The sequence below is a fragment of the Schistocerca nitens genome, chromosome 3 (genome assembly GCF_023898315.1).
Source record: "Schistocerca nitens isolate TAMUIC-IGC-003100 chromosome 3, iqSchNite1.1, whole genome shotgun sequence".
NCBI lineage: Eukaryota > Metazoa > Arthropoda > Insecta > Orthoptera > Acrididae > Schistocerca > Schistocerca nitens.
In genome coordinates, this window is record NC_064616.1 from 611430431 (window position 1) to 611574609 (window position 144179).

General features: G+C 40.3%; 1 protein-coding gene across 3 annotated transcripts; it reads right to left on the reverse strand.

Annotated features, from left to right (window-relative positions):
* Positions 1-4442: 4442 nt before the first annotated feature.
* LOC126248547 (ras-related protein Rap1) lies at positions 4443-69405 on the reverse strand. Of its 3 annotated transcripts, XM_049949612.1 has the most exons (6): positions 69149-69405; positions 68914-69061; positions 40756-40965; positions 31406-31534; positions 8192-8344; positions 4443-7284 (listed from the first exon to the last, which is right to left on the reverse strand). In XM_049949612.1, the coding sequence occupies exons 3-6, from the start codon at positions 40936-40938 to the stop codon at positions 7195-7197; spliced, it is 555 nt and encodes a 184-aa protein (XP_049805569.1). In that variant the 5' UTR covers positions 40939-40965; positions 68914-69061; positions 69149-69405; the 3' UTR covers positions 4443-7194. The 3 variants fall into 3 exon arrangements, with proteins under 3 accessions (XP_049805569.1, XP_049805568.1, XP_049805570.1); XM_049949611.1 differs by lacking the exon at positions 68914-69061; XM_049949613.1 differs by lacking the exons at positions 68914-69061; positions 69149-69405 and adding an exon at positions 45018-45106.
* Positions 69406-144179: the final 74774 nt, after the last annotated feature.

Genomic DNA, 144179 nt, shown 5'->3' on the forward strand with positions numbered 1-144179 from the left:
ACTGATAAGTAGAATCTAGTATGACCTGTGTATCTGGAGTGTACCTATTAAATTATCAAATTCTTTGGTGCTGACCAGGAAAGAAACTCCTGAGGTTCTTCCCAAACCTGCATGTACTCATTTTACTAAAGTCCTACAAGTTTTAAAGGGCTTCACTATAACTGCAACATGAAACTGTCAAAATTAATTTCAGATCCAATAACCATCAGCAGTTGCCAAAGGCCACAAACTGCAATGCAGTTACAAACTAAAGTGTATGGAACTACCAATGACTATTACAGAATTCGATATCATTTCACATCTCTGACTGAGGAGGAGGAGGGAAGTCTAGAACCTAGATAAGCAGTCCTACAGTTAAATGTAATGAACAAAAAGAGAGGGAACATTCAAATATTTTAACTTCTTATATTTTAGTATTGGGTTTTACCTTCATAACTGAAAATTCTGTTTGACTGTTACATTAATTATATCACCAACAACCCTCCCCCACCTACATTATCTAGAGAGAAACTTTTTCCACTATTCCCTCTCTTTTAAATCAAACCTCTGCTCATACTATACACTCACCACACTATTATTTGTACTTTTAAAACTTTTCATATTTTATAGCAATGAGTTGTGTGTGTAATACCTTTCAATGGTTTCTGTATGCAGTCGTCGAAACCCAAGGTGCCTCACATGATCAGACTGATCAACAGCAGCAATATCCACCTTTTTTTATCACAATTCTGCTTTTTCTATCCTCTTAGAGAAATGTAACCCATGTTGAACTTTCAGTATTCCCCTACATCCCCACATGTATGACTGAAGTAAATACCCAATCTTTACTTTCCCCACTAAATCTAGTTCCTATTTATTTATACAAAATGGAACAAGAATAAAGTGTGATAGAAATAATCATGATGATTTTTGTATACAGGGTGAAGCGAAATTCGCGCACTCTAACTTCGCAGCATGACTCCTCACATGCCAGCGATAGAAAAAGTCTCTCAAAATTTTGTCTGGCGTGTACATCCAGCAGAAAAACGACGTTAAAGAGTGGCAATCTGGCAACACTGTAACCATACGTATGGTAACTACCTCTGTAAACACTGATTAGTCATGCTGTACAGTTAGTTGGTGCACTGCATAGAGTTTTCAGTTAGCGTGCAGAAGGTCGAGGTTCGATCTTTGGTACGGGTGCACTTTTTTTTATTTGCTAATTTCATTCTGACATTTCATACTGTAATATACACCGTTTATTAGGTCACATGTATCCTAAATAAGCAACATTTTGTAATGCTGAACATAACAAATACATGGTTAGATAAATAAGAAATAACCAGTTGAAACAAATTACCTGTCATAGGACAGACTAATTACAAAAACATCATCAATTTCGAGATGCTAAAGATGATAGCACAGTACAATAACACAACACCTACTTGTGATTTATACTACATGTAATATGAGCATTCAGATGTCTCACATTAGCAACCAGTGACAATAATATTGTCCATATTAATGGCCACGTGACCTTCACAACAGAATACGTTGTCCTCAGAACAACAGATGCTCACAGTGATCTCGCTGCACGTCCAAATATTGCGCAACACACCGGATCACACAGCTCTGGACCCATTGCAGCAAAGCTGTGTCCACAGTAACAAGAGCAGCATGAACACACGCTACAAATTCTTCCACATTCATCGGTGGAGTAGAGTACATGCTTCTTCAAGTGACCCCACAGGAAGAAATCCAAGGGATTTAGGTCAAGAGAACATGGTGGCCATACAGCTGGACCTCCACATTCGAGCCATTTTCCTGGAAACATTCTGTCCAAATACTGTCGCACATTAATTCCCGAGTGTGGAGGTGCACAAACATGTGGGAACCATATTCTCTGCCAAACATGTAGTGAAGCCTCCTCCAGCGTATCAGGCAGAAAGTTTGAGAGGAATGCACGATTCCTTTGTGCAGTCAACAGGTCAGGCAACATGTAGGGGCCCAAATAGCTGTCGCCCAATATTCCATCCCAGACATTGATACCCATGGTTGCGGGTGACATGCGGGTTAACCTCACACCAGTGGTGGGGATTGTGAATATTGAAGACACCCTCACAAGTGAATGCTTCATCCGACCATATTACGGTGTTCACAAAGTCATCGTTGGCTTCCTGTTGTACGGACCATTCACAGAACTGTGTCTGCTGATGGCAATCTGCAGGTGTTAAAGGAAAGCTTAATAACAGAGGTGCAGCCCATGCTCATGCAGCATGTTAACAACCATGTATTTCGAGACCTGAAGCTGCCTTGCTCTGCTGCTGTGTACTTTGCTGAGGTTTTTGGTGTATGACCTCCAGAATAGCTTCCTCAGTAGCTGGAGTAAGGTGAGTCCATAGACTACCTCTGTCAAGCAAAGGAAAGAACGTAACTCCCGAACGTGCAGCACGAGACCACGAAACATTTTTATCTGGATGGTGTTGACAAGGATATCTAGCAGCATATTCACGAGCGGTGACACCAGCCCAGTTATCAGATCACTGAAGGCCAAAATCATATCCACATATTCATCGTTTGTTATGCCATACCTCTGCCACACTGGTTTAGAGATTTACAGTGAGAAAATTTGATACATTTATGCATGTGCCTGGAGTCTGTCACGGGCGCGTTACTCTGCTTGCAACTAGTCCCTGTCTGGGGGACAGTGCATATAGTATAAAGAAGCAGTCAGTCCTGCGCGCTGTTCCATCGAACGTGCATTACCCCTCTCTGACAGATATTGTTCTGCGTGATTCATACCAACACCACTAATTTTGAAATGTTCGGTTTCGAATTACACTGTTTCCCTAATGGTGATTGACGTGATGTTTCCAAAATCCCATTGATAGAATAAGATTCTATTTGCAAAGCACGTTGCTAGTCCTACTGGTAATGTAAGGCCCTAATGGAATGGAATGGACTTTAACGAGGCAAGAATAATAGTTGGTACTGATCTATGGGACACTGGAGGAGAGTACAAAGGAAACAGTTTTCGCGTCTACTAGATGAAGTGGTGTGAATAAATTCACACCCATGATGTGCAAAGGGGTTCTTTCAAAGCTGACCAGTCTTCCATTTCTACGACTGTAGTATGTAAGTGAAGATGTTTTCTAGAGTACCCACTGCAATCGCTGTTGACGATGAAGATGCCAGATACTCACCACCTGCACTACACTTTAAAAAAACACCCATATGCATCAACCCAGGATGAAACCATTAACCTCCTGCATGCTGACCCCAAACTCTATCCACTGCACCAGGTGTACAAAACAACGAACATGTGCTGACACAGGTAGTGACCATACATGTGGTTACAGTGTTGCCAGATTGCCACTCTAACATCGTTTTCCTGCCGGATGTATTCGCCGGATGAAATTTTGTGAGACATCTTTTATCACTGGCATGTGAGGAGTCGCACTGCAAGGCCCGAGTGTGCGAATTTCCCTTCACCTTGTGTACCTCATATCTTCCATATAAACTTGGTTCTATATTTTTTGTGAAATGACAGTTTTCATATGTACAGTCTCACAATGAATGTTATAATATTGTAAAATTTCTTAAACATCACAGTGACTAACAACTATAGTGACAACAATAAAAAATAAAATGAACGAAAAATAGAGTTGGAAGTTAACACACACACACACACACACACACACACACACACACTCACTCACTCACTCACTCACTCTCACTAAAAATACATAACACACAGCATATGCAAGCACCAAATGTGATTTGTGAGTTACAAACACGAAAAAGGAAAAGAAACATTTTGCACAGAACTCCAACCAGCCAAATTTTCATTGTCTGACAACACTATGAATAATGCTGGTTGAACTTTGTCTCTGCTCCAGCATGAAAACTTCAATAGCCTCACATGTAACAGAAGACAAAACTACCTGTACAAGGGTACATCAAAAACTGATTTTCTTTTCCCCACAAACAAAGGCATATAAACTGAAATTAGGTTTTACTTTGAAATAAGTTTCTGAAATACCTCAATTATTCACACTCACTTTACATGGGACATTTTGACATAACTATCCTGACAGTGTCTATTTCCAGAAGTGTGATAAGTAAAAAACAAAGCATTTTCATGTATTTTAAATTATTATGCATTTATTAAACTTCTTAAAACTTTTATAACAACTTCATAAAATGATTAAAGATCAGTTTTCAACAAAGAAAACAGTTTGTTGGAACACATTTGCCTGTCTCCATTGTATCACAATGGCATCGAGGTACTGTATTTATTGCATATATGGAAGGCTCGATGGTCACAAAATGGCATAGCAGGCCAGCCACATTGAACGAGTGTGATTACACTATGGATTTAACATATATTCACCATTTTCACTCCAACTCCTTCGGTGTACAGCATGCACTAAAAAAATGTCACTGTAATATTAAAACTCTCATTCAATTCAGGATAGATTTATTACTTTCATGAACCAAAGTATTATTATTACCAATATATACAATCATGCACACAACTTATGGATCACATAGACGAACACACAACCTTGCATTCACGCATAACATGGAAGAATATTGCTGTACAGCTTTGTTGCTCAATCTGGAAAGAAGGAGGGGCTGTGCACAGGAAAGAAGTGACAGGAAAAGTAGGCTATGTGATAATGAGAATCACTAAATATATACTATCTGTATCCTGTAATTTTCTTAAAACCATGGCAACAATTCAAATGAAAATAATTCAACATGTGGCTGTTTATTAATGTGACCACTTTCTTAATGAAATCAGCGTGCATTAATTACATAGGCATGCAAAACATTCAATACAAAATATTAGCATCTTTAAGGCAGTCATAGAACACATCATCTAAATACATCATTTATAAGAGAGATTGAGACCAAGAATCCAAATCACATGGCTGCTTGATTTTGCACATCCAACTCTTCACATAACCTCAACTAAACACCACGCGAGTGTACTGGTCTTTGCGCTTCTTCCAAATGCCCATTTTCTCATTAATCTATAAATAACTTAGTTCTCAAATCTAAGTAGTTAACAAGAGCTACTCTTCCCATTAAGGCATTTAATTTGCCACATAGAGAGGTCCACTGAGCTAAGGGGTAGTAGCTTATTCATATTTTGATAAGATGCATCCAACACTTTTGGTGTTTTAATCAGGCAAATCAGTTACAGAACTGTGCTGTTAACTAGAATTTATGCAGTCAGTCTTAATTTCTGCAATGTGTGCAAGAAGCCACAAAGTTAAATTGTTCAACCTAATTTTCTTTCATCTGATTGGTCTACAACATGACTTGATAGAGAAGCAGGAATGGTTACTCCTCACTTTGCAGAGAACATTGAAAATGCTTCACAGGTACCATACCAGCAACTTTTTAATTCCGTGTTGTCATGCCTGTATAGCAAAATAAATAAAATGACATTTTGGGACCCTTTATTAACAATCATCCATTAACACCACTTATATTGGTCCCTCTAATTTCGTTAAGTGGACATTTCAAAATTTTATTTAATGGGACTTCTCCACAACAATTTTAATTTAATGAAGGTAATGAAACAGGGTCCTTTATTTTGTGAATTTCTTTGAGGTGAACTTTCTATAAGCTATTCAAAAATTAGGTAGCCCTCAATACAGACATGACATTTCAAGCACAAGGAAACTCTTAACAAAAAATTTCAGACATACACTGAAGAAAAACAATAACTGCGGCTCATTTACTTGGAACTGTAATTAAAGCACATTTTTACAGTTATGATTTAATTTCAGAGTCTGATTATTTTCAGATAGAAAACATATGTTGTATCCTACTGGACATAACTTGCAGATGGAAAATGTTTACATAGCCACCAAAATGATTTCATTAAATATTTATGTTCAACAACAGTGATAAATATAATTTAAAATTTAAATTAAAATTAAATAACAAAACCTTTGGTTTTTCAGCTAAATTCCCAGCACTAAAGATGTGGAGAAAGTGCCCATTAACAACAATAGGGTGTCCACAGTTTATTGGATATTTCTTGAATGAAAAAACCTGTCCTACTTTCACGTTCACAAAATGTGAAATAATGACTTTAATATTTTATAAATAGCCTGGAATCTGTGATGCTTATTTCCAAGGATAAATCTTTACAATGAATATTAACTATAGCAGATTAACATACTCTTGGATAAAAGTAATACAAAAGCTTTACACTAGTGGCACAGTGCCAGGGATTTTACATGAAACTGAAAAACAAAGGAAAATGAAAGTATAATTATTTTCCATAGGTCTAATAAGATAGATCTGTAACATAATTTGAGGCAATTTGTATATGAATATAAACACTAAATTCGTCACATACTGATAAGAGCTAATAAATAAAGCAGTAACAAACACTTAAAATGGCAGTAACTCCTCAGCATCATACCAATTTTAAACAATTGTGAAGAAAATGAACTTTTTCTAAGAAATGTCAATTTTCATTGTATTGATTTGCACTTTCTATACTTTGTACCTAAAAAGTTATAAATCAAGTCCTGCATTGGTAGATTCATACACAAGCACTGCCAGAATTTCTGAAGCACATCACAAATATTTCGTTCCATACAGAAAATAAAGGAAATTTAACAATAAAATGATGCAGCATAAATTTTTACTGTATAAATATGTTTAACATGTCACATGATACATGACGCAAGTAAAGATAACATTAGCAGATAAACATACAGATCACAAAATTAAATGTAACACCACAGGCTCAAGAAGGAAACATCTACTACAGACTTTCATGAATCTGAGAATTATTAATCAGACCCCTCCTCTTTTTCCAGAGATTTGGATGGATGACTGTATCTCCATCAAGAGGTATAATGCAGAAGTCCACGTAAGAAGGAATAATGGATATCCTGCACTGAATTTCTTTACAATAGGCCAATACAGTAGTTCCCATTGAACATTCTTTTTCATTCTCTGTAATAAATTGGAACTAACAGCACTGGCACTGTGTTACAATTCTTTGTGCTCTGATTGTGAGGGTGGGATAATGGCCAGGCTGGCTTGTGGGTAATCTGAAACAGCAGCACGACCACAGATTCACCGATGAGAAGATACCTTGAGAGGCCTCTTCAACTGGTCAATACCAGCCACATTCAACAGTGTTCAGTATTGCCAATCACAGCACTGGTCCAGTCTTTCTTATAGTAATTCACATACTGACTTCTTTTTTTTATTCAGCTTCTTTTCAGGTGACTTCTTGTTTATTTGCCGCACTAAATCGTAGAAGATCTGAAAAAGACAAACCGATCATTTATTATAAGAGTGGTCTTATTCAGATACTCAATGGACAGAGGGACTACAAAGCTAAATCAACCGGTTTTTTGCAATAAAGTCAAAACATTCAGATAAATTATTTACTTTTACAATTTTCTGATTACTATTAGCAGCAACTAACATTGGGAAAAAACAGACTTTTGAAGTGATCTCAACCATTAGTTTAATAATTAGCAACACTATTTATTTTAATCTCTTCATTACTTCAAGTCTGTCCATTTTTTCTGTTTCCTCACAGGTTCCTAGTGTGGGGGGCCCTCCTTATCCATCAATTTTTATTGCCAGTTTCACAGATCTTGTAATTTCAGACCATGTATACACAATGAATATGAGCTAATGGTGGTCTGATTTTTGTTCTGTACAGTCAGAAACAAAGTTCAGTGACCACTCCATAACAGCAGAAGCGAATGGTGCCAAAGAATAAACCTTTTTAAAAATAAAAATCTTTAACTAATGTTTCTTTAACAGAATTTTGCTTCTGGATTGGAAGTACATAATAGAAAACTTCAAATTTGTGAACAAAGTCTCTCAATTTTAATCATGTAAATTTACATGACACAAGGTTATGCCTACTTATTCATTTGCAAAGATTGTGACCATTTCTGAAGCAAGAAGTGAAGCATCATTACGAACAGAAAATTTATGTAAATGCAGAAAACCAACATTTGAATGAGCACCTGCTTCAGTAACACTAGGATAGCACAGTTAAAAGTTCAGTAAATATGAAAGAATATATAATAGAACCTATTGTTAAATTAATAATTTATGAAAACATATATAACAAGATACACCAAGAAGTTCTCACCACTTGAAAAGTGATTTAAAAGTCTTTGAAAGGAAAGTATTTTTCTTAGATACGTACATCATTTACATTGATTTTGGCTTTGGCAGAAGTTTCCATAAATGCACAGTTGAACTGTCGGGCAAGATTGACACCTTGATCCTTTCCTACGACCCTTTCATCTTCTAAATCACATTTGTTACCCACTAACACCATGGGAACATCATCGGTATCCTGAAAAATAATAATAATAATGCAATTCTAGTAATGACGAAAGAACAAGTATTTGCAGTAATACATTTGGAATGCAACACAGTATGTTGCATTAATCTCTCCAAAAAAAGTTCTCCGCAACGAAAGATAGTACCTTCAATGCTCAGAAACAAGACTAAGAATCTGGATCGAATTACCGAACTTGTTATATATTATTTTCATTACCTACCAAGATTTTAACATAAAAATTGTCTGTATGTCACTGTAGGAAAATTGAAGCTATCATAAATTGAAATCAAGTACAAGTTGCATATGTCTTTTCTTTATACAATTGAACACTGTTTTTAATGCAGTTACTGCTCTGCAATGAATCTGTCTTGCTTTCAGAATTTCTGTACATGAACTTTGCTCCTAGCTTTATGGTACATGCATGTTAAGGAATTTCCACACACTCAAAATATATCTTACAAATACAATAAATGTTTCAGGAAAATTCGACTAACTGGAGAGTACTTGAACTGGATGGATTTACACATTAAATTTTACTCAATTGGACATTAAAACTACATACATACTCTGCAAGCCATTATATTGTTCATGGCAAAAGGTACCTTGTACCACTGCTAGTTATTCCACTAGCAACTGGAGAAAGGGAAAAGTGATTGTCTATACACTTCCATTGTTGTTGTTGTTGTTGTTGTTGTTGTTGTTGTTGTCTTCAGTCCTGAGACTGGTTTGATGCAGCTCTCCATGCTACTCTATCCTGTGCAAGCTTTTTCATCTCCCAGTACCTACTGCAACCTACATCCTTCTGAATCTGCTTAGTGTATTCATCTCTTGGTCTCCCTCTACGATTTTTACCCTCCACGCTGCCCTCCAATACTAAATTGGTGATCCCTTGATGCCTCAGAACATGTCCTACCAACCGATCCCTTCTTATGGTCAAGTTGTGCCACAAACTTCTCTTCTCCCCAATCCTATTCAATACTTCCTCATTAGTTATGTGATCTACCCATCTAATTTTCAGCATTCTTCTGTAGCACCACATTTCTAAAGCTTCTATTCTCTTCTTGTCCAAACTATTTATCGTCCATGTTTCACTTCCATACATGGCTACACTCCATACGAATACTTTCAGAAATGACTTCCTGACACTTAAATCAATACTGGATGTTAACAAATTTCTCTTCTTCAGAAACGCTTTCCTTGCTATTGCCAGCCTACATTTTATATCCTCTCTACTTCGACCATTATCAGTTATTTTGCTCCCCAAATAGCAAAACTCCTTTACTACTTTAAGTGCCTCATTTCCTAATCTAATTCCCTCAGCATCACCCGACTTCATTAGACTACATTCCATTATCCTTGTTTTGCTTTTGTTGATGTTCATCTTATATCCTCCTTTCAAGACACTGTCCATTCCATTCAACTGCTCTTCCAAGTCCTTCGCTGTCTCTGACAGAATTACAATGTCATAGGCGAACCTCAAAGTTTTTATTTCTTCTCCATGAATTTTAATACCTACTCCGAATTTTTCTGTTGTTTCCTTTACTGCTTGCTCAATATACAGATTGAACAACATCGGGGAGAGGCTACAACCCTGTCTCACTCCCTTCCCAACCACTGCTTCCCTTTCATGTCCCTCGACTCATATAACTGCCATCTGGTTTCTGTACAAATTGTAAATAGCCTTTCGCTCCCTGTATTTTACCCCTGCCACCTTTAGAATTTGAAAGAGAGTATTCCAGTCAACATTGTCAAAAGCTTTCTCTAAGTCTACAAATGCTAGAAACGTAGGTTTGCCTTTCCTTAATCTTTCTTCTAAGATAAGTCGTAAGGTCAGTATTGCCTCACGTGTTCCAGTGTTTCTACGGAATCCAAACTGATCTTCACCGAGGTTGGCTTCTACTAGTTTTTCCATTCGTCTGTACGGAATTCGTGTTAGTATTTTGCAGCTGTGACTTATTCAACTGATAGTTCGGTAATTTTCACATCTGTCAACACCTGCTTTCTTTGGGATTGGAATTATTATATTCTTCTTGAAGTCTGAGGGTATTTCGCCTGTTTCATACATCTTGCTCACCAGATGGTAGAGTTTTGTCAGGACTGGCTCTCCCAAGGCCGTCAGTAGTTCCAATGGAATGTTGTCTACTCCGGGGGCCTTGTTTCGACTCAGGTCTTTCAGTGCTCTGTCAAACTCTTCACGCAGTATCACATCTCCCATTTCATCTTCATCTACATCCTCTTCCATTTCCATAATATTGTCCTCAAGTACATCGCCCTTGTATAGACCCTCTATATACTCCTTCCACCTTTCTGCTTTCCCTTCTTTGCTTAGAACTGGGTTTCCATCTGAGCTCTTGATGTTCATACAAGTGGTTCTCTTATCTCCAAAGGTTTCTTTAATTTTCCTGTAGGCAGTATCTATCTTACCCCTAGTGAGATAGCCTCTACATCCTTACATTTGTCCTCTAGCCATCCCTGCTTAGCCATTTTGCACTTCCTGTCGATCTCATTTTTGAGACGTTTGTATTCCTTTTTGCCTGCTTCATTTACTGCATTTTTATATTTTCTCCTTTCATCAATTAAATTCAATATTTCTTCTGTTACCCAAGGATTTCTACTAGCCCTCGTCTTTTTACCTACTTGATCCTCTGCTGCCTTCGCTACTTCATCCCTCAAAGCTACCCATTCTTCTTCTACTGTATTTCTTTCCCCCATTCCTGTCAATTGTTCCCTTATGCTCTCCCTGAAACTCTGTACAACCTCTGGTTCTTTCAGTTTATCCAGGTCCCATCTCCTTAAATTCCCACCTTTTTGCAGTTTCTTCAGTTTTAATCTACAGTTCATAACCAATAGATTGTGGTCAGAGTCCACATCTGCCCCTGGAAATATCTTACAATTTAAAACCTGGTTCCTAAATCTCTGTCTTACCATTATATAATCTATATGATACCTTTTAGTATCTCCAGGGTTCTTCCATGTATACAACCTTCTTTCATGATTCTTAAACCAAGTGTTAGCTATGATTATGTTGTGCTCTGTGCAAAATTCTACCAGGCGGCTTCCTCTTTCATTTCTTAGCCCCAATCCATATTCACCTACTTCCATACCAGCCCTGATTTATCTTAATGTTTTCTTCATGGACCTTACGTGAGATGAATGGTTGTGACAGTAGAATTATTCTGCAGTGTATCTCAAATACCAGTTTTCCAAACTTTCACAATAGTGTTTTGCTAAAAGAACATCTTCCCTCCTGAGATTCCCATTTGAGTTTAAAAACATCCTGTAATACTCGAGTGTTATCGAATATACTGATTATGAATCTAGTAGTGTGCCTCTCAACTGCACAACAGTCTCTGTGTGTTCCTTTCATGGAACTGGACGGGGATTCCAAACACACTAGCTGTACTGAAGAACTTAAGATCAGCTACACTTACCTATCATTCTCCCAATTAATCTCCCCTTCCCAACAAATGACAATGTGTTCTAGTTCCACTTCATGTTGCTTTGCAATGTCCTGCCCAGATTTCTGATCGAAATGACTGTTAAACAGCATATCGCTAATACTGTACTTTAAGATCGTAGGCTTGTTTTTCCAATCATCTGGATTACATTTTTCCCACATTTACAGCACTCTTATCATTCATCCTGTATCCTCCTACAGGCACTAAAAAAGAACACTTTTCCAAACCCTACATTGCCATTAGCAGCCACAGATCACTGTGTATCGTATTTTTCAGGTTGCTTATATACATGTACGTACCATGTGAGATCATATCACATTACCCACAGTTTATGGCAACACTTTAACATAGGGTTCTGATTCATTTGCCATCCATGGTTAGGTCACACTGTCAGCAGCCTAGCTTTGTTCACTTCAGTCTGGCACTGTGAGGTCTGGATTCACAAGCTGCAGAATCCAACATCTGGTGACAATTTCACTGCACCTAGCTTACATGTCTCATTACTCTACATTGAAAATTGCGTAATTACAATGCAATATAAGCAGTGCACACACAAAATGTATGCAACAAGGGGCATAAAATAAAAACATTCAGGAGTAACGTCCAAATGGAAGACATGCCAGAAAGATCTCAAAAAACGCACAATTCGTGCAAATAAACATGTTATCACTGAAGCCATATTGTGAGCCTATGGGAGGGCGAATCATCCTTCTCATGATATACGCAGTATGCTGGACAAAAATGTGTCAGTTATGTACCCACTCATTATTCTGACTCCTGATTGCAGCAACCTAAATATTTATCAATCTGTTTCTTGGAAGATCGATTCCCAGCATGGGTAACATTCGCCAGGTTCCCCTTATATATAATTGTTGGGCAGCCAACCTCAGGTGTTTTAAGTGAAGTTTCAACAGCAGATGGACAGAGGAAGGAGGGGAGGGGAGGGAGCTCAAGTTGGCTCTAAGGAAAAAAAATGGAAAGAAAATTTGGGTTTTATGTCCTATTATTGTCATTAGATTGAGGGTAGGTGACAATGGAACACGGCTGGGGAAGTAAATTACATGTGCCCCAGAGGAAAACCTACTGTCATTCACCCGGACTGATTTTGGGAAGGAATCTGAGTGGTGTGCTGCAGGTCTGAATCACAATTATCTCAAATTCAAGTCCAGTGCATTAATCACTGTGTCACTCGTTATATAATTGTTTAGAAATAATGATATTGCTTCTTATTAGCGATAGTCATTTGCAAGTAGTGGCAACCGGGAGAGAGGCATTTCTAAGGACTGACTGAGCATCATTGTGTAGTGGGACTTAGGCTCTAATGGGTGTACACCTCTTATGTTTGTTGGAAGAACAACAAATAATGTATCATGTGTGTGTATCATTTAATCCATCCTACAACAAATAAAATGATGGAGGGGGTCTCTTCCATTGTAGAACAATGCCACACCACCATTAAAAAAGAAAGAAAAAAGAGAAGAAGAGCTATATTGAAAGTGATGTGTCTTTGGTTTTGTGGATAGTGCATTCCTGCTCATTGAGTAAGCCCCTGACCTAGGTGCTTGCCCGCCAATGGCATTTTTCAAATTCTGTTTTGTTTCAGAAATATGAAATAGCACATTTTGGTGGGCCACCCTGTGGCATTTAAACCATTACACAAAATGTTTCTACAATCTACATTCATTTCCTTATATATAATTATAAACAAAAACTGTATATACACAGTAATGAACCATTTTTCCCCCCTTGCAGTAAGTTTTAACAAAAAACAGGGAAGTTGCATTAATGGTTTATCAGCTTATGATGAGAATACTAATATGTAATCAGTATTGTCTGAAACTTTGTAGTCTTACCGATTCGCAGATTAAAACTATGCAAAATACTGTCAGTGAAGCTACTACCGTATTTACTCGAATCTAAGCCGCACTTTTTTCCAGGTTTTGTAATCCAAAAACCCACCTGCGGCTTAGAATCGAGTGCAAAATAAGCGGAAGTTCTGAAAAATGTTGGTAGGTGCCGCCACAACTAAATTCTGCCGTCGAATTATGTAGTGCTACACAGGCATGCTTTGCAGGCACAAAGATAAATACTGGCAACAAAACCTCTGAATCAGTAAATTAAAAGAATAAAACAAAAAAGGCGGAAGACGAGCTTTTTTCTTCGCCTCGAGTTTCGACCACTGCATTTTCATACATTATCCAACGAAGTAAATACAAATTCCGTATTGTTCATCTTCGAATGTAGCAGCATTTCAACGTACTACGAAAATCCGACGGCGACTGGCAAGACTGTTTGGGATGTTTGTCAATATGGCCAACTCTACATTCTGAATTTTTTCCTACCTGTGACAAGAGATATTGCTAATAAGAACTTTTATGAATTGTGAATCACATGCAGTATTCTCTTCACCACAAGAATAATACGAATATAAACATTTTGGCATGTATTCTTTCATGTTTGCTGCTATCTCATTTAAATCCTATCTTCCTAATAAACTGCGAAACTAGAGTGAGAAAACAGCAAACGCGGAAGAATATACATATCATGTCATGTTTATATTCATATTATTCTTATGCCTAATAGTGATACAGTCAGAAATGAAGCACGGCAATTGACAAGATTTTTAAATCTAAGATGACTAATTTCTGTGCAGAATGTAATGTACTACAGAGGCGCCTGTAAAGATTTTCAAATGGAGAAAAATTTTCACTAAACTCTCGTTAAGAACATCATCTATCATACGCAGTCTATTATTTGCTTCTTGGTGATCATTATCAAAGAAAGCAGCAGTGAAAGTAACAACCAATAGCAGTCTCTTGCCATTGTTTCGCTAATGAGACGATTCCTCTTCTTTATTGTAAGCAGTGTTAGCGCGCATAAAAGCAAGTCATGCCGCAAGCGGCGACAGGCCGTAAACACTCATTATCAGAATGCAACAAACAATGCACAACACAGTACAGTAATGAATTTTCAGCTTAGAGTGACGTAAACACCAATAACAAAGAACGGAACTTATCAGACCAAAGAAAAATAAGCAATCAATTCAAACCAGACGAAGCAAGTGAAAAAGGAATGGTAACCGTATAAATATGGACAGAGCATAGCAATGGCTACATGGAAAAGCTTAACTGCTAAGCTTAAGACTCGAACGAAACTACTGTAGCTGTATCGTCATTCATTTGACCTAAATTGTCTCTCATATTACAATGGACCAACTTTGTTTCTATTTGGGGGTGCGGCCTATAACTTTTCTCTCCCCTTGAATTTCGAGTCTCAAATGTCAGGTACGGCTTAGATTCGAGTAAATACGGTATCCTCACAGATCCTGAAGCTGAAGAGGTCCCTATCATACCCCATATACCAATGATCTCACTCATTTTAAGCGGCTTAAATTCCAAATCAAGGTAACAAAAAACATGGCCCCAAATCAGAAGGAAGAGGAGGGGGTGGAGAGGAGATAGATAGGGTGGGGAGGAGGGGCGGCACAGAGTCTGGGCAGCAAAGGTTTCAGTCCTGTGGGGAAGTACAACTAGCCTACAATTAACTTTTGATGTTAGAGATTTAGTTTTAAGCATCAATGAATCACATGCACAGTACTAGGGACAAAAGGCAAGGCAGCAAGGGCTGCAGGCAACGGGTAGAGAGGGTAGTTAACAATACAGGGCAAGTCAAAAACAACCTTACAACTTTGGAATGATGCAGAAATTTATTGAGATAACATACAGAATTGGCAGATGTTTCATTTTGTAGTAAACAACGTCAAGTTTGACATAAAAGTGTCAAGTGTCATTTTTGGTTCAACGTGACTACCATTTGTAATGCAGCACACATCCTGCTGGTTGTCAATTTCTTCCCACACTTGTCGCAGCAAATTGGACACAACTTATGCAACTGCAGAATAGATTCAATTTTTCAGGTTGGCTTAATCATTTGGGAGGGGGGGGGGGGGGGGGAGAACATACAAACGGTCTGTAATGAAACCTCTGACACACAAATCCAGTGGTTTCAAGTCTGGGACAATCAGACCTTCACGGCCAATTCACCGACCTGGGAAGTGATTATCAATGAACCCCCCCCCCCCCCCCCAATTTCTGTGAGAAAATGAGGTGATGCACCACCTTCTTGGTAGTAAACCATCCCATCTGTGTCATCTACATCAATCTGTGGAACAGTTGTGGAGTTCATTTCATGAAACACAGTGAGCACAACCCGCACCAGTGAAAGTAACATTTTAACTGTGTACTATGTTGGCATTCTTGGTGGCAGAATGGGGTACTGATGCACTATGTGAATCAAACTTTATGTTGTTTGCTACAAAAGGCACACCTACCAATTCTGTAAGTTATCTAAATGAATTTATTTATCATTTCATGAGTGTAAAAGTCCTTTTTGATTCACCCTGTTTGTTGAATTCCAAGACCACAACTTAAATAATATTTAAGAAAAACTGTTTTGCCTAAACTTTCAGGACAACAACTGTGAAAATCCAGTTAATGTACAATAATACTAAACTAATTCCCTTCACAACAAAACGGAAAAAAACAAGCTCTAGTGGTAACGTACTTTAAAGCCCACAACAGAACAAGCACAGTAACCAAATATACGAAGGCGCTCGTACTAATAACTAAGGACCTGAAAAATTCGCATTTTTTGATAAATGTAAATATAGATTTGAATTCTGCCTCAAAATTTGTAAATGCAAAATTATTTGATGGACTATGATCTCTCAAAGTTCAATCTCGAGACAATCAGTATAAGAACATAATGGAACGTAGAACTCACATCATGAAGCCTAGCATCTAAAAGAGCCCCTCACATGCTTAGTATTTACTGGGCAACAGTAATGAGTCAATATGTTACATGAAAATGTAAGGCCAGAAATGGCACACACTTATTCTGCAATAGTTGTGCCCAAGGTGTCAGCACTCTGCCCTTGTAGCAAATATGTCGTGGCTCTACTATGCATGTATTGCAATTGAAATCGCTATGTACTCCAAAAATGGAAAGCAAGAGGAAGCAGCAAGGGGGAAAAGGTGGCTTGGAAGGTGTTCGGCACATGACCATACTAATCAGCAAAGAGAATTTGCAGCAGAGCCAGAAGACTATATGATTTTTTTTAAATCGTGAACAAGGAATCTTTAAAAAAAAAAAAAAATAATTGTGAACCTCATTACACATTGCGTACACAGGAATGATACTGTTCATATACTCATCGGATTTCACTTTCTATCATGCTGGAAGCAATCTATAAAACTGGAAAGATTAAGATGTATTAGTGTTGTAGAGGATCAACACATAAAACTTATGTATTTCTGCAATAGATAATTCAAGTTCCTGAAATGAACACATTAGCAGTAGCAGTGTCATTTCCCCGTACTTCCATACTTTTGTCAACTGTCTGTACAGCTAATCACCGAATAAATATTAAATATGTAGTCAGACTACTCTTCTGAATCACTTCAACAAATATTTCATCTATTTTCCACAATGGATTCGTATGAATATGATGTCACTATCAGTAAAGAAGAACACAAGCAAAGGCCATTTTGGGAAAAAAAAACTGTTGAAGTTTTTTCAAAAGCAAACACTCCAGTCAAAAAGTTCACCATCACCAGTTTGTTTCTGACAGAGTCAATTTCAAAGCTCTAAGGCTTCATCTGAAGGCACATAATGTGACAACTTTTTAAATTTTTACACCTACTCACTTTAAAAAAGCAAATTTTTCCAAAAAATATATGTGAATTTCACCAAAAATAGATGCAAATTTTGAGTTGCCTACTAGCAAATATCTAAGTCTGCTATAAACCAATGGGAATAGTACCAGTTTTCTATAAATACCTTTAGTTTCACCTGTAACTAATGAAGTGTCTTCCAAAATGAACGTTTGAAGAAAACGTGGGCTACGTTAACATTTAAAAAAATATGATGGTAAATAAATTACACATTTTCCAGGAGCTAACGCTAACTACCAACTTCCACAAGAGAGAACCTACATTCACTCAGTATCGGCAGCCTCAGTTTATTTGTATTCCTTGGGTAATATTCAATGCTAACAAGTGATGGGTTGCACATAAACATTATTAGACTATACTCCAATAACAGCCAGAATGAACACAAACTTAGCACGTGTGGTCAGTAGCTTTAGGATATCCACTTTCAATATTTGGTATTGCTTCAATCAACACCAACCTGGAAGTTAAGTCAAGAGGAAATCATTAATGGTAGTAGCACGAAGTTTCTTTCAATGGTTTTGCAAATCCAAAGGACTCTTCTAAACCATCTGTTTAATTTTAACACGGCAAAGGTCTCCGGCAGTAAAAAATGTGAAGTTAAACACATCATTTGAGAAACATTTTAGTGCTAAAAAAAAAAAAAAAAAAAAAAAAAAAAAAAAAAAAACACACAAACAAACTTTCAGCATTCTATCTTCATGGCTGAAGCCATTGAGAAATTCTTTTAAATCTGGGCGCCGAAAGAAATTCTAATCACTAAAATTGGTCCTGAAAGAGGAGAGGTGGACACATTCATTGTGTTCACCTGACAACCAATGTCACAATTTAAAATCCAAATATCTCTGAACCTATTTTCGCTCTCTCCTTCCCTTGCATTCCTGCTGAATGTTTGAGTGTGCATTTATGGACAAATGATTTGGAAGTATGTTATTTATCTTTCTAATAACCCCTATTCCCATCAGCCCCAACAGAACCAAAATATGACACTTTTCTAATGAGCATGATGTGACTGGAGTGATATGACTGCCAATCTTTTTTTGTGACCATGACTTACAGGCAAGTATTTCACCGATTCTGCAAGTTCAGGATGTGCACTGCCAATGCGAATACACCCTTTCATTTGAACTATATACCACGATTCATAAATGTACCACATTCAGTAGCATGTCTGAAGAGCAAGAATGGTTGTACTCATACCAGTCACATATTTTTAAGGATTGTGAAAATTATCGAATTATGAAGACATTTTGTTTTTAATCAAGCTTGTGCAATAATTATAAAATATGGCAGAAATAAACAACATATCTTTTAATATTTTGTCCAAACGGACAGCAGCAGATACAAAAAGATAAATTTTAGATACTACGCAACTGTGAATACATTTCCTGTGGATAAATTTTCACGACGGGCTGCATCAACCCTTTATTGCATAATATGCTACGTAAGGCGAAACACATACTAGGTGTAGTCAGTCACAGACCTCATTACCACCTACAAAAATTGTGTCAATCTTATCTGTAGGAACATGTCTGCAATAATGGCACACTACAGTCATCACTGGAGAAGAAGAAAAAAAGGGCACTTCCTACCTTCATTTCAATAATAGGCTGCTCCTTTTAGTTTTTATTCCTGAAAGAATTTTGCACAGTACTGTGGGGTGGGGATTCAAAGTGTACCAGCACTGCCGCGAAATACAACATTAATTACCTAATTATTTCTTGGAGATGAAAATTACAACGTTAAGACTAACTCTGGTATATCCATGAACAGTATTAACAGTGTGTTTGGGTGTATTTGGAATAATGTGAAAACAATCCAATGGTGATATTTGTAATTACATTTTATCATATTGATGAAGATGCAAACTAGTAACCCCTATGAATTTCAGCATATCAGCTGCAGATGGCATCTCGTATTATGAAGCACACCACGGACCAGTGGTGACAAGCAATTTAAAGAAGTACTAGATCATCATACAACAAATAATAAACTATCACAAAAATTAAATAAACATCATCATGTGTAGATTTCCATATTTAACACGATTCAGTTCTAAAAATGGCTCTTACAATTGTGAAATCTTGCTTTTTTTGTTTTGGTTATGGGGCGCAAAACTGCTATGGTCATTAGCGCCCGGTCTGTAACTTAGGAAACGGTAAAAAACGAAAATGGAAACCAGCAGCAATGGGAACGAAACTCAAAAAATTGGAGAAACTAAAAGCAGAAGGAAAGCTTAAAAATCCACTACAGAAAGGGGTTGGTTGTCCCCAAAAAGAGCTTCAAATGACTGACGTCATCTCACTGGCACTAATAAACTCGAGAACGCGATCGGCCGAGCGCGTGTCATCTGCTAAAATGGACGATATATCAGGCGACAGCTATAGACGGGCACGTAATGGAGTACAATAGGGGCACTCAATTAAAAGGTGTCTTACCATCCACAGCTGAGAGCAGTGGGGACAGAGTGGGGAAGGATCGCCGCTTAAAAGATGTCTATGGCTAAAAAGACAGTGCCCTATCCGGAGTCTACTTAAAATTACCTCCTCCCGACGACGCGTTCAGGAGGAAGAGGTCCAAGCACAGGGAAGAGCTTTCACGTCCCGCAATTTATTATGGGGAAGTGTCGACCAATGTGCGTGCCATAAAAGAACAACACGACGACATAAAACACTCCATAGATCGGGAAGGGAATCGATCGAATAGCTGGCCGAAGAAGAGAGACTGCAGCAATGGCCGCTATATCGGCCGCCTCATTTCCACAGATACAAACGTGTCCTGGGAGCCAGAGGAACGCCACCGAGACGCCCCCCAAGTGGAGCAAGCGCAGGCAGTCCTGAATCCGGTGGACCAGAGGGTGGACAGGGTAGAGAGCTTGGAGACTGAGGAGAGAGCCGAGAGAATCGGAACAGATAACATACTGTATCCGCTGATGGCGGCGGATGTATTGGACAGCCTGGAGAACAGCGTGAAGCTCCGCAGTATAAACCGAACACTGGTCGGGAAGCCAAAATCGATTTGGGGTGTCGCCAACAATATAGGCACTCCCTACACCTAACGATGTTTTCAAGCCATCAGTGTAAATAAGAGTGGCTTCCTTCATTTGTGCACATAGAGCAGCAAATGCCCGATGCTAAACAAGTGAAGAGGTACCATCCTTGGGAAATTGACGAAGGTCACGGAACAGGCAGGTCCGGGGATGGAGCCAAGGCGGTGCTGTACCCCAAGTTGTCAAGAAGGTTTTAGGAAAGCGGAAAGAAAGAGAATGGAGCAGTTGACAAAAGACTCCTGGTGGGAGTAGGGAGGAAGGGCGGCCTGCATACCCTACAGCAAAGGAGGCGTCGAAAAAAATGTCATGGGCCGGATTAGCAGGCATGGAAGACAGATGGCTAGCATAACGACTTGGAAGGAATGCTCGCCGATTGGACAGCGGAGGTTCAGCAGTCTCAGCATAAAGGCTTTCCACAGGGCTGGTGTAAAAAGCTCCAGACACTAAACGCAATCCACGGTGGTGGATAGAGTCGAGACGCCGAAGAGTAGACGGCCGAGCAGAGGAGTAAACTATGCTTCCATAGTCCAATTTCGAGCGCACTAAGGTGCGATAGAGGCGGAGAAGGACCACTCGGTCCGCTCCCCAGGAGGTACCATTCAGGACACTGAGGGTGTTGAGGGATCGCAGACAGCGAGCCGAAAGATAGGAAACGTGCGAGGACCAGCACAGTTTTCTGTCAAACATAGGACCCAAGAATTTAGCGACATCCGAAAACAGAAGGTTGACAGGTCCTAGATGTAAGGAGGGTGGAAGAAACTCCGTACGATGCCAAAAATTAACACAAACGGTCTTACTGGGAGACAAGCAGAAGCCTGTTTCGATGCTCCAAGAGTGGAGGCGATCAAGACAGCCTTGAAGACATCGTTCAAGAAGGCTGGTCCATTGAGAGCTGTAGTAGATCGCAAAATCGTCCACAAAGAGGGAGCCTGAGACATCGGGAAGGAGACAGTCCATAATTGGATTTATGGCAATGGCAAACAGTACAACACTTAGCACGGAGCCCTGGGGTACCCCATTTTCTTGGGAGAAAGTACGGGAGAGAGTAGTGTTCACCCGCACTCGAAATGTGCGCTCTGCCATAAATTCGCGAAGAAATAGTGGCAGCCGACCTCTAAAGCACCAAGAGAACAGTGTGCGGAGGATTCCTGTCCTCCAACAGGTATCGTATGCTCTCTCCAGATCAAAAAATATTGCTACTGTTTGGCGTTTCCAGAGAAAATTGTTCAAGATATACGTGGAGAGAGCAACAAGATGGTCAACTGCAGAATGATGCTTTCGGAAACCGCATTGGGCAGGTGTTAAAAGACTGCGGGACTCCAGCCACCAAGCTAAACGGAAATTCACCATATGCTCCAAAACCTTACATACACTACTCGTGAGAGAAATGGGGCGATAGCTACAGGGGAGATGTTTGTCCTTTCCAGGTTTCGGAACAGGAACGACGATAGCTTCCCGCCATCATCTGGGAAAAGTACTGTCGGTCAAAATTCGATTATAAAGGTGAAGGAGGTAACGCAGACTATGGGGTGATAAATGCTGCAACATTTGGATGTGGATACCATCCGGTCCTGGGGCGGAGGAGTGAGAAGGAGAGAGTGCATGTTGGAGTTTCCGCATGGAGAAAACAGTATTATAGCTTTCGCGATTTTGAGAGGAGAAAGCAAGAGGTTGCACTTCCGCTGCACGTTTCTTCGGGAGAAACGGTGGCGGGTAAATTAAAGAGCTCGAAATCTCAGCAAAGTGTTGACCCAATGAGTTAGAAATTGCGACTGGGTCCACTAACGTATCATGCGCAACAGTGAGCCTAGAGACCGGGGAGAAACTAGGCGCGCCAGATAACTGTCGAATCCGACTCCAAACTTCCGAGGAGGGAGTGAAGGTGTTAAATGAGCTAATAAAGAATTTCCAGCTTGCCTTCTTGCTATCGCGGATGACGCGACGGCATCGCGCACGGGACTGCTTATAGCGGATACAGTTGGCCAAAGTAGGATGGTAGCGGAAAACGCGAAGAGCACGTCGCCGCTCACGTATTGCGTCACAGCATGTCTTGTTCCACCAACGAACTGGGGGGTGCTGGGGCAATTCGGAGGTGCGTGGTATTGAACGTTCCGCAGCTGTAAGAATAACGTCTGTAATATGAGTGACCTCATCGTTGACGCTAGGAAAGTGACGGTCAGCGAATGTCGCTAGAGATGAAAAAAGTGTCCAATCGGCTTGGGCAACCTTCCAGCGTCTCTGACGCATATATGGCAGTTGTGGCTGCAATCTAAGGACACATGGAAGTGGTCACTCAAGTGTGTATCAGCAAGGGCGAACCATTCAAAGCGCCGAGCTAGCGGAACAGTACCGACCGAAAGGTCCAATTGAGAGAAATTTGTCGTGGAGGCAGACAAAAATGTAGGGACCCCAGTGTTAAGGCAAACTAGATCTGCTTGGTGGAAGACATCTAACAATAGTGAGCCACGCGACATGGATGTCGAGATCCCCAAAGCGGGTGGTGGGCATTGAAGTCCCCAACCAGCAAATAGGGGGGTGGAAGCCGACCAAGAAGATGAAGGAGATCAGCTCGTGCCATTGATGTGGATGATGGAATGTATACAGTACAAAGAGAGAAGGTGTATCCAGAAAGGGAAATACGAATAGCAACTGCTTGGAAGGAACTGTTTAAGGGGATTGGGTGATAATGGAGAGTATTATGGAGAAGAATCACGAGTCCTCCATGTGCTGGAGTGCCTTCAACAGAGGGGAGATCAAATCGGACTGACTGAAAATGGGGGAAGACAAAGCAGTCGTGGGGACGCAGCTTTGTTTTCTGAAGACAGAAGATGACCGGCGAGTAGGATCGTAGGAGGATCGTCAATTCATCCCGATTGGCTCGAATGTCGCAGATATTCCAATGGATAATGGACATAGGGTGGAAAGAAAATGGAGGAATGTGACCAAGGTTGCCGTCAACTCAACGACTGCTCAGAGCTTGCGACCGAAAGCGTGGAACGGCACTCAGCCGAAAGCAAAAGATCCTGATCCATAGCTTGTTCAGGAGCAGCTCCTGCCACCAGCGATCGGCTGCCAGCAGTGCGCCTCGGCGACACAGAAGACGGCCGAGGGCGGTTACCGCCAGGTGGTGCTGTAGATGAGACACGCCGTGGCGGAGGAGAGGAACTGGGTTTCTTATTAGCTTTCTTGGAAACATGATGTTTAGATGAAGGAGGGACCGATGGTTGTGAAGTTTGGGTACGTAAAAAATCTTCACGAGTATGCTCTTTTTTGGAAGTCCGGGTGTCTGACTTTTGGGATCGAGATTTAACAGAAACCAATGAAGGGTGAGCCATAGATTGAGCAGGCGAATGTGGGGAGGTTGAACGGGCGATCTTTGCACTGGCCGATCTGACGACCGTGTCACTAAAGGTGAGATCACAAGTCTGCGTGGCCGCCTCCTTTGTTGGCTGAGGAGAGGCAAGGACAGTGCTGTATTTTCCTGTCTGAGGCACAGTGGGCTTTCGACTTGCGAATAATTTTCGAGCAGCAAAGGTCGACACCTTTTCCTTCACTCTGATTTACTGAATGAGCTTTTCGTCTTTAAAAATGGGGCAATCTCGAGAGGAAGCACCCATACAGTTGATGCAACGAGGGGATGGAGGTGGAAAAGCACCCTCATGGGCATCCTTGTCACACGTAACATTTGGCCGGGTTGGAACAGGACTCGCTGGTGTGATTGAACCGCTGGCACCAATAGCAACGCGTAGGGTTTTGGACGTAGGGGCGAACGGAAATTATTTCATAGCCCGCTTTTATTTTCGATGGGAGTTGAACTCTGTCAAATGTCAATAAGACAGTACGGGTTGGAACAATGTTCGTGTCAACCCTTTTCATAACTCTATGAACAGCCGTTACGCCCTGGTGAGACAGGTAGTGCTGAATTTCCTCGTCAGACAATCCGTCGAGGGAGCGTGTATAAACGACTCCATGTGAGGAATTTAAAGTGTGATGCGCTTCAACCCGGACAGGGAAAGTGTGGAGCAGTGAAGTACGCTGAAATTTTTGTGCCTGGAGGGCACTGACTGTTTCTAACAACAAGGTGCCATTCCGTAATCTGGAACAAGACTTTACAGGACCTGCAACTGCGTCGACACCCTTCTGAATAATGAAAGGTTTGACCGTGGAGAAGTCGTGACCTTCGTCAGACCGAGAAACAACAAGGAACTGTGGCAATGATGGAAGAACTGTCTGTGGCTGAGACTCAGTGAACTTACGCTTGTGAGCAGACATAGTGGAAGATGAGGAAACCATTGCGGAAGAATCCCCCATGATTACCGGCATCTCCGATGGCGCGCTCCTCCCTTGTGGGGGCCCTCTCTGAGGGCACTCCCGCCTTAGGCGATTGTTCACACCTCAGGTCACACCTCCCGACAAACGGACGGAGGGACCAATCGGCACTTTCGGAAGGTATCAGCTCAGGTAATCACCCCTCCCTGGGCCTGGCCGTTACCAGGGGGTACGTACGTGTCCTACCTGTCTACCCGGGGTGGGGAATTACGCGTTACCCTGTCACCGGCTACGCATGGAAATGCGTGGGTCAGCCTTCAGACACGCACAGGGAGGAAAAAGAGAAAGGGAAAGGAAAGAAGAGCGGTCTCAAACGCCGCAGCGGAGAAAAGGGCAAAGAGAAGAGGTAAGGAAAAGAGAAGGACAGAGGAAGGATGAAGACTTGCAAGCGGAGAAAGCAAAGAATTTGTTACAGTTTCGAGCGTCCGTCTCCGGACGTAGGCACAAACCATACTCCCAGAGGGGGAGAAAGGGAAGGAAAGAGCCAGAGGTGAGGGGGGGGCGAAGATGGGGAATGATGCGGAAAAGGAAGGTATGCAAGCCCGGAAAGGAACTAGGGCCACATTAGCTCGGGGTGCCGTGCTCGCTACGCACGTATCCACAAAAGAGTTGTGGACCCCCTGGGGGGTGAAATCTTGCTGTAACCAGGTGTTTTGTACGGAAGTGGAATGATGAAGGGCACATCAACTAAAATTGTGTGCCAATATTTTGAACCAGAGTCCGAATTCATCTTTATTCATACATACTCCACAAATCATAGTGCAGTGAAGAGTACCATGCAACACTACTAGTCACCTTATTTCCTGTTCCAGCCACAAATAACACAAGCGAAAAATGATTGACTGTAAGTCTCTAGTTTTTCTTATTTATATTCATGGTCCTTACACAAAATGTTAGTTCACAACAGCAGATTCATTCTGCAGTCGGCCTCAAATGCTGGTTCTCTAAATTTCCTCAACAGTGCTTTGCGAAAAGACTTTCCCTCCGGTGATTCATATTCGAGTTCATAAAGGACCTCTGTAAAAAAGCACGTGAATGCTAATCAAATCTCATGGTGTCAAATTTAGTAGCACACATCTTAACTTCTAAGTCGCCCTCTAATTCGAGCTGGTGGGGGATCGCAAGAACACAAGCAGTACTTGAGAACAGTTCACACTAGTGTTCTGGATGCCATCTCCTTTATAAATGAGCTACACATTTCCCAATAAAACGGAGTTGACCTCTCACCTTTCCTGCTGGCTAAGTGATGTGTATGTTGCATTTCATGTACTACTTAGCAATGTTACACCCAGATATTATTTTGATATTATTTTAGAGTGTGTGTGTGTGTGTGTGTGTGTGTGTGTGTGTCTCCATCCAGCAGCACACTACTAATGCTGTATTTTTATGTAACAAGATAGCTTTTCCTACTCACCTGCATTAACTTACTTTTTTTATATATATTTTGAGCTAGCTGCTATTCACATTCAAGTTACCTTCCCATATACCTCAGCATGATCAGCAAATAGCGTTAAACTACTGCTCACCCTGTCCATCAGACCATATATATAGTAAAAGTGATCCTGTCACCCTTTCCTGGGACAGTTATGACAGTACCATTGTTTCTGATGAATAGTTGCCACAAGGACAATGTTCTGGGATCCATTACTTACAAAGTCTTCGAGCCACTCGCACATCTGGGAACCTAACCATATGCTCAGACCTTCATCTACATTCTCAACAGTGGAACACCATTTTGTATCCCTTCTGGAAATCTAGGAATGTGGAATTTGCCTGTTGCCCTTCACCCATGGTTCGCAGGATATCTTATGGAGGGAAAAGTAGCAAGCTGACTTTCACATGAGCGATATTTTCTGGCTATTGACCCACATGTACGTACCCTCATCCACTAACCTAAACATTCAACTGGTGTCAATACCCTAATCAGCTAAATAGCTAAACTATTAATCCATCTTTCACAGTGTCAAACACGTTTTAGAACTTTTTCTAGGAACCGCCTTACTTCACACAACAACGTAGTAAACTGATGCAAAAGAGATTAGTCTTAAAATTTACCTTGTGTCAGGTGAAACCACAACTGGGAAATTCTACTAAGTCTTCTGAACCAACTGGATTAAGATGTACAACCAGAGCCACTTGAGGAGTTAAGGACATATGTAAGTGAAGCAGGGACTAGTGAGGAATCATTCTTGTGATGATGTAGACTGCAAATGGGGAAATCCATTACTTAGGTGACCTTGACAAAGGAGTTTGTTATGGCCTGGCACCTGGGAATGAGCATCTCAAATGGTTGGTGGTTGCCCTATACAAAATTTTCTACTTCCCTATTCACAAATTTATACAACAATATGACTGGTTCCAATTGTGCTAGCAATCATTTCCAGATCTTGCATTGACATGCACCTGATGTTGAACAATATTTCTGAAGATGCTTTGCAATTTCCATAGCTCAAAGCTAAAGATGCTGCAGACTGATCTCTGCAATTTAACAGCCACTCGCCAATTCACATATTAAATGGTATGCAATATTTTAAGCCCTTTACAACCTGTAACTTTTGTACAATATGCACATTTCATCCAGCTTGGAGCATCCTTTCAATGTACACTAATTTTGCTCACTTCCATAATGAGTTCACCATACCCTACTACTAATTTTTTTGGCTGTTATTTATTTCAAATGTCTAAATGCACAATATAAACACAAGATCCGGAGATGACTGCCAGAACAATTAAAATCATTGTATAAATCTGCTCTCTATAAAAATTAAAATACAGTGAAAATTGATATCACTATTCCACATATCATACCATGTCAAGTCATAAGAAAGTTGTTTGATGTCCACACCACATGACAAAATGTGAAGGTGAAAGGCAAGTCCACTGTGTAAAATTGTATAAGCAGTGATCCGTGGCAGATCTTATGACTAAGTACAATGCTGGTGCAAGCACAAATGTATCATAGTGCACAGACCTCCAGACCTTGTTTACATATGGCTCTGCAGCGGACTATCCCCCACATGCCCCATAATGATCTAAGAACACTGACAATTACAACGACTGTGACGACAGGATGATTGAAATTAGACTGCGGATCAATACAAATGTGCCACCTGGTCAGATGAATTACGTTTCAGAAATATGTAATAACACGTGCAAGTGATATTATCAAAGGTGCAACTATCACTGAGCCAGATATTTTGTTTATAGTAGTGACAACTACATCAAAAGAGATGAACAACATGGATTTTGTTTATAGCCTGCCAAGCAATCTCTATTTCAAATTATCACTGTTTTAAAGGATTAGATTTTTTTTATTTAATTAAATCATGGGGCTAGGTGGGTGGATGGGCAAAGGTAAGTGGATTAGCTTTTACTGTAAAATAGTAGTAACACATTTAGAGGAGAAGCAAGATTAAATATGATTGCTGCTCAATTCAGTTGCAGAAATATACCACGATTTTCGAGGATTTAGTTAGGTTAGAAGCTAGTAGTAGTTCAGTTTCAACTGCTGTGTCTAAAATGAGCAGTAATCACATTTACAATCTCTCTTCTCTTCCGAATGTGTAATTACTGTTGACAATAAAAACTGATCCACTTACCTTCGCCCATCCACCTACTAAGACCCATGAGTTAATTTAAAAAACAAATCATTTGAAACAGTGATCATTTGTAATGGAGACAGCACAGCAGACATGTGGTCTTCATTGTACGGATGGGGTATACGATAGACCTTGTTGGAAGCATAAATGAGCTCTTCGTTCAGAGATAATTATGCAACTTGTAATGGTACTTTAATTACGCAACCATTACGGCACCTCAACTCAACCTCTCGATACCAGCAATATTCTACTGTGTTTCTGTGAAGTAGTTAACATATTTCTGAGACAACATTCCATTTTGATTTCATTAATGTAGAGACACTTTGATGCATCAATATGTTTATGTTGCAATGATATTATTCTGATGTGTATTCTTTCTTTTGTCACTATGACCTTTGACGTACTTGTAACTCTGATTTTTGGGCGCGTAAGCAGTTGTTAGAGAGTTGGAGTTGGACCTTGAGAAGGTCAAGTGTTTGACATCATGTTGGAAAGACGCATATTGTAGCCAGTTTATAAAATGTGAACTTTAACAGTGAGGAAGATGTTTTCAAGTATGTTTTGTATTGTGAAGTGATGTTTTGTGTGTTATGTGCCATTGCAAGAAAAACGATAAAAAAAAAGTGTAACTTAAATTCGAAGTGCTGATTACTTTTTTTTACATCACCATTGTGCTAACTTTGAAAGGTTTAATCTTCAAGAATGATTTGTGAAGCGCATCTACAAAACTTTTGAATATAGCAGAATAAAACCTAGGCCTCATTGCATCCGAGCTTGAAATCACCACCACCTACATTTTCGACGATTGAGCCATAACTTTACAACGAGACCAGCGTGGGAAACACGAAAAGATGAGTGCCTAGTTTATTCATTATTACATGAAATGACTTTATTAACTGTGCTCTAATGACACCTGCCACTTAATAACTTTGTTGTTGCCCAAAAATGCAGTATTTAGCAGCGTGAGCAACACCACAATCATTATTAAATTTTGACCTTTGTTCTGGTAGGGTTGTTAGAAACTGTACTTTGTGGAAGTAACAGTGGAAGCGATAGTGTAAAAAACATGTCTATTTTCAAATATATCAAATCAACGCAATTATTATTGTATTCAGATATTAACATAATGTGAGATGTTAGTCTCATTTCGTATTGGAAAAGTCACTCGCTTCGCCGCACATTACGTATCAATTTTCGCAATTGGTATCTGGCAACTTGTCAGTTGCCCCTATGATATAAATTTCAGATGAAATGCTTTTCATTCCAGCCACATACCGAATGAGGGAAGAATGACTGCTTAAATACTCCTGTGAATTCTGTAATTCCCCTGACCTTGTATCTGTTTTCCCTCAAGAAAAAAATATGTTGGGGGAGGGGACTGTAGCTTTAACACCAGTTTTTGTGCAGATAAGCTTGAGCACGGTATAGTTTGTCTCTTACATGTCTGTAAGTCCATGTTTTTTTAACATTTCCGTTAAGCTCTCCCGTGGATCAAACAGACCTATGACAATAAAGGCCACCCTTCTTAGTTCACAATCTTCCTTGTTAGTCCCCATCTGGTGTAGGACCACACACTTAAGCAATATTCTGTTATGAAATGCACTAGTGTCTTGTTAGCTAACTCCTTTGCAGACTGTTTACATTTCCTAGTGTCCCACCATCAGTGCTGAAAGTCATGTGAAGATGATCAGAATGCGCTCACAGGGTGGTAATCGACAACACATGATGAAGCTAAGCTTTTCACACACCCCTTTCCATAGGTTCACAAACCCCAAAACAAACCACGATAGCAATGACTTGCAATCACCATAATATATGTTTCTAAGCAACTTTTGAATGACCTCGCCTACTTTCAATCGATGAAAAGGTGGACGTGTCTGATTTAAAATACTGGCCATTTGAGCACAGTATCATCTTCAGTGTGTTACTGCCACTGCTCTCCCTTTTCCTGGAAAAATACTGATGGAAATTTATTCTGCCATCAAGACTAAGACATTGCATGCTTTAGCAATACCAACAAAAAGACTGATAGAAAACTTATAGCGCTCATTTTATTTTAACTGTCAGTGATTACCTACAATTGTGCTGTGTAGTTGTTGCACTTTATACATTTGCTACAGTTTAGTTCAGAGAATCGCAGAATCTACCCCATTTTGTGATCTTTTTAATTTGAACTCATTACATACAAAAGTTGTCCTATATTAACATTATAAATATGACATTTTCATATTCCATGGAACCATTTAAATCTTAGCTACAAGGTCATAAAATGTTGAAGAACATTACAAGTTGGCATGCTAAAGATATTCACTTTAATATTTAACTTAAGACTTATGTACATCAAACCAATGCTCTTTTGAATTGAGAGTATGCAAAGGAACTAGTACTTTGATGCCACTGTTTGCATGACAACAGTGGTAAAACAGCACAATACCAGTAGGTTCTGCTTTAATTATTCTAATCTCCCCTCTTTACTTTCTTTTCTTACCAATAAAGTTTACAGCATGCTTTACAATGACTCCTATCAGCAGACAATTACTAACAAGTTCTATCACATTCTCAAGTGCGAAGAAAACAAGTAGCTCCCTTCTAAAGCGTAGATGGGTTCGTTGTCTCAGCAGATGAATTAGAGTACCAGTATTAACCGCAAAAACACAACACACCACAATGGCTGTCCTGATACCTTCAACAATTTCTAAATAAGAAATGCTTGGATCCTGTGGGGCACTAGATAATACAATGGACACAAACTGAACTAAATTGCTTGTTTTCAATACACGATATGTTTAACATGAACGAAAAATAGAAAAATTACTTAATTTTTAAGTCTAACCCACGTAACCAACTTTGTTACAACATGTACACACATCTGCCCCCTTAAAAATTATGTAACATAATTCTGAACTTACCTTCACCCTCAATATTTGCTCTCTCAAATCCTGAAGGTCATTGAATGTTGATTGTGCTGTTATAGAATACACTAAGACAAATCCTTGGCCATTTTTCATGTAGAGGTCTCTCATTGCAGTGAATTGTTCCTGAAAGTCCATAAGAATTACAAGTAAGAGCAGAATGTCCATGTATATTATTAAACAGACACTACACTCCGAACAGAACAACAACAACAACAAAATGCTACTTATGAAAGACATTTTCATATTTACAGATAAGGAGTAGTTATCAATTTACAATCAATTTCAATTAACAATACTGTAATGACTGAACTGTGGAATGTTGCCAGAAAGAAGAGATGAGAAAAGTGAAGTATGAGTACTAGCTGTGAGCCGTGTAACTTCTGTACAAACATACAGTGCAAGGCTGTTTTGTCAGCCCACAGAGGTCACGCACATCAGGAAACAACTAATTACACACTCACCAATTGCGAACTGAAGGTAGAAAGTGCAGAGGTCCTCAAAATCCAAGCAAGTTAAAGAGTTCTGCAGAGTTCGATAGTCCCGTGTCAAATAACTATGAGACTGCAGTAAGCAGCATATAGTAGTAAACAAGACAGGACGCTTTCACAGCAGTTACGACAACCAAGTTTGGGGGACACCGACACTTTAACCTGTGGCAAATGTGTGCTGACCACACTAAATTCCAACCTCACAACTCCATGAGACAGCATGACAATCTGAGAAATGCAGGGAGTGGATCACAACATAGTATGGAAATGGTGTCTACATCTGTGAAAAAGAACATCTAATATGAGTCTTGAAGGTAGTGAGTTCCCCCATTGAGCATACTGTATTGTCTGATACATTTAAGTAAATCATGAGAGCTTTTCATGGAAATGATGAACTTAGGGAATTGAAGGGCAGCTGTAACCTAGCATTTGAACCAATGCCATGCCAGAGATATTACATGCTACTAAAATTTACTAAAACCAGGATTGTGGCTGCAGCTCTACGTAAACTACTTTCATGTGATTTGGCAGTAACGTGGGCAGCTGTGAAATGAATTTTATTGGAGACCTGAATCAAAATGGACTTTCTAGTCTAGTAGACAGAGAAAGCTAAAGTATGGCCATATGGGCAAGTCGTGCTGATACACTGAAACCCCAATTTCAAGGAGCCATCCAGGGAGTGATGATGGCATCAGACATTCCCAGTAACCGTGCTCTAATTGGGAAGCTGGTGCGAGAAGTGTTCATACAGGGAATCTAAGATGAGATGATTAAAACTGTCTTGAGAGCAGGAGGACAGGATTTAACATGATCACAATTAGTGGCTCTAGTGTTAACAGAAGAAGCATCCATCACCTCTTTTAAAAAAGAAGTTCAATGAATCCAGTCACCAGAAGGATTATTGTTTCAGATGTAAGATACGAGATCATCATGCTAGACACTGCACTATGGAGAAACACATAAGGAAAACAGACCACATGCACCCAAGTTGTGGTAGAGCAGAGAAACAGGCACCTCATCCTCCACCACCACCACGAAGGATAGAGGAAACTAGGCAAAAATTGGAGACGTCCGACCGATAGGGTGTCGTCGATACGATCATAATTGGCATGCAGGACTACATGATCAGGTGAGACCTGTGATATATTAAGTTTGTAAAGGACCGGGACACTTACCCTGACAGTGTAATGCCAATGTTAGGCTAGTGAATATGGAGACTCAGAAAGAATGGCAGAGCTGTACTCAGTAGACACAAAAAGCAGGAAATGATTCTGTAAATAATGAAACTTACTGACCAGGAGGGGACCACACCAAGAGAAACAAGTTTCATGGCCAAATGTGACACCATAGGTATCATTGGGAAGGTAGGATCGGACTAGGCTGAAATACAAGAGATACCTACAAAGTGAGGAACCAGAAGAGATAAGATGCCACATCTAAGGGGAACAAAGAGCAAAGATGAGCAATAGACAGAAAGGAAAGTCTGTGTGACAATGTATGAAAAGGCCAAACAGATGAAAAGAGTTTAACGATTCAAGTGCAGAACACAGATCTGACAGAAGGAATAGTAGAGAAGCAGCAGTTGCGAATGGGCGTTCATTTGCCTCTAGCCTTGGTGATGTGCAGACACACACATTCATCACAAGTATCGTGAATAACACAGAGGAAGTGGTCATATTGAGAAATCCTAAAGTAAAGGTAGAATCAGTACCTGACACAGGAGAAAGTGAGGAATGCCATGTGCATTCTCTTCCTGTAGCTGAGTAGTTTCTCTCGGCTTTTGGAAACGTCCTAGACGCATAGGCTATAAACTTCTCTTTTCCATCTGAAATCTGCACCAGAACAGCACCGATCCCATACCCGCTGGCATCTGTGTATAGTTCTGTAGGTGCTCTCTCATCATACAGGCCAAGTACAGGGTCAGTCGTCAGAGCTTTTCGCAGCACATCGAAAGAATCTTGTTGAGCACCACCCCAGATAAATTTAGCATCAGCTTTTAACAACTCTTGGAGTGGGTTGGCTTTGATACAAACGTCTTTGATAAAACGACAATAATAAGAACATAATCCGAGGAAGCTTCTCACATATCTAATACTTTTACAAATAGGAAATTCCGTTATAGATCTCACCTTTTCTGGGTCTGGCCTCACACCTTCATTTGACACAAGGTGTCCAAGTATTTTGATTTCTTTTGCTCCAAAGTGACACTTTCTTGGATTAAGTTTCAGTCCACCTTGTTGGAGACACTTAAGAACGGCCCTCAGTCTTTTTGTATGTTCATCACATGTCTCTAAGAACACTATAATGTCATCTAAATAACAAAGACACAATGTCCACTTCTGGTGCCTTAGAAGATTATCCATGATCCGTTCAAAAGTTGCTGGTGCATTATACAAACTGAACGGCAATACCTTAAACTCATACAGGCCCTCTGTGGTGACGAATGCAGTTCTCTCACGATCAGCCTCATCTACTTCGATTAGCCAGTATCCCGAGTACATGTCCATGGTTGAGGAAAACTTAGCCCCCTTCCGACAATCTAGTGTATCGTCAATTCGTGGAAGAGGGTAAACGTCCTTTTTAGTTATCTTATTAAGCTTCCTGTAATCAAGACAAAAGTGCCAACTGCCATCCTTCTTGACGAGAACCACCGGTGATGACCATGGGATCTGCGAAGGCTGAATGATGCCATTCTTCATCATTTTCTCTACCTCATCACGAATTATTCGACGTTCCGTTGTTGACATATTTCAGATAACTCTTAAAGAATGGCAAGTAGCTTCTTCTGTTGTTCCTTAGTGAGATCTGGCGATAGTTGAGCTAGAAGATCTTGTCTCGCAGTGGTAGTGCTAATTTTGCCCACAGATTTGGCATGGGAGGTTTCTATGATGCTCAGCTGTTCTTCAATTAACAGCTCAGCGTTTGCTACGCACATGTGTCTTGGGAAGGATCTGCAGTTCTTGGTGACAGTTAACTATCCACAATTCATCGAATCCGTTCTTAAACGAGACGTCAGAGGCTGGGATGACCAAGTTATTCTTCAGTGGTATGCTTCTCTTACATTCCACTACAAGATCGATGGGTTGATGCATGGCACGACACATGACAGTTACCTTTCTAGCGTTGACTGCAGGAATGATCACTTCATCCAGCACATACAGTCTCCACACACCCTGATGTGCATCTTCCTGTCCACAGTATCTCATCTCCTCTAGCATAATCTTTGAGCAACCACAATCTATAATTGCCTGAGAAGCTTCCAAAAGTTCCCATCCGAGAATGACGTCACAACTACACTCTTTTAAGACAATGAATTCTAAGGGCTGTGTATGGCCACTTATACCCACACGAATCACATCGTCCTGTAGGTTTTACATATTTCCAATTAGTCACCTTCAGCAGAGATGTTTTGTTGTCGACAAATACGGTTTTCTGCAACTGGCGACGGTACTTCTCTGAAATGACTGAATATGATGCTCCATAGTCCACAAGAGCTTGGGCTGGTCAGCCATCAATGAGGATATCGGCTTGGTTTCCTATCATTTTTGTAGTGATCAGCCATGGAGGAGTTCTCTCTTCGGCAGCCTCACCTCCAACGAAGGTTGCACCCTTCAGTTTTCCAGGTTGCAGCGGCTAGGTGATCAGCTGGAGCTTCTAAACAGCAAATGGAGACCTTGATCAGCATGTTGGGGAGCGTCCTCTCCGGTGGCTAGCTTGTGGCGATGGTGACCTACGTCGTCCTGCACCCACATCATCTTATTTGTCTTCGTTGTCCCGGAGTTGGCATCGGCTAAGATTGGTCAGTTGTCTTCTGGCGCGGGCATCATCAAATATCCGCCACCTTTCTCGACAATACTGCACCACATGTCTCTGTTGTCCACAGTGGAAACATACTGGTTGGTTATTCTGGGTCCTCCAGATGTCAGTCGTCCTTGGTGCCCAAACAGGTTCCTCATGCGGCACTGCAGGAATGTAACTCCTGCCTGCGTCTCGACGTTTTCATCGTTTTAAAGGGAAATGAAGGACAAGAGAATCAGTTCAATGTCTGTTCCACTTCCTCCCTTATGACCTCTTTAAGTGTCTGTTTTTTGCTCGCCGTGCAATGCAAGTGCCTTCTGAACTTCCCCTCTCACTATCGATGATGAACACTTGTGAAATCAGTTGCTTCCTCCATCATAGACATCAATACGACGTTTGGAAGCTGTTCAAACTTCTTGCGTGTAATTCTTTTCTGATGCATGGTCTCGATATACTGGCACCATTTTATGAAGTCTTCTGCTGTTGAAAGCTCCTTCAGGAGTAAGGCTTGATGCATGCCCTCAGCAACACCCTTCATGAGATGTGCAACCTTATCTGCCGCTTTGATTCTAGGATCTGCTATTTTACACAGCTCCAAGACATCTTGAATGCAGGATGCTGTAGTTTTTCCTGGACGCTGTGCCCTGCACTTTATCTTCAGCCTTGCACTTCTGTCGTCGTGTGTGTTGCCGAAATACTTGCGCAGTTTCGCCTGGAATGCTTCCCATCTTGTGAACTTCTCCTCGTTGTTCTCATACCATTGCTTGGCAGTTCCCTCCAAGTAGAAAAATACATTAGCCAAACACACGGTATCATCCCATTTGTTAAATTTGGCTATACGTTCATATATCTTCAGCCACTTGTTTGGATCTTGGCCATCGTCACCAGATAACCCAGAAGGATGCCTCATGTGGTGGCACACAGTTGCTGTTATCGTAAAGTCCTCCTCTTCTTCTGTCTCCGATAGATCTGTTGAATATGGCTCCAACTCGGGTTTCTTGCCACATAAACAGCGCTCTTGTTGTGGCCTGATGGGAGCCATTGTGTCATCGATAATGTGCGCTATCACAAGTTCCAACACCCAGTGTCTCCACCAGAATAATGTCATGTAGAAGGTGTAATTAGATGAATGATGGATATTAACTTCACTTAATGAAGGTTTATTCAGCACTTGCACATGAAAGAGCGTAGAGTTAACTGCCTCCGGCCAGAACACACACAGTATATATACAGCTACAGAACATTCCAGTAGAATGATTATTGACATTTGTGGATACTTCTAGAATGTACTCGAACCGAATATAGAAATTAAAATTGTACAGTCCAGGTGAGTTTTGAACTCACGACCCTCCATGCAACAGTTTAGTATCATAACCACTACACCGCAGTGCTCCTCAGCTTCTTCTGCGACAATACTGATGTAGTCAGACTGCTTCAGATAACAACGAAAGGGGACAGACCGGTCCTAACGTTTCAGGATGCCCTCACGAAGTTTGTTGTAGCAGAGCCTATAACGCAACAGGCTGCTAACAATAAAACAAGTCTTAGTACAGAGAATAATTTGCAATTGCAGAATACCGTCAGTAACATTGAATGAACAACGAACAAACTCCAACTTAACATGTTACAGAGGGTTTGTCATGCACTACAGATCAACATGATTCAATCACATGTATACTATCCGGAAGTAAACAGAACATCAAAAGGACACATCAATGCTAACAGAATATCCATGCCACTATGTGGGAATGATGCAGGAAAACTGGAATGAATGGATGCATTTAGCCATTTTCGTATATAACACCACATCGCATTCCTCAGCTAGGTTTGCTCCATTTAAGTTATTTTTCAAGAGCAACATTCCTGGGATTTTCTACAGCAGGATCTGGCCAAGGTACAACACAACTAAGGTAATTACTGTACATAACAGAACTAAAGAAAGGGATGTTTTGTTTTCGGGAGCAAAAACAACTAGGGTCATACACGCCCATGCTAGAACTGCAAAGCACTATGACAAAGAAAGGAGTTAAAAATGACTACATGTGAATCCCAATTGATGGAAGAGAAGACCACTGAAAACAGGGACTTGGAGAAAGGTCTATGAAACATGCCACAGAGAAACGGAGGTCCTGAAACTAAAAAGGATACCCTTCACCATATTGCTATGACAGATAGAAAGTAAAACACAGTTGAGAGCCCACACATCGTTCACTGAAATGGCCGATAGCTCAGACGGCAAACACAAACGAGAACGTAAGTGGTTAAAAAAAGGACATTCCATCGTCACGAAATGGTGGACCATCTAAAGTTGAGCGGAATGAGCACAAAGTGCTGAACTCTGGTAGGGAACAGGGAAGAGGGATGCGCCCCATACTTGCGATCAAAGGAGTAATTGAAGGAGGCTTAGGACGGGTGGCCGTGCATTGCAGGAGAAAGGGATGTGCCACAGGCAACAGATGGCAAGTTGTTTAATAATGAATGTGAAGTGCTCCCACACTTAACAAATGACGATGGCTAAAAAGACAGTGCTCGAGACACAATCTAGTTAAAATGATCTCACAGCGAGATGACCAAGAGGAAGTCGTCTGAGCCACTGGGAGTGGCTTAATGAGCCAGAGCTTGTTCCCATGAAGGGAGGACCAAAGGTGATGCCAAAGTGACACTATCTGCTGACAGACAGCAACACAGAGATCACCAGAGGGAATGTAAGAACTAGTGGGCCGAGGTACAAGGACTGCAGCCTTGGCAGCAGCATCAGCAGCCTCATTTCCTGTCAGACCAAAGTGACTAGGAACCCACATAAACATCACAGTGGTGCCATCAAGAGTGAGCAAGTGACAGCTTTCCTGGACCCGTCGCACTAAGGGATGGACAGTGTAGAGCACACAGAAGCTCTGAAGAACACACAGAGTCGGAGCAGATGACTCCATTGAAAACCCAGCGTTACCAAATGTACTGTGTGGCATCACCAGGCAAAGAGCTCTGTCGTAAATACTCAGCAGTGTTCCAGAAGCTGATACTGAAAAAAGTCTGTGCCAATGATGAAGGCACACCTGATACCACGATCAGTGTACACGAAGGTACTATCGTGAAGTTCCATCCAATGGTCGTGAAACTGAAGGCGATAGAGTGAGGCTGGAGTAGTGTACTTAGGAAGCGAAAGAATGTCAAGGTTAACATGGGTCGCCGCACGGAGCCGAGGTGGTGGAAGGTTCACACCCATCGGGAAAGTAGCAGGCAGCATGAAGTTAAGCTGCCAGAGTAAGAGCCAAAAGTGAACTCCAGAAGGAAATAGAGAAGAGGGACACGCCCCATACTTGTGAACAAAGAATTTGTCCAAGGAGGAGGCATTGGGTGGGTGGCCATGCATTGCAGGAGAAAGGGATGTGCCACATGCATCAGCTGGCAAGTTGTTTTAATAAGGAATGTGAAGAGCAGAATACAGAGTATAATGACTACACTAAAAAACACAGGAATTCAAATCAGGAGACAAAGTATTACTACATGTTGAAAGTGTGGGAAGAGGGCAGTCAAGGAAATTAACAAGCACAAATGGAGAGGACCTTTTTGTGTTCTATGGACTCCAGGACCAAATGCTGTATTCCAATTAATGAATTGGTAGTTCATAACATTACACGTAAACAGATTAAAGTGGTTCATTTAACTTGACACACATGAGGTTGTGCAATTTAGAGGAGAAAGAAATTATCTTTAAACTGATTAACCCCTTAGTGATTTTTTAAAATATTAAGTCTCAAAAAATAATTTATTAATGAAACACATCCTATAACGAATGATGTTACATACAGACATATAAAGATAGCTTTTAAAGCTCATAATAATAAATTACAAAAATTTGAAAATTACCAATGATAAAATCCCAGTATACTCGTGCACTATACTTTGACTAAAATATCCTGAAACCCGAAATCCGTTTTTAGTTTCTGTTTAGTTATGAAATCTAACCACGTATTTCGCAACAGTTTCCTATGAACATAAATCTTGGAGGAGTTGGCCAGAGCACAGTGGATGTATTTATCTTGTATTACTAGTGAGCATTTGTCACTCACCTGATGAACTGTCGTCATTTTCAGTCTCTAAAGAAGTAATGTCACATTCATATTCACTTTCAGAGTCGCTAAATTCAATGTTAAACTCAGGATCACTACAGCCATCCTTTTTTGAAAGCACTGCATAAACAACAGTACAGGAGGGAGACAAAGCTGCCCACAGTAACGATGATACCTACAGGGAACCCCCCCTCAACGAATACACAACAGCCAGGATCCAAATGTACTAGGCCTACCAGATGTTCTCTAGCGGCCAAACATCTACCTATCAGGGCTGGAAGAGATAAGCAGGATTTTAATTTTTCAAAGGACTCTTCTTAAAGTGTCTGAGTATACTTGGGATTTTAAGTTGGTGTCAAAACAAAACAAATGAGAACTCTATATTTATGTTCAGGGGCTGAAGAGGGATTTATGTACACAAACTCTAAAGGTGCAAGTGAGGCAACATTGTGATTAGTCCTCTCAGACACACTGACCCCTGGTTAATTTGCCACTATCAGCCTAACACTGCCATTAGCAGCAAGCAAAAGAGGTATACAGGAGACGATGTAAGAGTTGGAAAATGTCAGGGTTACATAAGAGTAGCACAAAAACAGAGATCCAGTTAGAAAATGTGCATTTCTGTGTTAGTGATGACAGGAAAGGAAGTGTTGTGACCATGTGCTTGTGAACTGTGATCCAGCCCAAGGAAAAATCTCAAAAGGGGGTGCACCCTGTAAGCAAACTTTTTCCTAACCCCAGAGCTTCATCACCAGATTCGCAGATGAAGATTTAATTACTTACTGTACCTATTTGTGTTACAGGGATATATTTATTGTATTAATAGAGAAACATACGTATGTACATTTAAATGTAAAAAGAAGAGGCAAACTCCTCTACTTAAATACGTGTAAGTACACACCAATGTGACTTACAAGAAAGGGAAGTCAAATTAGCATCTTAAGATTCGAGGGCAACAACTTCCAACAAAGTAACAAACAGTACCTACCGTTCCTGCTGTATCAAGTATTTCTAGCATACACTGTTGTCCATCCACTTCCACTTGCTTTCTGTAACTGTCTTCTATTGTTGGATCATATTTTTCTACAAAAATACCTTGAACAAACTGCACTGTTAGTGCTGACTTTCCTACACCACCACTTCCCAGGACTACAATTTTATATTCACGCATGTTTTATGTTGTAGTCCTTCAGTCAGCCTGTGAAGAAAAGAGAAGAACAGTTTTGTAAAAATTAAAGAAACATGTCCACAATATTTCACAAAACCATGAAAACAACCGAAGTTTTAACAATCTTTCTAAATTATTAAAAGATTTGACAAGACTATATAGGAAAACTAAAATAAAACACAGAAATTATGCCTCAAGCTTTAATTTGAGCATTATGCCATGGCTGCATAACATCAGGACTTTCTGACGCATAGTGGTGTGTGTTGTTCTTTGTGCCTGTGAATGCAGACAAGGTTTAGCAGATTTCATCTCAGGAAATGAAAAACTTAAGATTTGAATGTCCAAACACTATCCAGATACTACTAACCATGTGAATATTGGTCTGGAAACTGTCATATAACATAAAACATGTGATGATAAAGATGCAAGCTTTTTTGACATCACGACCTTTCACATTCCACTTGCAAATCCAACCAGCCCTGCACATTAATCCAACTATTTTTTCAGGCTATCTTCCATACGAAAAATAGTTTTCTGGGGTTCAAACTTAATTCAGAAAATTTTCTAATGACTTTGGAATTTTACAACAATTTTATTACAATCTCTCTCTCTCTCTCTCTCTCTCTCTCTCTCTCTCTCTCTCTCTCTCTCTCTCTCTCTCTCCCCTCCCCTCCCCTCCCCCCCCCCCCTTCTCCAGAGAATCTGTTTTGGCTATGCATACAAACTTGGATGTTTAATAGGGGGGATAAAAAGGAACACTTCTATGTGACACAGATGTCACTGGCCCTGCTAAGCAATCAAGAAAGCTTTGACAATAGAATTTCATTAGGCCACCGTCATGACTACTCTGACTGTTTAGTATGCCACACATTGTCATTTGGATCCTATTTGCTACATAATTACATCTTACTGCTTGAATTTTCAGTTTGCATTACTGATATCAGCATCTATGTCTACAGATAAACAACCATTATTATTGCTTACATGTTGTGTTGCATGTAAGTTACAGGTTCTTGATGGCCTATTACTTTAAAACCCAGTTAACTAATTCACATCTCATTTATGAGAAGGCATGATGCAACAGCCTTGCAGCAATGCGCCTATAAGCAGAACAATTTCCAGAGAGGTGGTTACCGAATCATGTTACATTTTGAACATAACCAAATGTTTAGTTTGTGGGCACTGTGTTACAATGAACCGATGACAACCCCAGCACCAGCACACGACCCATAGCACAGGAACTAAATACTCCTTGCTGATATGTGGAACATCCTGCATGACATAGGCACACATCCACCGAAGTATCAAGAGGTGCAATATGTATGAAACGATGACTTTCCCCACTGCATGGAATTCTGCAACTGGTTATCTATACCAAATCGTAAACATCCCCGACTTCCAGATGTAGGTTTTGTTTATTTACAATCCATGACTGAAGGAATATACAACAGCCATGTCTGGAAATTGGAAAATCCCAAGGCAACTCGTGTGTTCCATCATATATTTACCATAAATGCATTTGTTGGTATTGTTCACGACCATCTTAATGTGCCATATTTTTTGCCTAACACACTTGGTGGAGGAAATAATCATATGTTTCTCTGTGAAGTACTACCAGAAATGTTGGAGAATGTTCCATTAGCAGTCAGGCATTTATTATGGTGCCAGTGTGACAGTCCCATCACATTTTGCCATTTATGTAAGTACTTTTTTCCAAGAAAGATACTAAAATCTTAGCCACACTGCACTATCAACTGTGAGCACTAACCCATTCTGGCTCATGGTATGTTAGGAAGGTAGTACTGTACCAGCAACTGAGAAATTTGGTGTCTCAAGGATGTCAACAACACTGCCAAATTCTAAAGTAATTGCATGAGTATACCATGTTAACAACATGCAGCAGAAAAGGTAACTACCAGTTAGACTGCACTATCAAGTTACTTTTAAAGGAATATATTACCAGCAACTGCTTTTTAGTGAATTTATAACACTTCAGACTGAACATCACAAAACATTAACAGGCATAGACCTGCAAACATGTCAGATGACTTGTGTGAAGCAGACAAAAAGACAAATCTGAGGAGCAGCGAATAAATTCAGGAAAAAAAAAAAAACTTTTCATTTTGCCTACTAGTTCCATTAGTTCGTTTCCGACAGGAAATTCTCGATGGAACAAATTATTCTCATTTCTATGAAAGGAGCATGTATACATTAAGGTAGCCAAGAAATTGAACTAGTTTTATCAACCCAAATAGTTTTGTCTTTACACTGGTTTCACACCAATTTTATTATACTTAGTTTAATTTGTGTTCTGTATTCATCTCCACACCCCCCTCCCCCTATCAAAACCATATGCACTTAGAATTTGTTTGCAGTTCTGAATGTTTTCCTGATTAAAGTCCGTTTTGATCTGACACACATGAAGTCAATGTTTTTTATTATTTTTATATAAAATGATGGTTAGTCTTTTTCCATGCACATTGTTGGCTGTTTTAACCACAGCCAGTGCTCAGCATTCAGAATTAACAGGAATAGTACCGATTTACCGGTTCACCAGCAGATTCAGGCATTATTTGCAGCAGCAGTTTTATGCAGCATGTGTAGCAGTCTGTAAACTTACATTTTACTTCCAGGTAGAAGTGTACACACTGTAGCAAACACTGGCGGTTCTCCTGTTGTTAAGTGCCTTCCTTCCTCTAGCGTACCTATTTGTTGACCTTCAGCTCTCAATTTATTGTTCTTGCCACACCACGAGCAGTTATCAAAACAGCTGAGAAAAATATGAGGTGCAATTCACAGTGTACTTGGCTCATGTACAGCTCAACCACATTTGAAACTGGTAGTTTTATTGGTTGATTGGTTTATTTGGAGGAGGGGATCAAACAGTGAGGTCATCATTCTCATATGGATTCATTGTATGTTCAAATTTCCGAAGATTTCATCAATGCACAGGAGTCAAGATCTAGTGCTGTACCTGAACTCCGTCTGAATTCATCCAAGCAAAATTTTCGTCACTGCGAGATTGTCAATGTTAAGAATAATAGCCATTGTAACTATCAACTCCCTATTTACTTATTTCTCAATTCTGTGTACCTCTTATACTCCAACTATTTCTCCTTCAGTTATGATATTAGGATCAACATGAAATGTTGGCATGCCTTCACTATAATTTAAGACATTGAGCAATTCTACTAGAATTACTCTCCCCCCCCCCCTTCCAATGGTCACTATCTTCATCACGGATGGCAGTTAACTGTTTAGTTGTAGTTAAAATTTAAATATGTTCCCCCCCCCCCCCCCCCCCCGGGCATTTCTTGGGATACTTTCAGTTCCTGAGACTCTGAACCATACTCTAATATTAGTAATTATCAAAGACTCGTTTACTCTGATGGAGATACTAATCAGTACTATGTCTTGTCCTATTCTACCAAACAACTACATAAATACATGTCAAGCCATGTACGTGGTCACACAGTACATGTGAGGTGCACTATAAATTGTTCACTAACGATTTACGTCGGAATGGTACCCCCCTGTCAGGTTATAGGCCACCCCTCCCCCCAACCAACCCGTTTGCAGTGTGAGTACTTAAGCTGAGATTCACATCTCCCGAGGTTGGGGGGGGGGGGGGGGGGACACCGAATATTATGCCCAATGAAGCATACCCAGAGCCATTTCTGGCCGAGTGCTGTAAGGTAGTTCCTACCTGAACAGTTACGAAAGCTACAGTGACTTGCATATTGATTTGTCAAACTAAAACCTTAAGTTCACAAAGAAGGTGGTGGTGAAAACGCACTATTTGATGATAAACTATTATCTCGAACAAGTCACAGCACTCAAAAAACTGAATTAGAGGTGCTAGCTGTTTACTGTAAATTTATAATCTTGTTATAGATTTTCCCAGGAAATTATAACTGGGATAAAATGATTTGTGATATTGTTAATGTTCCGACGGAATATTCTTAATATGTAAAATAACTTAACAGTGGTAATACAATAACGTTTCACTGTATAAGCTACAATGACCCAATATAAGGGAAAAATACACGGCTTGAAAAATTTAGGTTTGGCCTAAAAATTACCTTCTCAATTTTTCTCGCAAAAATAATGCTCTTTCGCGTATTGTTTCGAAGATATTTGTGACATAAGGCGTTTACACACTGCAAGTGCGCGGCTAAAACGCAAGATTATAGCCGTGGTTATCGGTTATGCGGTCGACACACTTCCTCCGTATCTCGGACCATCGTGTCACACTGGAAATAGGCTTCATGCCTTGTGACGCCATGAGCCGAAACTAAGCGTCTCTATCAAAATCAAAGATACTGGTCACAACTAATGTTTATTTGCCGCACACAACAATAACTCTCTAAAATTAGCTGGCGCAAATTTGCGAACCAAAATTCAAGTTCAATGACCTGACAGTCTGCTATACAACAGCTCCAAGTGCTAACAGAAAAACCTGGTTGGCTTTGTAAATAGTCGATATAACAAAACGAGCACATATAAATCACAAGAAAAGGAATTGAAGGCAGTTCAAGAGTTTTTAGCCCTTTTATCTTTATTTGAAACGTTTGTTTTTCATTTACTTCTTTTGACACAGCAAGTCACGATAAGGTGGCAACGTCCACGGAAATTACGGCGCAAATTGTAGAGGCGGTAGTTGCAGTGTCTTACCCTACGTTTACACGGTACAGGGAGACGAAATACGAATGTAAGAACCAAATCAATTTTGGGAGCCCGAGAGAATAAAAGTTTTCCGAGCGTCAGTTGTTATACAAGATTAGTGTCTGTAAATCGCTTGCAAATAAACGCGTACGCAACACTGGTTTATTCAGTTGTGATAATACGGCCTAAAAGTAATTATCAACATATTGTTTCGATTTACTCAACATGGTTAAATATTATAAGAACAGTCGAAATTTAACAGATAGGAAGAATTCCATGTGGATGTTTTATAATTCTAGTGGTGTATCCTGAATGAAGACAATTAAGAATCCTATTGACACCACTTAATGTACGAGAAATTAGACCCACCTAGATCTCGCGCACAGTGGACAGAAGTGCGAAGTGCTTTATTTTGAAACATGGTACTCAAATTTTTTGGTGACCTGTATTGGAGAGAAAACTTCCAAAGGATTACAGACAGAGAGACACTGAACGTCACGGAACGGAACGTCAAGACATCCACCATCGATTTCAAATGGCGGAACACGACGTTAACGCCTGCCGACATCAGCAGTTTTGTTGCTCTACTCTGGCCGTGCCCATTCCTGTTCTAGTAGTGAATTTCGTGCTTTTCTACCTTATTTTGTTTCCTCAACACAAACTGTTCTACCTTATTTTCTTTGTTTGTGCAAGGAATCTCAATGGTTCCACTGACCTTTATCCTGCGCGTGTTTTTCCACAAGAGAACACATCAGGAGGTGAAATATAATTTACGTGTTACAGCACCTGGACAAAGAAAAATCCTATACTCTGCATGAACAACGAATAAAAATTTTTTTTAAAAACCTATTGTTAATCATGAAAATTACAGCAGTTTTCCAGTACATTTTTTTTTTAGTTCTCAGAAGAAAACCCAATACATTGGATAACGCAAAAAAAGAAAGTCTACCAAACTTTTATCACTGCTAGTTCCTTATATCTCCTCCTATATTCAGCCTTTATGGAACACCCTTAACTGTACACTAAATTAACACCGCTCTGTGATGTTCAGTGTTACTACTTCATCTCACCCTAAATCACTTCTTCCACATCACTCAACATTTTAAGAAGCTAATTATAACCTGACAATCACAACCAAACTGCAGTAAAGCATTTTCTTGAAGGGAAAATCGATTGTGGGACTGGAAATCTAGCAGCTACATCCTTATATCCAGAATCGATACTGAAGCTATTACGCGACCAACCAGAAGTGATGAGAGCAAATAGATTTATGGAAAAGTGATCGAGTAAATGTAGTATTATAAAGCCAAGGGCATTTCAAATTACTTGTACCAAATTATAAGGGACCAGAAATAAACCCATTGGGGCATCAGCATAACCCAAGCACCATCCAGGAGTCACACAGTTCATTTATTTCTTCTACAACAATGCATATACATTAAGTGCTTTTCTTGCTCTGTTTACCCAGTTGCACCAACAGACCTGTTTCCAACAAAATATTTAGTTGGCGACTGTTTCCTCACTGACTACCTTCAATTTAAGCCAGTGTTAGTGTCGGCTTTTTTATAATAAAATACTGTACTTGCATTGTGTCAACCATCAGATTAAAATATGCTGATCTAGCCACATACACGCATTTTAAAAGTTGCACACAACACACTCTTAATGTATTACAGAACACCACTTTCACGAACTTTCCTAAGAAAAGAAGGAAGACAATGAGTAAGTCTGCATCAACTAAATATCATTGATGTAAACATAAGGGGATCAGTTTCCTTACTGTATGTCAACAATAAAACTAAAATGGGAACTTAGAAGTGTCTTATTTGGTAATAGACTAAATCTTCGTAATAAACTTATGTTACATCACACACAGAAGCTATACTCTGAAAACATTTCACGTCTGAACCTGAGCACAAATCGTGTAATGAGCCAGGTCATGTTGAACAGTATTTTCAGCAATAAATTTACTTTAATGTGATTTATTGCTAAGATTCCCCATTTGGCACAATGGCATTCCGTATGCAAATTTTGTTTCTGTTATCACTATACTATCTTTGCAGAGCATAAATTACGATTTTCTCTCTAATGACACTGAAGGGCTAAATAATTTATTTTAAAAATGTATAGTTATTCCCACTGTTTTCACATGTAATTACTCTGCTTCCAAGTTTTATGTTGTCGGATGTGTTATCATTCGCATCAGCTTCAACAGTGTCAGTCACTCCATGTGCTAAAAAGACAAAGTGTGATCTTAATGTTTCTATTTATGGCCCTAAAAAAATACTATATATTGGACAAAATTGTATGCATATTCACATGAAAGAAAAGCTACACGTAAAAAAAAAAAGAAAGAAAGAAACAATGAAACATAACTATGTACAGCAATATTGTTGCACAACCAGTTATGCTCACGACAAGAAATTGTATTTTCAACAGTTCATGTTAAACTTTTGTATTCCACATCTTGAAAAATTAAGTTAAGAAGAGTTAATCATCAACACAAAAGCTGATTTCAATATTTGTCAGGCATTGTACCAACACGCATGGGACGCTAACTTTTTTGAAATTAAAGAGCAACATTTCTCTAGAAACAGAAGCCCCATTTCACACACACACACACACACACACACACACAGACAGAGAGACAGAGAGAGAGAGAGAGATTTAAAATTGGTGAACTGTATCACTCTTACCTGCTAGAACATTAGTAACACACATTAACATACACTGATGTGACAAAAGTCTTAGAACAGCGATATGCACATACACAGATGGCAGTAGTACTGCGTATGCAAGGCATGGAAGGGCAGTATATTGGTGGAGCTGTCGTTTGTACTCAGCTGATCGAAGTGAAAAGGTGTCTACCATGATCGTATCTGCACGAGGGGAATTAAAAGACTCTGAACGTGGAATGGTAGTTGGAGCTAGATGCGTGGGAGATTCCACTTCAGAAATCATAAGGAAGTTCAATACTCTCAGACCCATTGTGTCCAGAGTACCGTATTTCACATATTACCCCTCACTGCGTACAATGAATGTCCTGAACAACCAAGAGCAGTAGCATTTGCATACAGTTGTCACTGCTAACAGAAAAGCAAAAAATGTGTGAAATAACCACAATAATGTGGTGAGTACAATGAACTTACTCGTTATGACAGTGCAGCGAAATTTGGCATTAATGAGCTATGGCAGCAGACAACCAACATGACTGCCTTCAACAACAGCACAACATCACCTGTAGCGCATCTCCTGGGCTCGCAACCATATTGGTTGGACCTTAGAAGGCTGTAAAACCACGGCCTGGTCACATGAGTCTCAATTTCAGTTGAAGTGCTGATGGTACGGTTTGAGTGTGGTGCAGATCCCATGAAGGCACTGAGCAAGCTAGTGGTGGCTCGATTACGGTGTGGATCTTGTTTATATGGAATGGAGTGGGTCCTCTAGTCCAACTGAATCAATCAATCAATCATTGACTGAAAATGGTTATGTTCAACAACTTTGTGACTATTTGCAGCCATTCATGGACTTCATGTTCTGAAACAACAATGGAATTTTTATGGATAACAATGTGCCATGTCACTGGGCCACAATTGCTCCCAATTTGAAGAACATTCTCGACAATTCGAGCAAATGAATTTGCCACCCAGATCGCCCAACATGAATCCAATCCAGAATGAAATTTTCACTCTGCAGCGGAGTGTGCCGCGATTTTGCAACTTCCTGGCAGATTAAAACTGTGTGCCAGACCGACATTCGAACTTGGGACCTTTGCCTTTTGCGGGCAAGTGCTCTACTAACTTAGCTACCCAAGCATGACTCACGAACCGCCAGCACAATTTTACATCTGCCAGTAACTCGTCTCACAACTTCCGAAATTCATAGAAGTTCTTCCGTGAAACTTGCAGGACTAGCACTACTGGTAGGAAGGAGCACCTGTCCGCGAAAGGCAAAGGCCCCAAGTTCAAGTCTCGGTCCGGCACACAGTTTTAATCTGCAAGGAAGTTTCATGAATCCAATCAAACATTTACGGGACGTAATCGAGGGGTCAGTTCATGCACAAAAGCCTTCATCAGCAGCACTTCTGCTATAGAGGCAAAATGGCTCAATACTTCTGCAGGGGACTTCCAATGCTTCGTTGAGTCCATGCTGTGCTGAGTTGCCGCACTATGCTTGGCAATAGGAGATCTGACATGATTTTAGAAGTACCCCATGAATTTTCACCTCAGTGTATTGTAAGCTGTGTTGAAGCTGGAATGATTGAGTACTACTCAAGAAGAAAATACTTTCGTATAACTACTTTCAGAAAAACCGGATTATATAGCTATTTTAGTACACAACATGTCTAATTATTGTTGTTTCTTTCTGAGAATGGTATCAGTCACTAGAGTGGAGACAACAGTAGTTACTCTCCAAAAAGCACTGACACTAGAAAGCACATTCCAAATGTCAAAGCTTCTGATTCCACTGCAAAACCGTTGACTGAATGTGCAGGAGAATGGTGTGAGAAGTTACTTTATTTGATTTCACGAGTTCCTCAATCTCATGCACAAGAACTTAAATACTATATTTTTGCCACCTATGAAAGAATACAATAAGCCGCCCCTATCAACGGCTCATTGCTGATAATTGTACTCTTTCCACTCTTAACCCCATCATCATTTTGGTCAAAATTCCCTTGACTTCACAGCGCTCTGATGGGCGGTTTGCAGGTTAAATCACCACGGGGTATGAACATGCGGTGCATTTGACCTGCGGTCGTCGCAAGGTGGCGCTGGCAGCAGTCCACATATGCAGAGGTGTGTGTGTGTGTGTGCGCGCATGTCAGAGTACAGTACAGCTACTAAGTGTGCAGACATTTTCAGATGTGCTAATGGTGACTATGTGTTGAAAATGGCTCAAAGAACACACATTGATGACGTTATGAGAGGGTAGAATACCACAGCGACTGGAGGCTAGTCAAACAACAGGTCGTAGCACGGGCCCTCAATGTGCCACAAAGTGTGATTTCAAGATTATGGCAACGATTCCAGCAGACACGAAATGTGTCCAGACACTACAGCACAGGTTGTCCACAGTGTACAAAACCAGAAGAAGACTAATGTCTCACCATCAGTGCCCGAAGACGGCCACGAAGTACTGCAGGTAGCCTTGCTCGGGACCTTTCCGCAGCCACTGAACAGTTGTTTACAGACACAGTCTATAGACGACTGAAAAGACATGGTTTATTCGCCCAGAAACCTGCAAGGTGGATTCCACTTACCCCTGGTCACAGGAGAGCCCGTAAAGCCTCGTGTCAAGAACACAGTACATGGTCATTGGAACAGTGGTCCCAAGTATAGTCTTAACAGTGACTCTTGCCGGGTTTTCATCTGGCATGAACCAGGAAACAGATACCAACCCCTTAATATCCTTCAAAGGGACCTGTATGGAGGTTGCGGTTTGAAGGTGTTGGGTGGGATTACGATTGGTGCACGTACACCACTGCATGTCTTTGACAGAGGAACTGCAACAGGTCAGGTGTATCGGGATGTCATTTTGCACCAGTATATGTCCGCCTTTTCAGGGGTGCAGTAGTTCCCCACCTTCCTCCTGATGGATGATAACGCACGGCCCCATCGAGCTGCCATCGTGGAAGAGTACCTCGAAACAGAAGATATCAGGAGAATGGAGTGGCCTGCCTGTTCTCCAGACCTAAACCCCAACGAGCACGTCTGGGATGCTCTCAGTTGACGTATCGCTGCACGTCTTCACACCTCTACGACACTTCAGGAGCTCCGACAGGCACTGGTGCAAGAATGGGAGGCTATACCCCAGCAGCTGCTCGACCACCTGATCCAGAGTATGCCAACCCATTGTGCGACCTGTGTACGTGTGCACGGTGATCATATTACATTTTGATGTCTGGGTACATGCGCAGGAAACAGTGGCGTTTGTAGCGCATGTGTTTCGGGACAGTTTTCTCAACTTATCACCAATACCGTGGACTTGCAGATCTGTGTTGTGTGTGTTCCCGATGTGCCCATGCTATTAGCGCGTTTTGTGTAGTGCCACGTTGCATGGCACCACATTCTGCAATTACCCTGAATTTATGAGCATGAGAGTATTATTGACACATTGCTCCACATCAGGTTCTTTGCAATTTGACTACTTCAACAGTTTTCTTAGCACTGATGCGATATTTTTACAGGCATCTATGCTGCTGTTAACAGTCTGCCAACGAAGAGGCATTACAAGTCTTGTAATAGACAAGTAAAATTATTGAAACCAACAACATATCCCCCTCTGCATCTTTTACTACGGGCGTCGGTTTTATCTGTGCTTTATAATTTTATATGGGGAGTCATACCACCTGAAATGGCTTAATGTAACTATCAGTGGTTGTTATTTTTTTTTTTTTCAGTGCTTATACTTCCATTACATCTGTGCAAAATAACAATACATGTTCTTAAGTAGTTAGCTTTTCCAACCATTTGTGCTAGCTTTTGGTTGCTAGTCTTTCTCAGGAATGAACACCCATTCCTCAACAACATGTAATTTAGTCCTTATGTGGCGAAGAAAGGATATGACTACAAAAATAAATACCAGGAACAGCAGAATGATTGAAGTCTACAAAACCAAACATTAGGTGGACTGAGCAGACTTTCCTTGATATAGTTTGATACTTATATCACAATGTTGCCAATGCAAAGCCAGTCTTTTGACACACACTGTTTGCTCAAGTCTTCATGACATGATGTCTTCAGCTTCAATAGTCTTAAATCTCCATCTCCACCGACGTATAGGGCACAAAGAACATCAGTAAAAACAAAAGCTGTTGTCCAGAGTACTGCCAATGCTAATCACAGATTTTGTTTTGCTTTATTAGAACAGTGGCTAATATCATACATGGCCATGTTCTAGTAAGCCTCTTAGGCTCTATTTGCATTCAGAAGGTGTAGACTTTCAAGCACTAGGTCTTTTCTTCAATTAAAAAACATTTAGCAAAACCTTAAGTCTTACTGTTTTGCAATACTGAATATGTCCTATAGCTGTTACAGAACTTTAACAAGGCCTAACCAAAGTACTCTTCTCTGAATCCTTTCTGAGGGTAGACAGGTACTGACCAGTAGCCACCCCGAGCCACTGGGAACTTCTATTTGCTGATTTGCTTGGTTCACTTTTGGTTCCACAAGTAACTACAGCAAACCAGTCCATGGGCCTGGATTTCACACATTTTCTCACAATAATGGGTCCCTGTAAATAAGGTATTGCCCATAAACACTGTCAGAATAATAATATCAGACAGATGCTTTATAGGATTCACTGCTGCTTCCGAACACATTTGACTATCTATAGATACTAACAGTTCCTGTAGCAAGAGCCTGCACATACATCCCCAGATATACTGCCCATCTTAAATGCACAGACAAGAGACAGAATGCACAGACAAGAGAGACAAACAGTAAGTCACGAAAACCTACCTGACTGATCACTTAAATAATAAATGGCAAAGCCAAGAGCTAAAATTACAGATCAATGATTCAATTATCAGTGACAAAAACATTTACGAAACAGTAGCAGACAATTTGAATAAAACATAACCGGCATGGATTCAGAAAATATTGTTCTTATTGGAGACAACTGGCATTATTCACACAACACAATGAGTTATCTAGAAAATTACTAAAGCTGACTCCATTTTCCCCAAAGGCTTTTGACATTGTCCCTCACTATAAGCTTCTTATCAAATTGTGTGCCATTAGAGTACCATCCCAGCTGTTTGATTAGATTCAAGCTTTCTTGTCAGAAATTTCGAATTTCATAGTAACTGACAGGAAGTTGTTTAAGACTGAAGTGAAACAAGGGGTTCCCAATTAAATTTCATAGTCCCTCTACTCTTCTTTGGCCCTACAAACAATTTTGGAGACTTTTGAGAAGACACTTCGTTGATTGTCTAGTAAAGTCATCAGAAGATCAAAATGAACTGCAAAATTATTTAGACACGATTTCTGTACGGTGCACTAAGTGGTAATTGACCACAAACAATACAAAGTGTAAAGTCCTCCACACAAAAACTAAATAATCAATTAAATTTCAGTTACACTATAAACACTACAAATTTAGTCATCAATTCAGTAAGTATCTGAGGATTACAATTTAAATTGTTACCATCACACAGAAAACTCTGTGTGGAAGACAACCGGAAGACTTCTTTTTATTAGCAGAAAACTTGGAAGATGCAACAAATCTACTAAAGAGACTCCCTGAACGACACTTGGCTGTTCTGATCTGGAGGATTACTGTGCCGTATGGGATTCCTTACCAAGTAGGAATGACAGAGGACATCTAAAACAGTTCAACAGCAGCTCATTTGAATTATAACAAAAACGAAGGGGGGGGGGGGGGAGACTCATGGATATGACATGCAAGTTGGTGCAGCAAGTATTAAAATAAAGGCCTTTTTTTTTGCAGTGAGATCTTTCCATGAAATCTGAATCATCAACTTTCTAGTCCAAATGCAAAAACATTTGGTTGAGTTCCACTTACACATGAAGAAATGGCCACTGCAATAAAATAAGTACGAGCTCATATGAGAAGATTTCAGTGCTCATTTTCCCAAACAAACCATTCAAGAGAGGAATGGTCAAGAAATATACAAACACTAATATGAATTGCAGAGTAATCTGGTAGATCAACATAAATAAACCCACATAAAATGTAGCACACAGAAAGTAGAGTAACAGTTTTCGAACACCACGCAATACTCTGACAAACAAAACCTGCAAAATCCCAGGTAAATAACACAGTGAGGGGCATCCCCCCTCCCCAGGCCACTATGTAGCAGCAGCAAACTTTGTTAATATGGTATGAAGACTTCTGTTCACACACGAGTTCGTAAGCTGCAACGAAAACTATTACAATGAACTACAGTTTTTATCTGTAGGACAATTTTCGATATACGTGGAAATGAACAGAGTATGTACTGCATTTGTAACAGAGGGAGTATGATGAAACAATGTTACAGTAACATAGATGAAGAATAAAGTAAAATTAAAAATAAATTAGAGTTCATATTAAAATTATAACACAACTCATGTGTGACTGAAGTAAGGAAACCACCAAACTGAAGGCTTGTTTAGGTAACACAATTCAGTCTTTCTGAGAATGAATTCCTTTGCTCTAGGCATATTATTTGCTGCAATGACTTTAAATGACCAGCTAAAACTGCACCAGACTAGGGCTTTCACGGAAGTGCAGTGCCAATTATGCCATTGAAGCACGAATCATCAACAGTCTCAATGCTCAAATGGTCGTGTGTACCCCACCACTAATGCACTACTTCAGCAACATGCCCTTGACTACTTCAAATGTGCAAATTGGTTCCCTTAATTACTTTTTTCCTCTGTTCATTGGGTCGAGAGTACACTAACAATTTAATGTGGAAATCAAGCCATGGATACGGAATTTTACACATACACAAAGCATTGCCAGAAGTGTATCACAATAAATGAAAGAAATGTATCACAAAAATGGCAGAAAAACAGATTGTTTGAAGCAACCAGGAATCAAGTCCTATACTTTGAATTTGTAGTAGGCAACAGTATGTCAACAATCCACACAAAACTGAATTATTCCTTTTACGAAGAAAATGGAAACAAAGGCACTGTTTATACAAAATTCTGAAAGTTAACTATAATCATCCTGTGTGTTCTTTTTGTTAATCACAAAACTGAGTTGAAAAGTCTGAACATTATACTGAAAGATCTAATATGAAAGGAACTGGGCCTTAGTGCATTGGGCCTAAACAATTCCTCTCGGTTAATTTTAGCGAGTTACAATAACAACGAACCACAATCTAGCGCATCTGATCTACTCAAATACAGTAATAAATGTTTCAATTAGACATTTTCTACAGGCCACAACATGTTTACAAATGCACCAATTTGCTCAGTAAATGTAGAATGGTCATCTTGACTACCAAGTCATTGTACACAGTGATATACTGGTAACAGGGTACGGTTAAGACAAATATATTAGGCACTAAACTTCACAGACTAATAAAGGCACAATTCAGACAGGGTGCAGTTATTTCTCCAATGTTTTATGTATTTCCTCAATCAGAGCAAATAGGGGTGGGTGCTACCTGCTATCAGATAGGAGTATAGAAGTGCATCACTCAAGAGTGTATGAGAAGTACTGACTGCCAGTCTATCCATTTCAGTGAAATACATTCCAAATATTGTTTACTGAATGGACAGCACCATACTTTCGAACATGTTCACTTTGTCAGCCACCAACTGTTTGCAAAGCTCCAGTACACTAGACTATGACAGTTTGTCTTCTTGCATCCATGTGATCTCCATGAAGGTAAAGTTACTGCCACACAGTTCATTTGACAAACAATTGTTTTTACATCATCATTACAGTAAAACCTCAGTAATTGAAGGTAATTGGGAGCAAGCAGAGCTTGAGTTTGGGATACTTATCACACAAAAAATTGACAGTTTTAGAGGCACCATCTTTAAAAATAGATTCATAACTTCATGTCCACAGTATTATTGCAGGAAACAAAGTTATTTCATCAGTTGACATTTTACTCTAAGTTTCTATAATAAATAATGTTCTAGTAGACATCACTCCCTGTTAAAAAAAAAACACACACACACACACACACACACACACACACACACACACACACAACTTTAATTTCTGCGCAACTACACTCTTAAATTAACGATAATACTGATACATGGTAAAACAATGCTCTGGTGGGCAGTTTGCGGGTTTAAATCACCTTGGGGTATGACCATGCGGTGCATTTGACCTGTGGTCGTCTCATGGTGGCACTGGCAGCAGTCCACATATGCAGAGGTGTGTTGGTGCATGTCAGAGTACGGTGCAGCTGATAAGTGTACAGACTTTTCAGATGTGCTAATGGCTCAAAGAACACACATTGATGACGTTATGAGGGACAGCATACTAGGGCGACTGGAGGCTGGTCAAACACAGCAGGTCGTTGCACAGGCCCTCTGTGTGCCACAAAGGGTGATCTCAAGATTATGGCAATGATTCCAGCAGACAGGAAATGTGTCCAGGCACTACAGTACAGGATGTCCACAGTGTACACCACCACAAGAAGACCGTTTTCTCACCATCAGTGCTCACAGACGGTCACAGAGTACTGCAGGTAGACTTGCTCGGGACCTTACCGCAGCCACTGAACAGTTGTCTACAGACACACAGTCTACAGACTACTGAACGGACATGGTTTATTTGCCCTGAGACCTGCAAGGTGCATTCCACTGACCCCTGGTCACTGGAGAGCCCGTAAAGCCTCGTGTCAAGAATACAGTACATGGTCATCGGAACAGTGGTCCCAGGTTATGTTCACGCACGAGTCCAGTTATAGTCTGAACAGTGATTTTTGCCGGGTTTTCATCTGGCGTGAACCAGAAACCAGATACCAACCCCTTAATATCCTTCAAAGGGACCTGTATGGACGTCGTGGTTTGATGGTGTGGGTTGGGATTATGATTGGTGCACGTACACCCCTGCATGTCTTCGACAGAGGAACTGCAACAGGTCAGGTGTATCGGGATGTCATTTTGCACCAGTATGTCCGCCTTTTCAGGGGTGCAGTGGGTCCCACCTACCTCCCAATGGATGATAACGCACGGCCCCACCGAGCTGCCATCATGGAGGAGTACCTTGAAACAGAAGATATCAGGTGAATGGAGTGGCCTGCCTGTTCTCCAGACCTAAACCTCATCAAGCATATCTGGGATGCTCTCGGTCGACATATCGTTGCACGTCTTCACACCCTTCGGACACTTCAGGAGCTCCGACAGGCACTGGTGCAAGAATGGGAGGATATACCCCTGCAGCTGCTCGACCACCTGATCCGGATCAACCCATTGTGCGGCCTGTGTACGTGTGCACGGTGATCATATCCCATTTTGATGTCGGGGTACATGCGCAGGAAACAGTGGCGTTTTGTAGCCCATGTGTTTCAGGACGGTTTTCTCAACTTAACACCAATACCATGGACTAACAGATCTGTGTTGTGTCTGTTCCCTATGTGCCTATGCTATTAGCGCCAGCTTTGTGTAGTGTCACATTGTGTGGCATCACATTCTGCAATCATCCTTAATTTATTAGCACGAGTGTATTTCTACTATACGTATTTTATGAAGAACTCTTGTTCTTAGCAGTGTAGCCCCACAATCTTTGTGGAAGTATATCGTCAGTTGATGTCATCACATTGTGTTTCTCCACACAGCGCAGTGGTAATTCAAATGCCACATTCCATCACTAAGACTTACTTTATTAACGCCATCATCATCCTCTTTCTAACTACAATGTCTGTTTCCTTTAGTTACAATTTCCACACTGTCTGTCACTACATACTTATTGTTTTGGTTCAACAAAGTTTCTGCAAACCAGTCAACATCATCCTTTAAATTAATTTTTGTTAGAGCAGTTTGTACTGATTGGTGCTCATTCTCTGAAGTGCAGATGTGGTAATAACTTACTCTGATACTTTTTTTCAAACACACCAGCATTTATCTGTCCAGTGGTTGCACAAGCCTAGTAGTCAATGTTTCAGAAACGAACTGCATACAGCTGAGAAAATTTTATTTCTAAAACATGGATAATTACCACTACAGTTGCCCCCCAACAAAACCTATTTGTACAGCTAGTAGTAATGGGAGGTATGAAAATTGCATAAATATCTCCACCACTAAGTTATTCAACTTTGGGGTGACATACTACATTACTTACATTAGATTAAGGATTACTTTTGGTGGTAATTTTTTGCCTGTTAAGTATTTTTTTGGTGTGGCATGAAGGTGTCAAAAAAGACTACGTCAAAACTAAGATATACATGCATGCACTTTTTCAATTTTTATGCAAAACTGTTAAGGTCAACATCTGTATATTTTTGAATGGGGCACTGCTGCAAGCTAGGACTGCTACTATATCTTTTGATTTATCATAATCTGGAGCAGAATCATCATTTGCAGCTGCTGGCATTTTAATCTGGAGCATGCTATAACAGAGTCCTGCCACATCACTGTAATAAACTCAATTCAGTGACGGATTTTCCTGATTTATTACATTTTTATTTTTTCTTGGATCACTCGGAAAGTTCCGCTGTCAGTGGATTACTTTACACCACAGATTTAAAGCTGGCGCACACTATATCGCTGGAAATTGCAGAGCAACTCTCACCTCCTAAATCCTGTCAAAATTAAAGTGTCTTCTTCTGAATCATTAGACTACTTATTGCACTTCCTTTAGCTCACTGCTGAGTACACCACAGACAAAGGTCTTTACTATTCTTTTCATGGCTTCACAAGCAGTGAATTTTGACTGTCACTGTATGCACACGCTTCTCAGCCACTAGTCACAAATTTTCAATTTTATCCATGATATACTTCTGACTTTTTTAAACATAGTAATCATCCATTGTCCACACCGAAATAAATGGAGTCTCAGATTGCTAGGGCTCTAATTACTGAGGTTTTACTACACTCTGTCTTGCTCTCAAATAGATTAATGTTGCAGACAACTGCTCCCCTCTGCACCCTAAAGGAATGTTGTGTTTTAATCTGAACACATTTCAGCATACACACCATGGAAACTTTACTCTGAGTTCCATTGCACCAATGAACTGTCTCTCCCTTTGTGTTATTCTCAATGCAAAATTCTGGAAGGATCTTAAACGCAAATGCAGCACACACAATTTTAACTGGGCTGAGCCTAGATTGTACAATCAAAACACTGTGGTGCTGCACCTCAGGAAGGTGGATGGTGGTGTGTGAAAAAATTCATTAGTGACATTCTAGTTGGTGCCCTTTGTTTAACTGCGGAGTGTAGTAAATGTCTTCTTTGCACTGTCACTCAGTTTATACATTCTAATCTGCAATTCAGAACAGCATCCTGTATACTACTGCCATTTGCAATATCCCAAAGCACATGTTTACATATTACTCACACCTCTGATACGTGAAATCCAATATGTCTTAAGTTTGTATCAATCAAAGTAAAAGCCTGAAGGAAGTGTGCCTAAATAAATGTTTAGGTTAGTATCAGCAGGCCAGTCAACCTGTCCAGCATGTTCAATGCGATAATAAGAAGAAACAACTTTGCTTCTTTAATGTCACTGCCTTTAGTGGAAGCGACACCCTCCTACCCTCCTTTTTTTTTTTAAATTTTGAACCTGTAATGTTCCAATACTGCAGTATCTTCTTATGCGTACTTTCACTACAGTGACACTGAATGGTCAAGCTACCGTTAAAGTTTCACATTATTGCAGTCGTTTTCAACTGTAATAATCTACAGCATTGGTTCCCAACATGAAGGTTACTACCCCGTTTGGGATCAAATGAAATTTTGATCAACAATGAAACTAAATTATTGATAGAACCATTACTGTTACTGTTTTGTAGCACTTTAATACTGCTTACAGATGTCGACAATAATTACTTTTTCCGATGTGTTAAGCATTAACACATGACAGAATATGATGGAGGGAACAGTTTGTGAAATTAATTCTACACACACATCTTTCTCACATAGTCCACCCATTACACACATACTTTGTATCATGAATCTATAGCAGTGAAATTTGCACATATTTATCACATATGCTTAAATCTCTCATGGGAATACCTTCTCCAAGTTGGAGGTAGTTCCTGTAACAGACCAAATATGCTTCAATACTTGCTTTGAAACAATAAACCAGTTACTAGACAACATGATGCAACAGTAAATTCATCATCCTCATCCTCCATTGGCAGTGTTCAGGTACATAGTATTAGCAGCCTGAAGGCTTCCAATTTCTGTCCTTTTAGTAGTAAGGAGTATAGCAATCAAGTGATTTACGGACAGTATGTATTGTGTACACATTTTAACTTTGTTGATTTTAAATGGGACTGCATTGGTGTTGGCAAAGCAAGTGCAACTACGGAGAACATTGGCACAGAGAAATATTGTTTCTCTTTTTTTTCTTCTTCTATGCATGGGGTTGTTTGAAATAGATGGTACCAACTGTCTCAGTGACTCATTACTTCTAGGTTTAATGATTCACCTGTGAAACCTAAATGTAATGCACCTTTCTTTAGGCCTATAAAAATAAGTATTCAAAGAATTTTTTTTCATTCTACAGTGTAGTCAAGTGATAATGTAGAGATAATACAATTGTATTGAGGGGTGGGCTCATTTCTCTAGTATCGCCCTTAATTTAATGTAACAACTTACAAATGCTTTTCATGTTTGACAATACACTTAGGGCTGTGAATAGCATAGAGAAAACTAGTTTCCAAGTGTCTTCTGACATAGTAGTAGCATACTGATGGGCAGTACTTTAGAATTATGTACAAGTGAGACAAACTGAACTGGCTTTGATGTCAGGAAATTAAGCCATACTTCTCTCGAAAGAGATGTTTTGCTGTTAATTATATCAGTACATACAAAACTGGTATCACACATGTATTGTCACTGGCTAGTGAATTGTCTCATTAAAATCTCAGGCTTTTCAATCACGAAATGGTCTGGAATAATGTGTAGACCGTGTCAAGTCCAACCGAAAAGTTGCTCATCCAAACAGTGACAACATGGGAGATGTCATGGTGGTATCAGGTCTACACATTTCTAATAGGCCCTGAAGTAGACATTTATTTCAATGTGTATGTAAGAAATAACATATGACGTAAAAATTTCAACCATCCATAGTTCATTACAACGATTACCTTCAGCATGAGTGCAAGTGATTTTTTATATATCTCAGGACATCAAGCTCAAAATTGGCCATAAATTAAAAAACACATTCACTCCCCACGAGATGTTGTATATGCTATATGCCCGAGCGAATATTTTTCTCAATTTATGCCAATGTTGAGCTTAATGACCTGTAATATATGTTAATGACATAAACTCAATGGCTTGAAAATGGCATAGAAGGCCAAAACCTGGGTTGTAATTAAATAAACAAGAATACAGTCATATGGCAGTGTGTTCATTTAAAAATTATTGTATGACTGTTGCTCAGCAACATCAAAAACTGTTTATCAAATCATTAGTGAATAGAACCACAAATTATGAAGTATCATATGAAGAATTCTCGTACTGGCACTTCAGCTGAGCAGGTTCAGAAACCCTTCAACCTAAAGGTGTTTGATACAGTAGTGACTACTGCCTGTGTAATGACGAGAGTACTAAGAAACCACACGTGGTGCAGAACACCTGCTACTACAATGAAGATACCCAGGGTGATAAAATACATGGTTACCCAACCTGCCAAATATATATACATATGAAATTGTGCTATTGTTCTAATTTTAGAAATTTAATAAAAACCAACAGGTAGTAACTCCATTTCAGATTACTGATGTCCATGCATCACACAATCAGTTACAAGCTTTTTGTTCATAATGTCAAACCTGGCCTATTAGGAACAGGGATAGGGACCCAGACATTGTGTGGGTAAAGAATAACACTTTGAGAGAGGTGGAAATGGGGAGGATATTCCTTGTTTCTGGAAATGTTTAAAATTACAAGCTCTGATATAATGTGATTTGGGCATTCCAGTAGAGGGTAATAATGGGGTGCCATCAATGTAGCTAGCCAATAAGGATAGTTTGGAAGTTACACGTGTGGGAGGATTTACATGTGGATCACCAACTATCTAATTTACTATAATATCAGAGACTGAGTCCGCCTTGATGCAAAACACCTTGTTATTCGTTTATTTCTTTATTATCCCAAACTAGTTTCGGCGACAAATATCATCATCATCAGTGGGTTTTTTTAATCTTATTTATTGTATGTTACAGCATGCTTTAAGCAATTATTGGCTCTGTTTGCAACATGTTTTCTGTGCTATTTTTTCTGTTGCCGTTTTTTACTTATCGAACATCATGTCATGTTCGTAGGATGGTATCTGACAGCTTATATACACAGAAAAACAAAACTTTCACACTTTGTTTCTGATCCATAATGTGTTGTGTAAATTTAGTTCATAAGTGTCTTATCATGACATAGTACATTTATTTGTTTGAATAATTTGTGGCTGAATGTATCACCTTGCTTAGGAATAACCATTCAGTGAAAATGATAGGTGATAAATATTTTTGATTACAACATTAACCACTGTTAAAGTGTGCTGTTTACATTTTCAGTGACAGGATTACACAAGATATAAAGGCAAAAATCAATCATTTTCACATCTCCGCAACAAAGATTTTCTCCTGGAAATTTTTTCAAACTCCATGCACAACTACATTAGTTCCATTAAATTTGAAAATGTATTCCATTGAAATGAGTGAGATATTTAATGTTCTTAAGGAAGTACTTGTTGTGGTGTAGTAATTTTAATTTGTTAAGATTAATTGAAAAGAATGACAGCTATTTCAGGAGGAAGATTCTTGCTCGTTTTTCTGATCTGGAATATTCCATTTTTTTCTGTCTCCCTACCATTTCAAACAAATGGGCTATGCCTGCTTCTTGTCCACTACTAAGTTTCACAAAAAGTAAATTCTTACACATAACAGCCATGATTACAGAAGTTCAGAGTTCCAACATTTATATGTTCTGATATTTTTCTACAACAAGTTGTCACATTAATGATCGCGTGCCACAAACACAGAGTGGTATCGTACAATAAGTATAACATCACTTCATATAAGTGACAAGAAATAAAATGACTATCACAATACAAATCCCACACATACAAACAAAGCAGTTTTGCATCATCATCTTACAGTTAGAACACCCCAAATTCAAATCCACATTACATGGTTGAGTAAACCATATATTGCCAACATACATCTCTCCATTTACTCAGCAATAAATCAATCTGAAAGTTTTTTTTTTTCTGTTTTGCACACCTGAGAAGGCTTTCTAATTAATCACATTCCCATCTTCAGTGGTGCCTCATTCAACAAGTATTACAAACACTTAAGTGTTCCTACTGTTAATTTGTGACATTTAAAATACAAAAGAAATGTAGATGTGTAATTACACACACCTGTCAATTTAGATTCATTGATTACTCCTTTGTAAGGAAATCACAAAAAATTTTAACTTTGTTTCCGAACACCGAGAGATCATTGCAGTTACAACTTCTTACACAATTACCTGTTGTTGGATAACAAAATGTCTGATAAACTTGTGTATCTCAAAGATACTAAGTACAGAAAAGCTAAATTACAAAGCTGAACTGGGCAAGAACCTTTAGAATCTTGATGAAAAAAATACTGCATATCTACTGCACAACACATAGATCAGGATGGCTCTCTGCTCCCCCCCCCCCCTTTCACTGAAATCTTTGTCCTGATGACATATTGATCTGCGGCACAGCCCAAGAACTAGGTTGACAGATGTCAATGCAATCAAGAGTTGGCGAAGTCATCAAATGTGAAAGCCAAATAAAGTTTGTGGTAACAAACAGATTGGTAGTGAAGCCTAATGTTTACATCCACGCCAACTGAAAAAATGCAACTGGTATCCACTGTGTAACTTTAACTACATTATAAACCTATGTCTCCATTTGCACAGTCTTTATATTCAGCTTTTTACTAAGTTCCACACAGTGTAATTTAATCAGCAAACTTTTTGGCACTTTTTTTTCTTAATAAACAAGAATCACACGCACAATTGCTCCTACATGAAACAAAGACCAACTGAAGATGTTGGGAACTGACGATTACACAGTAAATTTACTGTTTTATGCAATGTTCCTGATAAATCAAGTGCAAAATGTCTCCTGCACATGCTAGTTAACTGCACTCTGAGTAACACAACAATGTCGTCCATATGATAGTTTGGGGGGAAAGGAGGGCTACACCTAGGGGTATCTAGTATTTTTAATATAGTCTTAAGACACATGGCAACAAGTAGCCACAAAAAGTTCCTGTTCTGACCCTGTTAAAAACTTGTGTAACACCAACTCAAATCATTTGATTACACTTTTTTTTTCCTTTCCCTGAGAGCTAGGGGGAGGTGGCAGCCCCCTGGGTAATTCTTTCCTTCTTTGTAAGGCAGCTCTCTAATGCTTACTTTTAAGAACTGTTAAAATCAAATGTAGAAACTGTCAGACAACCAAAACCAACATCGAGCTAAATTAATCTGTTCTCTTGATTATCCTCCACATGGTCAGTTCCAAACACACGACCCCCCCCCCCCACACACACTCACACAACACACAACACACTCACACAACACACACAACACACTCACACAACACACACAACACACAACACACTCACACAACACACACAACACACTCACACAACACACACAACACACTCACACAACACACACAACACACTCACACAACACACACAACACACTCACACAACACACACAACACACACACACACACACAACACACACAACACACACACAACACACACACACACTCACACAACACACACACACACAACACACACACACACACTCACACAACACACACACACACACTCACACAACACACACACACACACTCACACAACACACACTCACACAACACACACACACACACTCACACAACACACACACACACACTCACACAACACACACACACTCACACAACACACACACACTCACACAACACACACACACACACTCACACAACACACACACACACACTCACACAACACACACACACTCACACAACACACACACACTCACACAACACACACACACTCACACAACACACACACACTCACACAACACACACACACTCACACAACACACACACACTCACACAACACACACACACTCACACAACACACACACACTCACACAACACACACACACTCACACAACACACACACCCTCCTCCTCCTAAACCACTGGACCAATTTCAATCACACTTGGTACACATATCACTGCCTGGAAAGAATTTTCGTGGGTGTAAGAACCATGTACCTACCAAGCGGGTGGGTATGAGAAAGTATTACTGCCCACGACACGCGAATACTACGACTCTTCATCCAGTATTCGAGAAAGAGCACTTTGTGACTTACAACAACTTTACACACCATTTCAAATTTCATGAAACTTTTTCTCACTGATAACAGCCACAAAATGATAAAAGAAATTAAAAAATTATAATTTACAATATTTTCAATATTCATGCACTACAGCTGTCACACTGGGCACAACACTGTTATTTATTACTTTTTCACTACTATCCGTCTACATCAAAACCAGTCTTAGGGCTGAAGACCACATCAACAACTATTTGCAGCATGTACAACACACAGTTCTGGAGATGTGAAATCATAAACAATGACACAAAAAAATAATACTGCTGAGTAAAATTTGCTAGAGATACAGGTGAACTGTGTGTGTGTGCAGCACGTGTTAAATATATGTGACATGTGCATACGAAGGCATAACTACAATTAAAAAACTACTCCTAAGCCCCTGCACTGATTTCAAACAAACTTTGTACATATACTACTTACTACAGAGAAAGAAATACTGTGAAGTTAAGAACCACCAACCTTCTATAGGGGTATGGGTGATAAAGTGGAGAGAGAAGACGTGGGAGGAGACAGAGGGAAAGAGGAGCTGGACCAATAGACTAGAATAAATACAAATCTGGACAACACCGGGTACTGAGCCAGGAACTAAAGCTTTGTCACCACTATGTTACAGAACAGTACGAGATGAAGGATTCCCTTCACCTATGTAGAAACACAAAATGCTGTATACTTTGCGTACATTTGTTATTGTAAACGCATGTGTCATAATTGCCTTAAATCTTGATGTCAACACTATGCAACAAGAACTGTGTAATGACAGCACATACAGTGAACTAAAACATTACTAAGACTACAGGAAACTAGACTTAAAACAGGCGTACGATGAAATGACAATACAGCTATTCACAATACCTAGCACCCAAATTAACTATGTAGAATGGAACAAAACTAAAGAATAAGCGGTTTCTTCAATGCTCTCATTTCCCCAAATACAAGTATCTCAACAACAACAGCATACACCAGACCTCTCACCTATATCAAATTCCACAAAAAAAATGTTTGACAGCATTCTTGGTTCCTGATATTATGCAAATGTAAATTACCTGTGTAAAATGCAATCCCCTTTTTAGATACGGACATCAGGTGTCTCAAATAGCAGTAATTAATAATTTATTCCAGATGTAAAAATCAATACTCTAACTTCATAGAGCAGTTATAATTTTCATCTCCCATTTACACAGAAAATTTTTTATCACAGGCAAATTGCTCTTAGGACCATTGTGTACTAAACATAGAACGCGAACAACAAACATAATCCGTTGTTACAAGCTCTACATAGATATATTTTTGAACAGTTAGCACAGTTTCAAGTTTAGCAAGGAATGACGACATATTAAAGTCTCAAAACAGGAAAATGACACTCCCAAAATTTTATGGAAATAACTTGAACATACAATGAACAGCACATGGGGCAAGTTTAAGGAAAAAATCCCAGTGCTCTTCATTCACAAATGTAGCAATGGCACCTATTATAATCATGCTACCACAGCAGTACCAACAGCTCAGAGACAATTATTATAGTGCATCAATTTAACATCCTGTCAAACTAACTTTTTGTAAACATACTTCCAGACTCTTCTAAATGCATCTCATATTGCCAAAAGTAACTCAACACTGACTCCAGAATAATTATAGGCCCTAGTGAAATTAGCAGTGCATGCAAACTGACTGACATATTCAATATGGAGGAGGAGATTAGTGTTTAATGTCCCATTAACAATGAAGTCATTAGAGACAGAGCAGAAGCTCAGATAAGGAAGGATGGAGAAGGAAAGAAGCATGCCCTTTGAAAGGAACCATCCAGGCATTTGCCGTAAGTGATTTATAGGGAAACCACAAAAAACTAGATCAGGATGGCCGTATTCGGGTTTGAACCATCATTATCCCAAATGTGACTCCAGTGTGCTAATCATTGTGCAACCCTGGTAGGTATAATCAATATGGAAACACAAGGAATACATATCTTGGAAAATTCAGAAATTTTATTTCACAGTTAGCAGAAAACACTGGTAAGGTGAAGAGATGGTCAAGGAACTGCCTCTTTATGTTCTATTACACAAGCACAGTAATCAACTACCAGTACTCATGTAACACCTTTCGAAATCACACATGAAAGCACACCAATGACTGACATTCAATTTACTTGGCAATGTTTCAGTTACCTGACATTACATTGACAACTTTAGTGTTCCACACTTCTTGCTTTAATGTTTAACATGGCCATTCAACCTTATTACTAATGAAATATTACCACAATTCCTACTCACTGCCAAGTCCCTCTGAGGATGTAAAAGCTTCTAAACATAAACATTGTTCATTGTGTGTTCTTGTCATTTAAAACGCAAAGTTCTCCCAGAATACTAAGCCATTCACAGTACCTATTGATATATACATATACCAAAAGAATACTGTTAGTAAACACTCGTAAAACAAGCATGCACAACATATTAAATTAAGCGCATAACATTAATTTACCACAATACAGTACAAAATTTTCAATAATGACAAACAAGAACCCAAGTTGGACCACCATGAGTGTAAACAACCTGTACGTGATGCTAGGACTGGTTTCACATTAATACTTCTGAAAACGATAAAACAGCTGAACAGTAAGAACGTTCATGCAAACCACTATCAAACTTTATCACTAACAGCGGAAGTATTAAGGCTAATCCCAAAAGTTACTTAGTTTTTCTGCATATCTGGAGGTTTTCATTAAAAATCTTGCACGACCAAACCTGCGTGTACCAAAATCGCGGGCACTATATTCCACAAAGCTTTTGGAAACAGACGTATACATCCATTACCCGAAATAATCATATTTCATACGGATTTCTTGTGTTGCGTTAAGAAAGATAACATTTGAAAATGACAAACTCTGGCACCTATAAGCTATAACTGCAACAAAGCGGAAATTTAACTTACGACGACAGACAGAACTTAATCAGAAAGACACGTTCATCAGAGTTTTGCACCGAAACTCGTTTCATACAAAATCACCAGTCAAGGCCTTTAAATGTCAGTGCTACAGGTAACCTGATGTTCCAACCCAGCACTATGCTCGTTATTTACTCACTCTGTTTCGGTATACAGTTTTACAGTTGCCTCCGCGAAACTTTAAACTACACATGCGAAGTAACGCCCTCATTACTTGAATTGTCAGCTCTGTCACGTAATTACACCGAAAACAGTCCTTCAAATAGTTCCAGAATTATTGTTTAGTTTAAAATAAATAGCCACTAATAGCAGTATTTACAGTAATATTGTACAATACCTTTAATGCAAAAACCTTTCTGCAGCTCACCGCTTGACCCCTGCTTCGTTGCTTCTTTGAAAACACTCGCCACTGAGTAGTAATTTATACCGCCATATCTTGAAGTTTGAGTCATCAGCAATCACTCCACATCCTCACACTTATTACGCTGGTCGATACATTCAGAATCCCGATTCTCATACGGACTTCATGTATAACTTTACCATTAGTCAAACTAAAATCTTACAACACTTACCGTGAACAAACTACCGTTATCTTGGGCGATGGCTCCTCCACTTCCGTTGACGCATGCGTTCTGAAACTTTCAGCTCGACAGTGCAAAAGGTATTGTAAAATATCCCCTTTGAAACACACAATACACTAAATGGGCAATAAAAACAATTTCAGAGCGCTCGAATCATTAACGAGGCGTGAAATCTTTTATTTTCAAAAACAGTTATTACCCACAGATTGGAAACAAGGATCAGACAATACTGGGCAGGTTGCCCACCTTGCTATTTTAATCATAATGTCGCTCGTAAGCAAAATTTCGTGAGGAACGTGTGACAAAATAAAATTCTATACAACTGTAATTTTATATTTGTATTCAAATTTATGTGTAGTTAATCGTGTTGCTCTGACTAAAAATCTGTTTAAATTACCCGACAAAAGTAAAAATCCAAAATACATAAATTATATAAATATTCACATATCGATATAAATTCCTTTTTCTCTGTTTTTGTACCTTGGGAAAAGTTACTACGGTGAAATGAAAATGGATCGAGATGCGCGGGAATTCAAAAGTCTACTGTTTTACTGGGCTACTCAAGGGAATCATTTACATAAATATTTTCCAAATTACTGTGAAATGTATGTCAGAGTGTATTTTGCATCGTATTCTGTATTGAGATCTACTCTCAGTCCAATCACATATGAGAAGTGGAAATGAATTACGGCATTGCTTATTATCCACCAAATGAATTGTTGTCCATTAAATCTTTTCCTCGTGACTCTTACAAGCGGTATATTGAAAGTAGCGCGATATTACTTAATACTTCATCTACCGCAACTACTCAAACTTTTTAAACATCTTTTCCCTTGATAATTGTGCAACATAGTAATAAATTCGTTCAAGGATCATTATTACAATGAAATATTTTTTGACAGCTTCTTCCAAGGAAAAAACATAGCACATGAATGCATAATAATAACTAGCGGACACAGCAATGCTTTGTAATTGCGAAATTCATATAGGAATTGGAATCCTTCTCCCCTCTCTCAGTCCGTCTCCTCCCAACGCCCCCTCATACTTTGTCACCACCTTCCCCTAACTATGTCCACCTCCTCCTTCCCCCTTTCTAAGTACATCTCCTCGCTCTCACTCTATCCAGACCTCTTCTCTCCTTGCTCTGACAATGAGACTTGTTTGTTGTTATTGCAAATTTAACCATGATTGAGAAGTGAAGTCGCTTAAACTGAATGGGTAAATAGGTTAAGATCATTTGCATGCATACTAGGACTGAGAGAGATGTTCCCACTTGCTGGTTATGTGAAGATGGTAGCTTCAGTGACAGTATTTAGCTTACATATAATCTGTAAATGTGTTGTATTACTAAGTTTAGGACGATTCAGATTCTGTAGTAGTATTCTAATCATAAGTAGTAAGCAATAAATACAAGTTTCCTGTTTTCTGTAAAACCGACGTCGAGAAAGAAAACAAAACAGCACTTTGCTGTGTATACCATTTTTGTTTAAAATTATATGTTAGAACAAAGAATGTATATGGGAGAAATAATTTGTATAATGGTTTAATGGTAGGGGATCACGTGGCAGAGTGAAACAAGTAGTATAAATTTAGCTGTAGGTCCTCTTTTATTTATTACAATATCATAGTAGAAAATAGAAGAAATAGCTTCTTGTTAGCATATTGTAGAGCATAACTTACAGAGTTGAGAAATTTTTCTAACATCTGTAATTCGAAATCAACTTTACACTTGTTTCAGTGTGCCCCATGTATGGGAAGCGCTGAAACAGTTGATGGGGCACAGTGATACAAATATTTTAACATTTCAGCTTGTTTTAACCAAAAAAACAATAGCATAATAATTATTGGGCATTATCACTTAAAAAACTACACTCTTAACCCTGAAACAATATAGTCTTCTTAGGTTGCTTCATACCTTCTTAAGAGCCTTTTCCTTTGGTCACAACAGTAATGTAAAATTTCTTCCTACTGGAAGTTTATAATTGCACCAAAACATAATCATCAAGTTGTGCCTCCCTCTTGAGATCCTTATTCTCATCTGGCTCTTCATCTATTTCTCCATCATTATCAGAATCATCTAGGATAATAGCATCAGGGTTGCCATTGCTAGATTCTGAATCATACCATTTTCTCTTTACAAAAAGTGACCGCTTCACCTGCGATGTGTTCCTTTTTGTGTATTAAATTTTCTTTCTGTGCTTTCATTTCTGGTGTGCTGGTAGTAGTGATACATTTGCCCTTCCTGTAGCCATGTCTTTCGTTTTTCTTTTTACTAGCTTTGGGGTGAGCATGAACATTTTCAGGAGAATATTTGAACACTTGCGAATTTTCTTTTGATGAGGTATCCTTACATGAAACCTCCCGTTGTATATCAATTTCCATCAAAAATGACTCCTGTTCCACCAAAGCCTCAAAAGGACAATCAGTAATATAACTGCCCAGAAAGTCTGCTTCTGTGAAGACATCTTTATCAAAAGGAACAATTCCTGTTTTGCGAAATGTTGGTTGGTGTCATTGATCTCTATTGAGCTATATTTATGCCGCTTGGAACATTATAAATGGGGAATGTTTGACCAGGGTGCTGCATAAGCCAACTGTGCACAGCAGCATTCTAAAATGTCTTATATGGCTTAAAAACACCAACATCTAGAGACTGGAATTGGTTGGTGGAATGTAGTGGCAACTTAAGAATTGTCACACCATGGTTCTTTACTATTTCTAGCACTTCAATAGATAAATGACTTTCGTAGTTATCATAGAGAAGTAAAGCTGGTCCCTCTTTCGAACTGTTAGAATGTTTAATAAAGTGCTTCATCACTCATACAATGAACTCAGCTATCATCCAGCCAGAAGGGGTAGCTGACCCTAGAATTCTAGAAGGAGAAAGATCGAGCATATGGGGCTTGAAGGAAACCATGGGGAAATCATCACAGGTGGAATTGTGTTGTCATTACCGGAAACAATGCAGCACATTGTCACAGATGTTCCTTTATGTGCACTTACTTACTTGTTTTAGATCGTTTTTTGCAACTACTTTTGGAGGTTTTTGGACCATACCAGCGCAGGTTTCATCTAAATTAACCCTCGAGCAGGCGCCCCATTTTTCATTACAGGAGCAGGTGTGCGGCGTACTTTGTATACATGTAAAGAATAGCTCGCTTTATAATACCAGGGTAAGCATGTAAGAGACAAAATCATACTTTAATTATAGTTTAGTTAAACAATGATAAAATAAAATTATGTAATATATGCTAAAGCACTGTTTTTAAACAATGATATAAACTTTCATTATATTAGTCTGTTGCCATAGACAGGTGTTACCTCACAGTAATGACCCGCTCAAAGTGCTACACTGTGCATTTGCATTAGATCCCAGCCAACCACTTATTTCATTACTCATTATCTCACTGACAGCTGCATCATTATGGGATTGTGCTGCTAGCTCGTAAACTCGGTCATTTTCGTGAACAGAACAAAAGTTATTTCTCACACAGCTCGCATATTATTTTATATTACTGCTGTTCACTGCTGAAGCAATAATAAAGGAATAGGTATGGGCTCGCAAATGTGAAATAACAAAGGAATGGTACAAAACAATCTGGCGCTCTTTATACATAGGTGTACCCACTCGAGGGTTTATACCACCATTCCAGTTGCAGCATCAGGGCAATCTCTATTTATCAGCATCAATTTTCGACCTACATGTATATCTGAATAGTGTTGAATACTTCACACTTTCCACTTCAGCAGCTACACGATTACTCTTTCCATTCTGGACAAATTTGACAGCTTGTTGCATCGAATCTTTAGAAAATGAACCATGTTTGTAGTTCTTTTGTAATCATGAACCATTTTCCACAACTAACTAAATAAAAAAAATATAACATCAAAGGTCAGAGCAAAGGCATAAAAATATTTTAACTTGTTAAAATAATAGTCTGGAACGTTTTACTGTGCTCCAGTGATTCATATTTCAATGTGCCCCACATATTTGGATAACGAAACCCACATTGTGACATAAAAACTAACTGATGCAGGTTAATGGTACTTTCCTGTGTCTGTGCTTCAGTCAATATTGCTCTCAAATACATCACAATATTATTTAAACGTCAATAAAATTGCATAGTGCAGATTAATTGGGAGCCCAAGAAAAACAAACACTCTGATCTATTGTGGTTCTATTCAATGGTAACCATTTTAAAACTAAATCAGCAGAAGGTACTTAACCCAAAGTTTACACACTAGGAGTGTCACCAGTCAAATTTAAATATTTTGCGGGAAAAGTATTATGTTTCTCTGTGCTGCATGTTTCAGTTTAGTCTATGTTTGCCTATGTGCCCTGCTATTGTCGTTAAAACTGGCTAAGAAAGAAAACGAAACTGCACATCTTCGCAGCACAGCACAACATTTTCTTTCTCACAGTCAGTTTTAGCAGAAAAGATGTATGTTGTCGTTTAAAAAATAGATAGTACATATACATCTGAATAATTATTAGTGTATCATGTAAAAATTTGATGTAAAACGATGAAGAGCTTTTCGAAATTTTTGGTAACAATGTTTCCCACAATGTGTTGCCTTTATATATTGTAAGGGGCGATCAATAACTTTCCATTTTAGGGCTTTGCTGAAACCTATATATAACATAGCATGAGAACACCTAAATCCTTCCGTTTGAGCTCTGATTTCTCTTATTTTATTATGATCATCATTTCTCCCTATGTAGGTGGGTGTCAACAAAATATTCACGCATTCGGAAGATAAAGTTGGTGATTGAAATTTCGTAAATAGATCTCGCCACAAAGAAAACCGCCTCTGTTTCAGTGACTGCCACCCCAACTCGCATATCATATCAGTGACATTCGCACCCCTATTGCGCGATGACACGAAACGAGCTGCCCTCTCCTTTGCACTTTTTCGATGTCCTCCGTCAGTTCTACCTGGTAAGGATCCCATGACGTGCAGCAATATTCTAGCTGAGGATGGACAAGTGTAATGTAGGCTGTCTCTTTAGTGGGTTTGTTGCATCTTCTAAGTGTTCTGTCAACAAAGCACAGTCTTTGTTTCACCTTCGCCACAATATTATCTATGTGGTCTTTCTAATTTAAGTTGCTCGTAATTGTAATTCCTAGGTATTTAGTCGAATTGACAGCCCTTAGATTTGTGCGATTTATCGTATACCCAAAATTTGTCGGATTTCTTTTAGTACCCATGTGGATGACCTCGTGCTTTTCTTTGTTTAGTGCTAATTTCACTTTTCGCACCATACAGAAATTCTCTCTAGGTAATTGGAATTGATCGCCTGATGCTTTTACTAGACGGTAAATTACAGCATCATCTTCAAACAATCTAAGGGGGCTGCTCAGATTATTACCTAGATCATTTATATAAACCAGGAACAGCAGAGGGCCTATGACACTACCTTGCAGAACGCCAGATATCACTTCTGTTCTACTCGATTATTTACCGTCTATAACTATGATCACTTTGATGTTAACCACACGACACATCAGAGATGACTAGATATTTCCCTTGCAAAAAATTATAGAACGTAATGGCATTCATCTAAATCGATATAGTGTATACAGTGCTGACAATTCTCCAGTGAACTACTTCAAAACAGTTGGGTTTTGTCTAACAAAAATCCAGCCATTTTTAGAGCTAACTGCGAGTCCCATATCACAAACAATACCTTAAAATTTACTCTTAAAATATTTCACTTCAGCAGAGAGGCACTAGTTTTCAAAATCTACAGTGAATCTTGATCCTATGCGTCAAATGTCCATTCACTGAGAGAATATTCAGTCTATGGAGATAATACCACAAGTCCATACAAGAAGGCTCTCTCTATTTCCTCCAATTTACAGAAAGTTATGCTGCTGGCCTGTCATCAGGAGATATTTAACTTCAAAGGGCGTGGAAGACTGTTCAACACTGATTTATCAGTTTGTGACATCAGATGGTAGAACGATGCTGAAGAAACAGAACATTCACTTAATAAATGCTATCTATGTTTTGTGCGGCATATTTTGCCTGGTTTTAAAACTGCTGCTGGGAAACTGGAAGACAGCTTAGTTACTTCTGTTGAGTTGGACAGACTAATTAGGGACTTAAAGAGCAAAGTACAGAGCTGGAAACATGATAAATTCTTAGAAAAGAAAGGTCATGAAATCCTGAAAAACTTCAGAATCACAGTGGCTGAGTTCTAAAAAAATTCACAATTTTTCGTGTCACGTCACACTGTTTACTTACCAGAAACTATGACTTTTCTGAGAAAAATGAGTTCAGTTTAATTACAAGCTTACGCTCAAAACACAATGGTAGTACGTTTTAAAAGTTACCAACACAGTGAATCTCAAACTTGATGAAGGTCGCATATACAATGAATTGTGTGATTTTCAGAATGCATATGCTGGACTTGATAAATCTGTATGTTAAAGTGGATAATACGTTTTAAATCAGTAGACAATCTCTCTAGTATTTCTGGGTCATTATTACTGTTACTGAAATGACAAAAAAAGGAAACAAGGCACGGAAAATTCGACGTTGGCGCACTAGCATCTCACAAGTATCCCAGAGCAAGATCAGTGTGTTGATGAAACAATGATCTCTTTCAAAGGTTGCAATAGTCTATGACAGTATATTCAAAACAAGCGAACATGAAAGGGCTTCAAAAGAGCCAGTTTCTAAGAAAATTTATATGATTTTGACTTCTACTAAGGTGCAGCATTTAAGGCAACAGAGCAGTTACCTGGAAAAGTCTTTAATACAACGTTATGATGAACCTTACAGAATAATTGTGAGACAAACGCCTTTTTTAGGATGTATGAGGACAAATTCTTCATATTGTACCATATTACTCAGAGCCTACTGAAGAGGGATATCTATCACTCATGCCTAAAAAGACCTGAAAGATTCAAGTAATTTACTCTTCCTGAGGAAAAGTAGATGAAAGTGCAAGGATATAATACAGTCTAATAGGGCAGTTTCACAAGTTGACACAACTGGCAAGCTCATCTTAGGGAAATGGTATGATAACAAATGAGTGTCAAGATAACTTGGAAAATTCTGGGGTTGGCTTTTATTTATATTTGAAGAGAGTTCACGAAAACCACAAGGTTAAGAGGAAGGACAAGCTTCATCCATTACTATAAACAGCAACAAACAAAGATCTTTCATTAATGCACACAGATTGGTTTGTTACTACGATCTTTGTAAATCTCAATGCGCTCTCTTAAACAAAACAGTATGATACTCCTCAAAACGGTTTTGACCATTGTCTTTGTCCATACAAAGTGGAATTTTCACGTTTTTATTCAGCAATTCTTCCATGAAACTCATCAAAACTTTCATTTCTCAACAACGCTGAACTGCAGGTATGTATCTTGTTTCAGTAGTTATAGTGCAACAAAATGGTTCAAATGGCTCTGAGCACTATGGGACTCAACTGCTGTGGTCATAAGTCCCCTAGAACTTAGAACTACTTAAACCTAACTAACCTAAGGACAGCACACAACACCCAGCCATCACGAGGCAGAGAAAATCCCTGACTCCGCCGGGAATCGAACCCGGGAACCCGGGCGTGGGAAGCGAGAATGCTACCGCACGACCATGAGATGCGGGCTATAGTGCAACAAGTGATTGGAATATTACTGTACAGAAATACATAATTTTTAGTACTTTTTCTGTCTTTCTTGTCACCTGCGAAATCTGATTTACTTTATGCTACTATTTCTTGTTCTCCTTTTTCTGGTGAGTAGAATAGTCCACTCCCTGTCGTTTAATTCAGGTGTCTTAAAGTTCTCATTGGATTTTGGATGTCTGAGTGATTTGCATTACTCATTAATATGCTTCATAGTTCACTGCGTCAAGTCCAATCTAGTTTTACATGTTAAATACTACAGACTGCCTATCGCTTCACGATATGGAAAGTTTGAGCCTGCTGTACCGATTTGTTCAGTTTCTGATGTGGTGAAATGGGAGTTGTTACAGTTTGTGATTTTTCCGTTCTGTACCCTTTCACCACTTCTTTAGCATATTTTTGTTGTTGAATATTAATATCTTCATTCGTTCTTTCGATTTTAAGTCCAAGATACAGTGTTGGTTCTTCACCAGGTGTAACATCAAAATGTTTCTTCAATTTTTGCAGGAGGTTTTTAATTTGAAAGATATCTTCTCCAAATAGAATTCCATCGTCAACATGTCCAGCAAGACACATTTTCTTCTCAGTATCTGATTAGTCTACACGCAGTTATATTTCAGTTGGATGAGTTTTTCAGCCTTAATGAACTTGTGAGTTTCTTATTCCATTGCAAAAGAGCTTGTTTCAAACCATACAGTGACTTTTTGAGTAGGCAAATTTTCTCAGGTGCTTGTATCCCTCTGAAACTTCTATGAAAACTTTTTCTTTTAAATCACCATTAAGAAAGGGTGTTTTGACATCAAATTTCAATTTCCTTGTCTTCACCTTTAATGCATTCCTTGTATGTGGACATGATAAAACCATCATTTCTCTTTGGCAAACTTGGTTGAGATCTTGGTTTCTGATATATTTTTTGATCTTCTACTGGCGTTTCTCTTCTTTCTTCTTCTCTTCTTTATTGTGGATATTCTTTGCTTTCTTCTTCTTCAAAAACTGGATCTTCTTCTGCCATTTCTCTTCTTTCTTCTTCTGGATCTTCTCTTCTTTACTGTGGACCTTCTTTTCTTTCTTCTTCTTCTTCAAAAATTTGATTTTCTACAGTTCGATTTTCTTCTTTTGTGTCGTTAGTGCTTCTTTTTTACAGTCACTTTTGATGTCAGTGAGGTACAGTCCATTTTCTGAGATGTTGCCCTCCAAAATAACATTGCCATCTCTCACAATCTTCACCTTTTTCTTGTCGAATATTGCCACAAGATTAGAACATATGAAATCTCCTTTTTCAATCTTAATTTTAGGATCTTCCCAACTGTTTCATCTTTTGTGTGCAGAAGATACGCTTTCAAGAAAAGTGTATAATCATCAAGACATGTTAAAAAATATTCTTCATTGAGATAAGTTGGTGGGGTTGCTTCACCACAAACATCAATGTGCAGAATCTCAAGATGTCTTGTGGCTCTGTACCCCACAGTTTTGAATGGTTTTCTTACTTGCATTGTCTTGATACATGTTTCACAACAGAGCATGTCCCCTTCCAACACAGTTATGTCCATATAATCACATAGTTGTCGTATTTTCTTCAAGTAGTTGAAATTCAGATGTCCTAGTTTTTGTGCCACTTCTTTTGTGTCGTTAGTGCTTCTTTTTTACAGTCCCAGCTCGTCGCATTTGACATAATTTTCCTTTCATATCAGACGAACTCAGTACATACATTGTGTACAATAAACTTGGTGTGTACACGGACAGAAAAAATCGGAGCACCAAAAAATACGTAATTAATGATGTGAGAGATGGCAATGTTATTTTGAAGGGCAACATCTCAGAAAATGGACTGTACCTCATTGACATAATTTTGGGAAGACTTTTTCTAGGTAACATATTTATGTGGTTAACATTATAAGATCACAGGTTAATGCAAGTGTCACATAAGCCACTCAAATGTAAAATGCTGGTACAGTAGTAAGCAATATAACTGCCAGAATGGTGAATTCAAGCCTGTAAACGTGCATCCATCGTATTGTACAGGTGCCAGATACCAGTTTGGTCAGTTTGTGGGATAGAGTTGCACTTGGTCGATCAGTACAGGGACAGCTGATGTGACGTCCCATATGTGCTCGATTGGAGACAGATCTGGTGATCGAGAAGGCCAAGATAACATATTGACCCTCTACAGAGCGTATTGCATTACAACACCAGTATGCGGACGAGAGTTACCCTGTTGGAAAACTCCCTCTGGAATGCTGTTCATTAACGGCAGCGCAACAGGTCTAATCAGCATATTGACGTACAAATTTGCAGTCAGGGTGCATGGGATAACCATGAAGGTGCTCCTGCTGTCTTACAAAATCCCACTCCGGACCATCACTCCAGGTGTATGTCCAGTGCAGCTAGCACGCAGGCATGTTACTTTCAGGCCCTCAACTGGCCTCTTTCTAAGCAAAACATGACCCTCACTGGCACCAAGACAGAACAAGGTTTCATGAGGAAGCGCAACTGACCTCTGCCCTGCCATCCAATGAGCTATCACTTGACAACCACTGAAGTCGCAAATGGCAGTAGTAGTACGATGCGCCAGAGCCAAATGCCAAACACGAAGGTTGTCCGCCTCAATAGTGCCACGTGGGCGTCCACTGCCCGGTCTTATTGCAACCATATATTCTCGTGACAGGCACTGCCAGCAATCATGTACAGTGTCTACACATCTGCCAGTTCTTTCTGCAATATCACTTTAAGAACATCCAGCGTCTCATAGCCCTAATACACGACCTTTTTCGAACTCTGTGACATGTTGATAATGGCATCTTTGTCGCCTTAAAGGTATTGTTGACTAACAATACCTCACCATGTCCAATATAAAAGTTAACTAACGCTCACCATTGTTACAGCGTGTTTTTAAATCAAATCTGATTTGCATCCTCATAGTGACACTACTAGCTCCACTCTTACGTGACTGGCGCGAAATTTGAATAGACATCATCTTTCAGATGTAGAAACATGCCTATCAACTTTCTTTTATGTTGCACATCTCATTCTTGGTGCCGTGATTTTTTTCATCAGTGTATTTACAGGAGGAATGGAAGTCGATACATCAGAAATAATAACTATTGCCTGACCAACAGAAATTAATGTATTTTAGTTAGCAGCAACACTCTATAGAACGAAGTTCAAGTTTAATCATCCATTATTACAAGCATTTTGATTCACAATTCGAGGACTAACTGGATTAGATTAGCAAATTCGTCCCTTGATATTTTTCTTGATAACACTAACCCTGTTGTTACACACTTGTATTTTGTATTATCTGCAGGAAGAGCATTTGCAATTATAGGATGCATTATTGGCGGTGGTGGTTAGTGTTTAACGCCCCGTCGACAACGAGGTCATTAGAGACGGAGCGCAAGCTCAGGTTAGGGAAGGATTGGGAAGGAAATCGGCCTCGCCCTTTCAAAGGAACCATCCCGGCATTTGCCTGAAACGATTTAGGGAAATCACGGAAAACCTAAATCAGGATGGCCGGAGACGGGATTGAACCGTCGTCCTCCCGAATGCGAGTCCAGTGTGCTAACCACTGCGCCACCACGCTCGGTGATGCATTATTGAATAATTCCCATGATTAATGGGCTTATCTATAAATAATATGTGATTAAATTTCAATTTACAGTTATATTTACTGGAGTAAGTTTAATTCTCTTCCTCCAACACCTCTTAAGATTAGCAAGTATACCTTGACAGTACTTTGATTATCCAAATACTTACACATCATGAAGTGTATTATTAGCACTGAATCTACTATCTCAGTTGTTGGAATCATTATATACTGTACATGATTATTATAATATGGATAATATAGTAAGGAATGATTACAAACCGAGTAATTATTTTCAGAGTTAACATAAGCAGATCTACAGAATGATTACAAAATATTCATCTTGCAGAACAGGACTATTCAGCACTATTTTTAAATTCAGGTTTCTAATATGGCAGACTTGTGCAGTACATTAAAGCATTTCAAATGAAAGTTCCACCTATTATTAGAAAATCTATGCAAACATGGTCAAATTTATCATTACAAGACGGAGCCTTTCCATTAACATGGCAATTATCATTCTTTCATAATCATACTCTACATTTTAATTATGATTAGCATTTGGCCATCGCCATACAGCCATTGCACCACATTTACAAAGTATATCTCTTAATGGTTATTCTACTATACAGTTCACAGATTGCTACTTACAGAAATATTTAGGGTCTAAACTACTCGTAAACTAATTGTACCACCATAATAAAAAAGAATACATAACATACAAAAAGCCACAATCATGTATGCAGTGTGTATAGATAGTAAGTGGCTGAACATCACATTTCAAACTAGTGCACTTTTTTGGGTTGACACCAACATTGCAGTTGATGCTGGAAGAGGTATCTGTCCATTAACCAATACAATGATAAAGGATTTTTGTTGTGTTCTGGTGTACCAGCACATTAGGAGAATCATGTCTCCTTCTTCAGTGCATAAATCATGTAAAGGAGACTTCTTCAGTCTCATTTGGAACACAAGGATTGGGAAATGCTATGCATTGTCTGCTCTTATTCCAGGATAACGCTGTTTTAGATTGCAGCTGACCATACTGTGCTCCTTTGGATATCTTGGTCGAATCTCATTGCGTCTGCCAGACGTTTCTCACTTTTTCATTGATTAATCTCAGTGTTTCTTGGTAAGGAAGAATTTAGGATTTCACTTAAATTCATTGCTCGCTTCACTAAGCTGTCTGTTATTTCATTATGAAAGTTGCCACTGAGCCCTGGAATACAGAAGAAATTTATTACTATACTTACTTGTTTACTTGTATGTCTTCATTAATAATATCTATAATTGCAAGTGACACACATTCCTCTATTCTGGTTTTTTAAGGCTCTTTAGCACCCTTAGGGAGTCTATTAATATCACCATACTGCTTTATCTGCTAGATCTGCCGTATTATACTGCTTTTCTGTCTGTAATGGCTTCTGTGTAATAGACTGTTGCCCCTTTAGATAGACAATATAGAGTTTGATAATTTTCTGCTGGGTTGTATATTGCACATTCTACTCTATTGCTGTTGATGGTGTTGGATCCATCTGTATAGTTCTTCATCGAATTCAGAAAAATAATTCTGAGAAGAACATTGATTTCAATCTTCAAATTTGGAGAAACTTTGGTTGTCAAAGATTAGTACCTTATCTTTTCAGTAGCTCAATTGGGGTAGGAATTTTGGTAAGACACTGTACTGTGTATTTTATTAGCATACAAGGTCCGCAATTCAAGGCATTTTACAGTCAGTCATTTGCTTCTGTTTCTAGATAAATAGTTTAATTTTTCTGTGTCTGACCAATATTTCACTATGTCTTTGAGTACAGCGTGTCCTGACAATGAGATTCATTTCAGAAAGGAATTTATTCGGAAGTTTTTCCCTTCTGATACCCAGCAGTGGTTCCCCCGCTTTAACAAATTGGGCTTGGGAAGGTGTGGATAGCATGGCTTCAACGTGTATTCGAATATAGAGATTTTCTAACTTCGATATCGGATTTCTTGCCCCATCATGATAAAATATCCATACATAATCCAAGACTGATCTCACAAGAGTAGTATACAAGTTGAGCAGAATTTCTGTGTGTGGTTCCCACCATGGTCAGACACACATCCCAGTGCATTCATCTTTGTTTTTATCTTGGAAGAAATATCGTTTATGTGAGGTCTCCGCATTAGTGTTGAGTCAATTCTCATGCCTAGAAACATCTTGAGTCCTGACTGAGATTATTATTCCACCAACCCTTGGGCAATCTGGAACTCTTCTTGGCATAAAAATAACTATCAATGATTTTTCTGCTGTTATCTACACATACTGTAGCTGTACTACTATTAGTTACAGTAACTGTAGGTTACACCCATAATTATATGCTAGTTACTTCTTACAAAATTCTAAAAACATTCTACACATATTTAATTGAAACTATTTGAATAGCCCTTCCTACTAATACATTAATTTTTATTGCATAACCTCCACTACAGCTCTGACATTTGCTTAATGACTGAATAAATGCAATAATTATAAATAAAACCATTAAATGACAATGATACTGAAGTTATGAATGTTCAGACTTTGTATATGTTGAACTTGATACAGACTTCAGTTATTATATGTAGATAACCAAACAGAACTTTTGAGTCTTAGATAGAGCTTCAGATGTTTTGCATTCATCAGTAGTACCTGCATTATGAGCTGAAACTGATGCTACACCTGGATGATTAAATCAAGGAAGAATTACAATAAATTATTACACATAATTTTAAAACTAGGCAGTCAGCTAAAGTAATTACACATTGTTGATTGACTAGTCATATAGCATAACATAGGTGTTTACATACAGGTGTTAAAACTGAATGAAAATATCCCACAGTAGCTGTATTTATTGAAATCGATTAGAGACTCACACAACCTGTTTGCTGTATATCAGTGCAGAAATTTTTATCAATTAATATTTTTATAATGAGGACATGAAGTTAACTGATATATTTTCGAAGCACTTTGTGAACAGATTTAAATAAGGAAGAAAATATTATCAATCTGGCTAGGTAAATAGGTGTGGATCACATACACCCTACAAATAATGAGCCAATTCCTCTATAACAAATAAAATTTGTAATTTAATAGCAAAAGATGGTTTTTACCTTGGTATGTCATATATATAGGAAGCTATTACAGAATGCTGCAGAATAACAGTTGGCATGGCTAGGCGAAGTTCTCAACTTTCTTCTTTTGGTAAAACCCACCATCAGTGATGAATGTTCGGTCTGTATGCGAAAAAAAAGTAACAGAACCAATAAGGCTCTGTGTATGGCACACTTGTGGTTAGCTAGTATCTTTAATAAGAGATCCTTTGATGCAGTACATCAGAATGTCAATGAGTGTGTCAACAGATTAAGGAAAAGGCTTTTGTCAGTTCATCACAAGAAACTACACAAGTTACACTATCAGGGAACGAACCTCACTCCCCCAGTACTCCTAAAAGTACGTTTAAATTAGCCTCTCAGGGTTGCAACCTAAGTGACATTAGGTTCAGCACTAATGAAACTCGGCTACTTGAGAAAAGATTATCACATAATATCAGTAAGCCGTTATTTCAGCAACAAATAGGTTATTCTGTAGCTCAGTCATTAGCGACTATGGATGGCGTTCTACTTTCGCCTAACCAGCGTAATTAAGTAGCCGTTAAAATAAATAAATTAATACAGGGATAAGTTTAATAGCTAACGTTTGTCCACATGGGTATTCAGAGTCAATATCAGAAAACGCGTATTGTTATGAAGGAGGATGAATACATAGCCAAATCACAGGATTTTTTCGAGGAAAACAGCATTTCTCACTGTAGATTCGATTCGATTGCAAAGCTTATGGCCCAATTGAAGAAACACATAAAGCCCATTACATCTTTCCCACCTCTTTTTAGAAGAGATATCTCATACTAACGAATCCACAACCACCCATGTTAAGGGCAGTTGCTGAGTTGATTAAGACAGGTCTTCTAGTGCATTGGATCACCAGGGCTAGAAATGGTGTTGGCTACCAGGTAAAAAAGTTGTTGGCCAATTACCGAGAGAAGCATTATGTGCATCCATCTAGTTTTTCGCTGCACAACTGTGCACATCTAATTTCAATTCTAAATGACTTGAATATTCTCACTGACGCCAATATAGTATCTTTGGATCTTAAAAATATGTATACCAATGTATAGTAAGGCAGCAGTAGCCAGTCGCGACACAAGCAGCAACAGGGAAGTAATCGATTTTGTGACTTTTACAAGTTCCTAACAAGGAGAGAATTTTATAATATCATCTGTGTACTTTAATAGTTTAGTTTCTTGTGTTTCTGCGTATTTATGTAATATCTAATACCCACAGTTCTTGCGTTTTCGTTCGCGTCAATAAGTAAATTGATTTTGTGGCATATTACAAGTTTCTAATCAGAGGCGAATTATCTCGTTTCACCTGAGTACTTTGGTAGTTAAGTTTTTGACTCTCTGTGTGATAATCTAATTTATTAGACACAGTTCCTCTGTTTTCATCAGGGTTTACAGCAGAGTTGCGCAGCATGTGCCAATAGTCCGTTTATCTTCATAGTTTAGTTTTCCACGGTCTTTAGTATAGACAGGGATTGCAATTGTTGTGTGCGGGTGCGAGCCGAGTTGGTGACACTTTGCTCTCAGCTGCAGGCTGTTATGGCTTTGGTTACACAGCTTGAGGCTGCAGTGGATGGGCTCCACTGTCGTGGGCCAGCTATGGGGATCCAACGGACGTCCAGCACGGCCGAGTCTTCCGATCGGTCCTCGCCAGTGGACAGCCCAGTTACTGCTCACACTGAGGTTGACCCCTCACCTGTGTTCGAGTGGGAGGTCGCCCCAGGGCGCAGCAGGCGACCAAAGACTTCCCAGGTGGCCGCACATAAGGCCTCCCTGGTTTGTCTGACAAACAGGTTCCAGGCGCTGTCTGTGGCTGACACGTCACTGAGCCAGATGCTGTCGCCTGTCCTGTTTCAGAGGAAACCTCTCAGCCTGCAAGATCCGGACAATCACAGAGGGTAGGATTATTGATAGCTGGGAGCTCCAATGTTAGGCGCGTTATGGGGCCCCTTAGGGACATGGCTGCAAAGAAGGGAAAGAAAACCACGGTGCATTCCATGTGCATACCGAGTGGAGTCATTCCAGATGTGGAACGGATCCTTCTCGATGCCATGAAGAGCACAGGTTGCAGACAACTACAGGTGGTTGCTCACGTCGGTACCAATGATGTGTGTCACTTTGGATCAGAAGACATTCTCTCTGGTTTTGAGCGGCTAACAGAAGTGGTAAAGGCTACCAGTCTTGCTTGCAATATGAAAGCAGAGCTGACCATTTGCAGCATAGTCGACCAGACCGATTGCGGACTTCTGGTACAGAGCCGAGTGGAGGGTCTGAATCAGAGGCTCAGACAGTTCTGCGACCGTGTAGGCAGCAGATTCCTCGACTTGCGCCGAAGGGTGATTGGGCTACGAGGAACTGATCAGGTGTCCACTATATGCAGGAGGCGGCTACATGGGTAGCAGGGGCTGTGTGGCATGGACGGGGCATTTTTTTTGGGTTAGAGTGTCTTGGGAAAACACAAGAAGGGTTTCAGCCACAAGGTGCAGGCCGAACACATTAAGAACGTAGATACAGGAACCATCGGTATTGTTGTTGTTGTGGTCTTCAGTCCTGAGACTGGTTTGATGCAGCTCTCCATGCTACTCTATCCTGTGCAAGCTTCTTCATCTCCCAGTACCTACTGCAACCTACATCCTTCTGAATCTGCTTAGTGTATTCATCTCTTGGTCTCCCCCTACGATTTTTACCCTCCACGATGCCCTCCAATACTAAATTGGTGATCCCTTGATGCCTCAGAACATGTCCTACCAACCGATCCCTTCTTCTGGTCAAGTTGTGCCACAAACGTCTCTTCTCCCCAATCCTATTCAATACTTCCTCATTAGTTATGTGATCTACCCATCTAATCTTCAGCATTCTTCTGTAGCACCACATTTCGAAAGCTTCTATTCTCTTCTTGTCCAAACTATTTACCGTCCATGTTTCACTTCCATACATGGCTACACTCCATACAAATACTTTCAGAAATGACTTCCTGACACTTAAATCTATACTCGATGTTAACAAATTTCTCTTCTTCAGAAACGCTTTCCTTGCCATTGCCAGTCTACATTTTATATCCTCTCTACTTCGACCATCATCAGTTATTTTGCTCCCCAAATAGCAAAACTCCTTTACTACTTTAAGTGTCTCATTTCCTAATCTAATATCCTCAACATCACCCGACTTAATTCGACTACATTCCATTATCCTCGTTTTGCTTTTGTTGATGTTCATCTTATACCCTTCCTTCAAAACACCATCCATTCCGTTCAACTGCTCTTCCAAGTCCTTTGCTGTCTCTGACAGAATTACAAAGTCGTCGGCGAACCTCAAAGTTTTTATTTCTTCTCCATGGATTTTAATACCTACTCCGAATTTTTCTTTTGTTTCCTTTACTGCTTGCTCAATACACAGATTGAATAACATCGGGGATAGGCTACAACCCTGTCTCACCCCCTTCCCAACCACTGCTTCCCTTTCACGCCCTTCTACTCTTATAACTGCCATCTGGTTTCTGTACAAATTGTAAATAGCCTTTCGTTCCCTGTATTTTACCCCTGCCACCTTTAGAATTTGAAAGAGAGTATTCCAGTCAACATTGTCAGAAGCTTTCTCTAAGTCTACAAATGCTAGAAACGTAGGTTTGCCTTTCCTTAATCTTTCTTCTAAGATAAGTCGTAAGGTCAGTATTGCCTCACGTGTTCCAGTATTTCTACGGAATCCAAACTGATCTTCCCCAAGGCCGGCTTCTACTAGTTTTTCCATTCGTCTGTAAAGAATTCGTGTTAGTATTTTGCAGCTGTGGCTTATTAAACCGATTGTCCGGTAATTTTCACATCTGTCAACACCTGCTTTCTTTGGGATTGGAATTATTATATTCTTCTTGAAGTCTGAGGGTATTTCACCTGTTTCATACATCTTGCTCACCAGATGGTAGAGTTTTGTCAGGACTGGCTCTCCCAAGGCCGTCAGTAGTTCCAATGGAATGTTGTCTACTCCGGGGGCCTTGTTTCGACTCAGGTCTTTCAGTGCTCTGTCAAACTCTTCACGCAGTATCGTATCTCCCATTTCATCTTCATCTACATCCTCTTCCATTTCCATAATATTGTCCTCAAGTACATTGCCCTTGTATAAACCCTCTATATACTCCTTCCACCTTTCTGCTTTCCCTTCTTTGCTTAGAACTGGGTTTCCATCTGAGCTCTTGATGTTCATACAAGTGGTTCTCTTATCTCCAAAGGTCTCTTTAATTTTCCTGTAGGCAGTATCTATCTTACCCCTAGTGAGATAAGCCTCTACATCCTTACATTTGTCCTCTAGCCATCCCTGCTTAGCGATTTTGCACTTCCTGTCGATTTCATTTTTGAGACGTTTGTATTCCTTTTTGCCTGCTTCGTTTACTGCATTTTTATATTTTCTCCTTTCATCAATTAAATTCAATATTTCTTCTGTTACCCAAGGATTTCTACTAGCCCTCGTCTTTTTACCTATTTGATCCTCTGCTGCCTTCACTACTTCATCCCTCAAAGCTACCCATTGCTCTTCTACTGTATTTCTTTCCCCCATTCCTGTCAATTGTTCCCTTATGCTCTCCCTGAAACTCTCTACAACCTCTGGTTCTTTCAGTTTATCCAGGTCCCATCTCCTTAAATTCCCACCTTTTTGCAGTTTCTTCAGTTTTAATCTACAGGTCATAACCAATAAATTGTGGTCAGAGTCCACATCTGCCCCTGGAAATGTCTTACAATTTAAAACCTGGTTCCTAAACCTCTGTCTTACCATTATATAATCTATCTGATACCTTTTAGTACCTCCAGGGTTCTTCCATGTACACAACCTTCTATCATGATTCTTAAACCAAGTGTTAGCTATGATTAAGTTGTGCTCTTGCAAAATTCTACCAAGCTGCTTCCTCTTTCATTTCTTAGCCCCAATCCATATTCACCTACTGCGTTTCCTTCTCTCCCTTTTCCTACACTCGAATTCCAGTCACCCATGACTATTATATTTTCGTCTCCCTTCACTATCTGAATAATTTCTTTTATTTCATCATACATTTCTTCAATTTCTTCGTCATCTGCAGAGCTAGTTGGCATATAAACTTGTACTACTGTAGTAGGTGTGGGCTTCGTATCTATCTTGGCCACAATAATGCGTTCACTATGCTGTTTGTAGTAGCTTACCTGCATTCCTATTTTCCTATTCATTATTAAACCTACTCCTGCATTACCCCTATTTGACTTTGTGTTGATAACCGTGTAGTCACCCGACCAGAAGTCTTGTTCCTCCTGCCACCGAACTTCACTAATTCCCACTATATCTAACTTTAACCTATGCATTTCTCTTTTTAAATTTTCTAACCTACCTGCCCGATTAAGGGATCTGACATTCCACGATCCGATCCGTAGAACGCCAGTTTTCTTTCTCCTGATAACGACATCCTCTTGAGTAGTCCCCGCCCGGAGATCCGAATGGGGGACTATTTTACCTCCGGAATATTTTACCCAAGAGGACGCCATCATCATTTAATCATACAGTAAAGCTGCATGCCCTCAGGAAAAATTACGGCCGTAGTTTCCCTTTGCTTTCAGCCGTTTGCGGTACCAGCACAGCAAGGCCGTTTTGGTTATTGTTACAAGGCCAGATCAGTCAATCATGCAGACTGTTGCCCTTGCAACTACTGAAAAGGCTGCTGCCCCTCTTCAGGAACCACACGTTTGTCTGGCCTCTCAACAGATACCCCTCCGTCGTGGTTGTACCTACGGTACGGCTATCTGTTTCGCTGAGGCACGCAAGCCTCCCCACCAACGGCAAGGTCCATGGTTCATGGGGGGGACCATCGGTATAACAAGTATAAATTGTTGTAGCCGTGTTGGGAAAGTACCAGAGCTCCAAGCGGTAATAGAAAGCATTGATACTCAAATCGTTGTAGACACTGAAAGCTGGCTAAAGCTGGAGATAATTTCAGCCGACATTTTTGCGAAGAACCTAACGGTTTTCCGAACGGGTAGGCTAAACATGGTTGGCGGTGGCGTGTTTGTTACTGTTAAGAAGTAGTTTATCTTGTCGCGAAATTGAAGTGGATGGTTCCTGTGAGCTAGTATGGGCAGACGTCTTTGTTGGCAACCGGAATAAAATAATAATTCGCTCCTTTGGACGACCGCACTGTTCATATGATACAGTTGCTGAAAGGTTCAAAGAAAACTTTAGTTTGATTTCAAACACGTACCTGACTCACAGGATTACAGTTGGTGGTGACTTTAATTTACCCACGACATGTTGGCGAAAATACAAGTTTAATTCCAGAGGTATGCATAAAACCTCATCTGAAATTGTGCTAAACGCATTCTCTGAAAATTATTTCGAGCAGTTAGTTCATGAGCCCACGCGAATAGCAAATGGTCGTGAAAACATACTTGACCTTTTAGCAACAAATAATCCTGAGCTAATAACGAGCATCAAAACGTATACAGGGAGTAGTGAAAACAGGGTTGTCAAAACGAGATTGAATATTGTAACCTTCCAATCCTCCAAAAATAAAGGAAAAATATACCTATACAAAAAATCATATAAAAATTCTCTTGACGCCTTCCTGAGAGACAATCTCCATTCCTTCCAAATTAATGATATAGGTGTAGATCAGATGTGGCTTGAATTCAGAGAAATAGTATCGGCAGCAACTGAGAGATTTATACCAAATAAATTAACAAACGATGGAGCTGATCCTACTTGGTACAAAAAACGGGTCAGAACACTGTTGCAGAAACAACGAATCAAACATGCCAAATTCAAACAGACGCAAAATCCCCAAGATTGCTGATCTTTTGCAGAAGCTCGAAATTTAGCACGGACTTCAAAGCAAGATGATTATAACAGTTTCCACAACGAAACTTTGTCTAGAAACCTGGTAGGAAATCCAAAGAGATTTTGGTCGTGTGTGAAGTATGTTAGCGGCAAGAAACAATCAATGCCTTCTCTGACCGTTAGCGATGGAGATACTATCGCAGACAGTGTTGCCAAAGCAGAGTTACTAAACACAGCCTTCTGAAATGCCTTCACAAAAGAAGACGAAGTAAATATTCCAGAATTCGAATCGAGAACAGCTGCCAATATGAGTAACGTAGAAGTCAATATCCTCGGAGTAGTGAAGCAACTTAAATAACCTAATAAAAGCAAGTCTTCTGGTCCAGACTGTATACAAATTAGGTTCTTCTCATAGTATGCTGATACATTAGCTCCATACTTGACAATCATATATAACCGTTGGCTCGACGAAAGATCCATACCCAAAGACTGGAAAGTTGCACAGGTCACACCAGTATTCAAGAAAGGTAGTTGGAGTAATCCAATTAATTACAGACCCATATCATTAACGTCGATATGCAGCAGGATTCTGGAACATATATTGTGTTCGAACATTATGAATTACCTTGAAGAAACCGGTCTATTGACACACAGTCACCATGGGTCTAGAAAACATAGTTCTTGTGGAACACAACTAGCTCTTTATTCGCATGAAGACTTGAGTGCTATGGCCAAGGGATTACAGATCGATTCCGTATTTTTGGATTTCCAGAAGGCTTTTGACACTATACCACACAAGTGGATTATAGTGAAATTGCGTGCTTATGGAATATCGTCTCAGTTATGTGACTGGATTTGTGACATCCTGTCAGAGAGGTCACAGTTCGTAATAATTGACGGAAAGTCAACAAGTAAAACAGAAGTGATTTCTAGTGTTCCCCAAGGTAATGTTATAGGCCCTTTGCTGTTCCTTATCTATATAAATGATTTGGGAGACAATCTGAGTAGCAGTCTGAGGTTGTTTTCAAATGACTTTGTCGTTTATCGACTAATAAAGTCACCAGAAGATAAAAAAATTGCAAAACGATTTAGAAAAGATATCCGAATGGTGCGAAAATTGGCAGGTGACTCTAAATAACGAAAAGTTTGAGGTCATCCACATGAGTGCTAAAAGGAATCCGTTAAACATCGGTTACACGATAAATCACTCAAACATAAAGGCCCTAAAGTCAACGAAATACGTAGGAATTACAATTATGAACGACTTAAATTCAAAGGAACACATAGAAAATGTTGTGGGGAAGGCTAACCAATGAATGCCTTCTATTGGGAGGACACTTAGAAAATATAACAGATCTACCAAGGAGACTGCCTACACTATGCATGTCTGTCCTCTTTTAGAATACTGCTGCACGGTGTGGGATCGTTACCAGAGAGAACTGACGGAGTACATCGAAAAAGTTCAAAAAAGGGCAGCACGTTTTGTATTATCGCGAAATATGGGAGAGAGTGTCACTGAAATGATACAGGATTTGGGCTGGACATCATTAAAAGAAAGGTGGTTTCCGTTGAGATGGAATCTTCTCACGAAATTCCAATCACCAACTTTCTCCTCCGATTTCGAAAATATTTTTTTGACACCGACCTACATTGGGAGAAACGATCACCAAGATAAAATAAGGGAAATCAGAGCTCGTACGGAAAGATATAGGTGTTCTTTCTTTCTGCGCGCTATACGAGATTGGAATAATAGAGAATTGTGAAGGTGGTTAGATGAACCCTCTGCCAGGCACTTGCAGAGTATCATTGTAGAGGTAGGTGTAGATGTACCTACGTATCAAGTCTGGATTATTATTGCTAAAGATCTGAACACGGATAGCAATCATCCACTTGATGATATTAATGAAGTGCTGAAGTTGTTGGAAATTTTTGTTGATTATAGTTACTTCAAGTCTGGTAACTCTTTTTTGTATTCAAAAACAGGGACTAGGTGTGAGTTCTCCACTGTCTCACTGCCCAGAAATAATTTTTCTAAGTCTGAACACGATTTTGTGCAACACTCACCTTATTCTGTAGATATCCTTGGGTGGTTTTGTTATGTTGATGAGGTTCTCCTAATCTATAAAGTTCCCAGAGGATTTTGTAGTTCTCTAGTTGACCACTTGAATTCACAACAATCTGGTATTCAATATGTAGTTGAAAACAGTGTTAATAGCACATTCCCTTTCCTTGACATCTTAATTACGTAAAAAAAAAGTATTTTTGTTTTTGATATTTACCAAAAGCCGTCAGCCACTGACACCATGCTCCATTATTATTCAAATGTGAAATGTAGAAGGGCTGCCTTCTGTTCACCTCTCGTGGAAAAACAATTTATTAAGGCAATATTGTAGCTTAAATAAGTGCCGCGCGGGATTAGCCAAGCGGTCTAAGGCGCTGCAGTCATGGACTGTGCGGCTGGTCCCCGCGGAGGTTCGAGTCCTCCCTCGGGCATGGATGTGTGTGTTTGTCCTTCGGATACTTTAGGTTAAGTAGTGTGTAAGCTTAGGGACTGATGACCTTAGCAGTTAAGTCCCATAGGATTTCACAAACATTTGAACATTTTTCTTAAATAAGTAAATTATTATCTATTGTGACCTACATATTGAAGTTTTCGGTTTTACTTGTGTAGTTTTCGTGAAAAGATAACTGTTCTAAAGTGCAAGCCTGTGGCGTTGGTTTGTTTTCCTTATTGACCGCAGTAACTTATGTGATTATTCTATAATTTCCGGGTAGTGTCTGTGTAGCTTTATTGAGAAGAGTATCGTATGTGTATAGTTTGCATTCGGTACGTGTTTTCTGTGTATCTGTACAACCATAAAGTTAATTTTCCATATTGTGCAAGTAAAGTCGTTAAGTGGTGTTACATTAATTCAGTGAAAGCGCCTGTTCAAATTTGTCGTTAGACAGTATCGAGCCTCTTCAGTTTCTTACTCGTTTCGTGATTTCCATTACCATAACCTACGCCAGCAATCAGCCTCGCGCTGTTTACGTTCGCTTGCTGCTACATTCGCCTGATGTCCAGAAGTTCTCTGCTCATCTCACTGCAAGCGAAGTTACTTTCTGCTAATTATTAATTAGTGTAGGAGAATTGTTTGTAGAGTAAATTGTAGTGTTTGTATTTTTGTTGTTTGTTTGTTGTGTAATTTGTATTGTTTCATCTGCTGCCCGCATCTCGTGGTCGTGCGGTAGCATTCTCGCTTCACACGCCCGGGTTCCCGGGTTCGATTCTCGGCGGAATCAGGGATTTTCTCTGCCTCGTGATGGCTGGGTGTTGTGTGATGTCCTTAGGTTAGTTACGTTTAAGTAGTTCTAAGTTCTAGGGGACTGATGACCATAGACGTTAAGTCCCATAGTGCTCAGAGCCATTTGAACCATTTAATCTGCTGTCATGTGTGCAAATGTGGATGTTGCCGTAGATTAATGACCACGGGAGTGAAATGTCAGGATTGTGGGCTGGTATTTCACTGGGGAGTTTGCAGCGAGGAAGCTGTTATAGTGCTAGATGAGGCTCGCCAATGGAGTTGTATATTATGTAGCTGTGACAAGAAAATCGTGGAACAGGGAAAAAAGATTTGTGCCCTTCAGGCTGAACTAGAAATGGTGCACTTTGAATTAGACGGATTGAAGGGGGAAAGAGACAGTGGGAGCTGGGAATGTAACAACTCGTAGTTAGAAGGAGAAAACCTCAGAAATCACTTTTCAGATTCCAGTGAGCAGTCAGTTTGATTTGTTACCTGAATTAGGAGAGCCTCAAACAGTTTTTGAGCAAAGTAGGGTGCAGCAGACTCGTAGTAACAATTGTAATGCTAGTTCGGGAGTAAAGTCAAGCAGAAAGAAAAGAGTCCTGCTGTTAGGTAGAAGTCACGGGAGATGTGTAGGCCAGTTCCTACAGGATAGGCTAGGAGTCGAGTACCAGGTCACAAGCATTATGAAACATAGTGCTAATAAGCTTAGCCAGGTTATAGAAAACCTAGGGGCCTTGTGCAAAGATTTTGATGGTGAGGACCATGTTCTTATAATAGGAGGGCAGGAAAACAGCCTGGCTAGCAATTCGGACTATAGTATTAGGTGAGACATGGATGTAATAGGTGCAGCAACAGCTCACACTCATGTGGGGTTTCTGGATGTTTTGCAGCGCCATGACCAGCCCTGGGTTTATGCGGCTGTCAACCGTGTAAACAGAGAGCTGGGGGTTACTGTTTGCAGAAAGTAAATCTCATATCTGTGCTGTGCCTGTTGATGCAATTGGGAAGTGGTGTTACACTAGTCATGGCCTGCACCTGAATAAGAGAGGGAAGGATAGATTAGTTGATCTTCTCGCAGAAAATGCAAGGGGGGCCACATGCACACAAGGCAAAATACCTATGATTACTGGAGTCAGAGGGACACATTTTTTAGGTTAGAGTCAGGTTACAAACAGAGAGTATTGAAAGAGATTAAAACAAAACAGTGCCATAATGTCTGTAGCAGTATCCAAGGAAATAAAATTTGTGTGTTTCATCAGAACATTACAAGACTGAAAAATAAGGTAGATGAGCTTCTTGTATACCTAGTAAATGGGGTAAATTCTGAAGGTATAGATGTTTTGCGTCTCTCTGAACATCATGTAAACCGCAGGGATGGAGAAGTTAAATTTAAGCGATCACAGATTGGCATCTTATTCATGTAGAGTAAACATGGAAAAAGGAGGAGTTGCGACTTATATAAAACTAGACACAAAGTCAAAAATATTGAAACAAAAGTTATATGGAGATCAGATCCTTGAAGGATGTGATTGTGAGATGCTACTGCAATATACTTCTATAATAATTGTAACAACCTACAGATCCCATCAAGGTAACTTTTAGCTATTCATGAAAAATCTTGAGTTATTATTGATCTACCTGCCAGACAAAAAGAAGCCATTAGTGGTTTGTGGTGATTTTAATGTAGATTTCTTAAAAGATATGGATAGGAAAAATGAGCTAGAATCTTTGTTTGATTGTTTCAGTCTAGTATCTGTTGTAAATTTTCCAACTTGTGTGCAGCAGGATAGTAGGTCACTTATCGATAACATTTTCATAGACAATGCTCAGGCAGAAACAATTAATGTGTACCCAGTTGCTAATGGGCTATATGATGATGATGCACAGTTAATAGATATAACACATATAGCACCTTACAGGATTCAGGCAGCTTCATACACAGCAGGGAGGCTTATTAATGCGAACAGGACACAGAGCTTTAAGTGCAGCCTAGAAGAGGTAGAATGTGATGAAGTATACACAGAAAATGATGCTGATGCCAAATTCAATTTATTCCACCGTAAATTTGTCTCAACATTTGAGAGTTGCTTTCCTGAAACATTATCCAAAAAAGCCATTACAAAGTCAAGTAAGCCATGGATTACTAAGGGAATTAAGATATTGTGTAAGAGGAAGAGGGAAATATATGGACAGGCCAGAACAAGTGAGGATCCGACGTTACTAGCTTACTACAAAAGATACTGTAATATTTTAAGGAAAGTCATTAAGAAGTCGAGAAGCTTATGTGTTCTGACAGAAATTAATAATGCAGATAATAAGATTAAAACTATATGGAATAATGCCAATGGGAGATGGCGCAACCTGATAGTGCACAGCATACCATAGCAATAAAGCTAAATAATGATGTTAGTGATATTCACAAGTTGCAAGTATTTTCAACAATCACTTTCTGGAACAGCAAAAATATGGTTAAAGGGTTCAGCTGAAGAAGCAAAAAGATATGTTAAAATGTCATCTTTAGAAATAGCACCAACATCCCCCAGTGAAATTAAGGGAATTATAAATATACTGAAAAACAAGAGTTCATGTGGCGTTGATTTAGTCTCTAACAGAATTTTGAAGTGTTGTTCTAATTTAATAAGTGGAGTCCTTAGCGATATATGTAATGCTTTGCTGTCACAGGGAATTTTTCTAGACTGATTGAAATACGCAATTGTCAAACCTCTTCATAAGAAAGGGGACAAGAGTGACTTAAATAATTATAGACCAGTCTCATTGCTGACTTCATTTTCTAAAAATTCGTAAAAGTTATGTATTCAAGAGTAGTCTCACATTTAAGTGAAAATAATTTTCTCAGCATGTCACAGTTCGGATTCTGGAAGGTTTACTCGACTGAGAATGCTATCTACACATTTACCCATCAGATAGTACAAGCCCTAAATAACAAATTATCGCCAGTTGGTATTTTTGTGATCTCTCCAAGGCATTTGACTGTGGATCATGTCACACTCTTAGAAAAACTCAGGTTTTATGGAATTGAAGGCTATGCACACAGCTGGTTTCAATCATACTTAATGAACAGAAAGCAAAATGTTGTGCTGAATAGCACAAATAATGTTGAGAGGGTGGTAGATTCTAGTGAATGGGGAGTTATCACAAAGGGAGTCCCACAGTATTCAATTTTAGGTCCTCTGCTGTTCCTTATTCATGTGACTGACCTGCCACTTAACGTTCAGTAAGTGGAACTAGTACTTTTTACAGATGACACGAGTGTTATAATATATCCCATTCCAGAAAAAGCATCTGAAGATATTGTTAAGGATGTCTTTCAAAGAATTATTAAGTGTTTCTCAGAAAATGGACTCTCCCTTAGTTTTGAAAAAACTCACTATATCCAGTTCTGTACACCAAATACTGTCATACTGACAATTGATGTAACATATGAACAGGGCTCAGTTAACAGGGTAGATTGCTCCAAATTTTTGGCTGCTCACATTGATGACAACTTGAACTGGAAGAAGCATATTACAGAGCTTCTCAAAGAACTAAGTTCAGCTTCTTTCGATCTTCGTATAATCGCTAGTCTTGGTAATAGACAGATCAGCCTGCTAACGCACTTTTCACATTTCCACTCAAAAATGTCATGTGGTATAGTTTTCTGGGGTAACTCACCACTTAGACAAAAAGTATTGATTGCACAAAAGAGAGCAGTGAGAATTATTAGTGGTGTTCACCCAAGAACGTCATGTAGCCACCTTTTCAAGGAGTTAGGTATTTTAACTGCACCATCAGAGTACATATATTCGCTAATGAAATTTGTTACAAATAATCCATCTCAATTCGTATAGAACAGTGATGTTCATATGTACAACACTAGAGGGAAAAATGACCTTTCCTATCCGTTATTGAAGGTGTCAGTTGCTCAAAAAGGAGTACATTATTCAGCAACAAAAGTCTTTGATCATTTGCCCAACAACATAAAGTGTCTGGCAGGTAGCAGATCTAGTTTTAAATCTAGCTTAAAATCATCTCTTTTGGACAGCTCCTTCTACTCCATGGATGAGTTTCTGTTTCAGAAATAGTAAAAAATGTAGTTGCATGTGTAGAACAAAAAATTTCAGTAATATTAATATTAGCACTATTTATGTGTGTATATATATCTTGTAATCTGACTTGTTCCACATCATATCGATAAAATAATCGGGAAAATGATCTATGGAACATGACATAACTAAAACTAAACTAAACTAAAACCACCACCTCCATCAGGTCCCCCTAAATCACCATCTTTCAACCGTGAGTACAATGTGATACAATGTACTGCATATGTTAATGGTTGTGATGTAAATTTTGTTCACGATATTAGTGTAGCATTATTGAAGAAGACAACTGCTCCACATTTTCTTCCACTTTATCACTAGTTAGGCAGAACAATAACAAGCTGAAGAACCATCGAATACCTTACTATGACTCCTTTTCAGAAAGAATGGGTAAGCATCTAAAAAAGAATACAATCCTGCAGAATGTAGGTGACAAATGTAGTCATTGTGAATATTCACTCAGCTGTCTGTATAAGAACACAGGGGTATATTCAGATTCCAGTGACAACTGTTTTCTCAAGTACATTGCCAAAATGGTGCAGGTTTCGACATTCACTTTAAAGAACATCTCAATCTGAACAGTTCGAAGTCCATATTAACATCTCACTTACATAATAATCAACATTCTATTTCAGATCTCCACAATGTTTTGGAAATATTGCATAAAGAGAGAGCAAGAGTGAGGTTTTAAATCTGTCTGAGAAGATATACACTGAGCAGCCAGAACATTATGACCATCGACCTACTATCAATATAAACCCATCCAGGCGAGGAATAACTGCTAGTCTAACATACACGTGGTGCATATAGCATCAGTGAACATGCTGTCTGTGTGTAGAATGGGGAAGGCATGCAATCTATATGAGTTTGACTGAGGGCAGACTGTAATGGCTTGAAGGCTTGGCATGAGCATTTCAGAAACTGCACAACTTGTTGGGTGTTCAAGGAGTGCTGTGATGAAACCAAGTCCAGACATTGTGGGGTTGGGCGGCCACCCCTCATTACAGATGTCAGACATCGTAGGCTGGACAGACTTGTAAAACAGGACAGGCAGCGAACTGTGGTGGAACTAATACGAGAGTTAAACGCTGGGCAGAGAATAAGATTGTCTGAACAGGCAGTGCACCAGATACTCCTAACGCGTGTCCTGCATAGCCAGCGAGCCATTCATGTGCGAATGTTAACCCCATATCAGCATCTACGACTGAAATGGGCACATGACCATCAGCACTGGACGTTCATGCAGTGGCAGAGCACTGCATGGTCTGAAGATTACCTATACCTTCTTCACCATGCCAACGGAAGGCTGCGAATCTGTCGTCTTCCAGGGGAACAGCTCCTTGACACCCATGCTGCAGGACAGAGACGAGCTGGTGGCATCTCCATTATGCTCTGGGGAACATTCACATTGACATCCATGGGTCCAATGGAGCTAGTCTAAATCACCATGGCGGCCAAGGAGTATCATACACTGGTTGCAAGACTATGTACATCTCTTCATCGTGACCATGTTTCCTGACGGCAGTGGGAGTTTCCAGCAAGATAATGCGCCATGCCACAAGGCCAGGAGTGTGATGCAGTTTTTCGAGGAACACAGTGGTGAGTTCCAGTTGATGTGCTGGCCCTTGTGAGAGCTCATTGCCCTCTTCTCTGGAATTAAAGGGAATTAGCTGATTTGTGTATGAAAATGTGGTACCAACTTCATCCAGCGACATACGAAGGACTCATTGCTTTCATGCCACAATGCACCACTGTTATCCATGCCAACAGTGGACATACTGGCTCTCCCTTAGGTAGGTGGTCATAATGTTCTGGCTGATCAGTGTATATAATGAAGTCCATAAGTCAGGCCCCCTCTCAAAAACTAAACAGGATTAAGACATGGAGTTTTATTGGCCAACGCTGACTACTTGAACTTTTGCAGCAAGGGGTCTCAGCATCAACTACTTGGATGGCTTATTACAGGATTTTTATTTTATGTTGATATCCGAGTTTACTGCCAGTGCCAGGTATATGTACCTCATTATGATTCATTTACTGTGTATACTGATTTAATGTTATAGAAATCAGTAGAAAGAGTAAAAAACTTTTCACCTTAGTAACATTATTATATTATGTATCACCCACATTCTATTCTAGCATAATACAGATATCCGAATGTAATGGTTTGTGTGGCGACTGCAATTCCTCAACAGAGCACTAGCAGCATGCTTCTCTTATCTTCCATGTTGCCTGTATCAGTTCGGTTTCCATAATTGTCTACATAACCAGATGGCAGCCACTGCACATACTCCAGCAATACACTGGAAACCTTGTAGCTTCTGTTGTCAGCCACTGTAATTACTATCATCACAAAGCGTGTTGGCTTCTGATAAGTTTGACCTTCGATAAAATCTTCTTCCTTTCCATCATTGGTGGCCACCAGCAACACGTTAAAAACAATTTTATTCAGTATATTTTATACATTAACTGTATTAATTTCAATCATTAACTTTATTTATTTTTATTCTTCAGTCATTCCAGGACCCATATTTTCCTGGATAACATTTACGGGGGCATTGTCCCTTGCTTTCTGTAGGCCTACTGGAAAATATTTTAATCAGACAAATCATGACAGTTGATTGTGATTTTAACACAGCTCAGCCCTGTTTTTGTCAATTGTTCCACCTTACATTGGACTGTTCTATCTCTTTTTTATTTTAGTTACTGCTCCCCTGTATTTTTGTCAAGGATCAGTTTCTGATTCCTATGCCATTCCTTTCCTTTTATAGACTGGGCATTTGTCATTGATGATGGATTATACCAATTGAAGAAGGCTGTGAACTTTGCCAACTATTACTCTGTGTCATTCTGTGATAGCACCCTACACCACAAGATATAGCACTGTAGATAACAATATTGTGGCATGAAATTACGAATTTTATTTATTACATATGAATAGGTCTGTTCTTTACGAGGCTTATGTAATCCATACCTAGTTTCCTAACCAGATGCATACTATTTTCTTCCTGATTTAAATGAATTCACTAAGTACTTGGAAAATATTTCAGGTAACTTCATTTCCCCATTATCAAAGCATTTATTTATAAACATCTCTGTACTGATATACATCAGAAGATGCTAATATTTTCTATTATATTAATTTTATTTAATTAAATAAACTTTTCTCAATTTTTAAGACAGATTTTAAAAATGTGATCCCTCAACTAAAATTTTTAATTTATCCTTAAATTTAACTGAAACATTCATAGCATTATAATTATTCCTTTGTCTACTCTGATTGACACAATCATGAATCAATATTTGCCTAATATGTTAACTATAATTTTACATAACGAATTTAGAACCCTATTGGGGCCAATGTCATTTAATGGTACAAAATTTATATTGAGTTCAGTTTTCATTATAATACATTTAATAATTTTCTAAGACTATTCTCATGCACTTTTATGAGAATTAGTCTCTTAGTATTAACATTTGCAGGCACAACATAATTAAGATGTACATTACCTGGATAAATTACTCACACTAACCTAAATTATTCTGTGGTTTTCTTAATTTTTTAAATATAAATTGCATTGATTTTAACAATTTAATTAGCATAAAACATCAAGCATTATAATTTGAGCAGTATAATCAATATTTTTCGTTTCAGATCTTGGAGGGAGACTTTAATATGGATGATATCAAGGAGGTCTTCAGTGAGCAGAATAAAGGGTTGCAGTTAACTACAAAATTTTGGTTATATTAAAACAGCATTGGAATTAATGAATCAACTTTGTATTGAATAAGAATCATGTTACCATAGTCAGTTTCGACCTGGAAGTTTAGTAAATGTATCTTTATTCTACAATACTAATTAAATCTAAAAAGAGACACATTACAATTATTAATGTGACTTAATGATGAAGTTGCAAATAAGGCCATATAAAGCCAGTATGAAAACTGGTACCTTTTTTATTATCAGTTAAACTCTGTTCACATTTCTAATTTCATATAGTGGAAATAAAACATCACATTTTCACTGAAAACATATATCTTTGTTCCTAAATATATCTGAAAATGCAAGTAGATCTTCAGTGACACACTCTTATTATAAGTTATTTAGATATTATAACAGAAAGATATAACTGAAATAAATATAGAAAATAGCTGTTTAAAGATGTATCTTAACATACAAATCATAGAATCCTTGAATATAATTAATAACACATTAAGCAAACTACATAAACATTGATCACCTAATACCTCACCTTGACATTAATCAAAAGACTTTGATGAAGGATAACTTATTTTTAAAGGAAAACATCTAACAAATTTTGATAAAAGAAAAGGTATAAATCACATACAATCTGTAAATCTGTCAGTAGCTAATGTAACTAAAGAAAACAAATTACGAGAAATACCGAACATATTAATAAGATTTTCTAAATGAAATGTGAAGCAGTGCACTGATATGAGAAACAGGAAAAATTAAATCAGTCTAAGAGTAAACCTCCGAAAACAGTAACAAGTAACAAACCATTTAGACCTAAGGAAACATAGCAACCCATGACATAAAAAGAAATTCTGGAATAAATATTATCATCTGCAGTAAGTGAATAATAAAATACATGGAAAGAATTGGAAGCTGTCAAATACGTCAGAAGAAATACAGAAAAATTAAATGATTAATCCATCTTAAAGATACCATCTCAAAAATTAAATCCTTTGAATAAAAACAAGCTACAAATGTATTCCACATCTACATGTGGAATACATTTTTAGCTTGTTTCTAGAAACATTAAAACAAACAAACTTTAAGGGTATTAATATTTATAGGAGAAAAATTATGCATTATTGAACCTTCAAATATAAATAAGAATTCCTTAAACAATATATGAGGTATTCCATTAAAAATAATAAGTTTTGGATAAACTATGGGTACAGTTCTCTTTATTAAACCAGATTGCCCTTATGTAGAAAGAGAAATAATCTGTTTTAAATAAAATTCAAAATTAGCACCTAGACCAGCTATAAATATAGTTGTACCACCAAATAGGAGAATGAAGCAAAGCTGATACAGTGGAAGGAAGAGCCATAGACGCTGAAAATCGAGAAGAAACAGTATTTTGAGTTCTCTTAGCTACAACTACCAAACCGCTCTGTTTCATAATTAGCTTAATTTCAAAAGAATTTGAAATAAATTCACAATAATAAAACTAGTTTCAGCTACAAAAATGTAATATTCAAGTAATGGATTAAACTATTAACATCATCAATTCGATTATACAGCACAGTTCTTATACATGCATTACAAGACTATATAATTATTATAATTAAAAAGAAACTGAACAATAGCAACCCATCCTAAACATATCAACCTAGTAAAATACTAATTAAATTTGGAATAACAATTAAAAAAACTCTTTGAAAGAATAAATATTAAAGCTATAACGATGAAACAGACACACAATCCTCTCTATAATAAAAAACTAAGAAGGAGTTTATATAATGGAAGATATAATAATAAAAAAATATTAATTCCAGAAGTCATCACTATTGTAGAACAATTTAAATTATGAAGTTTTCACTCATCAAAGACCATATAATTAATTATTATACAGTAATTACATAAAATAAAAATCAGTGTACGCCATCCCTCAGTTCAAATATTATTTTTTCTATAAAGTGAAATCTGAAAACTGTTAATTGTTGCTGAAGATTGTCTTTAAAAATCTTAGTGAAATAACTTCTATCTATTTTCATTTGACCACAGTAATGCAGTTAACAATGAATTATATTATTTGCCAGCTAGGGTCAGTTATATTGCATTTAGAATATTACATAATGAAATCTTTATGTAAGGTGGAGAGAGGCATTGAGATTCGCATTGGCCTGCATAGCACCTATTTAGCATCTGTAGTAATACTTACTGCAAGAGAAATACTTTACTTTTATATTAGTTGACTCTACACCGCAAAACTCTTTACTGTTCACAAAAATATTATAAGTGCCTATGTTACCACAGTCCACGTCTCAAGTTGGACTTTAAGTCAGAATTCAGTAAGAAAACGATTAAAAATTATACATCTCAGCTTTTCTGCTGTTCTGAAAATGGAAGATCTTAATTTAAATCCAGCAATGATGCTTGAACAGCTAAAAATGCTAAACACTGAAAAATAGTAATGAATTTGACATTTAAGGTCATTTAAAGTACTTAAATAATTCCAACTAGTGATCTATGATTATACACTCCTGGAAATTGAAATAACAACACCGTGAATTCATTGTCCCAGGTAGGGGAAACTTTATTGACACATTCCTGGGGTCAGATACATCACATGATCACACTGACAGAACCACAGGCACATAGACACAGACAACAGAGCATGCACAATGTCGGCACTAGTACAGTGTATATCCACCTTTCGCAGCAATGCAGGCTGCTCTTCTCCCATGGAGACGATCGTAGGGATGCTGGATGTAGTCCTGTGGAACGGCTTGCCATGCCATTTCCACCTGGCGCCTCAGTTGGACCAGCGTTCGTGCTGGACGTGCAGACCGCGTGAGACGACGCTTCATCCAGTCCCAAACATGCTCAATGGGGGACAGATCCGGAGATCTTACTGGCCAGGGTAGTTGACTTATACCTTCTAGAGCACGTTGGGTGGCACGGGATACATGCGGACGTGCATTGTCCTGTTGGAACAGCAAGTTCCCTTGCCGGTCTAGGAATGGTAGAACGATGGGTTCGATGACGGTTTGGATGTGCCGTGCACTATTCAGTGTCCCCTCGACGATCACCAGTGGTGTACGGCCAGTGTAGGAGATCGCTCCCCACACCATGATGCCGGGTGTTGGCCCTGTGTGCCTCGGTCGTATGCAGTCCTGATTGTGGCGCTCACCTGCACGGCGCCAAACACGCATACGACCATCATTGGCACCAAGGCAGAAGCGACTCTCATCGCTGAAGACGACACGTCTCCATTCGTCCCTCCATTCACGCCTGTCGCGACACCACTGGAGGCGGGCTGCACGATGTTGGGGCGTGAGCGGAAGACGGCCTAACGGTGTGCGGCATCGTAGCCCAGCTTCATGGAGACGGTTGCGAATGGTCCTCGCCGATACCCCAGGAGCAACAGTGTCCCTAATTTGCTGGAAAGTGGCAGTGCGGTCCCCTACGGCACTGCGTAGGATCCTACGGTCTTGGCGTGCATCCGTGCGTCGCTGCGGTCCGGTCCCAGGTCGACGGGCACGTGCACCTTCCGCCGACCACTGGCGACAACATCGATGTACTATGGAGACCTCACGCCCCACGTGTTGAGCAATTCGGCGGTACGTCCACCCGGCCTCCCGCATGCCCACTATACGCCCTCGCTCAAAGTCTGTCAACTGCACATACGGTTCACGTCCACGCTGTCGCGGCATGCTACCAGTGTTAAAGACTGCGATGGAGCTCCGTATGCCACGGCAAACTGGCTGACACTGACGGCGGCGGTGCACAAATGCTGCGCAGCTAGCGCCATTCGACGGTCAACACCGCGGTTCCTGGTGTGTCCGCTGTGCCGTGCGTGTGATCATTGCTTGTACAGCCCTCTCGCAGTGTCCGGAGCAAGTATGGTGGGTCTGACACACCGGTGTCAATGTGTTCTTTTTTCCATTTCCAGGAGTGTATATTGAGGTATTTAACAGTTTTACATACACTTGATTACTCAAATGGATTAAGTTTGGCCATTAATATCGAAAGCAACCAGAAGAGAGAGTGAAGCCTATACTGGTGCTCTTTTTTTAACAATGAAAAATTAACATGACCTCAAATGTTATTATTATGTAGCTCTAAGATACATATTTTTTAACATATAATTATTCTTTTATAATTACATTAATTACCAAAATTAATTTCTGATCAATAAAGTACATGTTACATTTCCAACACACAATGATTCTTGTTTTTTTGTGAATGTTTCTCATTAAAAGGTTCACGATATTGTTTGTTATTCAGCGTTCATAAGAGGATGTTATACAACCCATGGCATGCTATGAGCTCACTTATTGAAAGTTTGTGAGTAGCATGCCACCAAACACAGACTTGTTTATCATTTCAGTTCATTTTTTATACACAGTTTATAAGTTCTCTGCACAAGTTTGTTGTATGACTTCATATAAATTGTCACCAGATGTGAGTACCTACATAGTATAAAATTCTGTATGTAGAAGTACACCAATGAGTAAATATATGCACTTCCTTCTGTCACAAGTACTTTGTCATATTTTGTGTTATTTTGGGATCGACACAAAATTTGGGATGGTCTGCATTATCCAGTCCTAGAAAAATCTAACTTCTGCTCCCTCATCTGGGCAAAGGTCACTGGGAAACTAAGGAAAACTAGGATGGAGTATTGGATTACCCCTTTTCAATTTCACTTTAAAATATTTGTGATACACAAGATGTTAAACGGCATTTACCATACAATGTTAGTTTTGTTTAAAATCGTGTCCATAGTGAAATTAGATGTACTGTTCATATTTCACTTCACACAAAAGTTGGTATTACACATTCAGTTTTATATCAGTCGTTGATATAGTGCTTCAAAATTACTAAAAGCCATTTTAGAGCCAAACTTATAGAATTCTGGATTATAAACATGTGGCCTCATTAAATTCATTTATATGAAAAAGATAAACATATTTCGATAGAAGTCGTTTCTTGTGACCACTACCGAAGACTTTGCACTCCGTTGCGTCGCTTCATGCCAGGAACACGCCGCTGTCAGGTAGGTAGCACCTGGCACAACAGGAGTCACGTGTCATCTCACAGTCCCAGCGCTGCATCTATGTGGCTGCAAACAACTCTACGCGTCCCCACCGGTGTCTCTTCATCATGGGTTGTTTGGCTGTTCGTCTTCGCTGGACTGCTCCTCAGCAGGTATACGAAATAAATCTACAGCAGCATTACATTTATGTTTTGCAGTGAACACATAGTGCATAGTGGGGCGATCACTCTGTTGTAGAAATAATTCAAAAGCCAAAATCGCTTAAATACTGTTTACTGGATAACTGGTTTCAACACACTGGAGGTGCCATCATCAGATCTGAATGTAGATGTCCGCCGCTCGTGGTCTCGCGGTAGCGTTCTCGCTTCCCGAGCACGGGGTCCCGGGTTCGATTCCCGGCGGGGTCAGGGATTTTCACCTGCCTCGAGATGACTGGGTGTTTGTGTTGTCCTCATCATTTCATCATCATCCAAGAAAGTGGCGAAATTGGACTGAGCAAAGGTTGGGCAATTGTACGGGCGCTGATAACCACGCAGTTGAGCGCCCCACAAACCAAACATCATCATCATCATCATCTGAATGTAGATAAACATTTATATCCAAATGGTTTATAAATGTTAATCTACATTCAGATCTGATGATGGCACCTTTAGTGTGTTGAAACCGGTTATCTAGTAAACAGTATTTAAGCGATCTTGGCTTTTGAATTATTTCTACAACATTTATGTTTATTAGGACAGGGTCTTTCCACAGGGAGAAGGCACGAAATGGTTAGTTTTTACTGTCAAGTGCAAAGTTATTTCTGTAGGGAATTAACACTTCATTTTGTAGGTTTACCGTTGTTACATTTAATGTGACATTGCCTAACCAGTTCGTCACAGAGTTTGCAACCACTTTTCTGTTATGGACAGCGACGGTTATGCCACTAATAAGCACTTGGCGAGTGTCTGTTTCTCGGTGACAGACTGTTGATACACGCCGTTCTAATTACATTCGTCACGGTGACTATGCATACTGTATTTAGCATCCCTCGCATGTGTGAAATTCAAATTGTTGCTCGCGGACAGCTACTATCCACCCTAAAAGTATTGACTGTGGTATATGGTCTTTTATGCCACTGTCCCTACACTTAGGCTCTATCTGTTTCAAACTTAGTTCATGCTTATTAGTGTCCACACTTCGTAACCGAATTTTACTGCACATTCTCTCAGTCTCTTAACACTTTCAAAAATGGTTCAAATGGCTCTGAGCACTATGGGACTCAACTGCTGTGGTCATAAGTCCCCTAGAACTTAGAACTACTTAAACCTAACTAACCTAAGGACAGCACACAACACCCAGCCATCACGAGGCAGAGAAAATCCCTGACCCCGCCGGGAATCGAACCCGGGAACCCGGGCATGGGAAGCGAGAACACTACCGCACGACCACGAGATGCGGGCTTAACACTTTCACTATGAACCTTTGTGCTAACACTGACGTTATTGGAATGAGATTTTCACTCTGCAGCGGAGTGTGCGCTGATATGAAACTTCCTGGGAGATTAAAACTTCGTGCTGGACCGAGACTCGAACTCGGGACCTTTGCCTTTCACGGGCAAGTGCTCTACTGGAAGGTGGGAGACGAGATACCGGCAGAAATAAAGCTGTGAGGACGGGGCGTGAGTCGTGCTTAGGTAGCTCAGTTGGTAGAGCACTTGCCCGCGAAATGCAAGGGTCCCCAGTTCGAGTCTCGGTCCGGCACACAGTTTTAAATTGACGTTATTGTTCGGGGTGGTTTGTTGCCTACAAAACGATCAGTATCGCACATGCATCTTATCACTGTTCATAACCAGTCACAATTTTGTTATTTCACTGTTTAAGAGCTCGTTTACGAGTCCATAATAATATGTATTTACATTTTCAGTCGTGTAGAGACTGTATTTACTTGCATTGACATTTTAATATCTATTAATATTCTCAGTATGAATATATTATATACATATATATGATGGCTATACAGCCCTCCATGTCAAATATTTGTCTCAAAGAGATTCTTATGACCTTCTGTGCAGACACTGGCCTGACTTTACAATAGCATTTATATTTTATCTTAATTCTTAGGTCTCGCTTTGTAATTTTATTTCTCACCTACTTAGGGCCGCAGTATATGTTCTCTACAGAGAAACAACACACAAATATCGGTTATAAAAATATGGAAAAAACAGATGTAACAGATGCTTCAAATATGAAGCAGGCATGCCATGAAGGCGTTAGTCTGATTCTAATAAAAAAATATTACTGGCTCATATGGGCTCTGAGAGTACACAAGATAGCTAATGGTGTCTCAAAACTCTGTTCTTATTACTCTATGAAACTCCTTCCTACTATGTCATATGACAATGAACTCATGTTTTTCAGTAACATAATTAATCAATTCGCTATACATTTAGCAAAAACACTATAAGATAAAATATGACATTATTTGGTTTAAAGTTCCTTTCTAGCCTAACTTTTACTTTTTATGCGAGAATCGACTATGTTATTGCAAAACTTGTAGTAATTAAAACATTAAAACATCAGAAGATTTCATTCCCTATACAGGGTATACTGACAGGTTTCTCTATTAAGGAATGTTATTCACTGACATTGCTTAGTGAAATAAATATTCAAGAATTTACATACATACTAGACACAAATACCATATACATAAGAAATTAAAAACACTTATGAGTGCTATATACAAATATCAAGGTACTATTTACAAACAGTTCTCGCTGGGCATATTTTTTCAGATCATTGGAAGGCTAGAGATTTTTTATTTTGCCAGCTTCCACATTGGCCAGTAGGCATCTGCTCCCATGTGGAATAAGATCTATTATGTATGATCTGGCATAAATTAATTGGCACTTTTTATTTCTCTTGTCTGACACTGAAAACTTGGAGTGTACTTTCAGCAACACCAAATCGCATTGTTGTAACAATGTGTTATTCTTACTTATTTGCTTATTGCGTTTCATTTTTCTAGTTTGAGCACATCATGCCAAGTTATCAAATACATCCTCTTCTATCTCCTTTTTAGTTTTTACTAACTGAGGTAGCTTAGGTAGATGTGCTGACCATCTGTTGTCTCCTTCTTCCCCCATCATGAGCTCAGCTGGTGAATGGCCAGTTGCTGAGTGGGGTAAGTTGTTATGTATACTCTCAAATATTGGTAATACTCTGCCCACTTTGTATGTTGGTTGGGTACTTATGTCCATATGTATGGTTAAATTCCTTAAAATAATTTCTATGAGGCTGGCTTCAGGTTAAAAGCGGGATACTAATGTTTGTTTTATTCCCTGTTCCTCTAGAAATGCCATCCATTTATAGCTAGTGAACTATGTAGCATTGTCTCTCATAATGGCCAGAGCTTTACCAATCCTTGGTATATAGTCATTTGCCATCTTCTTTACGATAGGTGCCACAGTGGCACTTTTTATCACATACAGTTTGATGTATTTAGTGAAGATGTCATATACTGCTAATAGATATGTGACTCCTCTGACTCTTGGAAGGGGACCTGCAATATCCACGGGAGTTAAATTTAGTGGGCATAAAGGGAACTATAGGGCGTAATTCAGCCTTCCTTGCCCTATTTGAAGATTTTGTCTTTTGGTGTGTCACGCACATTCTCAACAATTGGTGGTCACAGAATTTCATGTTGGGCTAACGGCAGTACTTTTCAGTTACTGCTATGCATTTACCAGTGCCGCCATCTTCCCAAGTAAAGTTGGTATGCCACACAAAATCTCCTATACATGCATTTGGTATACACACACATCACCTACCTGAATTTATACCTTTCATATGAAATTAAACGTTATTTTCCACCTTGAATTGTTTATGTTGTTCACAAGTCAGGATCTGGGCAATGGCCTTGCCACAGTGGCTACACCGGTTCCCGTGAGATCACCGAAGTTAAGCACTGTCGGGTGTGGTCGGCACTTGGATGGGTGACCATCCAGGCCGCCATGCGCTGTTACCATTTTTCGGGGTGCACTCAGCCTCGTGATGCCAATTACTCGACCGAATAGTAGCGGCTTCGGTCAAGAATACCATCATAACGACCAGGTGAGCGGTGTGCTGACCCCATGCCCCTCCTATCCACATCCTCCAATGAGGATGACACAGCGGTTGGATGATCCCGGTACGCCACTCGTGGCCTGAAGATGGAGTGCTTTTAAAAACAAGTGGGGATCTGGTTTAAAGTTAATTTTGTGTTACCCAGGTCTGGGTCTGCACCTGCAAGGTCGTGATGGTTTTGCACATTTTTAGGAATTTCTGCTTATGTGTTTAACTGAGGTAATCCTCTGAGCAATCGAGATAATGCATCCATGACTGTGTTATCCTTGCCCTTAATATAAATTAATTGAAACTGTTATTCTTGCAGTGCTAAGGCCCATCTGGCTAACCTAGCATGCCACAATTTGCATGTTAATAAAAAGATTAATGCCTGATGGTCACAAAAGACTTTAATTCATTTTCCAGAATTGTAGTAATGGTATTTCCTCTTAGCCCACACTGCACAAAATGTTTCTAATCCTGCTACTGTGTATGCCCATTCACAACTAGAAAGGACCCTGCTTGAAAAGCAGATTACTCATATCACCTTTGTATGATTCACTTCTTCTATCTGAAACACATATGCCCCAATCCCCCCTGAGGACACGTCTGTAGCAACGCAAAAATCCATTCTCCATATTGGTGCAGCACAAGATTTCTGCATTTCACAATGCTTGCCTCATTCTCTCAAATTCTTCTTGGCACTCTGCTGACCAAACCGATGGTGTGTTTTTCTGTAACAGGTTTAGTAGTGCATCACTATTCATTACTTGATCTGGTGTGAATTGCCAGAAAAAAGAAACTAATCCAATGAAGGCTTTCAATTGCTTTTTAGTTTGAGGCCAGGGAAATTCCCTTATTGCTATCAGTTTCATAGTGGGTGACATCCCAGTGGGTGAAATAATGTGACCTAAGAATTTTATGCCTTCCCTGCCAAACTTGGATTTTTCTAAGTTGGCGTCAGCACGTTTTTTCAGCACTCTTGCTAACATGTCCATGTGTTCTTTCCAAGTGGTTGTGGTTGTTAAAAGATTGTCCACATAGAATGCCAGTTTCTCTAAAAGCCCTGGACCCAATACTGAGACTAAAGCAGTTATACACACTCCTGCAATGTTCTTCAACCCAAATGGCAACACTCTGAACTGATAGTTGCTCCCACTAAAAATGAAAGCAGTATATTTCCTTGAACTTTCTGATAATAGGATCTGCCAGTGAGATGAATGGATGTCCAGCAAGGTTAAATATTTCCCACCAAAGAATTTTTCATTCACATGGCCAGGATTTCCGGTCTAGTGTGAACCAGGACTATGATTTTATCAATGTCACTAGCGTCTAGAACTGTCTAATTTTACCTCCTGCCTTAGTTACAGCGACTAGAGGACTGCTATATGGTGACATTGATGGTTCAATTATTCCCCAATGAATCAGTTTTCTAATCTCTTTTGTAACTGCTTACTTTTTTTACTATGGAACGGAGTAAGCAGTATGGCAGAAGGTTTTGTGTATGGTGCGTGGAGCTTTTGATTATTGCACGTTGCTCAGAAAATACCCACACATAATTGGTTAGTAATTGATTTAGATCGTTCTGTAGCTCTGTGGTTAAATATTTAGGTTTCTTAGCTTTGGAGCTAATCAGTTGTAGCTTAGCAGTTAATTTCTGTACCATGTCTGAGTAATATGAGTAATACTCTAATTCAGATAGTTCATGTGTGATATGCAGTACCTTCAGCCATTCATATTTTACTTGAATCTTCCCCAGTTGAGAGGTCGGTTCTTGCTTTTCTCTGCCCCAAGAACGTGCAAACAATACAGGCTACCACAAGACCCTTTAATACAAGAAAAGGGCATCAATCGCATTTCTCTTATTTTAATCGCCACCTGTACTTGATGCTTTGTAGGTTGTGTCTGTACACCAATAGCCCAGCCACTTTACAGTTACTAACTGGAAATGGCAGTTTTTTGTTACCTTGACATATGTTTTTAAGAATTGCATATCCATAATATTTACTTAGGCCACAGTATCAATAATTAAATTTACAGGTACTTTACAGATAGCTGCCTCACCCACGACTTGTATCAGTTCGGTGTTGGATTGATTGCATTTACGGTGTTTGGTCAACAGATCCTGTTCCATCCTGACATCCTCATTGTAGTGCAACATGTTAATTTCGTTTTCTGCATAACTGCTGGCACTCTCACTCCATCTCACAGCCAAAAATGGAGAGAAAATTGCGGCTATCTCTAGTTTGATTGAAGTGAGGGTCCCGAACGGTTGCCATCTGTTATCTAAACGATCAGAACATTACGATTTTAATTATAACATGGAGGCGGTGTGTTTTGTGTCAGTTGTACAGAATAATTGCTTTAATTTCTTGTTATACTCTGATAATGTTAAATGGGATAAGATGTTTGAGGTACTCAAAAAAGTAGGAATAGACCATAAAGATAGAAAAATGATATGGAACCTGTACAAAAACGAGACAGAAGTTATCCGTGGACGGACAAAACAAGAAGAGGTAGTCCTACTGAATAGAATGGATAAAGTTATGGGTAAAGAATATAATATGAGAATTAATAAAGCAAAAACAAAACTAATGGCATGCGACAAAGAAGATCAAGTGAAAGTCCAAGTTCATGTAGGCAATGAACTGCTTGAACAAGTTGATAAATTTACTTATCTGGGCAGTAATATTACCACGGATGGAAGGAGCAAGGCAGAAGTGAGAAGGAGAATAGCTCAAGCAAAGGCTGCTTTTAACAAGAAGAAAAACATATTAACATCTAAGAGCATCAGACTTGATGTTAATACGTTCTTCTTCTTGTTAAAAGCAGCCTTTGCTTGAGCTACTCTACTTCTCACTTCTTGCACGTTCTTGGGGCAGAGAAAAGCAAGAACATCTAAGAGCATCAGCCTTGAGGGGACAAGAAAGGAGCCTCCATGAAGAGTATGTGAATGCAATACACATACTCTGGCGTCCCCTGGGCGATTGTATACCGGCTGATCCTTTCACTCCAGAAGCAATATGACAATCCTACAGAAAAGGACCTTATCAGGCCCAGCACTGACGATTATCTCTGTAAATATTGAAGGCCTGTCTGCATGCAAAGAACGTCTACTACAAGACCTCTGTCAGAAAGAGAAATGTGACGTCCTGTGTCTACAAGAAACTCACAGAGATAGCACACTCAAAAGACCCAAGATAAACGGCATGCGACTAGTAGCTGAAAGGCCACACCGACAGTATGGCAGCGCAATCTTTACCAGGCCAAACATACAGATCCTTTCAAGCAGTATAAACGACAGCAATGATACTGAAGTGCTAACCATTGAACTTAGTGACTGTACTGTTACATTAGTGTACAAACCACCAACTGTGGACTTTTCCAGCTCCAACGTAAACAATTTTAATAAAGACAGAATTAATTTTGTAATCGGTGATTTCAACAGCCACAGTACGCAGTGGGGCTACCAAGAAGACGACGACAATGGCACGGCTGTGATCTGCTGGGCCGAGCTAAACAACCTAAAACTGATACATGACAATAAACTGCCTGCTTCCTACAACAGTGGCAGATGGGGGAGAGGTTATAACCCGGACGTCATCTTCGTTAGCCATCAAGTAACGTCCCAATGCTCAAAAGGAGTTTGCTCACCAATACCAAACACCCAGCACCGTCCAATAATGTGCCAGATCACATCTGTTGTTAAACCCCATAGCGTACCTTTTCGCCGTAGGTACAATTTTAAGAAAGCAGAATGGTCAACCTTTCAAAACCTCATGGAAGATTCTGTAAACAACCTACCACCTGAACCAAGATTCTATGACAATTTCGTGTAGGCTGTGCAGTGGTGTTCCAAGCAATCGATCCCTAGAGGATGCAGAAGCAATTATGTTGAAGGCCTTACGCCAGAATTAGAGGATCAGTTGCAGCAATACCTGACACTGTTTGACGCAAACCCTCTATCCGCGGAAACTATCACTGCGGGCGAGCAGCTAACCGAGTCACTAGCTAAAACCAGTAGAGAGAAATGGCTGAGGACAATAGAGGAATTGGACATGAAAAGGAGCAGTCAGAAAGCCTGGACACTCCTTAAACGTCTCAACAATGACCCGACTTTCTCTCCAGGACATGCTCCCGTCGCAGCCGACCAAACAGCCCACCAGCTTCTCAAGAATGGGAAACCTGACGCCAAAATCAGGAAGTCGGAGACCAAAATAGACGGGATTGAACACCAAGAAAATTCAACTCTGGCCACCCCTCTCACAATGGCAGATCTGGACAAAGCCATAGCGAAATGCAAACTAAGGAAGGCCCCGGGACTGGACGGCATTTTTGTTGAACAGATTAAACACTTTGGTCCCAACGTTAAACAATGGCTACTGAAACTGTTTAACAATTGCATGGAAACAGGTCAGATTCCCACAATCTGGAGGAAGGCTAAACTTATTGCCATTTTAAAACCAGGCAAAAATGCTGATGACCCCAGAAATTTCCGACCCGTATCACTTCTCTGCCATATCTTTAAAGTATTTGAAAGAATATTCCAGGATCGCCTCCCCAGTGCCATAGAACCCTACCTAATCCCCCAACAAGCAGGTTTCCGCCCAGGGAAAAGCACTACATCTCAGGTAATTAACCTCACGCAGCTGATTGAAGACGCCTATGAGAACCGGAAAATAACCGGTGTCGCCTTTATAGACTTGACAGCCGCATACGACACCGTCAACTTACGTCTGCTAATGAAGAAGCTGTATGCCATTACCAGGGACTTAAAATTCACATCCACAGTTAGAAGTCTGTTAGAGAACCGTAGGTTCTCTGTGGAATTCCAAGGGATGCATAGCAGGTGGCGGGCCCAGAAAAATGGTCTCCCTCAGGGCAGCGTACTGGCACCCTTACTTTTTAACATATACACCAACGATCAACTACTGCCAGCTGGTACGGAAAGCTATATCTACGCCGATGACAGTGCTATGGCCGTACAGGGTGACTCCTTTGAGGATGTTGAGACATAGCTCACGGATGCGCTAGACATGCTCTGTCAGTACTACGCCGACAATCAACTCAAGCCGAACCCTAGCAAAACACAAGTTTGCGCCTTCCATCTCCGCAACAAGCAGGCATCCCGTAAGCTGCGTGTCTTCTGGAAGGACACACTCCTCGAACACTGCGTTAACCCCAAATACCTAGGAGTAACCCTAGACAGGGCTCTGACGTATAAACAGCACTGTATTAACACCAAAATGAAGGTGAGCGGCAGAAATAATATTCTTCGGAAAATAACGAACTCCTCCTGGGGCGCAAACCAGAGGTAGTGAGGACCACAGCACTAGCAGTTTGCTTCCCAGCAGGCGAATATGCAAGCAGTGTCTGGTACAACTCTATCCACGCTAAACAGGTCGACATTGCTCTGAACGAGACCTGGAGGCTCGTCACTGGATGTCTGAAACCGACGCCAACAGACAAGCTCTACCATCTTGCTGGGATTGCACCTCCTGCAGTGCGAAGAGAAGCGGCAGCCTATAGTGAAAGAGCGAGGGCCGAAATGGCAGAGAGCCACCCCCTCCACAAAACTCAGCCAGCCACCAAACGCTTGAAATCTAGACGCAGTTTTCTCAGAGCAACCGAAGATTTTAGCGACCAACCTGGATCTAGGGTGGAGAGATGGAAGCGGTCGGGAGAAGGGCACTGGATGGAACCAAAGGAAGAATTGGCACCAAGTTACGATGAGGACTGGGTGGTCTGGAGATCACTAAACAGGCTACGCACCAACACTGCACGGTCAAGAGATAACCTTCTGAAGTGGGGATATTCTACTACATCTAATCTCTGCAACTGTGGAGAGGTGCAGACGACCCAGCACATGTATAACTGCCCTGAATGTCCTTCACACTGCACTTTAGAGGATCTGATGTTGGCAACCCCAAATGCTGTCGACGTAGCCCGCTTATGGGCCAAATGCCTATAACATTTTGTTTCTGTGCACACATATTTGTGTATATACGTATTTATATATATTTTCATATGCCTGTAACTATTTTTTTTCTGTGTGCTATTCATTTTTTTATATTCCTGTATCCATGGTGCTTCTGACACGAATAAAAAAAAATCAGCCTTGAAATCAGGAAAATATTTTTGAAATCATATGTGTGGAGTGTGGCATGCTATGGGTGTGAAACATGGACTCTCGGGACAGAGGAAGACCAGAAGCTAAATTCTTTTGAAATGTGGTGCTATAGACGCATGCTCAAAATAAAATGTATCGACAAGGTCACAAACGAAGTGGTTCTGGAAAGAGCAGGTGAGAAGAGAAGCTTCTGGAGTTTCATTGTTAAAAGAAGAGTGCAATTTACAGGGCATCTATTAAGACAGAAAGGACTCCTGAACACAGTCATAGAGGGATATGTCGAGGGAAAAAGACCAAGAGGAAGACCACGACTGATGTACATGGGTCAAATCGTGAAAGATGTGGGATGTAACACCTATAAAGAAATGAAGAGAAAAGCTGAAAGACGCACAGAATAGAGACAAGCTGCCATTGTAGCTGTTGCAAACCAATCCTTGGATTGACCACTACAGAAGAAGACACTCTGATTGTTAAGCGGTGATATTTGGTTTTGCTCCCACTAACGTGGGTATCCACTTTGCCCTTAATCATGTGTTTTCCTACCTTTGGAAATGCTGTTATAATTTACATTATATGGGTCGTCATGCCTACGCTTCTTGTTGTAGTGGTATTGGCCATTCTCGTTCGGTGACGAGCTGTTATGGTTGTAACCATTGCATCTGCCATTAGCTTTATTGTTATGGTTTGGTGAATTATGCCAGTTTTCATGTCAGGAATGTTATTCACGACTATTTTCGTGACCGCTGTTCTCCTTGACATCTTTGTGTATTAAATCGATGGAGTCTGACACTGAGAAAAGATGTTCAAGTTTATGTTCTAGTAGATCAATTAATTTTTTCTTCACGTTATTTGGTAGCCATGCCTTCAGCAACCGAATTACGTCTCTGTTCGAGAAAGGCTCATCCCAGTAACTGATTTTGTTTATACACTTGCTCACAAGTATAACAGCTGTCAGCAGTTTCCATTGCCTGTAAGGTTGCGTCACCCTATATGTGCGAAGTAATAAATTGCATATTTTGCCTTTCCGTCCATGCTGATAGTAAAATGTTTCTGAATCCCCTTATAAATACCACAGGGCGAACTAGCTGTTTCTCGTCAGTGAACGCTTCGAACTGGCGGTGCTTAATTTAACTTTCCTCCAACCTTACATCTTACTCGTTTAGTATGAAGCAAAATCTGTAACATGCCTGGTAATACACAAAAAATAAAAAACTACGTGATTAACAGCCATGTGTGCCAGCCATACATACTGTAATATATTCGGATGAAGGTATCAACGTCAAAATCTACATATGTAGGTACCCAGTAACTGCTGGTGATGGACTGGATGCGTCTAGTAATTATATAAATAATCGAAGCCAGCAGAGGGCACTAAAGCTAGGGCACATGAGTAACCAGTATCATAAACTTAATAGTTAAAATGCAGTATACATAACCACTAATTAGTATTACTTCATAAGGCAAAATGAGCGTCTGACAATAAAACATGAACTGACACACAATATGTGGAATTAGATCCATATCTAAAATCCAGATAAATAGTTTAAATAGTAATAATGGGAGCAACGTTTCAGGACATCTAATTCCCAAGGAGTCCATTCCCAACTGAATCACTGCTTGCATCCAGGCCAGTTGTTCTTGGATGGCAGATGCAAATACGAGGTTGTTACGATGTTCCTGGTGAACAGTGTGGTAACCCTCCCTTGTGATGGTGAAACATGATCGATGAACACAGTGCAATGCCACTAATGAGCAGTTCATGCTTCCCAGTCACGGCATCACTCCAAATGTAGTCCTTTGTGGTGTGGTGTTCACAGAAGCTCACAAAAGGATGTCGATTGGCTAGTCTGGTGGTGGACAATACAACCATATTCCTTTGTGGTACCTCAACATGGTCGACAGGAACCTTGATGACAAGTGTGCCTTTCCTCACATTCCAACACTGGACATCTATCACATACAAATGCCTCTCAAATCTGGATGTTGTGCAATTTGACCACCAAGACAAATGGAGACCTGCAATGAGGACCCTTTGAGTTCTGTCAGGTGCAGTTCACACAAGCAGCGTCTCCATGTATGTCACAGTGAATACTTAACGTCTGACACTGTTACTGCCTCTTAAACACCCTACAAGGCCTGGTAACAACATTAGTCATGAACAGCACTGATCCACTTTGGTGACCATTCCAACTATCACAGGGAATTGCAAATATAATGATTTACATAATTCACCATGGTGTGTATGTGTACGAAGTTACTTTGACATCCAACCACATTTTCTTGCAGCTCAATGTTTTCCGTCAGGCACTGTATAATTAAGCCTGCCTCCATAGCTGAGTGGTCAATGTATCTGACTGCCATGCAGGGGACCCAGGTTCTATTCCCAATACTGCCAAGGACTTTTCCTTGTTGGGAGGAGTAGAACAAATGCACTCAGCCTCGTGAGACCAACTCAGGAGCTGTTCAACCAATTAGTAGTGGTTCCAAGATCAAGAAACACGACAACGACCAGAAGAGTGGTGTGCTGACCACAGACCATTTCAAACTGCATCCAGTGTCACCACTGGTAGGGGACAACATGTCAGTCAGTTGGGCCCAACTGGCCTATTTAGGACGAGAAAATGGAACTTTACCTACCTTTAGTGTATAATTAACACATAAAATAATAACAGGGTATCTACTCCTAATACAATATTTAAATTTCACAAGTTCATTAGAAGAGACACAAAAAATATCGAACTTCACCTTATAAATTCATAATTTAATCACAAAATTACAAATTATTTTTTTAACCACTGATGTTCACCTGTATCAGTTGTGTTGCTGTAGCTGCTGTCATGATTTATTCCCATACTAAACCAGATGTATATTCAAAAATAGCTTGATAATTAAACCAGATTACTGCAGAAGAGAACACTTAGTTCAATGAAACTAACATATAATACAAAGAGAAAGTCAACAAATAACTAAGAAATATTTTTTGTGAATAAATATATAAATTTTGATATTGACTTTGAATTAATTAGTTTACAAAATAATTAAGAAAAAGGAAGAATAAAATAAAATAAAAATAGACTATAATATCCATATGGCCACAACAATGTCTTTATTATATATAAATAAAGATAAATACTGAACTGATATTGGAACAATTATTAATGAAGAAAGATTAAGTAATATAAATTAATATAATTCATACTTTGATATAATAAGTGTTAGTGTATAGTTAAATGTGTTATATTAAATCATAATAATATTAATAAATTAGGTCACTAAAATAGATCAAAGAAATTTATTATTTTGTACTGTATGGTAGGACATTCCATTCTTCCATCAATGCAATTAATATCTGCTTGATGGTCGTTGTGGATTGGTTGTATTGCAATACATTTCTGCAATGCCTCCCACATGTGCTCATTGGAATCTGATTTCGTAGAATGTGCAGGCCAGTCCAACAGCAGTATATCTCCTCATTCCAAGAGCACCTCTGCTTGAACTGTTCTAAGTTCTTGCTCATTGTCAGCATACCTGTGCAACATGATGTCTCCTCACATCAAAACACCGGCGGTATCGATGTCATGTGGTAACTGAACTGTTTTGTGTAAATGATGGATCTGAATGTTGCACATCGATGTGGAGGTCATTGTCAATCAACTTGGTGTTGAGATCTTCGGGGAGGAAATTGTGAATATCAAGTTGCAATGTGAAGACCAAAAGTACATCAGTAGTAGTGGGAGAGACGTTGGATGAAGTAGTGGAGTTAGCTTGGAAGGACTCCTCGTTTGATAAAGCTTCTTACAGTGTCCACGCTGGCTTAGGATGGTTAACTGACACTGTCGTAGGTTTTGCATTAAACAATATGTCAGAGGTATGGCCATCACTTCAAAGTGCAGAATGAATCGGAACCGAAGGATGTGAATGTTTTGTGAAGGATCAGATGGGGATTCTCAGGATAGGCCGAGGTTCGAGCCATACATTCCTCTCCACTCGTGGAGAAGAGGCTGTAACTGTTGATCTTGTTGCACTTCGGAAAAATGTTTATAATTAAACTGGGATGATTTGATACTGATGCCTGAGAAGTAATCTGCCACTACGTTTTCTACACCTTTCAGATGATGTGCATCGGTGTTGAACTATGCATAATAATCCAAGAGCTGAGATCATCGAGTACAAAGTTCTTTTGACGGGTTTCAGACAGAGTCGGCAAACAGACAATTGTCTGTGTATATAATCACAGAGTGTCCTTTGATATCTTCCTGGAAGTAGCATACTGCTTCATAGACTGCTAGTAACTCTCGATTGTACGCTGACTACCTGCACTATAAAGGCGGGAACTTGTACAAGAAAAGACGAGGTAGCTGTTGACCACTCCCCACTTCTTTTTGCAGGCCAGTGCCAATAGTGGAGTCACTCACGTCAGCAGTTATGATGAGCTTAGAGTCAATGAGGGGATAAACTAAAGCAATGACTCAGACGTGGCAGTCGTAAATGTATTCTAAAGTGGATTGCGTCTCTGATGTCCACATTAGTTTGTATTCGTCAATAGTGTTCTTGCTGAGGTCTTGAGTGAGTAGCTCATAAAGGGGAAAAAAACATGTGGAATGTGCCTTCGATAAAAATTTACCATGCCTATAGAAACAGATGTAGTTCTTCATAGTCCTGTAGCGCTGCATTTGTTGAGTGGTCTGTGTACGCTGTGGTGTATTGTGAACGCCAGAGGAATTTACTGCTTGACAGAAGAAAATGATTTCTTTCTTTCAAAGTGACAATTTCTGTTCTTTGATCGCAACTCCGTTATCAATTCTTTTGAGATACAAATTATGAGAGTTATCATCCAGTGAGTAAATTAGGATATCGTCGAGATAGGTGTAACAGAACAGAAACTAGAGTAGCATGCCACAAATAAAGCACTACCATGTTGAAGAAGCGTTCTTAAGTCTGTACAGCATAAACATACGCTCAAATAAGCCAAAAGACGTGATAACAGCTGTTTTGTGAAACGCGTCTGGGAGTATAGCGATTTGCAGGTGTGCTGGCTTGCAGTCAATGACACTAAACACAGAGGTGTTGACCAAATAATGAGTGGAATCTTGGGTGTTCGGAACTGGGTAGTTACGGAGTACAGTGCGAGCACTGAAAACGCCAGTCACCACTCAACCTGATAGAGACATCATTTTTGGGAACTAATTTGATGGGTGAAGCCCAGGAACTATGAGACGTACATACAATGCCAGCTCGAAGGAGTTCGTCTACTGCTACCTTAGCGACGTGGAGTAAATCCGGCGGTAGTCTACGCAGTCTGTCACGCACCGCAGGACTGAATGCAGTGACAGTCTTACGATCCGTTACAGTTTTAATGGCTCACTGCACAAACCATTCTTGTGACGGAGGGCTCGGAGACACTTTAGGGGTGTGTGTGTGAAATGCGCAGTACTAACTGTGGGGCATCCGTTGTGCTGTTTTGCATACCCCTATGATGCTAAACTCCGATCTCTCGCGATACAAAGAGAAGGGAAGCACAACATATGATCATGAAAATTCATTAAAGGAACGATAATGTCGTACAATGTGACTTTTTGGGTACCACATCATGCACATTGACATATTAACGAGAGTAGCGATAATCTAATCTCTAATAGATACACATGGTCACTGTAACAGATTTGTACACGTAAAGTAAGGCACATGAGTTATCCACTACACTGTATAAACAATTAAACATTAAATACCTGGACAACAGGGTTCTAATAGTGAACTGTAACCTTGGCACAGGAATGTAGGCTTAAGAAATGCAGAGTTATGCAGATGATACACTAATACACACAGTGATTGTAAACATAGATAGTAAATTACAGGTAGAACACGGAAAAATAGGATCACACACCAGTGAGACCGACAAAGCGCACACAGAAAGCAAACTAGCTGGCTGCGAAATATTAAAACGGAATCACTGGCTGCTGATGGGAGTAACTAATATCGCGTCCCTGCGGAATTGCCGATTGCAAAGATGTTGCATCTTACCACACCCATACCGTAATGCAGAAGGCAGCGGCAGTAGCGGCTGGATGCTATGAGTTCAGCTCTCTCTCTGACCACAGTACTCAAAGAAACATCTGTCCGTATGACCGCAAGGCTCAGCTCATCAGTCGTCCAGCAGCCTCTATCATTACTCTGCCATGGCCTAGCGTGAAGTCATCACTCTCCAAGACCCTAGCGAGACGTGTTCTCTTTTAGGACACTCTGTAACTTGGCTGCTTTTCCGCCAGAGCAGGAACTCACCTCCCAATACTCGCAAAGATTGCGAGTTCCGTCCAGTGAAACTGAAGCAAAGACTTTAAACAACCTCCTACTCTTGCGGATTTTTACTATTTATAAACAATGGTGCTCTGAGATGGGGAGGAGAGCAGAAAAATCTCTCCCACTACATGGCACAACATTGAAAAGGACCAATAGGAAGCCTGAACCCAGGCGCAGCCGAAAAACTGCGTGCTCTACGAAAAAATAAAGTGAGAACCAACTAGAACGCTGGATTCTATAAGTTTAAATCAAATGTTACTTCGAGGCGTCGTGAGTAAAATTCACAAAGTCGAATGGATAGCTGTCTCTTATTTTGCTGAAGGGATTCTGCGAACCATTCTACGTTTTTTTTTTTTTTTTTTTAATAGAAAGTGGCCGTCCTAAGTCCCGCCTGGATAGTGTACAGTGAGAGGGAACGGAATGATTATTCGTCTATCTGCGGCTGCGCCACTGTCTCGGATTTGGAACATTTTTATGGTAGTCAATTCCTCTTAAAAGGGTTCTTATCTTTCACTAGCCAGCCATTTGGCTTCCAGCTGAGGAGTCCCTTCACTGCACTAAAAAGAGAAATGAGGAGAAAGCAATAAAAGGGACAGGTACGGAGGTACTGATTCTCGATTGCAATTTTTATGGATAATCAGAAATCGACTTTGTGGTCAAGGGAAATGAGTGTAAAGTATTCTAAAATATGTTGAGGAACAATTCCACAGAAAAATGGCCTAAGATCACCCTCCTGGTTGCAAATAAAATGGATGCCGATGAGGTTATGCTAAGAGTTGTCTGCAGCATAAGTTCATCAAGGACATTTTAACATTTGTTTCGCACGCTCATCGTCTGATGAGTATCGTGCAATAGTTGAGAATATTTAGCCAAGTGTCTAAGTAAACATTTAGAAAATACGAAACACACGTTAATAAAAGAACTCGTATTCATACACCAGTACTTGTGCAACTGGATCTTTATTTGAGGAAACACACACATTGAGATAGCTTGTTGCTAAGATCCAGGTATACTCAATTCGGAGTATAAAAATTACTCCACGAACACCAATAATTCTACTGCATCAAACCAGTCCCTCCCTGGAAGCCATAGCCTAGCACACAATATATGACGTTGCGCAAGACAATGACTTTTAAAGAAAAACATGAGCAGTAAAACATATACAACAATAAGTACATAGTACTTCACGTCGAGTAAAAGCATGGTATATACTAAAATGCAGATGTGCAGCCCATCACATCTTTTAATGAAAGAATGACAATCATAGACACATGTTCAAAACAAACAAGACATAACAAATACAGTTATTATTATTCTTGGGTTACTGTACGGTTGCGTACTAGTATAAATTAGTAAAGTCTAGATGGCAAACATACAACAAATGAGAATTACAAAAACGACTACTAATACTCTCGATGACTGCTTATACGCAAACACTTTGCTATCGGTGTGGACATGCGACAGAATCGAGGATAACTGGCTCAAAAATTCATCCCAAAAATGGCCAACTCAATGCACTAACAAATTGCGGCATCTCTGATTGAAAGCGTTAAAATTTTACGACAATGTGCGTCGAGCCCAATAGCCAGTCTTTATCATTGTCCCTAAAAAGCACACAAAAAAGAACATTACAAAATACAATGCATGACAATCACTTCACTATTCCCAGGCAGTACATTGTTCGTCACACGGATTGTTTCTGCAGAAAATTTGACGCATGAGAGAAGCAGAGACGAAATGTTTAGCGCTCACAGTTTCAGTAGACATTCTCACGGAAGCGTGACACGGTTTACAAGTCCAGATTTATCAATTTGTCCAGAGGATACACCCTGACTATTATTAGTATGCTGACTAGCATAAAGTTTATGTCCATAGTCTGTGTCTTATAAGAATTATTCCTTCTCCACATCAATAACAGTGCCCAGCTTCGTAAAGTTCGACAGTTCCCTGTTTTAAGATTTGATCAATCATCATCAGATTTGTGAGCAATCGCAAAAGTGTTCATGCCTCACAAGAAATGATTTGAGGTTGTGGCATGCTGAAAAAAAAAGAGATTATAGTACCAGTACTGTGGATGTCTGTGAATAGCATAATTCAGGGCTGTAGTGGATAACAAGAGTTCATGTTGGTTGACAACTGTATGATTCAGGTCAACTCAAAGCCTGCCTGACAGTTCACACTGGCCCAGTTGGTTTGGTGATCTTCGTAGCGTTGTCTCACAGTCTTCAGGACAGGCGAGTGTGATGTTTGCAGTAAATGGATCTGGCGCTCATTCATCCCCTGTAGTGGCATGTCCGCTCCAGTGGAGTGAGCTGGCCCTCTGGGTCGGGAACCACGTTCGCAGGGCACTGTCACTACTTGAGGCCAAAGCTGGTGCGTACATAGAAGAATGCAGCCTCCACCGATTGCCCCCATGGGCTGAGGATGGCGGGCGGCATGCACTGGCACTCAGCAGGTGTTCTCCTTTGGAGGAGGAGGAGATTAGTTTTTAACGTCCCATTGAGAATGATTTCATTAGAGACGGAGCACAAGATAGGATTGAGGAAGGATGGGGAAAGAAATTGGCTGTGCTCTTTCAAAGGAACCATTCTGGAAATTGCCTGAAGTGACTTAGGAAAATCATGGAAAACCTAAATCAGGATGGCCAGACAAGGGTTTCAACTATCTTCCTCCCGAATGCGAGTGTAGTGAGTTAACCACTGCGCCACCTCGCTCGGTGGTCTCCTTTGCAGCTTCGCTCCTGCCTGACTCAGCTGTCTCTGGTCAGGTGCATGCATCAACTTCACGTGTGATCACATGTCTCTTTATTGTATGTACAAACCCTCCAAGAGATTGCAACATGACAGTAGACGTGCACTAATGAAGTTCCAGACAAAACCATCACACATAGCACTCATATGTACATCTGAAAAGAGAATTCTAACCAGTTTGGAGAAAACTACTTTTATCATTGAATAAATGCAGTGGCTCTTAGACATTAAAATTCTTCTCAAATATTGCGGCTCTTGGCCTTCAAACACACTAAGAGTTTACACATCTTGCCAATATGACTTGCGCTCAATAGCCCAGCAAAATTTTACTCGGTGTCAGAAAACATTCGTATCCTATTACAGTTCGGAAATTATGGTACGTTCACATTGTCACCTATTAAATGATCGTCAGTAATGGTAAATGCAAGTGACGAAATGTGATGTCTTACGAGAGTAATTCTCTGTTCCCTTCTTATCCATGAGATTTCATCACGAAAAACCGTCACCAGTGCCAGATGCTAGCCCAGACCGCTCTCGGCATTTAACATGAACCAAAAGTCAGGAACGATAACTTTGTGTTCCAACAAATACTTGACAACATAATCGAAGAGCAGTTAAGATCTCTCCATAGTGATCCATGTTTCAGAGTACAAGTCACACGGGTTCACCACAACTGAATGTTCAAAGTTACTTGGCAGAAGCACATATTCGTTTTACAGTAGCTCCATGTGCAGGTGGGATAGCAAAAGACGCCAAACCTCCCGTCCCTCTTTCAATGTGTGTGTTGAGAAGATCAAGAGATGCACATTCATCCTTCTGATGGTGGACCGTTGCTATATTATAAATAACATTTCAACATGGGAAACAATCACCAGGGCGCAAAGTACAACACTGATTATGTTTGACAGAAACCATTTATAGATTTCTGAGGGAGTACAATAGCAACTGTTTATGAAATTCATATCCGATTACATTTCGGAAATTATGGTATTTCACATCAACCTCTATAAAATAATCGTCAGAGATAGTGTAAGTATGTTACGAAACAACAACATCTTTCAAGAGTACTAGTCTGTTCCCTTCTTATCCATGACAATTCAGTATTAAAAGCAGCTGCCAGTGTCAGACACCAGACCACAATATACCCAGCATTTAACACCGACCAGAAGTGAGGAACTTCATGTTCCAATACACACTAGACGACATAATCGAAGAGTAATTTAAGATATATATGTGGTGTTTGTACTTTCGAACAGATCCCACAGCCGCTATTAATTAAGAAACACAGGATAAAAAATAAATTAATGGCCAGTGGGCATTGGTTTATATCAGTGGGACAAGTTGAAAATCTGAACGATCTGAACACAGGTCTCCTGCTTACCAGGCAGGTAAGCTGACCACTAGAACATCCAGACACAGTGGTCGCCACAACTGTGCAGGCTACCCTAGCACACCGCCCATCAGACCCAAATTCTCAACTTATACCACACACTACTGATCTAGTGCCCATTAGCCTCGTTACTCATGCTACCTTGCTGATTTCTGCAGCAGTTCGTGCATGGTGTGCATCTGGACTGAAGGGATCATTGGCCATCTTTGCCTTAATTATATGTGTGTGGTGTTTTTTCTTTCAGACATGTCCGGAAGAACAGATACCATTTTGATCCTGCAGCCTGCCCCATTGATAAAAATCAGTGCCTATTGGCAGCTAATGCATTTAATTCCTTTGTATCTTGATTCATAGTGGCTGCAGGGTCAAAACGGTTTCTGTTCTTTCAGACATGTCCAAAAGAACAGACAACCCCCTCCCCCCATATATATATATATATATATATATATATATATATATATATATATATATATATATATATATATATATATATATTCCTGGAAATTGAAATAAGAACACCGTGAATTCATTGTCCCAGGAAGGGGAAACTTTATTGACACATTCCTGGGGTCAGATACATCACATGATCACACTGACAGATTCACAGGCACATAGACACAGGCAACAGAGCATGCACAATGTCGGCACTAGTACAGTGTATATCCACCTTTCGCAGCAATGCAGGCAGCTATTCTCCCATGGAGACGATCGTAGAGATGCTGGATGTAGTCCTGTGGAACGGCTTGCCATGCCATTTCCACCTGGCGCCTCAGTTGGACCAGCGTTCGTGCTGGACGTGCAGACCGCGTGAGACGACGCTTCATCCAGTCCCAAACATGCTCAATGGGGGACAGATCCGGAGATCTTGCTGGCCAGGGTAGTTGACTTACACCTTTTAGAGCACGTTGGGTGGCACGGGATACATGCGGACGTGCATTGTCCTGTTGGAACAGCAAGTTCCCTTGCCGGTCTAGGAATGGTAGAACGATGGGTTCGATGACGGTTTGGATGTACCGTGCACTATTCAGTGTCCCCTCGACGATCACCAGTGGTGTACGGCCAGTGTAGGAGATCGCTCCCCACACCATGATGCCGGGTGTTGGCCCTGTGTGCCTCGGTCGTATGCAGTCCTGATTGTGGCGCTCACCTGCACGGCGCCAAACACGCATACGACCATCATTGGCACCAAGGCAGAAGCGACTCTCATCGCTGAAGACGACACGTCTCCATTCGTCCCTCCATTCACGCCTGTCGCGACACCACTGGAGGCGGGCTGCACGATGTTGGGGCGTGAGCGGAAGACGGCCTAACGGTGTGCGGGACCGTAGCCCAGCTTCATGGAGACGGTTGCGAATGGTCCTCGCCGATACCCCAGGAGCAACAGTGTCCCTAATTTGCTGGGAAGTGGCGGTGCGGTCCCCTACAGCACTGCGTAGGATCCTACGGTCTTGGCGTGCATCCGTGCGTCGCTGCGGTCCGGTCCCAGGTCGACGGGCACGTTCACCTTCCGCCGACCACTGGCGACAACATCGATGTACTGTGGAGACCTCACGCCCCACGTGTTGAGCAATTCGGCGGTACGTCCACCCGGCCTCCCGCATGCCCACTATACGCCCTCGCTCAAAGTCCGTCAACTGCACATACGGTTCACGTCCACGCTGTCGCGGCATGCTACCAGTGTTAAAGACTGCGATGGAGCTCCGTATGCCACGGCAAACTGGCTGACACTGACGGCGGCGGTGCACAAATGCTGCGCAGCTAGCGCCATTCGACGGCCAACACCGCGGTTCCTGGTGTGTCCGCTGTGCCGTGCGTGTGATCATTGCTTGTACAGCCCTCTCGCAGTGTCCGGATCAAGTATGGTGGGTCTGACACACCGGTGTCAATGTGTTCTTTTTTCCATTTCCAGGAGTATATATATATATATATATATATATATATATATATATATATTTTAAGTCAAAGATGGCCAATGATCCCTTCAGTGCAAATGCACACAAAGCTCGAATTGTTACAGGAACTAGTGAGATGCCACAAGTAATGAGGGTAATGAGCATGGTTGCTAACATCAGCAGTGTGTGGTATAAGTCGAGAATTTGGGTGTGACAGGAGACGTGCTAGGGTAGTCTGCGTAGTTGTAGTGACCACCGTGTGACTGGTCAGTGCATGTGCCTACTAAGCAGGTGACCCAGGTTCAAACTCCGGTCCGGCTCATCATTGGTAAAAATCAGTGCTCACTGGCAGCTAAAGTCTTTACTTCTTTCATGTCTTTAGTTTAAGATATGCCCCTCTTAGATTGAGTCTTTCCGTAGGGATCCATGTAAAGGCTCACCACAGCTAACTGCTTAAAGTTACTTGACAGAGGCACATATTCGTTCTCCTATTGCTCCATATTCAGATGGAACAGCGAAAGGGGCAAAACCGTTCCTCTCTCTTCTAACACCGATTTTCGCTGTAGACACGCCGTGGTTGATGGCAATTTGGGATCAATGTAGACAAAACTTTGAATCGAACCCTCCTTCCTACAAACAGAAAGTGACCTAATGTCTGGGCTGGCACTGCATTTTTAAGTGTTTCCTTACACAAATTCTGTTTTACATTTTAAATAGGACATCAAAGATTTCCAACACATTTATGTCCACTACTCACCTGTAGCGTCCAGGCTTATTACCCATCAAGAATTAAATCTCTGCTATGAATTTCTAGACCCATTGACACTAGATATCCCGACACAGAACATCACTTAGCAGGATAACGCTATTTCTATGTCATCACCTTGCAGGTACTAACCTGCATGGTTCTGAGTTTAGAATTTATGACGTCTCTGAGGATGTCAGAATCCAAAAAGATTGATCAGAGGATATGGACGCTGTCCAAAATAGCTGTTCCAACTGCCATGGTACTGTGGTTGTCTACCTCCATCACTCATCCTCAGCACAGGCTTACTTGTGCTCTGTACTTCATAGTAAAAGACCGATCATCATCATCATTATCCGAGATGTACCACCTTCATAGAGGAGAAACTGACTCGCACACTTGATAGTAAGTGTTAAACCGCTCCTCTCCTTCTCTCAATGATCATTGTTCGTCATGTATAAGTGCGTGTATGTATCGTTTCTCAAAGAGGTAAGAAATGGGAGTCGCTTTACTTTCCACTACCTAGTATGATGGAATATAACATTTTTTCTTATAAAAGAATAATATTATTGATTGATATACACTGGTGAACATAATTAGGAGCTCAGTTGAGACATCTAGGTTCTGAAGTATTGTCATCAGCAGAATGAACTGAAATGGTTCGACGTCGGTTCTATGGAGTGGATACAACAACATTACGGTCACCGAGATAGTGGTAATAACGGAAAGCTGTTGGGTTCAGATAGTGTAGTGAGCAGATAGCGCAATGCAACAACAACGTGACTTCCCTAAGCTATGGCATGGAGAGTGATAAGACGGTTGGAAGCGGGACAGACACAGAGGGAGGTGGCTACAGCTATTGGAGTGTCCCAAAGTGTAATTTCCAAGACCTGTACGCGATTTCAAACAACAGGAACCGTTAAAAGAAGGCAAGGCCAAGGTCGTCCACAGGTAACATCAACAAGAGATGACCGTTATCTCCGGTTAACAGCCCATCGACAGGAGGTTGAATGCAATCCAGCTGCAACGCACCCTCGAGGTAGCAACTGGACGCACAATATCAACACAAATGGTCCGAAATCTTCTTAGGGTATGTGGCCCCTACGTACGGAGACCTATGTGTGTGTCTCATTAAAACCTCGACACCGTTTAGCCCGCAGAAACTGGGCGGAGGAACATCAGGATTGGAGTCGTAAAGCATGGCGCCGGGTACTGTTCACAGATGAGTCAAGATTTTGTGTTCAGCCGGACAATCGTCGTTCCCTCATCTGGAGAGAACGTGGAACTCGAAACAATCCTGCTTATGTGCAGGAAACATCACCATATCATGGTGGTGACGAATGGTGTGGGCAGGAGTCAGTATTAGCGCACGTACGGACCTTTATGCCGTTCAGACTGCTCAGAGGTATGGAGACGAGATCCTTCGACCTTTTGTTGTGCCCTACGCTGGTGCCATAGGAGATGGGTTCCTTCCGGTGGACGATAACGTTCGCCCCCGCAGAGCTGCACTAGTGGACAACACGCTTGAAGCTGAGGGAATTGAACGAATGGAGTGGCCAGCTTGTTCACCGGACTTAAACCCAAATGAGCATGTCTGGGATGCATTTGGCAGACGCATTGTATCCAGACCAGTACCTCCCACAACGGTTGCAGAGATGGATATTGTACTCATGGAAGAATGGACAAATATCCCTCAAGAGCTGATTGATAACCTCATACTGTCCATGTAACGCAGGTGTGCAACTGTGCTGGCCGTCCAAGGTGGTCACACACCATATTAGGATTCAACGAGAATGACTGTTTCACTATTATGGTAGCCCCATGGTGCCTCGCTCTACGTAGACGCCATTTAAACCTCAAGTAAAGAGTTGAGACAGCAAAATATCGTACTGTGTCACATACAAATTATAATTGTAACCGATATCTGAATAAAATATGTTACCATATGTCTATTGTGTATGATATCTCATCTGATGGCGAAATTGTTTTGAGCAGTGTATATATTTGCGATACAACTTCTATACGTTGTTAATATACTTATGGTAATTCGATCACTTGGGAAGTAAATAATAATCGCTAAAAAGCATTGTCATTCTCTTTTTTCTACATCAACCTTACTTGTCACTCTGCAGCACTTTCCAAATAACTGTTTTTTATAGAATTTAAATCCAGCATGTATTTCTCACATCCAACTGGAGCACTAATATACTCAGGAATGCCGTCTGTAAACTCGGTTTGCTTGGAATTTCTGTTTATAGGAGTAATACCAGAAGACTTAGGTATGGCACACATGCACGCAACGCACCTATACATATAATTCCTCGTCCTCATCGTGAACTTTGTGTTCCAATAGAAACTTGATAATATCATAGAAAAACGGTTTAACATACCTTCGCCATGAACTGAGTTTTCCCATGGCGATCTGTATTGAATTGTACAGAACACGCACGTTCATGACACTTGGGCACTTTAAATATATACAATGTGTTGGATCTTGCGATGTTAAATTCATTTATCACTCCCACACATTTCGACGATGGATATACCGTTGCTGCCGAAGATAATTATGTCTCAATGGAATGAACGGTTGTCGGTTGTCATGCGACCCTCGATCTATTTCAGATTGCTGCACAGTTGATCCCACTCCATATGAATTGGACTGCACCTTTGTATCTCGCTGGAAATTGTCTCAAAATGGTTCAAATGGCTCTGAGCACTATGGGACTCAACTACTGTGGTCATCAGTCCCCTAGAACTTAGAACTACGTAAACCTAACTAACCTAAGGACATCACACACACCCATGCCCGAGGCAGGATTCGAACCCACGACCGTAGCAGCAGTGCGGCTCCGGACTGGAGCGCCTAGAACCGCACGGCCACCGCGGCCGGCCAGGAAATTCTCTATTTCCACTATAAATTTGAAATCTATATCAGGTGATAAACCAACATCAACAGACTCTGATCAGTTGGTGGTCAGTTGATAAGTAGTGATGGACAACAGTACACAGTAACTCGACGAGTGGTGCAGATTTTGGATACAGTGAAAAGTCGAGGAATGGAAACAAATCCGTGTTGTGTTCCGATATATCAGGTGCTGCATCAGGGAGCTTGTCCACATGCTGATTTAGTGGTGCCGAAGTCTGCAAACAATTCTCCATGGTCACTTGATTTCCACTCCAGCGTGTCAGGAGCTACGTCAGGAAATTCGTCAGCGTGTTGACTTGATTTCTGCTGCTCGAAAGCATTTGGTTTCTACTCCAATGTGGATCATATAGATATGAAACGAGGTTTACCTTGCATTCAACTACCTAGTTTCAAATAATTTTCAAGGTCATCAAACTACCCACTTCACATACACATAGGCACTGTAGGTAGGAGAGATTATTAGGATTTTTGGCAGGATAGAGAATATTCTTCTACAAAATCTTTAATAGTTTCTACTTATACATTTACACACAGAAAAATAGTCCTTTATTTTTGTTTGGTGTATTTTTAATAATATCCGAATTAATTTTAAGTTATAACTGAAATCCACACACGAATCGTGTATTTCTTTCTCCAGCTAGTAATTTGACAAATACAGAGAAGGGATAGTCTCGAATTCTAATAGGTATCTAATTTTTTCCTATAAATTACATCTTCTGTGGCTTTCACAACTAGCTCTGCTCCTTCTTGCAGTTCTTCTAGGGGGGAGCATTCGGAGATTTAATTTTTCCTCTAATTTTCTGCATTACACTGTTGTTCAAACACTCCACATCTTCCTGTGTGTACGCTACCAGCTCTCCTGCTACTCATTCTTGCGCAATTTCTATACGGAACTTTTGTTTACTGCTATTGCAAATAAGTGTCCAAGTAATGTAGTAATTACGTCGGTTTTAAACTCCGCAAACGACTGTATTGTTGCTAGATGCACAACATCCAGTAAGCTGCTCTTACATGCAATGTAACCATCGTTTTTAAGCAGATCCGAAGAGGAATGGAACTTTGTAAACAGATATTTCGAGTCTCATTTGAAGAAGTAAACATACTAAAATTCACCATTTTCGGCCAGCACTCCAACGTATGGCCGCTTGCCGTTGCTATTAACAGAGAGTGCTGATATCTTATATTCTCCATTTGTATGCAATTTTCTCCATACTTTGTGGTTAAAGTGATTTGTAATCCTTGTCTGTATATCCGCAATGGTGTATCCTTTTTCCACTAGGAGATTTCTTTTTTTGTCTTCGATCTCTTCCATTAATTGTGTAACATTTTACAGGAGTCAAATAGATTTCTTAAGACACTCACCACCATCTTTCGATGATCCTCCTGCATAATAAAACACTTTTCTGACGTTTGAGAATCACACACAAATGTTATACAAATAAAATAACTAAATTTATGCTACAAATACGTCATAGAGTTAAATATATGGGGTGCTTTAACTGAAGACATTGAAATACCTCTAGAACTACACATTTGATCAAAAAAAGTTATAATTCTAACTTGCTTGTCTCAGAGGTGGACATCCAATAATACCACACTCGTCTTCCAAAAAATGGTTCAAATGGCTCTGAGCATTATGGGACTTAACTTCTGAGGTCATCAGTTCCCTAGAACTTAGAACTGCTTAAACCTAACTAACTTAAGGACATCACACACATCCATGCCCGAGGCAGGATTCGAACCTGCGACCGTAGCGGTCGCGCGGGTCCAGACTGTAGCGCCTAGAATCACTTGGCCACTCCGGCCGGCCTCGACTTCCATCCCACCTTGTTCATGGTTGGTGGCGGGCAATTTCAAAATTTCAATAGGAACCCCCGCTTTTTATTGCGGGTTGTGATTCTATGGAAAAATATGCATAGATTTTGGCTGAAGCATTTTGTTCGTTTTACCACTGATGGCGCTGTAATCAGAGGAATAAAAATGGGTACGCAATCGTAATTTATGGGATGCTGATCAATGGCCCTTGATTATCCAATGGCACGTGGGATTACAATGCCATTCTGCAAGGGTAGGACATTACTGCTGATCCACCAACCAGTGTAAACATGGCCTAATACCTCCCGTACATCAGTTGCGTAATGTGCTGGGCGACTGTCATGCCGACACCACATACGTTGTCAAACGTCCAGGGCAACATCTTGCAGTAGTATCGGTAGTTCCTGTTTCAAAAACTTCGATATTTGCGTCAATTTGGCGTGCCGTCGAACCAATGAGTTTGTTCGTCACAATACCACACCATGCGTTAACTAACCAAGGACTTTGATGGTCAGTGAAGATCGTCTACACTCCAGTCATGTATGTTATACTGGTTAATGCTACCGTGGTGCCGGCCGCGGTGGTCTCGCGGTTCTAGTCGCGCAGTCCGGAACCGTGCGACTGCTACGGTCGCAGGTTCGAATGGATGTGTGTGATCTCCTTAGGTTAGTTAGGTTTAAGTAGTTCTAAGTTCTATGGGACTGATGACCACAGCAGTTGAGTCCCATAGTGCTCCGAGCCATTTGAACCATTTTTGAGCTACCGTGGTTTGTGAATGTAGAATCATCGGGAAACAGTACCTTGGCAAATTCGTGGTGGTCGTTTGCATTTGTTGAGATGGAAATGGGTGCCATGAAGTTCTTGATGCAGTGGCACCTGGTATGCATGATACTTAACATGATGCAGTATTGTGGCAATACTACCTACAGACATACCGGAATTGTGGTGTATTTGCTGGGCGCTTATCTGTGTGTCGTAGTACACTGCTGCTAGTACACCTATTTCATTAGTTACTCCTGTAACACATCTGCTTCATTTCCTTTTGCCGGTCTGTACGCTGCCATCAGACGTAAAAGCGTTGATAACCTTGTAAAAGAACGAACGAAAGCGAGATTTCTCTGGAAAACGCCCAGGATACAAGGCAACAGCAGCCTCAACATTTCTCCTAAAATCTCCATAAATCAGGATCATTTCATTTCTTTCTTCTGCAGTTGCAGCATACATCATCCACTTGCAAGTGTGTTCTCCAAATGATAGGTAGGTGTGCAGGCAATAAACACTGCGCAAGCATTGTAACGTTTAGAGTCACTATCTGTTCTACACCTGCACGGTAAATGAGCTCCAGTCGCAGTGTACTGCCTGCTCTGATACGTTGTAGTTTCCTGCACAGCCACAGTGGCTCGTCGAGTAGTCCCCTGTTCGATATGTCAGAGGAATACCACGTTGTAAATGGTGTTTTCAATCAGAAGTTATGAAATACTGGCGTGTCCTATCCTTGCGGAATTGAGGTGGTTTCCCACCTGTTATTGGATATCCAAAGGCCATTGAGTAGCATGTCATAAATTAAGATTGAGTACCCATTTCTATTCTTCTGATTACAGTGCCATCTGTGGCGAAACGAAGAAAATGCTTCAGAGAAAACGTATGTAGATTTTGCGGCAAAATCGTAATCTGCAATAAAAAAACGGGGTTCCCACTGAAGATTCCAAAGTTGCCTTCCATCATCCATGCACTGGGTGGGGCGGCAGGTAGAGTGTGGTATCGTTGGATGTCCCCTCTAAGACAAACAAATTGGAATTATAACTTTATTTTGATCAGATGTGTGCTTTTCAGAAATTTCAGTGTCTTCAGTTAAAATGAACACCCTGCAAACGAGGTCTTGCATGCACCGATGTTTGTGAACACAGGCACCCTGCTCCACCACAACGTTTCCACTAGACATATCTGGTGAAAGAAACGCTCAGATCACACACGCGTGCGATGGTGGAGTGCACACCATCTGCCAACTGCTAGGGAGCTGCGGCCACCCCGGCTATGGTATCGCATCTTTGCGTGCGAGCCGGTCAGCAGAGGCCAGCAGATGCATTGGCCATGCCAGCACTTCAGCACTTGCGTGCACATCTTCAGCTCTACCAGATATCCATATATTCAGAGGCCAGACAGACAGTTACCTCAACCGACGACCAGTCAAATTTACATGGGGGGATATTCGTCCAGCGAAAAATGAGTGTCTTTTTGGATCTTTATGCTTCCATGTCAACTTTTTCTGATATTCCTCTTGCTGCCATTTACTTGTTCTCACGTATAATAATTTTCCTGCACCAAGCCATATCAGTGATGTCTTTCCAACCCTTTTGTCCGTGTGAGCATTGTTCATTATCACATAGTACCGGACACCCATGCTTTACAGCACTTGTTTGAGAGAGTCTTGGCAGGATGCAGCAACCTCCAGAAGCACTGACTGAAAATACCCAGATGCTGTTCTCCAATCTGAATGGCTGGAAGACCTATATGTCAAACAATTTCCTAGTGCTGAGGAGAATCAAGACACCTAGCCTGTGTGAATACTGACATACAATAATTTTTTTGGACACTATACATATATAAATTGATAATTGCACTACTCGTCTGAAATGTGTATGTGTTGCAGTGTAAAGTTATTATGATCAGTGTTCCAACATGTGCAAAGAAAATGATGAGCATAGGACTGTGTCCAGTTGTAAAGAAGGTGTAGATCTGACACGGGAAACTGTAATTTCAGCTCATTGATAACCATGAATGGTACGAAAGATTTTAGATGGAAAAGGAGGATATAGGTTTACACTGGAAATTGGTATTTCCAGAGCTACAGTCGTCATAAGGAAGTATTTCCGATACTTCACTCATTGTCCAATGTCACCAGATTAGTGCTGCAGTCGTAATATTTCATTGTAATTACATTGAAAAATACATGGCTGGTATCCTACAACTCTGCCCGGCATCTGGGCGCGTGGTGGAGGTAGCTGGTGGCTTGAACAAATGAACATTTCTGGCTTAAGAAGCGAGCTGCTGCTGAGCATCCCAAAGCAGACAGGCGTGGTGCAAGAGTGTAGTTGGGTTAACTTTGTGGCCCCCTGGTTGGGTGAATAGTGAACTAATACTCAGTATATGTTGGGCGGTCTTATCGATCATCTGGGTTGCAAGTATTCTCAGATTTTCTTTGGAAATCTGAGAAGATTCAATATGGCAAGTGGTTCCATTGGGCGATTGCTTCCCCCAATCACCGCATATGCAAATCAGCGGCCCGTTGTTTACGTGAATTACATGACTTGTGCGTAGACATGTAATGCCACGTACCTCCACAAACATACCAATAAACTTTCGGATCCCTGAAATGCAGAATCAGTGATGTATTTCATTTCAAAGAGGGACAGAGAAGTCATTAAGCAGGTGATCATAATGTTTTGGTTCATCAGTTTATATATATAAGACCCAATCAAAAAGTTACCATGTCCTTTGGATTTCGGGTCAAGAGTGGAAGCGCCCGCAGCTCGTGGTCGTGCGGTAGCGTTCTCGCTTCCCACGCCCGGGTTCCCGGGTTCGATTCCCGGCGGGGTCAGGGATTTTCTCTGCCTCGTGATGACTGGGTGTTGTGTGATGTCCTTAGGTTAGTTAGGTTTAAGTAGTTCTAAGTTCTAGGGGACTGATGACCATAGATGTTAAGTCCCATAGTGCTCAGAGCCATTTGAACCATTTGAACCAAGAGTGGAAGCATTTCAGAAATGCCTAAGTTTCTAAACTGTTCGCAGTCCGCTGTGGTTAAAGTATACCACGCATGACAAAATGATGCTATTCGAAACCTGCGCCGAGATAACTGTGATGCACGATGAGTCCTATATGATAGGGGTGTACGACAGCTGCAGAGATGTGTACGGGTGAACAGACGTGCAACTGTTGAGCAGCTGACAGCCCAGATCAACCACGTGACTAACAACAGTGTCTACTACACGACCGTTCAGCGAATGTTGCTCAGTATGGTCCTTTGCAGCATGAGCTGGTTCATGCACCTGTGCTGACTGCTTTTCATTGGCGACGAAAGATGGACACCAATACCGCAACTGGACGTCCATTGAGTGACGACAGGTGACCATTTCAGATGAATCAGGTTTTATGCCCCATCGGACAGATGACTGTTGGTGTGTATAGCCCTGCAACAATCGTCGGAAGGGCCCAGGCTGGAGGAGGGAGCGTTATGAACTGGAAAATGTTTTCGTGGGATTCCATGAGTGATCTCGTAATTCTGGAAGGAAGAATGTGTCAACAAAAGTATGCTTGGGTACCATGCCCACCACTTCATGCAGTTTGGTTTTTCCTTGGCGCGATGGCATCCACAAGCAGGACAGTGCAACGTGCCACACAGGTCGCAGTGTACTTGCGTTGTTCGAAGAGCACTATGATGAGTTTACCCCACTCCGCTGGCCACCTAACTTGCCGGATCCAATTGAGAATCTGTGGGACCACCTCGATTGGGTTGAGCGCGCCATGGATCCTCACCTGAGAAACGTAGCGCAACTGGCCACAGCACTGGAACTGCCATGCCTTCACATCCCTGTCTGTACCTTCCAGAACCTCACTGACTCTCTTCCTGCACGTCTTGCGCTGGAAAAGGTAGTTATTCAGGCTTTTGGCTAATGTGACTAGACAGTGTATATACATATATTGAATCATTGCATTCGCAACTGTGGAAAAGTTTTCATATGGCGGAAACATTCACAACAGTACGTGCAAGGCCACTCTCAATGACCCAGTGCCACTAACACTATAATGACTTACAGCAAATTATGAATTTTTATGTTTAACAGACAGTAAGGAAGATAGTGCAAATGGCGAGCCTGCTTCCATTACACCGCGACAGCAGTCGGTTGGCACAGTACTTACAGCTGCCACGCTATCAATAAACAAGAGTGTGTTGAGAAGACTGAGTGGCTCCTGTTTGGCACCCTTGGTGCGTGCTGGCAGCGACTCTATTCTACACTGAGTCCACACCGCAATGAGTAGAGACTTCGTGGCACCTTCTGGGTTAGACAACTCCCTTCAGACGCGCATCTTCAGATTTGAGAGAGTGTTACGTACGATCGACGACCAGCCAGATCCATTTCCCTCACAAAAATGCTCCACGTAGTTTGAGCGAATGTGGGACCTCGCCAAACATGAAAAGCTCTGGAACAATGGGGTAGTTACCCAAGGTTGAGTCGTAATTTAGCGTGGAGGATTAATTTTACTTTCGTTTCTTCTGGCATGCACCTGAAATACCTTACAGTTCAGCCGAAACAGTGGTTAAGAAAAATTGCAGGAGGAATTAAAGATCAAGGAGAAGAAATAAAAACGTTGATGTTTGCCGACTACACTACAAACCTGTCAGAGACAGCAAAGGACTTGGAAGAGCAGCTGAGCGGGATGAACAGTCTCTTGAAAGAAAAATACAAGATGAAGATTAACAACAGCAAAACAATGATGATGGAGTGTAGTGGAACTAAATCAGGCGATTCTGGGCGAATTAGATTAGGAAATGAGACACTAAAAGTAACAGACAAGTTTTGCTACTTGAGCAGTTAAAAACTGATGATGGCCGAAGTAAAGAGGATATAATATTTAGACTGGTAATAGCAAGAAGAGCGCTTAATTTAAATGTTAGGAAGTCTTTTCTGGAGTGTAGGCTTGTACAGAAGTGAAAAGTGGATGATAAGCAGCTCAGACAAGAATACGATATAAAATTCTGAAATGTACTGCTAGAAAAGAATGTTGAAGAATGGGTGGGTAGATCGCGCGACTAATGAGGAGGAACTGAACAGAATTGCGGAGGAAAGAAATTTGTGGCATAACTTGACTAAAACAAAGGATCGGTCGATAGGACACATTCTGAGACATTAAGGAATCCTGAATTTAGTACAGGAGGAAGGTACGGGGTAAAAATTGCAGAGGGAGACCAAGAGACGAGCACAGTAAGCAGGTTCAAACGTATGTGGGTTGCAGTACTTACCTGGAGATGAAGAGGTGTAATGGTACTTGAATTACGTAACCATTACGGCACCTCAACTCAACCTCTCGATACCAGCAATATTCTACTGTGTTTCTGTAAAGTAGTTGACATATTTCTGAGACAACATTCAGATTTGATTTCATTAATGTAGAGGTACTTTGATACATCGATATGTTTATATTGCAATGTATTATTCTTGTACGTATTCTTTCTTTTGTCACAATGATCTTTGACGTACTTGTAACTCTTGATTTTTGGGCGCGAAAGCAGTTAGTTAGAGAGTCGAACCTTGAGAAAGTCAAATCTTGGACGTCATGTTGGAAAGACGCATATTGTAGTCAGCTTACAGAATGTGAACTTTAACAGTGAGGAAGATGTTTTCAAGTATGTTTTGTATTGTGAAGTGATGTTTTGTGTGTTACGTGATACTGCAACCAAAGCAATAAAAAAAAGTGTAACTTAAATTCGGAGTGCTGATTATTTTTTACATCACCATTGTGATAACTTTCAAAGGTTCAATCTTCAAGAATGGTTTGTGAAACACATCTATAATACTTTTGAATATCGCAGAATAAAACCTAGGCCTCTTTGCATCCGAGCTTGGAATCATACCACCTAGATTTTCGACGATTGAGCCATGATTTTACAACGAGAACGGCGTGGGAAACACGAAAAGATGAGTGCCTAGTTTGTTCATTAACTGTGCTCTAATGACACCTGCCACATAATAACTTTGTTGTGGCCCGAAAATGCAGTATTTAGCAGCGTGAGCGACACCACAATCATTATTAAATTTTGACCTTTGCTGTGGTAGGGTTGTTAGAGAGGCTTGCACAGGATACAGTAGCGCAGAGAGCTGCATCAAACCAGTCATCAGACTGAACACCGCAACAACAACAACAACAACAACACAGTGATAAGACAGCCCTTTGGCGGTAGCAGTGTCTAGTTCTGCCAATTGCACATAGTTACTGGGATACTATGATGGCAAATGTGCGATGTGATGACATCCTGTATGGAGATTTTGGGTAGCGTATGGACCTGAGATCCATGTGATGGATGATACTGTCAGATCATGCAACCCAGTGGGCGAGTAACTGTAACATGGGGAGAGTATGCATCTAGAGCGGCCAGTTCGCCCACAAATTAGAATATAAAATAAAAGAGCACCGGGGACTGTAGTTCATAGTTGAGCCCTACAGAATTTTCATAGGTGGCTTTAGGACGAAGTAATGCGTGGCTAACATGACAACTATACGTTGATACTGACCTGACTTGTTCACTTATGTGAGGTGTTAGCACAAAGGATACAGGATATTTGATACAGGGTATGAGGAGTCACTGTGCGTCCTGTATTGTCAAGACAGGTTGTTGCACCTGCTATTGATGATCTATGTGACTCCACTCGAGCTACACCGTACACGGTAAGTGCACCCACAGATAACGTCTGATTTTCTGGTACTGGATAGATTCTAGTGAACACACTATCGCGATGTATCACGTTGTTGCGACGGTTCTTATTACAAGGGGCCAGATATTGTATTCATTTGCATAATTTTAATTCAAATGAAGTTAGATACTGTAGAATATTCTAAAGGCGCCTCCTTACGATACACGTGCAGGGCTGCAATTGAGAGACACCGAGTGGTCGTTGCCAAGAATAGGAGAGCATAGGCGTCAGATGCTGGGGCCGATGATCGGCCATGGAATCATGGTATGTGTACAAATCGACGTCGTGAGATAAGATGCTGGCGTGATTACCGTACAGCGAGAAATGCTCGCGTTTTGGCCCCAAATTGTAATATTTTATTAACAAATAACAACTATTCTAGGCAACGATCCCATATGAGGTCTGAGGGATGATCTAAATCTCTTTATACTCTTCCTATATTATTGCTGGCTCCAATAGCAATGAAACTACACTACTAGCCATTAAAATTGCTACACCACGAAGATGACGTGCTACAGACGCGAAATTTAACCGACAGGAAGAGGATGCTGTGATATGCAAATGATTAGCTTTTCAGAGCATTCACACAAAGTTGGCGCCGGTGGCGAAACCTACAACGTGCTGACATGAGGAACGTTTCCAACCGATTTCTCATACACAAACAGCAGTTGACCGGCGTTGCCTGGTGGAACTTTGTTGTGATGCCTCGTGTAAGGAGGAGAAATGCGTACAATCACGTTTCCGACTTTGATAAATGTCGGATTGTAGCCTATCGCGATTGCGGTTTATCGTATCGCGACATGGCTGCTCGTGTTGGTCGAGATCCAATAACTGTTAGCAGAATATGGAATCGGTGGGTTCAGGAGGGTAATACGGAACGCCGTGCTGGATCCCAACGACCTCGTATCACTAGCAGTCGAGGTGACCAGCACATTCCCTCCCCCACACACCGTCAGGTTGCTTGCGGAGTATGGATGTAGATGTAGATATAGATGACCGGCGTCTTATCCGCATGGCTGTAACGGATCGTGCAGCCACGTTTCGATTCCTGAGTCAACAGATGGGGACGTTTGCAACACAACAACCATCTGCACGAACAGTTCGACGACGTTTGCAGCAGCATGGACTATCAGCTCGGAGACCATGGCTGCGGTTACCCTTGACGCTGCATCACAGACAGGAGCGCCTGCGATGGTGTACTCAACGACGAACCTGGGTGCACGAATGGCAAAACGTCATTTTTTCGGATGAATCCAGGTTCTGTTTACAGCATCATGATGGTCGCATCCGTGTTTGGCGATATCGCGGTGAACGCACATTAGAAGCGTGTATTCGTCATCGCCACACTAGCGTATCACCTGGGGTGATGGTATCGGGTGCCATTGGTTACACGTCTCGGTCACCTCTTGTTCGCATTGACGGCACTTTGAACAGTGGACGTTACATTTCAGATGTGTTAAAACCCGTGGTTCTACCCTTCATTCGGTCCCTGCGGAACCCTGCATTTCAGCAGGATAATGCACGACTGCATGTTGCAGGTCCTGTACGGGCCTTTCTGGATACAGAAAATGTTCGACTGCTGCGCTGGCCAGCACATTCTCCAGATCTCTCACCAATTGAAAACGTCTGGTCAATGGTGGCTAAGCAACTGGCTCGTCACAATGCGCCAGTCACTACTCTTGATGAACTGTGGTATCGTGTTGAAGCTGCATGGGCAGCTGTACCTGTACACGCCATCCAAGCTCTGTTTGATTCAATGCCCAGGCGTATCAAGGCCGTTATTACGGCCAGAGGTGGTTGTTCTGGGTACTGATTTCTCAGGATCTATGCAACCAAATTGCGTGAAAATGTAATCGCATGTCAGTTCTAGTATATTATATTTGTCCAATGAATACACGTTTATCATCTGCATTTCTTCTTGGTGTAACAATTTTAATGGCCAGTAATGTAATACTTTTAAAACAGCTGCCATCATTATGCCAAAACAGAAAAAGGTGAATATGTTACGAAGGTTTCCTTATGTACAGTATTTGCATTTTCACCCGTTGCAAAGTCACTCGGCGCTCTCGTATGGTTGGTGTCACACCGTGCTTCACAAACTAGTAATTATTTTTTCGGCTATATTTGTTTGGAGTGTATCTACGGCTCGAGTCAGGTTGAGGTCGGACCACACATGATTTAAATCTGTTATTATGTTTACAGGTCACTGTCACGAAAAGTCTGGATGTGAGAATTAATTTT

Bases quoted from the DNA above. Each gene is read 5' to 3' on its own strand.
- LOC126248547 (XM_049949611.1), bottom strand. From the start codon at position 40,938: ATGCGTGAATATAAAATTGTAGTCCTGGGAAGTGGTGGTGTAGGAAAG. The intron at 31,535-40,755 runs GTAGGTACTGTT...ATGGACTTTCAG, and splicing joins TACTTGATACAGCAGGAACG to GAACAATTCACTGCAATGAG. The intron at 7,285-8,191 runs GTACGTATCTAA...TGTCTTTTTCAG, and splicing joins CCAAAATCAATGTAAATGAT to ATCTTCTACGATTTAGTGCG.